A 135,802-nucleotide genomic window follows, 5' to 3' on the forward strand; every position below is an offset into this window, starting at 1 on the left:
GGGGGCAGCACTGGGCTGGATCTCCCCTCCCAGGGCTGGGTGGAGCAGCTTCTGCAGATGTAGGTCCTTTCTAGGCTCAGCTTTCCTATGTGCGAGAGGGGCAGGTGGGCTCGGGGAGCGAGGGAAGTCATGCCTCTCTTTCACCCAGTAGTACCCAGCCTCCCAGAAGACCAGGCCAAGGCAGCTGTGAGGAGGGGCAAGAGTCATCAGAGTGCCTTGGGTTCTTGCTTCTCCAGCGGCGGGAGGCATTTCTTACCTGCCTGAGAGGTGCTTTTCCCCTAGACAGACTCACTCCTCTCTCCACCCATCCCACATAGTCACATGGGGCTACACAGCCTCCCTGATGCTCCCGTGTCTCCTCAGAACTCTTGTGCCATGCTCTCGGCAGAAGGGAATTCTGGGCGTGGGTCTGGGAATCTAGAATGTAACAAGCCTGCTCGAGGCTGACAGACTGGGATGGTAGACACCCCCGCCTCCTCTGCTGACGTGCACACACACGCGCGCGCGCACACACACACACACACACACACACACACAGAGCCAGGTCTCCAAGGTCACTGGCAGCCCATATAATCTCTGAACTTGGCTACACTAATGCATTAATGGAAAAGCCTGAGACTCCAGGAGCCAAGATGCTCCCAGGTGTATCTAACAAGCATCTTCTGGTGTCACTGGGAACCCCAGAGACCGACTCTGATGGTAGGATGTCAAGCCATGGGGCCAGTAAACCTGAATACCCAGCCCCTTGCATGGAGCCTGTGGTGTGAGAGGGTCAGTTGGGACCCAATGGCTGCACAGGTCAGTCCTGAGCCCACACCAGGAACTATTGACGCGACTTGTGCTTCTGGTTGCCAGGCTGTCCTGGGGTTTCTGAGAGTGTCCTCAGTGGTGACAGAACAGGAGCCTTTCTGTCCCTCCCTGAACCCTTACATTAAACCAAGTTTCTGGTGATAGGGCTGGAGTCCTGGAGGCTATAGGCTGTTGGAGGAGAGGACTGTCACCTTGAGAAGCCATCCTCCACATATGTTTGGTCATCTTCCAGGTGTACCTAGCAACCCTCCAGGTGTGTATAGCTGTCCTCAGGGTATACTACATAGTTGTCCTCCAGGCCTCATGGAACTAATTCCTGGCCATACACTTTTCTTTCTTGGGGACCAGTGACTGTGATGGTGATTCCCAGACTGCCACTCCCTGAGGTCAGGCACAGACTTGGATGGTCTCCAAGCCCAAGGCTGTGCCCAGTTAAGAGCTCGGTTAAGCAGGCTCAAGATCCCACTCAGGGCTCCTATAGGCCGGAGACATTTGAGAAAGGAGTGGGTGGTAGGGGTTAGGGGATTATTCCTGACAATATTTTCTCCTCTGACCCCACTGCCAGGAGAAGGCACCCAGCCTGGCCTTCTGGAAGTGTGGGGGTAGGTGATCCCAGGCTGGATAGCAACCCCCCTCCTCCAAATTGCTCCAGCCCAGGCTCAGCCTCCTCCACCTACCCGCTCCGGCCACCTCCCAAATCCCCAATCCCAGCAGCAAACCTCGGTGTTTGCCTGTTGCCATGGCAATGGGATGCACCTTTTTTGTTACCATGGCAACCAGCCAGGGGTTTTTAAAATTCAGTTGAGGTAATTTCCACCCCTGAATCCTCATCCTCAGACACCTCATTCTTCTCTTTTCTTTTCTGAGTCTTAGAAGGGAGGGGGGCCCACAGCCACCAGTCAGAGGTGGAGGGTCAGAGGGGCTGGTGGGAAGACTTGGGCCCCATTCCTCACTGATTCCTCCATGCAGACTAGACCCCAGAGAATAGGGCAGCCTCTTCCCCATTCCCTGTCCAGATCCAGATCCATGGTGGGAATATGAGGGCTTTGCATGGCTGGGCAGGCAGAGGCCAGCACACCTGGGAGGCCTAATTGAGGGTACAGCCTGTATGGCTATGCAGGAGCAGAGAGAGTCAGCAGGGACCCTCCCAGACCTCCCTGCTGTGTCTCCAGGGCTCATGTGAGGATCTCAAGGTACCAGGGCCCAGACCCCAGGACAATAGGGGACAGATGTTGTTTATGCTGTGTCCTGGTGCTAAGGAGCTTAGTTTAGTGGAGCCCCGTGCTGGCCAGATTTGGGCAGAGGGCATCTGAGAAGGATGGAGGGAGAGGGATGCAGACACTGTCCAGTACCTCCCCCTCCCCCTCCCCACTAGTGTCCTCTTTCCCCAGGAACCCGCTTCATTAGTCTGGTCATTGTAAATTCATGAGGCCCAGCATCCCCTCCCTGCCCTAGCCTGCCTCCTGGCTGGGAGAAGAGGAGTCAACAGCCCAGGACAGACAGGTGGATGCCCCCCTGATCAGAGTAGACTGGATATAGGGGATGATGGGACCCCAAGCCCCACGCACTGCCCCATCATGACTCGTGTGCATGTAATTCCTTCATTCTTTGACTTGTCTCTGTAGCAGGTTTGTGCCCCACAGGCAGAGCTTCCCCCAAAGAAGAGGTTTCGAGGAAGGAGAAGTTGGGGAGAGTCCTGCAGCAAGGGCACCCTCCCCACCTCCCCTGTTCTTTCCCTATGCCTGTTCTCCTACTCCATCAGTCAGTTGGGTAGAGGGGCCCTTCTCCCCCAGGATGGATGTGGAGTGCCAAAGCCAAGCACTGCAGGGCCAGCAGGTGGGTGCCAGGGCCAAAGGGAAGTCACTTCCAGCTTACCTGTCCCTTGAGCTCAAGGGCCAAGACCCTATGGCAACAGCTCTTCTGAGGCCATAGATGGGCAGTCCAACCTTGGGAGACTACAGAGAACCCCCCCAGGTTGAGGCTCACGCTGCCTGAGGGCCTGCTCCCTCCTGCTCCTCCCTCACCCCAGGCAGGGAAGGTTTGTCTGGGTTAGCATTGCCCTTCCCAATCTCCTCTATTATATAGTAGCCCCAGCCCCAGGGTCCATGCCACCTGTGGGTGGGGGTCACTCATGCCCTTCCCACCAAGGACCCACAAGACCCTACAGAGTCCACAAGCGCCTGAACACCTGGGTCTGTGGCCCCCCACGTGCAGGATAATAAAGTCTGTGTTTGACACTTTTCATGACTTACTATTCCCACCAGCCCTGTAGACTCCATTGGCCTAGACAAAGCCACAGGGTTCTCCATAGCAAGTATGGTTAACACTTTTCTGTTCTCCTGTCAGCTGATGGGAGAGCGGGGGGAGGAGGGGTTAAACCAGAGACTTCTGGGAAGGAGGTGATGGGGCAGGGGTTGGGGAGGAAGAGGATAGAGGAGTGTTGTGGCCACCCTACCCCCACCTGCCCACTTTTCTTTCAGTCTCTGCTCCTTCCAGGCTGCCAGACCAGGGAAGCCCCAGGCTAGGCTGGGGAGGAGGGAACCCAGCCCAAGCCCTAGGTGAGAGTGGGGATGTCACAGGTGGGGCACCCTGCTCCATGCTCAGCTGGTGGACACCTGCAGCCTCTCTGCTTATCACCAAGGCATCTCCTCTCTACAGCCTGTGACCCCCTCCCAGGGTTATGGGACCCAGAGAAGGCTAGACCCCTCTCTCTCCCAGGCATCTGTGGCTCCTAGGCTCCTGAAGAGCTTCCTAGTATTAGGGAACTGATACTGAACCACACTACAGCTCCGTCAGGGCCTCCACACTTGAGAGCCTGCAGCTGAAGTACTGAGGAGCAGCGCTGCCCGAGGTTTCTCTTGTGAGCAGCACGCGTCCAGCGAGCCACACTCAGTGCGAGCTGCTGATGGGGGTTTGGCATCAGCTAGAGGACTGTCCAGCTGGGCAGACCCTCCAAGAAGGCCTGCTGGCCCTGGCAGGCTTGTGCAGCACTGGAGCCCCCATCTGGAGTCAGAGGAGGGGTGCAGGTGAGAGGGGGAACAGCAGGGCAGGGCAGGATGGGTGTCTGTGGCATGGGAATAGAGACCACCCCATCCTGGGACACCTGATGGCCTAGTTTCTGGGCACCTTCTCTAGGGTCAGAGACAGCACCCTCTCCCCCACATCCTGTGTACTCACATCAGGCAGGGAACAGGCCTCACACTCCATGGGTGGTATCCCTGGACCATCCCGATGCCTGAATATGAAGAGACGCCAAATTGCCCTGCCTCAGTGGAAAGGGGTCCCTGGGGCTTTAGAACCAGGAATCGGGGCTTAGAAGCCTGACTCCCCAGGGGGCATTTAAGAGAAGCTGAGGAAATGCCAGCAACTATTTATAGCCTGTGGGGTATGCCAGCCCCAACCCAGGATGCATGCCCTCATTCTCCTGCCAGCCACCTGCCAGCCATGGAGTAAGCATCCCTGAACTAGAGCAGGAGACCCCAAAGCTTCAGAGAGCAGACCTATCTGAAATCCCACAGCTCACGATCTGCACAGCCCTGGGAGCTGGACAGTGAGGACGGGGGCAATGCCTAACTCAGAGCACAGCATAGCTGGGGAGGGGCACTGGGATAGGAACATATACTCGGAAGGCCAGGGCAGGGCTCTCAGCCCAGGCCAGGCTGGGCAGGCCTGGTCAACAGCAAAGGGTGGTTGAATAGGCCTCCTGTGAGGGGAGTGGAGTCCAGTTCCCTCTGCGTGGAGCTAAGGCTGTCTGGCTATCTGTAGGGGTGGTTGCTAAGAAGTGGAGGATATGAATTGTCCTGTCAGCTGCTTAGGCGACCCAGCCACAGGGGCAGGGAGCAAATCAGAGCTGGAAGTATGGGGGGCACTGGCTGTCATGGAGGCTGGTCCCCACTGCTGGCTGAGCAAGCTGGAGATTAGAAGCTCAGGAAGCCCTCCCAACCCACCCACCTGAGACCCAACTTCCCAGCCCACCTGGTCTCCTGATGCTCTGACAGCCCATTCATCTTAGGATTCTGTGGGGCCCAGGGGCATGGCTCCTATTTCCTCAGTCCCAGCCCTGTCCTCCAAGAAGAGTCTGAGCTCTGGGCAGGCAGAAACCATACTAATGCTAATGCTCATCCACCCTGCCACATTGGGGCCTGGGAAAGAGAGGGGCACATGGAGTTGTGTGTGTGAGGCAATGAATGATTTTGCCTTAAAGCATTGGAAATGTACCTGTGCTTTGTGGTCAGTCGGTTGACTGAGCTGTTACCCAGTGCTTCCAGGATCTGGGGACCAAGTGTGACTGAGACAGATGTGATCTTCATCCTCCCAGAGCTCACAGTCCCATGGGTAAGGAGGACAAAGCCGATCCAGTGGTTGGACCTGTGATAAGGGATGCAGGACACATGGGATCCCAAGGAGGAGGGACTAGGCTATCTTCTTTGAGGAGAGGTCCCTGGGCTGAGCTGGCTGGGTCCCAGGGCCTCCAAACTGCAGGCCAGAGGAGGAGGCACATCACGACCTGGGAAGAACCCCTCAGAGCTGGAGCTGTCTGGACTGGCTTTCCCTGAGAGAGGTCTCAGGGGAGGGTGTTGAGATCAGAGGGGAGTGCAGGGGCCACCTCTTGTTCATGATGGATAGCCTGGGGACGTGAAGACAGGATGAGGCAGTGGCAGGGCCTCGGGTCACTGCCTGTCACTGACTTGAAGGACAGGCCAACTCAGATCTCCCGGGCAGCTGGCTCCACTGATCTGACTGGAGACTGAAAACCCAACCAGGAAGTGACCAGGGACATTCTGGCCAGGAACACTGGGGAGCAGGCTGGTGTGGGGGGGTTACTTGTCCCCTTGGCCTTATCTGGACTCAGCTGTCTTCCTTCCCAGCAGGCACCCCATTCCCAGGGACTGGTTTGCCTCCCCCGGGGCCTGCGAGGGTGACCCCTGAGGCACTAGCTAGGCATACACCTGCCCCACCTCCCAGGGACACAGGGATCAGTTCCCCCACATCTGGACAGGTGAAGCCCATTTTTCACCAGCTGCCAGAATGGAGCCAGGAGCCAGCCTCCTTCCTGGGAAACCATCTGCCCAGCTCAGGTTGCCTGAAATGGGCACCAACATCTGAACAAACAGCCCTGAGTGGGGTGGGGCTGGGGGGGGGGTGTTGGGGAGGCAGTGCCCCCAGCCCTGCTCTGGAGCTCACAAGAGTCCCACAGCTGCCTTTGTCCCAGTCCTGCTTGACGACCACATGAACCTCCCACCCCTCAGCCCCATGGCTAACCACTGCCTGCCCATGTTCAGCCAGGCTGAAGCTCTCCTGGGCCCTCCCCAGACAACCTGTCTTCTCTTCCTGGTACACGAAGGGCCTCTGCCCATGGCCCTCCATTCCCTGCCACCACGCCAGTAGAGCTGGGCTGTCCTTCCCAGTGTCCACCACTGTCCCGATGCCAAGGACAGGCTGGCACACAGTGGGTGCTCAGTAAGTATTGCTGCCCGTGGTCATGACTGTGGGGTGAGTGGTCCCAGGGTTAATGCCTGACCTGTTTGGACCAGCTGTTCTTCCCACTCCTCCAGCTCACATGGCTTGATCAGGCACTGAAGGCGTGACCCAGATGCAGAGCTGGGCTGGGCTGGGCTGGGCCCCCAGGTGGGAGCTGCCCATGTGAGGCCCACACTCGGTCCAGCTGTCCCTATCCTTGCCTACCTGGGGAAAGAGGGGACTGGCATGGCTCCTCCCCCATGCCCCTCTTATCTGGCATTGGCCTTGGTGGGCGGAGCCCTGTGACCTGGGAGGAGCAGGCTCTCTGGGCCTCTGAGCTCTCACCTGAGAAATGGGGATTATAGTGCCCCATCTACGGGGTGTGGGGCTGCTGCAGACATAGGATCTGGGCACTCTGTGCCTGGCATCCCTCAGAAGGCTTCAGCCCCTCCACTTCCCCTGCTACCTAGGGGTGGGGGCAGGGGACACATCAACCTTCATGCATCTTTCCCATGTTGGACTGTCAGTGCTCTCTGTCTCCTGATGGGGGACTTCCAGACAGTGCAGGGGCAGGGGCTGTGGGGTCCTGCGTGCCTGTAGGACTGTCGCTCCCCGGCGACCCGAGGGTACACAGGGGTCCCTAACCGGCCTGACTGTATCCTTGCTATGACATCTTGGGCCAGGGGGAGGGTGACCCTCCCTCTGGGTAAAGCAGTAAGAGCATCCCCCAAGGTTCATTTTCCATTTCCTGTAGGTCGGATCTCAACCTGACAGGCATCCCCTCTCACCTCGCAATCACCATGCCTCCCACCCCTCCCCCTGCCCCTGTTCTATTACCCACCCCTTCCCCCTACCTAATCGGGATGTGGCCCTACCCCCCCAGAGTGGCTTCCTCTCTCCACGTGGTCTCATTCCCACCGCCGCGGGGAGAGGCCAGCACCCCGGCCCCCTGCCTCCCTGCAGTCCCTGTCCTCTCCCCTCTGCCCTTCAGGAAGCCCCCACCCCATCCTGAAATACCCCCACCCTTTTGGATCCCCATCCCAACCTGGGATTCGGTGTCCTGGGGCGCCCACCCCCCAGCAAACTTGGCTCCTTTCAGCTCCCCTCCTGCTCGGGCAGAGGCAGGGCGTTCAAGTCCATTTAATCTTGGCAGAATGCAATTTCCTGCTTCAGGGAGCTGGCGGGTTTAGGAGGCTTAATGAAGGGGGAGGGGGGAGACGGGGAAGAAGAGAAGCTGAGTGGGGCTGGGAGATGGAGACAAGAGTCCCTGAGAGGGTGGTCCAGAAAGCTCAGGGATGTGTATGTGTCTGGGGGTTGCCTGGGGGTCTTTGGGATCACACAGGGGTCAGCTCTTCAGCTTCAGGCTCCCGCTCGTAGGTCAGGGGCTCCTCCGCAAGCAAACCTCTACACCCCCAGCTATGAAGGGTGGAAATGGGGGAAGGGGAGGGGCCTCAAAGTGGCCCACAGTGAGTGTGTGTGGGGGGGCACGGATCCACACGGCCAAGTGGTGTGGGTGCAGGTCCAAGCGTGCAGGTGGGGGAGGGTGTCCTGGGGAAAATGTGCAGCTGGGGCATCCTGGGTAGACTATACACTCTGGGTGGGTCCTGGGGAAAGTGTGCAGCTGGCAGGTCTCAGACCCCCAGGTGGGGAAGTGGGCAGCCGGGCTGGAATTTCAGCTCCGAATGGGATGCTTATCTGGATACTGCCACCTAGGAGGCAGAAAAGATAAGGGACAAAGGGACCTCTGAGCTGCCGGATGCCCCACACCTGGTGGGGGCCGGGCAGCCGAGAGCCTTGTCTGACACCCAGAACACAGGCAACCCCTGGGGGAGACTGAGGCCGGGCGTCTGTCTTCCTGCGATTCCTGCCCTGCAACTGCACTGGGCCCCCTCTCCCCACACTTCCCTGTCTCTCGTTGGGCCTGGTTCAGCACATTTACTTCCTAGAAAAGCCCTCGGAGGAGCCACAACCCATCAGACCCCATCCCTGGAGTCCCCAGGCAGGGCTGGCAGAGCGGTGGTCAGGGAGGGACTGGCGCCCACAGGAAGCAGGCAAGGGGGCAGGGTGGAGGGTCTTTACAGGGAAAAGCAGGCAGCCTGGAACCCTCCAGGAGCAGCGCCCTGGATAGGGAAGCTCAGCTAAGCTTGGGGCCCCCGAGGAAGGGACAAAGCAAGGAGGGTGGAGAGGGTTTGAGGGCTCTGAGCCCACTCTCTGCTGGGAATTCTCATTTATGGGGACCTGGGAGGAAGGCTGATGGACACCATGGAGGGCTGAAGCCCTCAGCCCCTTGGCATGCTGGGCAAGGCACTCTTCCTCTGGGCTTCAGTTTCACCATTTATGAACAAGAGTACCAGGACAGGAGTAGCCCAGACCGCCTTGGAAACAGGTGGACCCTGCCCCAGCCCAAGCGACATCTGGGGGTGTGCTTGAATGGCAGTCAGGTGTATAGAGATGGACACTAGGAAGCTGAGGAGTGTGGAAGGTATGATAGGGACACAACCTACGGCCTTGTGCCCTCCTGGAAATCTCAAAACCTCCTAGCTGCCCATCCCTGATGAAAGCAGCCTCTTCTCCAGAGGAGGCATCCTAGCTCTCTGGGGAGGATAACTCGCAATCTACCAATAGACTATGCTCAGGGGCAGAAAAGTCTGCAGGCTGGGAGTCAACAGGAGCCCCCAGGGCTTCCCTGGTGGCAGAGTGGTTGAGAGTCTGCCTGCCAATGCAGGGGACACAGGTTTGAGCCCTGGTCCAGGAAGATCCCATGTGCCACGGAGTGATTAAGCCCGTGCACCACAACTACTGAGCCTGCGCTCTAGAGCCCGTGAGCCACAACTACTGAGCCCACGTGCCACAACTACTGAAACCCATGCGCCTAGAGCCTGTGCTCCACAACAAGAGAAGCCACCACAGCGAGAAGCCCGCGCACTGCAAGGAAGAGTAGCCCCTGCTCGCCGCAACTCGAGAAAGCCCACGCGCAACAATGAAGACCCAACACAGCCACAAAATAATTAATTAATAAAAAAAAAAAATAGGAGCCCCCAAGCCCAGCTCCTTGGGAAGGGTTGACCTGGTTCCTTGCATCTTCCCCTTCTGACTAGCTCACCAGCTGTCTGGGCCACCTGCTGTCCCCTCACTGGGCCTTTTCCTCTGACTGACACCTCCCCAAGGACTGTTCCGGGGTGCACATCTGCCCTCACTCTGCCTCTGCTGAGCTCAGCTCGGGCCCTCTTGGCTCTTGTGTCAGTCAAAACGGAATTCCTGTGCCACTTCTCCTACCCCCTACCCCTGGGCCTGGCCCCTGCCCCTGTCCCATGCATACCTCTAGTAGACTCTGACACTGAGTCCCACTCAAGACAGCCCCATGATCTGGCCTCTAGGACACACCTTGACAGGTTATGCCTCCAGGCTCTTGCCCAAGTTGTTCCTTCAACCATCAAGCTGGGAGGTCTCTGATTGGTTATTTAAGACCCAGTGACAGTGTCGCCTCCTCTGTGCAGCCTTCCCTGAGTCACCCTCCTAGCCCTCTGAGTACACACACTTGCTAGAGTACCCCCTGGCTGACCTAGGAGCTGATCTGGGGCCTCATCACCTTGCCAACTCCAATAGCTCCTGGCTCATAAATGTTGGGAGGAACTGTGGGTTGGACATTGGGGTCAGGCCCAGAGTGGGGCTGGCCGGTATAAGGAGGGAAGCAGGTGTGTGGCCTGGGAGTCCCAGGTGGCCTGCTTTGCTAGCACCACATTCCCATGACAACTTGCATGCTGGCCTCTCCCAGGGAGGACAGTAAGGTTGTCTTTATTGGTAGAGGCTCCAGTGGGGGCAATCCTGTGTGCTGCCCTACAGGTCCTGGATGCCTGAGGAGCTGAGGCAGTGGCTGGATATGGGGGTCAAGGCTGCCCCATCCTGAGTGGACCCTTCTGATAGGTGAGAAGAGTGCCTACTTTCTCCTGGGGCCCCAGCCTGTGGCAGAGCAATTCAGGTGAGCCCTCATGCCCCTGGGTTTCTCTGTCATCCACTGGGGAGAAACAATGAGTCATAACAAAGATGACATGGGCAGAGTGTGTCCTATATACCAGATGCTGCTCCCAGCAATCTGCTCTTAGTGGCTTATTTCATCCTCCCAGCACCCTGAGATGAGGGACTTGCTCTCATTTTACAGATGAGGAAACTGGTCTCCAGAGAATAAGCAAATGAATGCACATGGGCCATGGGTGGGTAAGACCCTCAGGACGCTAGGCTTGGAGTCAGGGGGTCCTTGATGGGGCCAGTGGGGACCTGCCCACACATGTGTGCACTCATACTGCAGCCCCAGCCTTGCTGGCCCTGATGGTTGGGTAGGTAGAGTGAGGCACAGTGAGATCAAAGAGCTCAGTGGCCCTGCCTGCATCTGCCCATGTTCCCATGTCCACAGGAGCTCTAGTGGCTGGTTAGAGAGCAAGGCCGGAGCTGCAGGGCTTCTGTCACTGCCCAGGCTGCACACTGGTCTCCACACTTCTGTGGGACTCATGCTTCTCTAGTCCATCTGCCAGCCCTCATGGGGCCTCTCCAAGGTGTAGGGTCCAGGGTGGGCCTGGGCCCTGCAGGGACTTGATCCCCCAGACTCTGTGCCATTAAGGTCTTCTGAGGTGACCCCTTTCCCTCAGCCCCAGGCCTATAAGCTTAGCCTACCACTCCTTAGAGACAATTTTGTTAAAATTTCAGGCCACACTGGGGTGTCGAATCAGCATGGGGGGTGGGATTGAGGGCTTACTCACCCAGTAAGCAGGGGCTCAGTGGCAGTCTGGTCCATTTTGCCCATCCTCCCAGAACCAGCTCTGCACCCTTTGCTCAGAGGAGACTCCACCAGGCCCTCTGAAGTTCACGGTCCAGAATGAGTGTGAGATGTGCGGAGATGTCAGCCTCTGTGGCCTAACGATTGGCACAGGGCTGGGCACACATGATGTCTGCAGAATGAATGAATAAATGACATTTGACCAAGACACAGGTAGAGAGGTTCTTTCCTAGAAGCTCAGAGGACAGAGACTAGCTGGGCAATCAGGGGAGGCTTCTGGGGAGAGACAACGTTGGAATCAGGCCAGAAGGACCAGGAGAACCTCCCTGGGGAGATGGGAAAGACATTCCTGGTGGGAGAACAGCCTGGGCAAGGGCTTGAGAGCAACGTGGTACTAGGTGTGATGGAGCAGTGGCCCTCCAGGAACCTTGGAGTGACCCGAGGAGTTACCTGGCTAGGGCTTAGGGACCTGGCTTCCAGGCACTGAGGTTTGCCTGGAAGACCCCTCCCCGTAGAGTCCCCTCTGACTGACTGAGCAGCGCAGGCAAACTGGGCTCTGCTGCTTCTGACTCAGACTTTCCATGGGACCCTCTCAGGGCCCTCATTCTCCCCATTTGCCAAGTGGCACATTTATCTGAGATCTGGCCTGGTAGGGGGCAAGGGGTCACTGGCATGGGACGCTGTGGAGATCTCGTCCGGCGGACCCGTGGGAAGAGCAGATGGGTAGGAGTGAGTTTTCCAGAGCCCAGGACTCACAGGGCGTGCAGTCTTATCTGATGAGGAAGGGGGGGTAGGGGTTGTACCTTTGATCAACAAGTGACACAGGGAGCGGGAACTGACCCTGCCTGAACAGCTGGAAGCCCCAAGGTATCCTCCACAACCAGCCCCATTGTGAGGAAACACCCGGTCCAGGGCAGCAGATGAGGAGGGGCATTGCTTGGGGGAATTCAACACAGAATTAACCCCAAACTCTGGCTTGCGTCGGCGGGGGGGCTCTCATGCTTTGTGTCACCACACCAAACTCAGCCCTTACCTCCTCCTCCAGGAAGCCTTCCCCAACTGAAGGCCCCAGGATGATGGAGGCCTGGACTGGACCACCTTGTGTCCCCAAGACCACAGAGCCTGAGACATGAGCAAGCCAACACCCAGGACTGGGTCCCCCCTCTGCGTGACTAAACCTGCAGCAAGGGACACCATGTTAACCAGAGGCTGGGCCCCAGCAGCCCTGCCTGGCCCCTTCCTGGGGAATGGGGCCCCATAGCCTAGCCTGGGCCCAGCCAGACCCTGGCTGGGAAATGTGGGCTTCCTGAGGCTCGGTGTTGACTCAGGGCTTTGAGTTGCTGCCCAAGATGCCATATTTGGGCCACTCCAAGGGTAAGATTCCTCTCAGGCTGGGGTACAGATATTCTTGGCTGGGAGGATAGTTGGGGCTACTCAGCTGGTGGGGAAGCTGCAGTGAGTCCAGAGTGGTGGGCGCCCTGGGCAGGGGCTAGGTGCACAGAGAGAAGAGTGAGGAGAAGGCGGCCTCGCGGTGGAGGGTGGTGTGGGAGGGCTGCAGTGAGGAGTGGGGTGGAAAGAAATTGGGGCAACATGACAGGAAAAGGGGTACTCCATGAGAGGACAAGGGGCGGGGGCATGCTGCAGGCTGCAGTTTCCCCTCAGGGATTGTGAGGAGACCAGAAACTGGGGAGGGGGGATGGCAACAGCCTCCTTTTGAGGAGGTAGTGCCCCTCTGTGCCCCTGACCAGTGTCCTGGGGAATCAGGATCTGTCCAGGGCTGGGCTGGCCAAGGGGTGCAGCTTGGGGTCCCAGAGACCGTTCCTTGTGAGCTGAGTGGATGTGACTGATAGAGGTGGCACACAGTAGGTACTCAGGCATGCTGTGGACACATGAATGCATCCCTCTGGGTGGCAAGAACAAGGCCCCTCCAAGTTAGTCTGGAGGAGCAGGAGACAGGCAGGGCAGAGGGTGGAATGTGGATTTCTGATCTCTCCCTGCCCCCTCCCTTCCTCCAAATCCCCCTCCCACCTTATCCCTCCATCTCAGCTGGTCCCTGCTCCTTCCGGCAGCAAACATGAGCTTTGCAGAAACTTGTCCTCGGATTAAAGCTTAAACCACTGTTTCAGGGGAGCGGGGGCAGGGAGGCTGGCCAGCCAGACCACATGTGGAGGGTGTATGAGGCCAGGAAGGAAGTCTCTTTCCCCATTCCCAAATCCTGGGTCAGATCAGATACATAGGCTCAAGGGAAAGGTGAGGGGACCCTGGCTGAGTTGAGAATACCCAGCAGCACCCCTAGTAAGCTAGCCAGGTCCCTGTCCCCTCTCTCTTGGAGGCTCATAGCTTCCTTTCTGGCCCCCTAGGAGCCAGAGGAATCCTTTAAAATCTTAAATCAGACTATACTGGCCTCATTACCCTCAGGCCAGTCCTAGTCCTTCCTCAATCAGAGGCTACACGCCAATATTCAAGGCAGCCCTAGTCTGGAATCCCCAGAAAAGGTTGCCCAGGCTCCTGCTCCTCGAGGTCTCAGTATTCCCTTCTATGAATTGGGTACACAGTAGTGTTCTGGCCAAGGTGAGCCAGAGGCTGTCATCCTCCCTAAGACTCCACAGATAGCACAAGTGGAGCCCCCAGTTCCTGGATGCAGGTCCAGAAACCAGGTAAGGCCAAGGTGTCCACTCTACCCAATTATGTTTGGAAATCAAACCCTCACAGGACAGGATGGCACCCTATCCCAGGGTAGGGAGTGTGAGCTCAGCATCATTGCCCTGCCAACCACATACATGGAGCAAAGAGGCTCATCATTCTGGATGGAGTGCTTAGGACACCAGGTTGGCCAGGGCAGGCCCAGCTCCCCACTGCCTGGCATTAGCCCTGCTACCCGACACTCCCCTAAGGCACGAGCCTATGAGCTGTAAAGGAGAGATTCTCTGCAAGGAGCATTCCTCCTTGGCCAGTCCCAGTGCTGCTGTGCCACAGATGCCTTACAGCCGGGAATAGGCAATGGTGCTGGCCAAGATCCTCCATTTCCTGGCTCACGGGGGATGGAGACCGAGATGGGATGCTCTGGCCTTAGATCTCTGGTCTGAGGGTATGGACAGTGACCTCATATTGTAGTCCTTCCTCAGGGAAGACCTGAAGCCAGGCTTAGGGAAGAGGGCCAGGATGGCAGGGTACCCACGGTCTGCCCACCTGCCCCTCCCCCTTCCGGGGGGCTGCCTTCATCTGGGCCCCACTTCCCTGCTGGGAATGAGGGACCAGGGGAGGCCATGCTGCGGCTGTCACGGAAGAGACATTCCCCAGTCATTTGGAACTAAGTAAGTCCAGATCCCAGCTTGCAGGCCTGGCTGCAGGACCCTCCTTGGGCCCCCCTCTCCCAGGACTGTGGCCACACAGACACATGGAAGGGGTGTGTGCAGCAGATGTGGGCCTGGGAGGCAGCCAGAAACCCCACAGGATCAGAGCCCGGCGCAGTCAGCTTTGTTGGGGGGCTGCCTGGGTCTCCCCTAGCTCTGAGACACACCTCTGCCTAAGGGACTATGCCTGCCCCTGGGGGGCTCACAGCTGGAGCTTCCCTGCCTTTCAAGTCAAGGCAGAGTCTACCTTGAGTCTCTGGGGCTGTAGCTTGAGACACTGTCTACTCAGGCCAGCTCTTCCATAGAGGAGGAAACAGCACATGGGTACCCATCCCTGCCCTGTCCTCAGCTCCAGGGAGTGTGAGCAGAGACCCAAAGACCAGGGTAGAAAGCAGCTCCTGGTCCCTGATCAGAGTACAGAGAGGCCCTGGGTTGAGCCCCTCTCTCATTCAGTGAGACTGGTATATACCAGTCTCCATTCTGGGTGCTGGGGAAGCAGCAAACAGACAAAACAGTTCCTGCCCTCTTGATGCTGATAGTCTAGCAGGGGTAGGGAAACGGACAATAACTAACAAGCATAAAAAGAAGCAAAAGGGCTTCCCTGGTGGCGCAGTGGTTGAGAGTCCGCCTGCTGATGCAGGGGACACAGGTTCGTGCCTCGGTCCACGAGGATCCCACATGCCGCGGAGCGGCTGGGCCCGTGAGCCATGGCCGCTGAGACTGCACGTCCGGAGCCGCCTGTGCTCCACAACAGGAGAGGCCGCAACAGTGAGAGGCCCACGTACCACCAAAAAAAAAAAAAAGAAGCAAAAAATGTCGTATAGAAAGAGAGGAGGGGAAGGGAAAGTCAAGAGTGCTGGGGTAGTGGTTGTAGATATTACTGAGAAGGTACTATCTGAGCAAAAACCAGAAGGAGGTGAAGGAGAAGTCATAGAGGTGCCTATGGGAAGGGCATCCAGGCAAAGGGAACAGTCATTTCACGGGCCCTGAGGCTGAAGTGCCTCATGTGGGAGGAAGAGGGAGGAGGCTGTGGACAGGAACAGGAGGACATGAGTCAGAGATGGGAGCAGGCTGGGGAGACAGCCACTGCAGGGACTTGGCTTTGACTCTCAACGAAGTCGGAGCCACTGAGAACTTTGGACAAGAAAGAGACATGGGGCTTCCCTGGTGGGGCAGTGGTTAAGAATCCACCTGCCAATGCAGGGGACATGGGTTCGATCCCTGGTCCGGGAAGATCCCACACACCGCAGAGTAACTAAGCCCGTGCACCGCAACTACTGAGCCTGCGCTCTAGAGCCCACGAGCCACAACTACTGAGCCTGGGCGCTGCAACTACTGAAGCCCGCACGCCTAGAGCCCGCGCGCCTAGAGCCCGTGCTCCGCAGCAAGAGAAGCCACTGCACTGAGAAGTCCGTGCACCGCAACGAACAGTAGCCCCTGCTCGCTGCAACTAGAGAAAGCCCGTGCGCAGCAATGAAGACCCAATGCAGCCAAAAATAAATGATAATAAATAAAAATAAATATTTTTAAAAATCTTATATAAGAAAGAGACATGCCCTGGCTTCCATCTTAACAGGGTCCCTCTGGATCCTGGCTGGCTAGCAGGAGGCAAGAGCAGAAGCTGGGAGCCCAGTCAGGAGTCTCCCATACTTGTCAGGTGAGAGATGAGGTTGGCTGTGGAGGTGGAAGCTGCAGAGGCAGTGGCTGCAGAGCTGGTGGCCAGGGAGAAGGTAGGAAGTTGTTACCTGATATTTTGCATATTTTGAAGGTGAAGTTGAAAGTATTTACTGATGGCTTAGATGTAGATGTGTGAGAGAGTCCAGGCTTATTCAAAGACTTTTTGGCCCGAGCAGCTGGAAGGATGGGGCTGTCCCAACTGAGCTGAGCAAAGCCAAAGAGTGGCTGGTGGTTCCTCCCAGGTGGGCTCCAGATCCAAGGTCTTTTCAGCCAAGCTCCACATCCCCCACCCCTAGCCAGTGGCTGGGGCTGCCCAACCATAAATGACCCAGGACCCAGGCACCCAGAAAAAAGATCTGTACCATGGGGGCAGAGGAAATGCAAAATCCCCATCCCAATTCTTAGTAAGGAGGCCTCTCTGGAGCAGATAAGGTTTGAGCTCTAGGCCCAAGACCTGGGCTCCCCAGCAGGGGCAGGACAGGCCCAAGTGAGTGAGGGCTGGCTGTCTGGCCTCTGTCTAAACAGGATATGCTCAGGCTGGCTGACGGTCATGGGTCACTTGGCAGCCAGCCAAGCTTGGGCCCACCCGACCCCCACCTCCCTCAACATATACAAACACACACACACACACACACAGTAATACAAATATGGGATGAGGGAGTAAGTGGCAACTCAGAGCCCGTGGCTCCCTCTCTTATTCAGTCTGAATGCACACGAGAAGCAGTTGCTGATGGGTCTACGTGGGACCCAGCCAGGAGAACGCAGAGAGGCCTGGGTCTGTTAATGTCTGGATGGGGATGCAGGACCCGCAGGGGCCCAAGGACGCTCCTGACCCAGCCATTAGGATTGGCTTTCTGGGAGGTAATATCTTCCTAGAAGCCTGCAGAATCTAGAAGGAAATAGGAAAGGCATTCCAGGCACAGGGGAACAGCATGTGCAAAGACCCAGAGACAAAGAGAGGGCAGAGCTCCTCAAAGAGGCTTGGGATGCCTGCAGGGCTCTGGTGTGGAAAGGGAGGATGAAGCAGCCTCAAGAAGGGACACCGGCCCTTTGTGCAGAAAGGGACAGTGTTTGGGGTTGGAGGAGGTGGCCGAGGGCTCTGGGCTAGAGGAAACACAGGGTTTACACTGGCACTGAAGTCGGGAAGAGCATTCCCGGTAGAGGGGACAACAGCAGAAAAGGCCTAGAGGCAGCTTTGGGGAGCAGCCAGGGAGGCGGGTCATTCCAGCTTTTGATGGGCTCAGAGCCAGCTCCTGGGGCAGGCTGGGCAGGGGAAGGTTGAGCTGAACCCCATCCTGCACCCTGGCCGTGGGTGACTCCTCACGGCCCGCCCCTTCCTGGTATGGCCAAGCACCTCCGTGCGCCCCCTCCCGGGCCCCCTTTCCGACACCCCCTCTGTGGGATCCAGTTCCGGATGGGTGGGGGCTGGGCCAGAAAGCAGGCAGCGCCTGGGGCAGAGGAGATGAGAAAACCAGAAAGCGAGGAAATCTGAGCCAGCAGCGCTGGGGCTGGGCGGGCCGAGGCTTGCTTAGCCTGCTAGGCCCGGGAAACAGGTTCCCCAGAGACCCGGCCAGAGGAGAGAGTGCTGGTTTAGTCGCCACCTTCATCAAGGGGGCATGGCCAGTCCCTGAGCCCAGGCCTTCCTTATTCAGCCTTCCAGATGCAGAGGCCAGGAGGGCAAGTTTTCTCTCAAGGTTACCCAGTACAGCGGCTGCCCTGTCCCCACAGGGGACGCCAGATAGAGACAAATAGTGTAGACAGACAGAGGATCGACAGGCAGCAGGAGGCCCAGGGCTGCACTTCAGTCCCCAGCAGCACAGGCTGGAAGAGCCAGAAGGAAGTGAAACAGGCATGAGCACTGCCAGAAACAAAGTCTGGGCCAGGTGGAAGGGCTGGAGGTGTTTGGGGGAGAAGACCTTCAAAGCTCTCCTGCCCACTGCAGCACCATCACCCAGGGCGGGGGCTGGGACAAAGGGGGCCAATTCCTTCCCAGGTGTAACCCCCATTGTTGGGCTTTGTGGCACCTCAGAAGCTCTGGGAAGCTGAGCCATGAGCCCAAGGCTACACAGCCAGGATATCACCCCAAGGGCCCATCCCCATGTGGGAAGAGAGAGGGGGCTGCTCCAGAGGCTGGGTCAGTGGGGGAACCTGACCTGGCGTAACCATCTCTGAACTCCCTACCACCTTGTGTATCCAGGCTGGTACTAGGGTGGGCCATGGGGGAGCTGGAAAAGAAGAATGTGTGGGGTCCAAGTGTCTGTAGAGGAGGGAGGGATGGAGGCCAGGCAGGTGTTAGCCTGACCTGGTCTCCGTTCAGGCAACCCCACAGGGCATCCTGGGTGGTTCTCAGGTGGAGCTAGCACAGCAGAGTGGCTTTTAGAGGGAAAGACTGAAGGACTCTGGGTGGCAGGGAGAGTGTCGGGCGGGGGCAGCCAGTCCAGAGGAGCTAGGTAGTAGGCATGGAGTTGGCTCCTGTGCTCCTGTGCTCTTGGCTCACGCGCCCTCTTGGATCTGGTATTGCAGGAATTTGCCCTCTTATTCATTCAGTAAAGATTTATTGAACTCCCTAAGTGCCGCGTGTGGCTCTAGCACTCATTGCCAGCCCCCCAGCACCGGTCTGAGTTGCAGGCCCTTGGCTTCATGTGGGCCCTGTGGCCTGGCCCTTCCCTCCTGGAGCCTTCCCATAGCTCCTGAAAATGCCACCTTTCCCACACCACAGCCTGGTGCTTATAGGCCTCACCCCACTTCTCCCAGTCTCCTCTTCCTCATCTGTACAATGGGGACAGCAGGACTTGCTTCTCAATGGGATTGTGAAGTGCTGGGGAGGGGGCAAAAGACCATAAACCCTGCTGGCATGCAGGGCCTCCCAACCCCGCATCAGGGGCTGGTTTCAAGGGGTCTTTGGACTCCTGCAATTGAAGGCAAAATCACAGGAAGCTCCACAGTATTCCTCCCAATGACACATATTATATATAAAATGACAAATAGTGTTACAAAATGCTCATCCCAGCATGACACACACAGGGCAAGGGTGCAGTGTGGATTCACTGTGGCAATAATAAAATTATTTTGATTTTTATTGATTACTCAGCCTTCTCACACTGACTAGAAGAGAAGTGGCATCACTCCACTGTGTGCAGCCAAGCCCAGCTCTAGCTCTCCTCCCTTTCCTTGTCCCCTTCCTCCCACCCCCCTGCCACCAAAGAACTCTGTGTGCTGGGCCTAATCTGTGTGTCTGAGAGGTGCTCCATGGACAAATCAATTGAGTTTCTTTCCTTCCTAACCCAGAACCCTGGAGTTGTCTTTGGCAAGTCCTCACAGTTCTGCTTTAGTGAGCAGGATAATGATCATGCTGCTGGTGGTGACAGAGGAGGCCAGGCTCTGAGGAAGCCAGGGAGGTTGTGGGGTGGTGTTGGAATTGATGGCTTTGGAAACCACAGTAATGGTGTCATATGCTGCACTGGTAATTGTGGTGCAGTGGTGGTGACCTCAGGGGTGACCCTGGTACAGAGGAGTGGGGATGAGGAGGAATGACTGACAGAGTGATTTTATTTTTATTTTTTTATTTTTTCAATTTTTTGGCAGCGTTGGGTCTTCGTTGTTGCGCGTGGGCTTTCTCTAGGGGTAGCAAGCTGGGGCTACTCTTCATTGTGGTGCACGGGCTTCTCATTGTGGTGGCTTCTCTTGTTGTGGAGCACAGGCTCCAGGTGTGTGGGCTACAGTAGTTGCAGCACACGAGCTCAGTAGTTGTGGCTCACGGGCTCTAGAGCGCAGGCTCAGTGGTTGTGGCGCACGAGCTTATTTGCTCCGCGGCATATGGGATCTTCCCAGACCAAGGATCGAACCCGTGTCTCCTGCATTGGCAGGCGGATTCTTAGCCACTGCACCACCAGGGAAGTCCCGACACAGTGTTTTTTGTTTTTTGCGGTACGCGGGCCTCTCACTGCTGTGGCCTCTCCCGTTGCAGAGCACAGGCTCTGGACGCGCAGGCCCAGCGGCCATGGCTCACAGGCCCAGCTGCTCCGCGGCATGTGGGATCCTCCCGGACCGGGGCACGAACCCATGTCCCCCGCATCGGCAGGCAGACTCCCAACCACTGCGCCACCAGGGAAACCCGATACAGTGTTTTTAAATGAGACATGACAGTGAGAGACATGCAGGCACTGTCACTGCAGCCACCATTACTGCAGGCTGCAACCAAAAAAAAAAAAAAAAAGAGCAAAGGGACTTCCCTGGTGGTCCAGTGGCTAAGACTCTGCACTCCGAATGCAGGGGGCACGGGTTCAATCCCTGGTCCGTGAACTAAGATCCCGCATGCCACATGGTGCGGCCAAAAAACAAAAAAAACCCTGCAGGCTGGTGTTTCCTTAGATCCAGTGGCCAGCCTCTGCTTGGAACATGTGCGCCAGCACTCCAAGTCCAAGTCCGGGTCAGGAGACCCTCAGCAGGATCCCTAACATCCCACCCCAACCTACATTTGCAGTCAACCAGCCAATAGGTCAGAGTGAGAGATGTCTTGTTAGCCAGGAAGAGAAGAGGGAGAAGGAAGAGAGAGGAGAGGGGGAACAAGGGAGGAAGAGAGAAAGGAGGAGTGTAGAGGAAGAGGAGGAAAGGAGGAGAAAGGAGAGAAGGAGGAAGCAGACAAGGAAAAATAGGGGGAGAGGAAAGAGGGGGAAGAGAAGGGGAGGGCAGAGGAGGAGAGAGGAAAGAATAGAAAGGAGAGAGGAGGAAGGGGAGGGAATAGGAGAAGAGGGAGGAGAAGGAGGACAAAGAGGTCCTATGCCCACTGGGACCTTGGCAAAGTGCATGGGGCCAGGCTGAGGCTGTGGTCCTGGCTGGTGAGGCTACGGCCTTGGGAGTAGGGTTAGGTTGGCTGGAGGGTCCCTTCCTCGGATCAGTTGCAGGGTCCTCAGTTCATCAGGAGGCCATTTGAAAGCCAATGTCCCTTTTAGGAACCCCTATCCGGCTCCTCTGGGGTATGGAACTGTAAGGGGGTGGGTCCGTGGGGCTACTGGCTTTAAATAGGACCGGCTGCTGAGGGCGTCTCAGGGAGCTCTACAGCGGTTGAACGGAGCTGTAAGGCTGACCTGGCTTGGGCTGGAGGCGGCGGGCAGGTCCCGCCATGCCAGCCGTCCCAGGGGCTGCACTGCCACCTGCTGAGCGGCCCGGGCAGTCCCGGGCCCTGAGCTGCGGGTCTCACGCTGGGCCAGGCATGGCGGGCAGCGAGTGGGAAGGAGGGACACGGCAGGGGGTGCGCAGGTGAGCGCAGGCTCGTTGCTCCCGGGCGCGTCTGCCCTTCCCGCCAGGGAGTTGAGTGCTCGGGTAAACACCAGGCGCGGTGTGCGCGGTGTATCCACGGATAGACAAAGCCAGGGCGGGGCGGGGGCGCCGCCTGCGAAGCCAGGGCGGGGGCGCGGGGTGCCGATTAGCCTCCCTGGGCACAGGCTGCCCCACCGCTTGGGAGCATCGAGCCCAGCCCGCGGACAGGTGGAGAGGGGGCGGGACGGCGGCCGGGCGGGTCCCGCCCTGGGGGTGGGGCCGGGCGGGGCGGACGGGGCGGGGCCGCGCTATGCAAATGTCGCCCACGGGCGGCCAATTGCCGGCTCTCCCCGCGCGGCTCCGAGCGCCCCGTCCCGCCGGCGGCCGCGAGACCAGAGCAAGCGAGCGAGCGAGGGTACGGCCGCGGTCCGGTGACCCCCGAGCGCAGCCCAGCGCGGCCGGCCGACCCCAGTCCAGAGACCAGGCAAGCACAGCGCCACCGAGCCAAGCCGAGCGTAGCTCCCCGAAGCCCAGCGCGCGCCGTCGCCCGCGCCCCGCTCCGGGGAATGCGCCCTCGGCGCGCCGGCCAGGGGGCGCCCGCAGCCCACCCGGGGGGAGGCGGCCCCGAGCGCCCCTGAGCCTTCCCATGGCCCGGGATGGGGCCCGGGGCCTCGACTGCTGACGCGCCCGAAGCCCGCAGAACCCGTTAAGCCGGGGCCGCGGCCCCGACCCGGGCTCAGGCACAGCGGCGAGAGGGCGCGGGCAGGGCCATGGCCCCGGGGGGCCGCTAGCGCGGACCGGCTCAACCGGGAGCCCTTCTGCTGCCGCCGCCGCCGCTGCTCGGGAGCCCAGGCCCCTCCGCCGTGGAAGAGGTGAGTGCGGCGGGAACCGGGAGGGAGCGGTCAGGCAGCCGGGCCACCCCGCGATCCCTCTGGGACCCGCGGCACTGCAACTCTGCGCAAGTGTCCGGGGCTTGGGGCTCAGAGAGCCAGGGGGCTTTCCGCGGACGCAGGGGTGACCAGACGAGTGGGTGCCTATACCTGGCCGGGCTGCCCCGACCCTCAGCATCGAAGCGATGTGGAGATGTGTGGAGGATGTGGTCTGCGGGGTCACCAGTGTGCAAAGCAACTTTTTCTGTGAAAGGTTCTGGGTGGGTGGGTGGGTGTTCCCATACACCTCCACCGCCTTGTTCCTGGAGCGGGAGGCCTCATGCCCTTTCTCCTGGCTGAGCTCTCCCACTAACGCCTCAGGCAGCGTTCTTCCCCAGTAGGTACGCCTGCCCTGCCTCAGTGTCCGGATCTGGGGATCGTCTGCTGGAAGGGAAGCGCTATACTGGCAGCCCCCACGTGGAGGGTCTCCAAGATCAACAGGGCAGGACTGCCAGCCCCAAGGCTTTTCTCCCAGCTCTGTGCCAGCCCCCTGACCCTCTGCTGCTAGTTTGGGTTTGTTTGCCAGCAGGGAGTCTTGCTTGGATTAGGGGCCCTGCTGTATGTGGGGAGTAAGTGAGCTGGGAGAGCCTGCAGTCAAGCCCCCGATCTGGGCAGGCTGGGGCCCCAGTGGTTAAGTGGGCAGGGGACACTAGGAGCTAGGTGGACTTGCTTAGAGCAGGTGGGACCAGAACGTGTCAAGGTGGCCCAGGAATGAGGCAGGACTGGCAGGAGGGGTCAGCTGGAGCTAGGTCTGGAGGCCTGGCTGGATAAATAACTTCTAATTCTTGAGATAACTGTGTTGTGAACACCAGCCCATGAACACCTGGGGGAGGCGGGAGGGGGGGAATGAAGGCACCGATGTGTCTGCTCTGGAGGTTGGGGGTTCCTGTCCTGAATTCATACAGATTGTCTCCCAGAAGCCCCTGTCCTAGTTGGAGAGATAGGGAAACTGCACCCAGAGGTTGGTAGGCTCATTCCAGTCCAGGGGGTTGGATGGAGCTGGAGCCTTTTCCCAGGCTGCATAGGGAGTGTGCCTGGACCCTTGGGGTAAGGTGTCCTGGAAGGTGAGGACACTGGGCACGCCTACCCCTGTTGCTGCCCCTCAGTTCTGAAGGAGCCAGGCCCAGAAGTGCAGGGGGTTGGGGAGAGGAGGCCAGGAACCCAGCCTCAGACCCCTGCCGCTCCAGGAATACCTTGAAGGGGAAGATGGAGCGAAGCCAGGTGACCTTGACTGGGAAACCCTGGCCATGAAAGGGGGGGTTTCAATCCTAGCTATGCTGGTGTGTCTCCGCTTCCTGGTCCATAGGGTGTTGGGGGAGGGGGAAGCCAAGGGGTCAGGAAGGAGCTCTGGCCTGCTGGGGGGAGTATGAGAGCAGCTAGGTGGGGGGTGGGGTGCTGTTAATAATTTCTTCACCATGTTCCCCCGCAGCCCCTGCTCCTGCCTCCCTTCCATCCAGGCTGTTCTCAGTTCGAAGGAGCCAACCTTCCTTCCCTGAGGCAGGCTGTCCCCCACAACCCCCCCAAGCCTGAGAAGTCTGGATCAGTCCGGACAATTCGACCTCCTAGCCCCCTGCCCCACCCCCAGGTGCCTCCAGACCCCCTCGTCTGGCCGCCCCTTCCCTGCACCCCTTGCCAGCCCCAGCTCCTCGGTTCTTTGTTCGAACGTCTCTCCTCCGTCCCTCCCTCTCTCCTCCCTCTCTCCTCCTCCCTCCCGCCTGCCTCCCTCCCTTGCTCCCTCCCGCCAGCCTTCTTTCCTTCCTTCCTTCCTTCTCTGCTCTCCTCCTGGTGGGCTCCCAGGTGGCGGTGGCTGTTCCTTCTCTGTCCACCCACCTGGGCTGGGCCAGACTGGGGGCTTCTCCGGGGCTGGGGCTGGGTGGAATGCATCTAGGGGCTGGCAGAGGGGAAGCAACTGTGGAAATGCCCTCCCCTTTCCTCTCTCTGTCCTTCTCTTCCTCTTTTTCCTTCCCTCTCCTTCTCTCCTCCACCCCCCAGGCTGCCAAGGAGGGGGCCTAGACTTGGGCCTGAGGCCCCAACAGATTTGAACATCCCCTATTCACCCTTTTAAAGGGCCAAAGCATTGTGGGAGGTCCCTGTAGGGGCCCAGTGGAGCAAAGCCCTCCTCATTTCTGGACACCTTGGGGGACTCCACCACTGTCCTTGGTGACCCTGACCTTGTCACCATGAAAATGGCTGTAGGAGAAATGAGGTCACAGGGAGGACAGGAGGCAAGTCACCCTGAGCCCCCTGATACAGAGGAACAAAGCTCTCTAAGGGACCCAGCCTGCATCTTGTCCTTCCCAAGCCAGGACAGTGTCTCCCAGCTTCCTTGAGCCCCACCTCACTAGCAGGTCAAGTTCTTGAACAAACATATGCTTGTAAGGACGAGTGTGGGCATGTAAGTGTGGACGTGTGTATATCCACAACTGTTAGTGGGGGCCTCCCAGGTGAACCCCAGGGTGCTGGTAGCTGCACAGCCCTTTCTTCCGCCTGCCCGCCTCATCAGGGCCTGCCATTCAGTCAGCACCAGCTTTGTGCCCCAGCAGACTGGCGGAAGGACTGGTTCTAATTCTCCCCTCCTTCCTTCAGCCATCCTCCCTAGGAGGGAGCACCTGTGATGGGGGATTTGGAAGGAACATGAGAGGTGTGTCAGGCACTCAGGAGAGGGTGTTCCCACAGAGGGCACCACATGGGGAATGGGTCAGTCAGCCTGAAGCTGTACTTCCTGTCTGAGGAACCACCAGTGGTTTGCTTGGCAGGAGAGGCAAGGTCTCGGGGGAGGTGGGCTAGGGAGGGCATCAGGGTCTGTCGAGTGGGGTTGGACAGTCAGATGTGGAGCCTGGGCCTTGCCTCAGTATGTGTTAGCCAGTGCAGGGGATTAACAGGCCACGTTACCTCTTACACCCCACCCCCACCTCAGGGTCCTAGAAGTGGGCCTGGGGTCCTGTCTCCCATGGGAGAAGGAAGTAGGCCAGACAGATCTGGGGGATGGGGCTCACATTGTCATTCTTGGTGCCCCCACCCCCAGTGCATCTGGTTGGGGGGGGCGCGGTTGGGAAGTTGGCACTGGTTTTCGCCTGGAGGGAGCAATATGTTCAGACAACTGGTGCTGGGCTGCGTTTACCCAACAGCCAGTCTGCCTGGGGAGACAATATTTGAAAAACATTGTATGGAAACTTGGGCCTGCTGGGGGTATGGGAGTTCTGCAGGGGACACTGAGGCTGGCTCAGACCCTGCCCCAGGCCTGCTGGCTGTCCTCGCTCCCCTTCTTTGCCCTCTGTAGGCAGAGCTGGAAATTTTCCTGGCAGGAAGTCCTTCTGTATGTCTGACCTGGATCCCTCCTGCTGTGATTTCAGTAAAAGTAGACCCTACTGTTCTTTGACTCTCCTTTTCTGGCTGCTGTCTCTCTCTCACTCTAGGCCATCTATGTGTGTCTCACTCATCCTCCACTCCCTCATGCTCCCAACCCCAATAATCAGGTTCAGATTTTCCTATACTAGAAGGAGAGATTTGACTGGAGCCAGCAGGACTGGACCCATCTCTTCCCTCATTCCTTGAAGTGGGAGAGGGAAGGAACAGCCCGTTGGGTTGGGGGTGGATGCAAGGGAACTAGAGAGGGCTGTAAGATCACCTGCTTGAGCTGAGCACTGTGAATGGAAGTCAGGAAGCTGTGATGCGGGGAGGGTTTGAGTCTCCCATGGCGCCTATTAGTCCTGGTGACCCTAGGCTGCACTCAGTGGCTGGTCTTTAGACCCATTGTTTGGGACAAGAAAGAATATGAGGTTTTCACACTGAGCCATTCATGGGCCCAGTCTGAGGGTGTGAGCAAGGAGACACCCATCGCCCTATTTATTCAGATAGGGAAACTGAGGCACCTTGGGCAGAATTACACAGGGAAATGTTGGTAGGGCAGGATACCCCACTCTGCCTCACACATTGCAATCTTGCTCCCCCTCCCAGGTGTCTAGCCGGCTGCCTGATTTCTGGGCCCTAGGCCCCTCCCACAATGCCTGTCGCTGGCCTCCTCCTCTGGGCTTCCCTACTGACTGGGGCCTGGCCAGCCACCCCAACCCAGGACTACCTCCCGGCCACGCCCCGGGTCCGGCTCTCATTTAAAGGTAAGAGGCTGCCTTGCTGTTCCCCAGCATCCTCCTCTGTCCAGAGCACTTGGCCCTGTTGCACAGGAGAGAGAAGAGAGGTCAGAGCAAAAAAGGACAAATTGTGCAGCCACATGGGTCACACTGGGTGTGTTGGGGCTGACAAAGGAGGTGGTGACTTGCTGGGAAAAGCTGGAGACTGGACTACTTAGATATTTGGAGAAGGGTCCTGAGTCTGGGCTGCTGCTTTTTTTGTTTTTTTTTTTGGCTGCATGGCATGAGGGATCTCAGTTCCCCGACCAGGGATTGAACCTGCAGTGGAAGCATGGAGTCTCAACCACTATACCGCCAGGGAAGTCCCCAGACCGCTTCTAGAGCCAGAATGTGTGGCCTCTGGGTTTGAGTCTGCAGAGCATCTCCCTCTGTGTGATAACTGGGGTGACAGAGGTGTCTTGCCTTTCAAACTTGTGTTTGCAGAAGCCCTTCTCTGGGTTTCCCTGGTGGCGCAGTGGTTAAGAGTCTGCCTGCCGATGCAGGGGACACGGGTTCGTGCCCCGGTTCGGGAAGATCCCACATACCGCGGAGCGGCTGGGCCCGTGAGCCATGGCCGCTGAGCCTGTGCGTCCGGAGCCTGTGCTCCGCAACGGGAGAGGCCACAACAGTGAGAGGCCTGCATACCACAAAAAAAAACAAAACAAAACAAACAGAAGCCCTTCCCTGCCACTGGTCCTGCCCTGCCTGGTGAGACAATCAGGGCAGACACTGAGGCCTCCGAAAGCTAGAGGAGCAGGACCTGCTCTGCTGGGCTGTGGGTGCTTGAGGAACCTTCCTATGGGTCTCCACGTGAGAGGGGTTCCCAGGAATTGGGGAGGGGGCTCTTGGCTGTGACTAGAGACTAGACCACCCGGTGAGTTCAGGGAGAGCACGTGCTGTTCTGACAGGCCTGACATCCCCAGTGAGCACTTTGCTTGAAGTCACTGGCTCCATCACCTTTGCAGCTAACCCACTAGGCAGGTGAACACGCGTGCCACACACACTCTCCAGGCATACCGATGGCTCACTCACTAGCCACTTCCTCGAAGGTGTGCATGATCCAAGAGTCTGCCCTCAGCCTGGGATAAGGGACAGCAGCCATGCTTGGGGGACCTGGGGTCACCGCTGAGTTCTCAGCCTTGGCCCTCCTCTGGCCCAGGGTCACTTGGTCCAGCTGCCTGCCCTGGGTGGGGCCGACTCAGCCCTGGCTGACCAGATTTCCGGATGCACTTATAAGGGTGAAAGGCTGGGCCAACCTTTCCTTCCTCAGGCTTGGCTGAGGCCCAGCCCCCACCTCACCATGTTCCCATGTCCCCTAGCAGAGCCCCTCTCCTGGCCCCATATTACCTGTGCAACTTGATGGGGGAGTGGGGAGTGAATTTCTGAGGATGTGCCTGGAAGGAGTCCTGCACAGGGCCTGAGAAATGGGCAGAAGAGTTGATTGGTTTGGGTTGTAAAAGACAACTCCTCTCCTAGGCCTAAGAAGGTGAGATACTTATTCTGCTGATATCTCTACCCTTTCCTGGTGGAAGTCCTCGGAGCTGATTAATAAATATTGAAGGGGCCTGGTCCCCCTCTCACCCCATTCCAAGCCCATGGTGCCAGCAGGGAGAATAGAGCATCCCCTCCCCCCACAGGGGCAGGGCAGGTGACTTGGTTTCCGCACCCCTGGGATCCTGGAACCAAGACGTCCACTCTGGGTATTACTTTTGTCATCACCCTGGAGACCCATGAGAGGAAGCAGGAGAAACAAGATATTGGGAGGGTCTCTGTACACTCCTTTTAAACCTTCTTGGACCTGCAGGGGCAAAGGGGCAAAGGCTTTTGTTCCTTTTTTCCAGAGAGGGAAACCGAGTATCAGGCAAGGGCAGGGCCACGGTCAGGCAGGAGGCAGAGGAGAGGCCAGAAATAGTGCTGGTGCTCTGGCCTTGCCGACGCCTGAAGCCCACATCGGTCAGGTCAATTCCCCCTCAGTTAGCTCTGAAGCTGACACCCACAGTGACTAAAAGCCCAACTCACTGGCAGCCAGCCTGTGGCGCTGACTGTTGTGGCAGCCTGGGGTGGGGCTGTTGGCTGCCTGGGGCCACCCCATCCCCAGGCCTCTGTGCTTTTGCACGGGCAGGTTTCCCTGTCCTGAATGACCTTTCTGTTTCCTACTTGATCTCCTGTCCTACTTTTATGCTTAGATGTCACTTAGTTTAGCAGATTCTTGAGTACCTGCCATGTGCCAGGCCCTGTGCTGAGCACTGGGGACTGTGCAGTGAACAAGATGGGGTGCTCACAGACAAAGTGGCTGAAAAGACAATGGACACCCAGCTGGCCGGTGCCTCCTGGGAGCTCAGCACTTACTGTGCACCAGGCCCTGTGCACCCCTATCCCCCCTCATGCTGGATGGTCTCAGGCAGCTCATGCCTACGATGCGGCCCTCAGTGAGGAGTAGGCCCTCACTGATCATTTGTGGAGTGAGAATGGAGACCAACACCTACAGAACCTGGACCCTGGCCTGGCTGTGACCAGGGCTGGGGGGAGCTTCTCCTCCTGTATATACAAGAGGGGCACAGAGAGGGCTGCTCTTGGGAACACTGGTGGTCACTGTGGCTTCATGCCTCAGTTTCTCCATCTGTGCCTTGGATGGATATAGCGGCTGCCATACCAGGCCTCAGGGCCTCCCTTACCCTAGGCACATCCCCTCCCTTGCCTGGGTCCTGCTGCAGTTGGGAGGTGCTAGTTCCGGCCTAGACGGGTCAGACCCTCTAAGCCGGAGGTTCTGGTATGAGGGGCCGCACTGCCCAGGGCAGATAAAGGAACAAAGGCAGGAACTGGGCCAGGCTTGGGCTTGCTGCCTGCCCATCCGCCTGGGCACCCCAGCCAGGCCTAAAGCTGAGAGAGGGTTTAAGGGAGAAGGGACCTAGGGTTCAGTCAGAGTGGGGAGACTCCTATGGCCCATCTGCTGAGCTTCCATCAGCAGCACAGCCAAGGTCATGCAGAAATGAGGGGTAAGTGAGGAGGATTTTCAGGAGCAGGAGAGCTATTTTTTGAGAGCTCGTGGATGCTTACAACTAGAGAGCCTGGGCAGCAGGGCCCTCTTTTCACCACCTATCCTTGCCTGGGCCTGGAGTCCCCTTAACCCCAGAGTCACTGGCCAAGCCTGGGAGAAAAAAACCTCTCCCTTCCCCCACCCTGAGATGGTCCAAGCCCTGGGGTACCACCTCCCACTGCAGAGGGAGGTGTGAGGGCCCTGCCAGGTCCTTTGTTTAGCTTGGGGAATGTTTACTTTTTCCCAGGAAGCCACCCCCACAATACACTGCTGCTGCCTGGGCTGGCTTTAGCCAGGACTTGAGGCCAAGAGGTGTTTGGAGGGGGAAAGCGGTCTTGTGATGACATGAGGTGGCTGGGCTACTGGGGAAACTGAGGCTGGAGTAAGGAGATGGAATGGAAGGTCACCTTGCCAGGGGAGGTCAGGAAAGATGAAAATAATAGAAATAACAGTAGGTACCCATGATGATAACCAAGTGGTAGTCCCTCCAAGGCCTGGGGAGGGGGACTGCCTGGGTATCCTGTGAGGAATCAGACCCAGAGGTTTTCCCGGGTCACTCAGGAGCAGGACTAAGATGGAGCCTGGCTCTGCCTGATGTCTGAACCTGTCCCAGGACTGGGGGTGGAGGGCAGGTTGGGGATGCAGGCGCAGCCCTCTTCCATGGGCTTGGGCTCGGGCTTGGTCTCGAGCTCTAGGACCCTGCAGTGCCGGCTTTAGCCTGCCCAGCCTCACTTCCCAAGGAAAGGGCTGGGTTCGCACTGGTCAGTCTTCTTGTGCTTTCTACCACTGGAGAAACAGCACTTGGGTTTGCTTATTTCCTATGAATCCAGTTGTCCATCACCCCAGCCCCTCCACTGATCAGAGTCCTCTAGGAAGCTCTCTCCCTTCAGAGAAGGAAAACCAGGGTCCAGGAGTGAAAAGGGCTTCTATGACCAGAGCAGCCCTGGGGTTCAACCTTCTCAAGAGTCTGGGTGTATCTGGCTTGCTCTTTGGGAAGGACGTTTTGCAGGTGGAGGGTGAACGGGTTGGTGCTGGTCAGTGCCCACCAGCCCTCCTCAGCCCAGCTCCTGAGCCTCTGGGGCTATTGGGCCCATAACAGTGCCACCACTTACATCATTTGCGTGTGGCATTCGAGAACCAAAGTCGCCAGGTCTCCTTATTAGGAAATGAGGAGATTGGAGGTTAGGAAGGGTCACAGTCTATTTACTTCACCCAAGGGGGAGTGAGTATGGGGTGAATACGGATTGAATTGGAAGGGCCTTTAGCAAGCCTCGACTTAGCTGGCCTGACTGCATGGTGTGAGGAGTGGGGCTTGCCCACCAGGGGGGCTCCCTGGCCAGCCAAACAGGCTTGGAGCTTCAGATTGCGAGGGACAGGTGAGAAAGCCCAGGAGCTTGGAGGCCAGGGGTGGCACCAGGGAGCTGGGTAGGTGGCTTTGACAGCTACAGGGGGACTTGGAGCTAGCAAACTGGGGAGGTGTGGGTATTCCAGGATGAGCCTGATGAGGGAGGAAGGAAGACCCAAAGCATGAACTTGAGCCGAGATCCCTGCGTTTCGGATCTCAGTTTTCCTGGAAATGGGAGCCGCCTCACTCCTGAGAGGGAACTTGGAAATGGCCGCTTTGGGAGTTGGGAGGTCCTGGGTGCTGGTTGGCTGCCCCTCAGCTGGCCAGGGATCAGCCCTCGGAGAGAGCGGGGCAGGTCCTTGTGCTTGTGGAGAGCCTGCCTGAGGCCCAGCCTGGGTCAGCCAGGCCAGGGCCGGAGGCTCTCAGCTGTGGTCCTTCCAGGTCCAGCCAAGCTTCAGATGGGACCGCCACTGGCTGGGCCTTCTTAGCACAGGCCTTGTCTCTGGTTCCCTGGCACGATGCCCACCCCTCCCTCCCTGGCTTCAGCTTCCCTTGGCACGGAGTGAGGAGCTGGTGCATGCTCAAGGAGTAAATCATGTTCCTTGGCAGCCCCCACTGCTTCGTAATCGTAAAGAATTTAAAGAGAAACCACCAAGATAAAAATCTCATCCTGGCCCATAAAGGCATCTTTCACCCTGTGGCTTGGGAGGTGGCGGCCTCAGAGTGGGCTCCTGGCTGTCTGCACCTGTGTGTGTGCACCTCCAACCCTGTGACCTCTCCAGAGGTGGTGGGGAGCCCAGAGGGTATCTTCAGAGCCGTGGGTACTTGGCTTCTGACTCCAGGGAGACCTCCCGCTCCTCCTCCAGGGCAGGCGGCGGGACACTTAATTTGGTAGAATGAAGAGGTGGTGCTGTGGTGGTTGAGAGAGCTGGCCCTGAAGGCAGGCAAACCTCTATCCTACCTTGTCAGCTGTGTGATCTTAAGACAAGTAGCTTAGGCTCTCCCACCCCCGGTTTCTCCATGTAAGGTAGGGATGGCAGTGGCCCCATGGAAACGGCATCCTGAGGTCTCAAACTGCCTAGCTTGCATCCTGGCCATGGGTAGACCTTGCGTAGTGAAGTCCGTCTGTGTCCCTGCTGCCTCATCTGTAAAATGGGGGCAAAAATGGTGCTGACTTCATTGTGTTTTGTGCATTAACTTTTTTTTTTTTTAAATGCTTGGCTTTTTTGTTTGTTTGTTTTGTTTTGTTTATTTATTTATTTTTGGCTGTGTTGGGTCTTCATTTCTGTGCGAGGGCTTTCTCTAGTTGTGGCAAGTGGGGGGCCACTCTTCATTGCGGTGCGTGGGCTTCTCACTGTCGTGGCCTCTCTTGTTGCGGAGCACAGGCTCCAGACGTGCAGGTTCAGTAGTTGTGGCTCACGGTCCCAGCCGCTCCGTGGCATGTGGGATCTTCCCAGACCAGGGCTCGAACCCGTGTCCCCTGCATTAGCAGGCAGATTCTCAACCCCTGTGCCACCAGGGAAGCCCTGTGCGTTAACTTTTTGTGAATACAGTTATGGCTCTGGCAAAGGAAGTCTTAGAAACTAAGAGCTACTCTGAGGGTGGCAGACACCCTCAGAGGGCTGTTCCTGGGGGTGCCCCAGGAGTCCGTACTGCCTCACCTCTCCCTCTAGATTTCTAACCTTTGGTAAAGCAGATGGTGTTTGGAAAGGACTGCAAGAGGGACCCTGAGCCCTGTGGATGGAGTGGGGTCAGGAGGAGGAGGATGCCTACCATGGGTGTCTGGACAGGATTTGTGGAGGAGGCTACATCACAAACGGGAAGGGAGATTTTGGGAGCGGGAAGAGCAGGAGCAGAGGTGGGGTGTGTGCGGTGCAGCAGTTGGGGAAGGGTGAGACGCTAGATGGAGTCTTGCTCTTGGTGCTAGGATATAGAGTTTGCACTTTCTCCTTGTGGTTTTTGAGCTCTTTTTTTCATGGCAGAGGTACCAAATACATACTGGGAAAAAGATAATGCATTTGGGGAAGGGATGCCATGGAGGGGGCTCTCCCAGAGATGAGTGTCCCAGTCTGGTTGGGGCCCACGATCTGCTGCAGTGACACAGCCCGCAACCCCCCCGACCCCACACCCTGCACTGTTCTAGTTCCTACAGCTTGTGCTAGGGGTGACCAGGCCTGGGTTGCTCACTTGGGCATCTACATGACTGGCCCGAGAGTATGTTTTCTTGGCCTGACCTGGCGCTGTCCTGGGAATCTGAGCCCTGCCTCAAGGGAGCCCTTAGAGCTCTGGAGAAGCAGAGAAGATTCCTGCTGCATTTTTCTTAGAAATAGCAAGAGGGCCTTTGCCAGAGGCCTGGATGCCAGAAGGCTCCGATCTGAATCCAAAGCCCAGCTCACGTGGGTGCCTGAGCTTGGCAGGCCTGCAGGCCCCTGCCCCCCAGGCTGCTGAGCAGCCCCTGGGAGAGGGTGGAGGCCTCCTGGGGTTGCTTACTGATCCTGACCTGGCAAAGAATGGGGTCTGGGCGGTGGCTGCTGGCCTAGGTTCCAGGAGGCCAGCCCGTGGCGGAGGGAGGCTCAGCTAGGCTGACCTGTGGCATTCTCACAGGGGCTGCTGGCAAGTATTGCCTATCTGCTATATCTCTGCAGGGCAGAGACAGCCCCAAAGCAACAGGCCCCTCCAGGGACCAGGAGGCCTTTGGGGCGTGAGGCCTCAGCTCCACCCCCCTTCCCCCAGTCTTCGTCCTTCCTTCCTTCCCCTGATCCCCCCTTGTCTGCATCTCCTCCCATCACTACCATGATCGCTCCGTGGCTTCCTACCCGGACATGCTCTTTCCTCTAAGGTCTCTGCACCCAGCCAAGAGCCTTGTTTCTTCCCATTTAGGGCTCAGTGCTGATGCCCTCATTTCCTTCCAGGGGCAGAGTCCACTGTGTGGACCTGCTGGTCCACCAGCCTGGGTGACTCCTGTCAGTCCTACACTACAAGTGGAGAGCAACAGCTAGAATGTGGGGGCCTCCTGGGCTCCTGCAGCACCTGAGGTGGAATGGGTGGCACTCTAGGCTCCTCTGCTCAAGGCTGCTCACGCTGTCATTTTGCTTAGCACTCTCCAGTCCTAGCACCAGGCCTGTGTGGAGTACTTGCTGCCTTTCTGGACTGGCGACCAGCTAAGTCATGCCTGGAGTCCTGACACAGCCTCACCACATCCCTCAAGGCTGACACTGAGCACACATCTGTCTGTGTGGTGCCTCAGTTTCCCCATCTGAATATTGCGGGGGGGCGCTAAGACTGTCTGGGACATCCTGGGAATCTCTGGGTGGGTGATGTGAAGGGGCTGCAGGGATCCCAGGAGTCTGAGGAGGGCAGAGATGGGGGCTGGGCCCAGGGCAGGGGGAGGGTCTTGACACCCACCAGCCTGTTGGTCCCATCCTGGCCTGTCCGTCTGGTTGATTTATCAGAGTAAATGAGCCATGGAGAGTTTGTTGTCTTTTGCAGTCACAGGGAGGAGGAGGTGGTGGAGGAAGGAGTGAGGGGTTTCCGGGCCAGGTCTGGAATGTGGGAGGAGGGGTGGGCTCCCCGAGGCCTGTGGAACTGGAGGCTCTGATACACTCTGCCCACCTGAGAAATGGATTGGTGCCACCCTCCCCTCAGGACGAGCCCCTCTTCCCACCCCCTTCCGACTTCTTGGGGCGCATTCCAGTGTGAACTGCTTGCCTAGCCCAGGCCCCCTCCTCCCACCCCAGGCTCAGGGACCGCCTTGACCCTTCAAGCCAGCCTCCTTGACCACACTGTGTCTTTTCCAAGCTGGGCAAGAGCTCTGAACTTTGCCTGGACTGCGGATGCCCAAAGGTGTCCTCCTAGGCAGCCGTGCATGCCATTTGGGTCCAGGTAGGACGTCCTGGCCCCCTGAGCCACCAGCCCAGACCTAGAACAATCAGGCACCATGTGGTCCTGGGGTTGGGCAGGGATCAATGGAAGCACCGAGGCTGGAGGGCTCCCTACCTGCTGGGACACAATGGTCTAAAGTCACTGGACATCCTTAGTGGGGAGAGATGTAGAACCTTTGCTGTCTACCAGGTTTGTGTGCCAGGGAGTGACTCTGCTGCCCCTTCCCACCTGGCTTTTTCCCGGGTCAGGATGAGCTGTGCCCCCAGCCTGTCTTCTCCTGGGCGGAGCAGGTGGGCGCTGGGGCGGAACGGGCGTGGGAACAGCACGCCTGGGCCTGCCGGTCCCAGGCCCCAGGCCCCAACCCCCAACCTCCAACCCCCAACCCCCAGCCCTTAGCCCCCAAAATGGGAGGGAAGCCTGCAGCAGAGCTTAGCCCAGCTGGGCTGCTCCAGCTCGGCTCCAGCTTGGTGTTTACTGAACAGCTGCGATGTTTACAGTAGCCCTATAGAAGGGGCCCCTTGTTCCAGAGGATTTCCCATCTTGTGGGTCCCACTGGGGGCTCTTCTGACCTCACCACCTCCCCGCACCCCTGGGATAGGCATGTCAGGGTGGCAGGGACTACAGTCATCTCTACCCTCTCCAGCGCTGGGCCAGTGTCTTGGCACCTGCCCCTCCACCATTCACTCTGGCCTTGGGTCCCTCTCCCCTGGAGGAGCTGACATTCCCAGGAAGTGGCAGCTTTAAGTGATGAAATACGGTAACCGGGTCCCCAGTTCAGACTTTTAAATTAAATTCAATCAGAGCCGTTATTGAATATAAACACGTGGAGTCATTTACATGTTAATTATGTTGAATGGACTATGAGGCCATAATTAGTTGCTAATTGGGTGAGAGCGGCTGTAATTGGTTTTGTTGGCACTGACCTGGCTCACCTGCCTAGGGGGAAGAGGGGCGAGTATGGATGCCTCCTAGGGAGGCTTCTGGGTCTCTGATCTGGACAGCTTGATCCAGAGATGGGATTGAAGAGGACAGATTTTGAGGGGCTTGGGGCCAGAGGAACCTGGAGCCTACCCCCCAGCGAAGAGGCAGCTTAAGCCCCAGGCAAAACCCTGGGTCTGGCTTCTAGGGGTTCCCATCTAGAACATCCCTAGGAATGGGGTGGGAGGTGGGACTGGGAGAGCCAGCCTCTGAATCAAAGGTGACAGCCTCTTCTGCCCAGCCCCATGTGGGACCTGGACCTGAACAAATGGTAAATGCCTAGGAGAGGGTCCATGGGAGCACAAGGCAGATGCCACCCTGGTATGTCAAGGCAGATGCTGGGGCCCTGGATTGGCCTGGCCAGGGTTGGAGTCTTGGCATTGAGGTATGAGTAAGGTGGACGTGCTGAGCAGGGAGAAAGGTGCATGCAAAGGCTTTAGGGAGGCCCTGCCCCCAGCTCGCCTGGCTGGGGCTCCAGGGTTACAAGGCTGTGGCCAGGGGCTGAGGCCTTCCGGCTGGCCGCTCATTAAAAGAGGATTAGGCCGAGAGCCAGTGGGTCAGCCCAGCCCCTGGGCCTTCCCTCTGGGGCCCCTCACAGCTTGAGGGAGTGGTAAAGGGGCCGGGGGCCAACCCTCCCTAGAGCCCATGGGAGTGTCCAGGAGGGACCCTGCCATTCCTGCTGCTGCCACTGCTACCATCTCCTTATCCACCTCAGTTTCCCTCCTCAGAAGGGCAGGGGGATAAAGTACTGACCAGAGACCCCGGCCAGCACCCCCACCCCTCACCCCCAGCCTCATTTCTCTTCATCTTAGGGATTAAGGCTGGACCAGCCCACATGAAGTCAGAGGTCAGGGCTGAGCTGCCGGGACCTGTCTATCACCTCCCAGTACCCAAGCACAGCCCAGGGAGGTGACCCTGTCCGTCAGGGCCTGCTGCTTTGTAAGGCTGTAACCAAGGGGGCGGGGTACCCATCTCTGATCCAAGACCCCCCTTTTGCAGCAGCCCCTGCCTCACTGGCAAGCAGACCTGGTGTCCTAGAGACAGGCAGCAGGGGTCGGGGGCCGCCCACTCGGGGTCTGCGGGTGAGGGCTGCAGACACGCCTCCTCAGTGCTGTCCTTGCCCACCACCTCCTTTAAAGTAAGGCATCATCAGCTGCTTCCCAGAGAGGAGGAAACAGAGACCCCCAGGATTAAGCCTCCTTTACACTGAGAAAATTCCTGCCTCTGGACCTTTGCCAGGCCGTTCTGGGCCAGGACCCCTAGTGTCTAATGGCCATGGGAGAGTGCTAGAGGCTGGAAACGACTGCGGAAATGAGGTGTCTGATGCCAGAAAAGGCTCTTCCTTCCCCATGACGGGAAAAGCCTTCCCGGATGTCACCCCACCCAACCTGTGCCCAGCCTGGATGAGGGCATGGGGGTGGGGAGCTCTTCCCTGGAGCATCACTCAGGCACACCACCCTCCCTCCCCAAGGTCGGAGCTTATACAAACTTGAATCCCTGACACCCACAGAGCCTTTGGTTGTGCCCCAGCCCCTCCTTCTGTATTGTCCTGGGGGGGGGGAGGGGCAACACTCCTGCTATCAGAGCTGGGCCTGGGGCAAGTGGAGCAGAGGTGGGGACTGGCCTGAGGACAGGAGCAACCTCAGTCCGTGTCAGCTCCCCCACATCCATGCCCCCTCAGGCCCCCAGGTCCCCTTGGCCCAAGTCCCTGCTCCTCAGTGGGGCTGAGGGCCAGTAAGCTCTAGCCCTGCTGACACTGCAGGTGTCAGAGCAGGATGCCCAGGGCTACTCAACCACCATCTGCCCTGACCCGGGCTTCTTGGAGGAGTGAAGGCCCCCTGTTCCTCTACCCTGCGGCAGAGTGAGGAGGTGGGACAGCACACCAGTTTCACTCCTCACCCTGTGACCTAAGGTGAGCACCACTCTCCCCTGGGCCTCAGTCTTCGTGTCTGGAGCTGCAGGGCTGTCATGGGGACCCTTATTTGAATTCTTTACTACAATCTGGCATGAGGGAAATGAGTGCTCCGAGACCGCAACTGGGGTCATGAAGCCCATGCCAGAGCCAGAGATTCCTCCCCCTTGCTCCCACCCATTTCCTACCCCACACAGCCTTATGGGGGCTCCCCACACCCACCTTAGTTTCCACAGAGACCAAAACATCACATCCTGTGACAACAGAGCCATTGACGCCATATCCCGTGGCCACTGGGAGGGGTCCCGAGGGTCCTGAGTCATGTGCCCTGTCAATGGAGGACGAGTCACCTTCCGGCCCTGGCCCTCCAACAGGCAGTCCCCACCACCAGGACTGGCTCTGCCGGCACCTGACCCTCCTTTAGCCCAAAAGGCCATGGACCTGGGTGGGAATATCACGCTCCATGCACACTGACATGTCACTTCCCTGCTCTGTGCCTCTCATCTGTGATTTGGATGTTAATGAGCACAGGGCTTTGCACATAATAGGTACTGGATGGCTAAGTAAGAGGCTCCCTCCATTCCCAGCTCTACCAAAGGGCTCAGGCACGGAGAGTTGAGAGGGAGGATGTCAGATCAAGGCTGGTCTCCTGCTCCTCACATAGGTCTCAGTTGCCTCATCTGCTGAATGGTGTCTCCTCTGTCTGTACTTGGGTCGTGGCACTGTAGAGGGGGAGGGTCTGGATTATAGGGACCCAAGGTTAGACGGGGATGGGAAGGTAGGCATTATGGCTGGTTGCATCCCTGGGGCTAGATATTTGGAGCTCCCCGCACCTTAGGTGTCTGTGTCTGAAGGTGCCCACTTCAGCCTCGCCTCCCTTCCCCCCATTGCCCCCCAAATGCCCCCTAGCCCAGCAGGACGGGTAAGGGCACAGTCAAGGCCATGCCCCCAGCCAGGGTATAAATAACCCCTGGCGGGCTGTCCCAGCCTGGGGGGGCTCTGCTGGCAGCCCCACTTCCTCTCTGGACACTTCCTGGCCCTGGGTTGGTGACGGGGGGGAGTGTTTACTTTCCTGTTGTCACTATGGCCGGGTGGCCAGGCGGGGGACTCCGAGTGGCCCAACAACAGGTGCAGGACAGGTGCTCAGGCTGCCCTGCCTAGGACTTCAGAGGCACCGCTGATGAGGCTGTAGCCAGGCAGGGATCGGCCCTTTGATCCCTTGGCGTCCCTGCGTCCCAGTGGTGGGCCAAGGTCATCACCTGTATTCTCCTGCTGCCATAGTCAGGGCTGGGCAGGGCAAGGCCTTTGCCCTGCCCAGCCCTCAGATGTGGGCTCTGGGTCTGCTGTGGGAGTCCCCTGGCTCCCAGCCCACCTCACACACCCATCTCAGCACATCCTGAAGCTCCCATTCAGAGCTGCTCTCAGGCACAGCCCCTCCAGCTCCATTCCCGGGTCTCCAGCACACAGCAGGGGTCAAGGTCAGCCAGGCCAGTCAGAGACAGCGGCCTTGACTAAATGGGATGGGGCCACCTGCTGGTTCTACCTTCAGGCAGCATCTATGGCTCTCAGTGACCTCAGATCCCAGGGCTCAGATTCTCCCTCTCCAGACCTCCCCCTTGATAGCCCCACCTGTGAAATGGGTTACCAGATGTGGGGCAGGGAGATGCGATGTGTAAGTTCCCCGTGGTGGATGCGTCATCTGATGTAGGACACATATGTGCGTGTGTGTATACCTGGGCCATGTGCATGCATACATACTCCTCTGTGTGCTGCCATCTCAAGCCTCCTGTGCTGGTGAACATTCATCACCCTCACTGCAATCTCTTCTCTCCTGCGGAGCTAAAACTAGCTGGGGGTGGGTGGAGGAGGGACTTGCCAAGGGGACCCCTCGGAACTCCCTCTCCCAGAGGAAGCTTCCCAAGTTTCCTGGAGTCCTCTGTCATTGGCCTATCATTAGCCAAGTTTCCTCCTGTCTTTCATCCCCAGAAAGGAGGACTTTCCCTCAGCAACCTGAGGGTGAGAGGGCCAGGGCTGCCAGACTCACAGAAGGGAAACTGAGGACTCAGCTGGACCCTGTCGCCAGCCCTGGGGATGCTGCAGCACTAGGGGGAGGGCCTCTTTCCTGGGAAAGACTTCCTGGATGGTTCAGAGTGGCCTGAGGATTCCACCATCAGCAACCCTGTGGGGTCTGGGGGAAGCCCAAGGGTCTGTTGGGCAGTTTGGCTCCAGCAGGGCTTTCCGGTGTCCTGGCTAACCTGCTTCAGGCAAGGTGGGGACCTTGCTGTGTGCCAGCTTTGCTCTCTGTCTTGTTGGCAGCTGGGGTGAGGACAGGGCTCCCTGGCTCTGTGCCAGCATTTGTGAGCTGTCCTGGTTGCACCTGCACCCCACCCCCCTGTTCATTAACCCTTTTAGGCCCCTGTGGGAAGCTGGCCCCACCCTGAGCATGGGAACATTAACTCCCCACCTGAGCAGAGTCTTTGATGCCATCACACACCCTGGCCCACGCCCACTGCCCTTTCATTGGGACCCAGAGACTGGCTGGGCTGCCGATGAATCAGGGCCCCGGCTTTGGGTGTGGCCCCTTCCCTGGCCTGCCCAACTGTCCCACGTTCTCCTCCCAGAATATCAGGGACTAGAGAGGGAACCCAGCAGGCCCTGGAGGGGAAGCTGGGGGTTTAAGATGACCGTGTGGTGGGGCTACCCCCTCTGTCAAAGCGGGTATGGGTGGATGGTCTCCAAGAGCCCTCACTGCTGCTCTGCCCTCTGCCCACAGAGCTTAAGGCCACAGGCACGGCCCACTTCTTCAACTTCCTGCTCAACACAACTGATTACCGAATCCTGCTTAAGGACGAGGACCACGACCGCATGTATGTGGGCAGCAAGGACTACGTGCTGTCTCTGGACCTGCATGACATCAACCGCGAGCCCCTCATTGTAAGGGCCAGCCCAGATGTGGTGGGGAGATGAGGGACGCGCGCCCCAGGGCTGGGGGCCCTTCCAGCGGGCCCTCTGACCTCCATCTCTGGCAGATCCACTGGGCAGCCTCCCCACAGCGCATTGAGGAGTGTGTGCTCTCAGGCAAGGATGGCAACGTGAGTGCGGTGGGGTCACAGGTGGGGTGGGGGAAGGTGACGGCGGGGGACAGGGGACTCCAGGAAGGCACTGGGGCCAGGCAGGCATCTGGGCACTTCCTTGGCTTTCCCTCTGGCCCCAGGGTGAGTGCGGGAACTTCGTCAGGCTCATCCAGCCCTGGAACCGAACACACCTGTATGTGTGCGGGACCGGCGCCTACAACCCCATGTGCACCTATGTAAACCGCGGCCGCCGCGCCCAGGTAAGCCTCGCCCACCCTGGCCCTGTGCTGCCCCCACTGATAGCTACCTTCCAGGGTTCTGATGGGAGGATGGGCTTGAGCCCCAGCCCTGCCACTTCCCGGCCCTGTGACCTTGGGTGAGTGACTTCTTCCACCTCTCAGAGCCTCAGTTTCCTCTCCTGAAAATGGGGCTAATAGCTGCCTTTCTCACAGGTCGGTGTGAGGAGGAGGCAGTGAGCTAACGCTCTCAGAGGTCTTAGCACTGTGCCTGGCATGCAGTGAGCGCTTCCTCCATATGTGGACGGTGCCCCTGCAGCCAAGCCAGAGGGCCTGGCGGGGGCCTCAGCATCAGGAGGCTGGACGCCTGGGTCAGCTTCTGCCATACGGCCTGGGGGAGAGCTGCCCCTTCCTCAGCTCTGCCCCACCCTGCCTGCTTTTGCCCTCCTCCATTTCCATGTGGGCATGCATGTGAGCTGGTGTGACCTTGTAGGGAGTGTGTGAGAACGATTGGACCTAAGGGGCACAGGTGTGTGCAGGTGTGCCCCAGCTGTGTGTATGTGTTCACACAGGGGTGCATATATGTGCTCTGGGGGCTCAAGTGCTCCCATGTGTTCCTGGCATGTGTGGTGTGAGAAGCTGGCAGCCCGAGCCCGCTCCCCCAGCCCCTGCCACCCCTGGCTCTAACCCGTATTCCTCGTCTTCTCAGGCCACACCCTGGACCCAGATGCAGGTGGTCAGAGGCCGAGGCAGCAGAGCCACCGATGGTGCCCTCCACCCGACGCCCACAGCCCCACGCCAGGTGGGCCTCATCCCTTCAGGCTCTTGCCAGGCAGCACTGCCTCTGAACCGAACTCATCCTGGGCCTGGCCTTCCAGCCAGGAGCCTGCACCCCAGGCCAGCCTCCCCCGGGTCTTCCGTCCACCTCTGTGCCCCCCTCCCACTCCTTCCCCTGCAGTGCTCTCAGCCTCTGAAGGCATTCCCAGTTGGACTCATGTCAGCCTCAGTGTGACAAGAAATCATGAAGCCATCAGGTGGGAAAGACAGGAGCCCTGGGGACAGCCATGCCTCCGCCCTCAGAACACGTGTGTAGACATGCGTGGGCACGCGTTGGGCACTCTCCTACCCACACCTTACTTAGCACCCAGCGTGGGAAAATGGCACATGTGTGCAGCCTGACACATAGCTCTTAGGTGTCCATGCCCCATGCCTCACTTGGGGCACGGGTTAACCCCTGGGGTGGGAGGGGCAGAGCTGTGTGTCTACTAGACTTGACCCAGGACAGGGCTGAGGGACTGGGCCAGGGCTGGGGGGCGCTGGGGCTGGGCAGGGGCGGGCAGGGGGGCAGGGGCTGCCGGTGAGTGATAGAGCAAGTGGTCACTTGAGCTCGCGTGTCTGTGGCAGGGAGTGCTGAGAAGTGGGGCCGCTCAGACTCTGCGTGTGTGTGCCCAGGGTGTGAACAGTGGGTTCCGTGTGTTGGCAGTGATGCGTGCCGAGCTGTGTGTGCAGCCCCATGTGTGCAGGAAGTCATGTGTGCAGAGTGTAACTGGAAGCAGGCCTGTGTACACCTTCCCATCACCATCCCTGCCACCTGTTGCCACCTCCTTCCTGTCTCTGTGCCTCTCTCCTCTTCCTCCCTTAACCTCCTCATGAGCTCGTCCTGCCCAGTGCCTTCACCAGCCTTCCTCCTAGCATCTTCAGGGATGGGCTGGGAGGCATGGGGTGGGGGGGCTTTGTGAATTCCATGTGGTCTGGGCTGGACCCCTCAGCTCTTGGCTCCCTGCGGAGACATGTGGAGCTGGGGGCTCTGCTGAGGGGCAGGGAAAAGGCCCTGGCCTATTAGTCTATCCTGAGGACCACAGGTAGGGCACAAAACCCGGCGACACGATAACCTCAGAGCCCTCTGGCCTGGTGGGACCTGATGGCAAAGGACAGGATCCCAGGCCTTTGGCCAGTAACCCTGCCCTTCATGGCCCAAGACAGGCAACCACAGCTCAAAGAGTTGTACCTCTGTGGCCCAAGGGGGCCCTGGCCAGAATCTTCCTGAACGAGTTGGCATGGAGAGGCTTCAGCCCCTGTAAGCCCACTTGATGCCCCTCTCATGGTCCCCGAAGCAGAGTCCTCCAAGACATGATTCCCAGGTCTTATCTGAGATCTAGACCAGGAAGCACCTCCCTGGGAACCCTCAGCACCGCCCTGCTCTGGGAGACCTGGCAAGATAGAGTTAAAACCCAATGAGATCTGGGGAGTGAAGCAGGGTGGCTTCAGGGTTTCCCTGGGGGCTTGCTCTCACCCTGGGAGCCTGATGACCCTTGCCTTTCGTGTGCGGGATGGCTTGGATGATGCCGGGCCCCTCTCTGCCTTGCAGGATTACATCTTCTACCTGGAGCCTGAGAAACTCGAGTCAGGAAAGGGCAAGTGTCCCTATGACCCCAAGCTGGACACAGCCTCAGCCCTCATCAGTGAGTGCTCCCACCCCACCCTGGTTCTAAAGCCTAAAGGTGTGACCTCTGCCTCTGGAGCAGGGAGCATGGCACCAACACTTTACCCCAGGGAAGAGACCATGAAATTGCTGTGTCTGAAACCTGCCCCCCCATCACCCCCGCAATGTGGTCCCTCTTGGCAAGGGGAAGGGTACAGACCAGACCCCAGTGTGCGCAGAGGGGCAGAGACTAGGTGGTATGAGCCTCCATCCATCCCCTCGAATGGGGGTGCGGTGGGCGCAGGGGGCAGATTCTACCCTGAAATCCACAGTGTGGTCCATGCAAAGGCCAGAACCCTCCTGGCCACAGGCTTCCTGGAAGAGAAGACAAGCGGAGTCTGTACTGAGGGTGGTATGAGGCGGTGGTCCCACAGCGTGTTCTTGGATTGTCTGGCAGGCTGGGAGAGGCCCACAAGGCAGCACCAATGGAGAGTCCTGGCCCAGAGACCAGCTTGGGGAGTTTGTTTCTGGTCTGGCCGTGTTTCTGGTCTGGCCAAGTGTCTGGGAGAGTTGGGAGAATGTTCTCTGGGGAGGAGTCCTGCCTGGGGCCTCAGAAGCAGCTGCTGCCCCTACCCCCAGGTTGGGTGAGGCCACTGCTGACCCAGGTCCCTGCAGTCTGCCTGCTTTCTGACTGCCCAACTGAGTCTGCCTCTCAGCAGCTGCTGGGCAGTGTGCCACCTCCAAGCCTGGGAAAGGCAGAGGGTGGGCATTATCCTCTCCCTCTTGGTGAGTAAGAAGGTCCTAGCCGGATGGCAGGGTCCAGACCAGGGAGTCCGTTGGGGGAAGACAGGGCCTGCCCTGGGCGAGTCTAGAGGGAAGACTTGGAGTGGTGTGCTGGAGCCAGTGTGTTGGTCAAATTTTCTGTTCAAATTTTCAGGTATTCTGGGAGCCAGCTACTAAACACAGCTATTGTTAGAAAGTAAATTATATACACTTACAGTTAAATAAATTACTTTAAAAACGAAGGTAAAAATATTCAAAACTCACTACTTGCTAATTATTTCACTATATTTGATTATTATCTGTGTTCTCGAGATTATTTACATTCTCGTATCTACGGGGTGGAAACACTAGACAATGGTTTGGGCAGGTCTTCCCAACTCTGCTTTCAGTGAGTGACCTCAGGTTAGCAGCTTGAGATCAGCCATGGTGGGAGTATTTACACCACAGAAATTGGCTCTGGCTGCTAATCAGAGCCAACTGCTGCTAATCCCAGTCCTCCCAGAGCCAGTTGTTAAAACATTCACCGACGCCCCACTGATACAGTCGCCCTGGAGAACCTGAGGGGGAGATGGGACCCTGCCCTGGAGGTCATGTGTGCTGTGCACCGGCCTTAGCCAAGGGCGTCCCCATGACTGACCCACTGGCCCACCCACAGACGAGGAGCTCTATGCAGGTGTGTACATCGACTTCATGGGCACCGACGCGGCCATCTTCCGCACGCTTGGAAAGCAGACGGCCATGCGCACGGATCAGTACAACTCCCGGTGGCTCAATGGTGAGCAGAACCCACAACACCTCCAGTGGGCAGCATGTCTGGGGTGCGGCGCAGAGATCATAAAGAAACACTCGTGGGAGAATTTTTGGCCCTTGACTGGCTGGAGCAGGGGTAGTTTCTTATCCCGGGAAGACTCGGGGGTCTTCTTGTACCTGGCCCGGGAAAGAGGCTTTGTCCAAGGAGGGTGCGGTTCACTGACGCCTGCACACCTGCAGACCCTTCGTTCATCCACGCTGAGCTCATCCCTGACAGTGCCGAGCGCAACGACGACAAGCTCTACTTCTTCTTCCGTGAGCGGTCTGCGGAGGCACCACAGAGCCCCGCGGTGTATGCCCGCATCGGGCGGATCTGCCTGGTATGAGGCCCCTTGCTGCCCCCTCCCCAGGCCCAGTCCTGGTTCCATCAGCCCTGCTCTGGCAGGGTCTTTGAGGTGAGTGAGCTGATCTGACCCAGCCCCTGCCCCCTGCCCCCCAGAACGATGACGGCGGCCACTGCTGCCTGGTCAACAAGTGGAGCACATTCCTGAAGGCAAGGCTGGTCTGCTCTGTGCCAGGCGAGGATGGCATCGAGACCCACTTTGACGAGCTCCGTGAGCACCCGGCAGGCGGGCGGGGGCCTATGGCTACTGCAGGGGATGGCGGCCGGATGGGTGGTCAGGGGAAGCCTGGTGCCCCCCACCCAGGAGTGGGCAGGGCCTTGGGGCTCGTGGCCAAGGTACCCTCCCAGCTCCCTCTCCTTCTGTTCCCAGAGGATGTGTTTGTCCAGCAGACCCAGGATGTGAGGAACCCAGTCATTTACGCTGTCTTTACCTCCTCGGGGTGAGACTGGGGCTGGGGCCGGCAGTGGCAGGGTGTGGCTGAGTAGGGGGCTGTGATTTGTGGAGGACCCCATCCTGGTGGGGAGCTGTGGGTGAGGGCAGGCTGGGGAGGACCCTGGGCCAAGGGTCTGCCCCACCCGCAGCAGCAGCCTGCCTTGCCCGCAGCTCTGTGTTCCGAGGCTCTGCCGTGTGTGTCTACTCCATGGCTGACATTCGCATGGTCTTCAATGGGCCCTTTGCCCACAAGGAGGGCCCCAACTACCAATGGATGCCCTTCTCAGGGAAGATGCCCTACCCACGGCCCGGCACGGTGAGGACCCCACTCACTCCACCTTTCCCTTTCCTCTCTTTCCACGAGAACTGTGCTGGGTCAGGCCCTTTGCAGACATGGGCCGCACCATCGTGGCACTCACAGCCAAGTTGACGGGGGCGGGGGTGGAGGTGGACCATACACACATATAAACTCACCTTTCATCCTCAATAAAGCTGAAGTTAAAACAAAACACACCGTAAGGAAGACTCCACCGTTTACACACAGTGTCGGGCTGTGAAAGAATCCAGCTAGGATCCTGAAACAAAGATGGTGGCTGGGTGTGGCAGGCTGCTCCCTCTGGGAGGCTGTTTGGAAGCTGAAAGTTGTAGGGAAGTCTTCAAGGCAGGCTGGAGGTGGGGGTGAGCAGGAGCCCCTGCAGTAGTGGGAGGCGATTCACCTGATCTTGGTGTGACATGGACCACTGCGGGAGTCTAAGCAGGAGAGCTTCGTGATCTGATCACATGCCTAGGGTGTGCCTGCGGTCCTGCTGAGCAGGGGTGGAGCTGGGGAAGTGGTGCACTGGAAGAACAGTCAGAGGAAGGAGACGAGCGGGTGGGGATGAGGACCTAGAAAGGCCATTGTCAGCTCTGCCAAACGCTGCCACAAAGTCATGGCACATGAAGCTGGGGAGATGGCCATGGGATTTGACCATGTGAGACCTTGGGACCTCAGCTGGTGCAGGACCTGCAGAGAGGTTGGGTATTGGGCAAAAGCCCAGATGGGTGTTCTGAGAAGCGGAGCAGGTGGAGCTGGTGGGGACAGACAGAGCGGAGACCTCTTCTGAAGCTAATGGGTCCAGGGTGCCCTGGGCAGCCTGGGCCTGACACTCATCACCTGCCTGCAGTGCCCTGGTGGAACCTTCACGCCATCCATGAAGTCCACCAAGGACTATCCTGATGAAGTAATCAACTTCATGCGCACCCACCCACTCATGTACCAGGCCGTTTACCCTCTGCAGCGGCGGCCCCTGGTGGTCCGCACAGGCTCTCCTTACCGTCTCACCACTGTTGCCGTGGACCAGGTGGATGCAGCCGACGGGCGCTATGAGGTGCTTTTCCTGGGCACAGGTACCCACTGCTGCTCCCGGCCCCTCCCACACTGGGCCCACTGGGTGGAGGGTACTGATCCATAGGGCTGGGCCCTGCCCTGCTAGGGGGTTACTACAGGGTTGTCAATGTCAGCTCTGCCACCTTCATCCTTTGGAGGCTTCTCTCTATTACCAGGATAACTGAGAATGGGGATGGCGAAACCCCATTTTCATCCCTATCCCTGGTGGCCGGGAGAGCAGGAACACTGGGTGCCTGGGGACCCATGTTTGGGCGGAAAGAGGGAGGACAGAGCCAGACACCTCCAGGATACCTGGGTCCAAATACTGACACACATGCTCTCATGTGCACATGCAAACTGCACCCACCGCTGTTCCAGTAGCCCTCAACATAAGGGAACACTTCCTGCAGCCTGTTCGCAGCTTCCCAAAATGAGGGTCTGGGGTCAGAGGAGCAGACTCTAGCTGTGACTCCCCCTTATCCAGGGCCAGTCTCCTTAGACCTCTTCCCCTCATCTGGGGGCAACTCTTCAACCTTGGCACAGAGCTCTCCCACTCCACTGCCCTTGGGGGGTTTGGGCCCTGGTGGGGGAAGGGGCTGAGGCTGGTGCCCCTTTCCCAGCGTCCTCAGCCCCACTGAGGCCCTGCCCGGCCCGTTCCAGACCGCGGGACAGTGCAGAAGGTCATTGTGCTGCCTAAGGATGACCAGGAGATGGAGGAGCTCATGCTAGAGGAGGTGGAGGTCTTCAAGGTGGGTGTGACACCACCCAGTCCTGTCCTCCTCACCATGGCTCTCCTCAGTACCACCTCCTGACCTCAGACCTCCAAGTCAGGACAGGAAGGGGGTCCCCAGGGTCATAAGCTAATCCCTCTCTTCTCCTAGGACCCAGCATCTGTTAAGACCATGACCATCTCTTCCAAGAGGGTGAGTTCTGGCAAGGTGGGCTGAGGGTAGGGATGGAGGCTGCTTCACTTTGGGGTCAAGCCCTTGGCAAAGAGATGGGGACACTGAGGCACAGAACAAGAAGGGGAGGAGCCTGGCCCAACTGGCTCCTAAGGAAGGTTGGCTATGGGGAGGGAACTGACAAGCTCCTACCCCTGCCCACAGCAACAACTGTACGTGGCCTCAGCCGTGGGCGTCACACACCTGAGCCTGCACCGCTGCCAGGCATATGGAGCCGCCTGTGCCGACTGCTGCCTTGCCCGGGACCCCTACTGTGCCTGGGATGGCCAAGCCTGTTCCCGCTACACAGCGTCCTCTAAGAGGTGTGAACCCCGAGACCCTTGGAATTTTGGCCACCAGACCCAGGGCTCTGTCCTGGAGGTCTAGAGGTGGATGTGATATTACCCTGGGGGACTTTATGGGTGAGACATCCTACCCTGGAGTTTAGGGGCTATAGAGACTTGGGGGGCAAGTTTTCTTGGGAATACTCCTTCAGGAGCTATCTTCCTCCAGGCGGAGCCGCCGGCAGGACGTCCGGCACGGGAACCCCATCAGGCAGTGCCGTGGGTTCAATTCCAATGGTGAGTGCTCTATGTCTCACCACTGGGTGCTCCTCGGTGTGGAGCTGTGCAGCCTACAGAGCTGCTCATGGGGCCCCCACTGGAAGGATTCTCACATGGTCCGTGGGGGTGAGGGGGTGAGGGGTTTTGGAGAAGGGATGTCCTCAGCCACCCCCTTAAGGAGTGGATGCCTGATGGCACAGCCCTGCCTGTATGGGTGGGTATCCCTGTATATGCCCCTCGCCAGCCTGCAGTCTGCCAAGAGGTAGTGCTGCTTTCACGTGGCACCCTCTTGTTCTACAGCCAATAAGAATGCCGTGGAGTCTGTGCAGTATGGCGTGGCAGGGAGCGCAGCCTTCCTTGAGTGCCAGCCCCGCTCGCCCCAGGCTACCGTTAAGTGGCTGTTCCAGCGAGATCCGAGTGACCGGCGCCGAGAGGTGATTTCCTGTGCCCCACAGTCCTCACCATGGTTGGGAGAGTCCCTTGTACAGTCGAAATTCTACGTGGGTGAAATGTGGTATAGGAGCCAAACTGGGGCAGCCCTCATTCTAAGAAAGTCCTTCCAAGCTCCCTTCCCTATGTGGAGATCATTTGGGTGAATCCAGTTTTATGGAAACTCTGTGGGGTGTCCATATTACGTGGAAACTACTTGTAGGCGTGCCTTTTTTTTTTTTTTTTTTTTTTTTGCGGTACGCGGGCCTCTCACTGTTGTGGCCTCTCCAGTTGTGGAGCACAGGCCCTGGACGTGCAGGCTCAGCGGCCATGGCTCACGGGCCCAGCCGCTCCGCAGCATGTGGGATCTTCCCGGACCGGGGCACGAACCCATGTCCCCTGCATCGGCAGGTGGACTCTCAACCACTGCGCCACCAGGGAAGCCCCCAGGCATGCCTTTTTATATGAGAATTCCATATGTGTACTTTATTGGCAGTATACCTCATTCTATGGAAATGTCACGTGGATGAGTTCCAGCATATGGAAATTCTGTGGGGTAGCCTTCCTATTGTGGAAATACCTTCTAGGCAATCCCTTCTACATGGAAATTCTCTGAGGGTGCCCCAACATCTGTTTATTCTCATTAAATAGAAATTGTGTGTGTGCTCCAGAATTCTCTCATTGTACAGAATCCCCTTATGGTCATTCCTCCTGAAATGGAAGTGTTTATTATTCAGATGTTATATGGAAACTTGTTTTTCTTGGTATATGGAAATTCCACACGGGTGCCCCTGCATGGGGTGGCCCCAGAGGTGGTCTGATCGGGGAGCTGGCCGGGGCAACAGGGTGGTCCTGCAGCCCCTGAGCCCCAGCCCCTGCCCCCACAGATGCGTGCAGACGACCGCTTCCTGCGCACGGAACAGGGCTTGCTGCTTCGCGCCCTGCAGCTTGGTGATCGCGGCCTCTACTCCTGTACAGCCACCGAGAACAACTTCAAGCATGTCATCACACGAGTGCAGCTGCATGTACTGGGCCAGGACGCCGTCCATGCTGCCCTCTTCCCACCCCCAGCTGTGAGCGTCCCACCGCCCCCAGGCGCCGGGCCCCCCACACCCCCTTACCAGGAGCTGGCGCAGCTCCTGGCCCAGCCAGAAGTGGGCCTCATCCACCAGTACTGCCAGGGTTACTGGCGCCATGTGCCCCCCAGTCCCAGGGAGGCCCCAGGGGCACCCAGGCCTCCTGAACCCCAGGACCAGAAAAAACCCCGGAACCGCCGCCACCACCCGCCGGACACATGAGGCCTGCTGTCCGAGCCCTGCGATGGGCCGGCCTAGTCCTCGTCCCTTTTAATATAAAAGATAAATATATATATATATATAAAATATCTATATTCTATATACACCCTGCCCCTGCAAAGACAGTATTTATTGGTGGGTTGTAAATAGCCTGCCTCAGCGGCAGCATCATCCAAAACTTAGACCCATGCTGGTCAGAGACGGCAGAAAACGGAGCCCACCTAACCAGGCCCGGCCAGTTGGCCGAGCCAGGCCAGGACCACACAGTCCCCAGGCTCAGCTGGGAGTCTACCTGCTCGACAGCCACCGCCAGGATCTACAGGACACAGGGAAGGAGCAAGCTCTACCTGGATGGGGCACGGACTGTACACCTTCGCCCATGTTTGCTGGTGGCATACATGTGGATGCGAGGACTGCTTGGAGACCGGGGGTGGGAGTGAGGGCTCAGATGCGCTCAGAGAAGGGAAGAAGGGGCTGGCACAGGATGCCGGCCCCTGCCTGGGACAGGGGCACTCAGTCAAGGCCAGCCCTTTCCTGGGTATTTATTCTCTATTTATTGGGGACAGGAGAAGAGGAGCCCTGCCTGGGTGGGGCAGCCCCTCCAGCCCCTCCTTCCCTCCCTGCCTGGCCACTCTACCTCCTCTTTGCTTTCTGCATGCCGCTGTGATGCAGGGGCTGGGAGAAAAGCAGAGGGGCCAGGCTCAGGCAGCGCTGAGGGGAGAGGGGGTCATGGTGGAGGCCTGGGGCCTGCAGGGGCTCCCCAGGGCTCCCTTCTGCCCACCACTTCAGATGATGGGTGTAAATAGCTCTGGGGGGCAGTTGGGTAGGTGGATGGGGGCTCCTGGCAGCCCTCGGCTGTCCAGGCCACACCTGCCCTTGGGTTCCATCTTGCTAATAAACACTGGCTCTGGGACTGGACTTTGGCTTTCTCCTTGGCAAAGGAGGGAGGACGGGGGTTCAGCCCACACCCAGATTCTGTCCCTCCTGCCCCACGCCCCCACCAATGTGGCTTGACCACCAGTTCCCGCACGGTCTCTTTTGCAAGCCCAGCGTCCATTCATTTACTCAGTTGTTTGACCATTCGTTCACGTTGCTTTCTCACCTGGCTTTGTGTCTTGCCAGGAACTCAGGACTCAGAATTGGCAAGACAAATCCACAGCCCTTACAGTTCAGCTGCCCCTGCCCTGGGAATCAACAAAATTCCCATTCTTCTGCATCCTTCCAGCCAGATCTCAGCAGAGGGTCCAGCGCAAGCAAATGTCCAGAGGCGGGGAAGACCAGGATATGTGGGGAGCTGCTGGAGAGGAGGAAGTGAGGCTGGGGGCCCCAGGCCAAATTTAACGAGTCAAGCTCTGGCAGGGGAAGCCAATAGCTGTGGAGGCACACGGATCCAGCAGGGCTTAGGGCCATACCTGGCAGGCAAGGGGAGCCAGGTGGCGACGGGGAGGCAGTGGAATGGTCCCACTTTAAGTAGACCCAATATGTAGAAAGGTTCTTGTTGGTTTAGCAAACCTGGGCTCCTGCACCACCCCAACCCCCTGGGCAGTATGTAGGGGCTGCAGAGACTCCCAGGGCCCACTTACAGCATGGTGGTGGGGTAGAGGACGAATGGGGCCTAAAGGTTGAAAGTGGCACGAATGAATGATCTGTTGCTCCTGGACAGATCTCCCCTCACCCAACAGGGTAGATGTTGAAGCCACCAGCTTACAGAGCCAGTATCCACTTCCCACACGTTTAGGGACAGCCTTTGTGTGTGTGTGTGTGTGTGTGTGTGTGTGTGTGAATTTTTTTATTGAAGTATAGTTGATTTACAATGTGTTCATTTCTGCTGAAGAGCAAAGTAATTCAGTTATACAAATATATACATTCTTTTTTTTAATATTCGTTTCCATTATGGTTTATCACAGAATATTGAATATATTTCCCTGTGCTATACAGTAGGACCTTGTTGTTTATCCATTCTGTATATAATAGTTTGCATCTGCTAACCCCAACCTCTCACTCCATCCCTTTCCCGCTCCACTCCCTCTTGGCAACCACAAGTCTGTTCTGTGTCTGTGAGTCTGTTTCTGTTTCATGAAAGTTCATTTGTGTTGTATTTTAGATTCCACATATAAGTGGAATATGTCTCTTTCTGACTTAGTATTATAATCTCTAGTTCCATCCATGTTGCTGCAAATGGCATCATTTTGTTCCTTTTTATGGCTGAGTAGTATTCCAGTGTATATATGTACCCCATCTTTATCCATTCATCTGTTGATGGACATTTAGGTTATTTCCATGTCTTGGCTATTGTGAATAGTGCTGCTATGAACATAGGGGCGCATGTATCTTTTTGAATTATAGTTTTGTCCGGATATACGCCCAGGAATGGGATTGCTGGATCATATGGCAACTCTATTTTCAGTTTCTTGAGGAACCTCCATACTGTTTTCCATAGTGGCTGCACCAACTTACATTCCCCCCAACAGTGTAGGAGGGTTCCCTTTTCTCCACACCCTCTCCAGCATTTGTTATTTGAGGACTTCTTAGTGATGGCCATTCGACCAATGTGAGGTGGTACCTCATTGCAGTTTTGATTTTCATTTCTCTAATAATTAGCAACGTTAAGCATCTTTTCATGTGCCTGTTGGCCATCGGTATGTCTTATCTGAAGAAATGTCTATTTAGTTCCTCTGCCCATTTTTCAACTGGATTACTGTTTTTTTTGTTGTTGTTGTTGAACTGCATGAGCTGTTTGTATATTTTGGAAGTTAAGCCCTTGCTGGTCTCATCATTTGCAAATATCTTCTCCCATTCTGTAGGTTGTCTTTTTGTTTTGTTTATGGTTTCCTTTGTTGTGCAAAAGCTTTTATTTTTTAATTTTAATTTTATTTATTTTTTTATACAGCACGTTCTTATTAGTTATCTATTTTATACATATTAGTGTATACATATCAATCCCAATCTCCCAATTCATCCCACCACCCGCCGCCACTTTCCCCCTTGGTGTCCATACGTTTGTTCTCTACATCTTGTCTCTATTTCTGCCCTGCATACCAGTTCACCTGTACCATTTTTCTAGGTTCCACATATATGCGTTAATATACGATATTTTTCTCTTTCTGACTTACTTCACTCTGTATGACAGTCTCTAGATCCATCCATGTCTCTACAAATGACCCAATTTCGTTCATTTTATGGCTGAGTAATATTCCATTGTATGTATGTACCACATCTTCTTTATCCATTTGTCTGTCGATGGGCATTTAGGTTGCTTCCATGACCTGGCTATTGTAAATAGTGCTGCAATGAACATTGGGGTGCATGTGTCTTTCCGAATTATGGTTTTCTCTGGGTATATGCCCAGTAGTCGGATTGCTGGATCATATGGTAGTTTTATTTTTAGTTTTTTAAGTAACCTCCATACTGTTCTCCATAGTGGCTGTATCAATTTACATCCCCACCAACAGTGCAAGACGGTTCCCTTTTCTCCACACCCTCTCCAGCATTTGTTGTTTGTAGATTTTCTGATGATACCCATTCTGACTGGTGTGAGGTGATACCTCGTTGTAGTTTTGATTTGCATTTCCCTAATAATTAGTGATGTTGAGCAGCTTTTCATGTGCTTCTTGCCCATCTGTATGTCTTCTTTGGAGAAATGTCTATTTAGGTCTTCTGCCCATATTTTGATTGGGTTGTTTGTTTTTTTAATATTGAGCTGCGTGAGCTGTTTATATATTTTGAAGATTAATCCTTTGTCCGTGATTCATTTGCAAATATTTTCTCCCATTCTGAGGGTTGTCTTTTCATCTTGTTTGTAGTTTCCTTTGCTGTGCAAGAGCTTTTAGGTTTCATTAGGTCCCATTTGTTTATTTTTGTTTGTATTTCCATTACTGTAGGAGGTGGATCAAAAAAAGATCTTGCTGTGATTTATGTCAAAGAGTGTTCTTCCTATGTTTTCCTCTAAGAGTTTTATAGTGTCTGGTCTTACATTTAGGTTTCTAATCCATTTTGAGTTTATTTTTGTGTAGGGTGTTAGGGAGTGTTCTAATTTCATTCTTTTACATGTAGCTGTCCAGTTTTCCCAGCACCGCTTATTGAAGGGACTGTCTTTTCTCCATTGTATATCCTTGCCTCCTTTGTCATAGATTAGTTGACCATAGGTGCGTGGGTTTATTTCTGGGCTTTCTATCCTGTTCCATTAATCTATACTTCTGTTTTTGTGCCAGTACCATATTGTCTTGATTACTGTAGCTTTGTAGTATAGTCTGAAGTCAGGGAGTCTGATTCCTCCAGCTCCGTTTTTTTCCCTCAAGACTGCTTTGGCTATTCGGGGTCTTTTGTGTCTCCATATAAATTTTAAGATTTTTTTGTTCTAGTTCTGTAAAGAATGCCACTGGTAATTTGATAGGGATTGCATTGAATCTGTAGATTGCTTTGGGTAGTATAGTCATTTTCACAATATTGATTCTTCCAATCCAAGAACATGGTATATCTCCCCATCTGTTTGTGTCATCTTTGATTTCTTTCATCAGTGTCTTATAGTTTTCTGAGTACAGGTCTTTTACCTCCTTAGGTAGGTTTATTCCTAGGTATTTTATTCTTTTTGTTGCAATGGTGAATAGGATTGTTTCCTTAATTTCTTTCAGATTTTTCATCATTAGTGTATAGGAATGCAAGAGTATAGTGTATAGGAATGCATTAATTTTGTATCCTGCAACTTTACCAGATTCATTGATTAGCTCTAGTAGTTTTCTGGTGACATCTTTAGGATTCTCTATGTATAGTATCATGTCACCTGCAAACAGTGACAGTTTTACTTCTTCTTTTCCAATTTGTATTCCTCTTGTTTCTTTTTCTTCTCTGATTGCCATGGCTAGGACTTCCAAAGCTATGTTGAATAATAGTGGTGAGAGTTGATATCCTTGTCTTGTTCCTGATCTTAGAGGAAATGCTTTCAGTTTTTCACCATTGAGAATGATGTTTGCTGTGGGTTTGTCGTATATGGCCTTTATTATGTTGAGGTAGGTTCCCTCTATGCCCACTTTCTGGAGAGTTTTTATCATAAATGGGTGTTGAATTTTGTCAAAAGCTTTTTCTGCATCTATTGAGATGATCATATGGTTTTTCTCCTTCAGTTTGTTAATATGGTGTATCACATTGATTGATTTGTGTATATTGAAGAATCCTTGCATCCCTGGGATAAATCCCACTTGATCATGGTGTATGATCCTTTTAATGTGTGGCTGGATTCTGTTTGCTAGTATTTTGTTGAGGAGTTTTGCATCTATATTCATCAGTGATATTGGTCTGTAATTTTGTTTTTTTGTAGTATCTTTGTCTGGTTTTGGTATCAGGGTGATGGTGGCCTCATAGAATGAGTTTGGGAGTGTTCCTTCCTCTGAAATTTTTTGGAAGAGTTTGAGAAGGATGGGTGTTAGCTCTTATCTAAATGAGCTGTGAAGGATTCACCTGTGAAGCCATCTGGTCCTGGACTTTTGTTTGCTGGAAGATTTTTAATCACAGTTTCAATTTCATTACTTGTGACTGGTCTGTTCATATTTTCTACTTCTTCCTGGTTCAGTCTTGGAAGGTTATACCTTTCTAAGAATTCGTCCATTTCTTCCAGGTTGTTCATTTTATTGGCATAGAGTTGCTTGTAGTAGTCTCTTAGGATGCTTTGTATTTCTGCGGTGTCTGTTGTAACTTCTCCTTTTTCATTCCTAATTTTATTGATTTGAGTCCTCTCCCTCTTTTTCTTGATGAGTCTGGCTAAAGGTTTATCAATTTTGTTTATCTTCTCAAAGAACCAGCTTTTAGTTTTATTGATCTTTGCTATCGTTTTCTTTGTTTCTTTTTTTAAAAAATTTATTTATTTACTTTTGGCTACTTTGGGTCTTTGTTGCTGTGCGTGGGCTTTCTCTAGCTGCGGTGAGCGGTGTCCACTCTTTTTTTGTTGTGGTGTGTGGACTTCTCATTGCGGTGGCCTCTCTTTGTTGCAGAATACGGGCTCCAGGCACGTGGGCTTCAACAGTTGTGGCATGCGGGCTCAGCATTTGTGGCTCAGGAGCTCCAGAGCACAGGCTCAGCAGCTGTGGCGCACGGGCCCAGTTGCTCCGCAGCATGTGAGATCATCCCAGTCCAGGGCTCGAACCCATGTCCCCTGCGTTGGCAGGCAGATTCTTAACCACTGCGCCACCAGAGAAGTCCCTCTTTGTTTCTATTTCATTTATTTCTGCTCTGATCTTTATGATTTCTTTCCTTCTACTAACTTTGGGTTTTGTTTGTTCTTCTTTCTCTAGTTCCTTTAGGTGTAAGGTTAGATTGTTTATTTGAGATTTTTCTTGTTTCTTGAGGTAGGCTTGTACTGCTATAAACTTCCCCTTAGAACTGCTTTTTCTGCATCCCATAGGTTTTGGATCGTCATGTTTTCATTGTCATTTGTCTTAGGTATCTTTTGATTTCCTCTTTGATTTCTTCAGTGATCTCTTGGTTATTTAGTAACCTATTGTTTAGCCTCCATGTGTTTGTGTTTTTTATGTTTTTTTTTTTCCCTGTAGTTGATTTCTAATCTCATAGCATTGTGGCTGGAAAAGATGCTTGATATGATTTCAGTTTTCTTAAATTTACTGAGGCTTGATTTGTGGGCCAAGATGTGGTCTATCCTGGAGAATGTTCTGTGTGCACTTGAGAAGAAAGTAATCTGCTGTTTTGGGATGGAATGTCCTATGAATATCAATTAAATCTATCTGCTCTATTGTGTCATTTAAAGCTTGTGGTTCCTTATTAATTTTCTGTCTGGATGACCTGTCCATTGGTGTAAGTGAGGTGTTAAAGTCTCCAACTATTATTGTGTTACTGTCGATTTCCTCTTTTATAGCTGTTAGCAGTTGCCTTATGTATTGAGGTGCTCCTATGTTGGGTGCATGTATATTTATAATTATTATATCTTCTTGGATTGATCCCTTGATCATTATGTAGTGTCCTTCTTTGTCTCTTGTAACATTCTTTATTTTAAAGTCTCTTTTATCTGATATGCGTATTGCTACTCCAGCTTTCTTTTGATTTCCATTTGCATGGAATATCTTTTTCCATCCCCTCACTTTCAGTCTGTGTGTGTCCCTAGGTGTGAAGTGGGTCTCTTGTAGACAGCATATATATGGGTCTTGTTTTTGTGTCCATTCAGTGAGCCTATATCTCTTGGTTGGAGCATTTAATCCATTCACGTTTAAGGTAATTATTGATATGTATGTTCCTATTACCATTTTCTTACTTGTTATGGGTTTGTTTTTGTACGTCCTTTTCTTCTCTTGCGTTTCCCACTTAGAGAAGTTCCTTTAGCATTTATTGTAGAGCTGGTTTGGTGGTGCTGAATTCTCTTAGCTTTTGCTTGTCTGTAAATCTTTTTTTTTTTTTTTTTGTCTATAAATCTTTTGATTTCTCTGTCGAATCTGAATGAGATCCTTGCCAAGTAGAGTAATCTTGGTTGTAGGTTCTTCCCTTTCATCACTTTAAATATATCGTGCCACTCGCTCCTGGCTTGTAGAGTTTCTGCTGAGAAATCAGCTGTTAACCTTATGGGAGTTCCCTTGTATGTTATTTGTTGTTTTTCCCTTGCTGCTTTCAATAATTTTTCTTTGTCTTTAATTTTTATCAATTTGATTACTATGTGTTTCGCCATGTTTCTCCTTGGGTTTATCCTGCCTGGGACTCTCTGCACTTCTTGGACTTGGGTGGCTCTTTCCTTTCCCATGTTAGGGAAGTTTTCGATTATAATCTCTTCAAATATTTTCTTGGGTCCTTTCTCTCTCTCTTCTCCTTCTGGGACCCCTGTAATGCGAATGTTATTGCATTTAATGTTGTCCCAGAGGTCTCTTAGGCTGTCTTCGTTTCTTTTCATTCTTTTTTCTTTATTCTGTTCCGCAGCAGTGAATTCCACCATTCTGTCTTCCAGGTCACTTATCCATTCTTCTGCCTCAGTTATTCTGCTATTGATTCCTTCTAGTATATTTTTCATTTCAGTTATTGTATTGTTCATCTCTGTTTGTTTGTTCTTTAATTCTTCTAGGTGTTTGTTCTTTAATTCTTCTAGGTCTTTGTTAAACATTTCTTGCATCTTCTCGATCTTTGCCTCCATTCTTTTTTCGAGGTCCTGGATCATCTTCACTATCATTATTCTGAATTCTTTTTCTGGAAGGTTTCCTATCTCCACTTCATTTAGTTGTTTTTCTGGGCTTTTATCTTGTTCCTTCATCTGGTACAAAGTCCTCTGCCTTTTCATTTTGTCTATCTTTCTGTGAATGTAGTTTTCCTTCCACAGGCTACAGAATTGTAGTTCTTCTTCTGCTGTGCAAAAGCTTTTAAGTTTGATTAGGTCACCTTTGTTCATTTTTCCTTGTATTTCTATTCCTTTGGGAGACTGACCTGAGAAAATATTGGTACAATTTATGTCAGAATGTTTTGCCTATGTTCTATTCTAGGAGTTTTATGGTGTTATGTTTAAGTCTTTAAGCCATTTTGAGTTTATTTTTGTGTATAGTGTAAGGGTGTGTTCTAACTTCATTGATTTACATGCACCTGTCCAGCTTTCCCAACACTAGGGACAGTCTTCAATGCTCAGTATCTGGGGCCCTGGCACCCCAGGTCCGCAAGAGTTGAGTCCTAAGACAGCCAGGTTTCCGGGTAGTTCAGCCAGGAGGCGGCCTTGAGAGCCCAGGATTTGGGTCTTCTGATGGGACGTGGTAAATCTCCAGAGGCTGGAGCTCAACATTACATGCTCGGTTGAACCACTTCCACTCAGCAGCACGTCCTGTCCCATCTAAACCCCCACAGAGACCTCTGACCCCTAAACTGAGGCAGGTGTGCCCTGGAGATACCCCTAGGCAGGTCCCAGATTACTGACAGGGGACAGAAGAAGAGTGAGGCTCATCTGCTCCTCCCCTGGGAACACCAGACCTGCTTCAGGGCTCAGTTTTCCCATCTGATAACAGGCCTGCAAAACATTCCCTGGAAGAGCCTGGCCACCTCCGCAGGTCAGAGTGTTGCACCATGGGTACATGTAGACACAGGTATGTGCAAGTGTGCACACATACAGGCAGACACATGCATAAATGTACATGTACACAGGCAAGTGCACACACATGCACATATACATGCACTTATACATTCATACGCACACACACACACATTAACCCAGTTTAGCATAATAAAGTACACATACAAACACATCTGCACATGAAGAGAAATGCACAAAAGCACATCCATGCACATGCACACACGGTACACAAACAGGCAAACATAGACACACACATGCATTCACAAAGGCATAAAAATGCATACATAAACACACAAGTATACATAGACAAATGTGTCATGTCATTGCCTTGCTTGGTGCCAGTAAAGTATACAAGCACACACCCAGTACACGTAGCAGACCTGCACACCCACCCAAGTCCATTGGAATCATGGAGGCATGTAGAGGCCTTGACCAGGTCAGATGCAGACCTTGGTACAGGGCAAATGCAATGTCCACCTTTCCCTCTTGACTCCCTGCTGAGCATGGAGCCCTGGTTCAGAGTCACGAGCCCTTCTCAACTACGTCCTGCTGTGCGACCCTCTGAGCCTCCACGTCCTCGTCAGTAAAATGATGTGGGTACCCATCCGCCAGGGCTGGTGTGAGCTAGGTAAGGAGCAATGCTAAGCCCTGTGCTGGGCAGGGGTCAGGTGCTCCTTGCATGCTTCTCCCTCTACTCTCTGCTGCCAGGCCTACCCCCCAATGCCCCCACCCTGGAACTTGAGGCCCTCTCCTCCCCTTTCTGAGCCTGGATCCTGTGGAACATGTCTCCCTGCTCTGGAGCAGGGCTGGACTACCTCCAGGGTCTCTCCCAGAGGGTTTGGGGAGCAGCGTACAGGGGGTGCAGAGTCAGCAGTTGAGGGATTGGGGCCATGCCAGCCTGATTAGGGCGGCTGGGGGCTGAGCTGGATTCACCTGTCCTTGTCTCTGATTGGCTCTTGGGTACCAACAACCCCCCAAATCCTACTAAGCAGCCCCAACAGGGCCTTCACAGGTCTGTGGACAGCCAGTTGATTGCCAGTTCTGAGGTCAGAAGGGTGTCTGGGGAGGCCAGAGGCTGGCCTGAGCCTGGCTCTGGGGATCCCCTGCATCCAGAAGAGCCAACTGACCACCCTGTTCCTTCACCTCCTGCCGGCACCATGGGGGCTGGGGCCAGTGCTGAGGAGAAGCACTCAAGGGAGCTGGAAAAGAAGCTGAAAGAAGATGCCGAGAAGGATGCTCGAACCGTGAAACTGCTGCTTCTGGGTAAGGGGGTGGGCTGCGGCGAGGCCACTGCTACTAGTCAGAGGCCCAGGGGCAGGCAGGTGGCCCTTCTGTGAAGTAGGTGTGACTTGGGAAACAGAATGAGCCTGCAACCTGGCAGGAAACAGAGTGGGAGCCCTGGCCAAGCCTTGACAAGTGATGCCTTGGCTCCCTAAGGCTGGGTATCCCACAGAACCCCTCTTCAGAGGGCCCAGCCTCAGGCAACCTCCCCTCCCAAGAAGGGTGTACCAATCTCACTTTTGTAGAGATGTGTGTACGAGGCCTAGTTTTGCCCTGGCTGTGCTCCCTCAAACACCAGCCTTTGGCTTGATGGGCCTGCTGGGCAGGGCTCGGAAACCAGGGGCCTCCTTGGGAGCCCCACAACAAGGCTGCTCCCTTGGGAGGGAGAAGGTCACAGTCCTCCTGAGAGTGGGCAGCCTCTAGGACCACCCAGATCCACAGACAATGACCCTCAGATTCCAGAGCTTTATTGTTGACAGACCTGCAGAACAGTTAAAGGGGGTAGGGGGTACTAAGGCCCAGCCGGGAATAGGTAAAGCCATGTCCTTGGTCCCATGGGTAGTGAAGGGAGATGGGGCTGATCTAATACCCCAAGGCCACTTCCTCCCCGCAAGGGAAGAAGGAGCTGCTTTGAGAGGGCAGTGCAGACTCTACCCAGGCTCTCCAGGGTCCAGCCAGACAGCTAGATGTGGGCAGAAGGACCAAGCCAGAGTACCCCAGGCAAGAGAGTGAGGCTAAGCCAGAAATCCCATTAACTGTGCCCAACACCCGCATGAGAACAGGCTCAGAGGGGCTGTTAGCTCTGTCCTCTCCCCCAGCAAAAGGTGCTAATTCCCTCTGAGCCTCTTGGAGACACTTCCTCCCACCACAGGTTAAAAGCAGGGGTTGACCTGGCTCAAATAATCCCATGCATGCAGTACCAGAATCTTCCACAAGGCGGAGCTCCAGGTTTCTTTATTTTTGTCCTCAGAATAATAAAACTGAAAATACCAGGGTCTTGAAGGCTCCTCAGCACAGTCGAGGTTGTCGATTCCCCTCGTCAGCCCCCTTCTGTCACTCCTGACGTTTATGTTTTGCCGCCAGGGCATCATGACCTGACTTTGGGGGTTGGGGGCAAAACAGGTGTGATAGAGGCGGCAGTGCGGTCAGCGCGTCTCTGAGGTAGGGTTTCCATTCCAGGTGCCGGTGAGTCCGGGAAGAGTACCATTGTCAAGCAGATGAAGTGAGTGCCCCTGCCCTACCCGAGGCCCCTGGGGGTGGGCACACGCACGAGGTCTGTCCTTCCCCACCTACCCAAGAGGTGCTGACCCGGCTCCCCACGGCTGCAGGATCATCCACCAGGATGGGTACTCGCTGGAAGAGTGCCTCGAGTTCATTGCCATCATATATGGCAACACGCTACAGTCCATCTTGGCCATCGTGCGCGCCATGACCACGCTCAATATCCAGTATGGAGACTCTGCGCGCCAGGTATGCCAAGAGACTAGCTGAACAGGGCTTCTGGAGACTCGAGGTGCGAGGCTGGGCCCAAGTCCATGGTCACCACCAACCACTCCCCTGCCCCCCACCCCAGGACGATGCCCGGAAGCTGATGCACATGGCGGACACCATCGAGGAGGGCACGATGCCTAAGGAGATGTCAGACATCATCCAGCGGCTGTGGAAGGACTCGGGTATCCAGGCCTGTTTCGATCGCGCCTCGGAATACCAGCTCAACGACTCTGCTGGCTAGTGAGAGCACAGGTGGGGCGCGGGGCGGGCGGGGCCCTGCCACGCCCCTCCACCCAACCCTACCCACACCCCGGATCTCCCGCAGCTACCTCTCGGACCTGGAGCGCCTGGTAACCCCGGGCTACGTGCCCACTGAACAGGACGTGCTGCGCTCGCGTGTCAAGACCACTGGTATCATTGAGACGCAGTTCTCCTTCAAGGACCTCAACTTCCGGTACGACCCCGCGCCCTAGCTCTCGCTCTCCGGGGGCCTGCCCGCAAGTTCACTGCCTGAGGCCTTGTCTGATCCCAGAGGCCCCATCCCTACGAGAGACCCTGCCCCTTCTTGGACAGCCCGCCCGCAGAAATGCCCGGCCCCTCCAGATGCCACTCCCATCTGGGTGCCTCCCAGCCAGCATTAGGAAACCAGGGGATGCCTGTGGGCACGTCCAGGGGACTCGATGCGCCGGCTCAGGTTCCCACGGCCCCGCAGGATGTTCGATGTGGGCGGGCAGCGCTCAGAACGCAAGAAGTGGATCCACTGCTTCGAGGGTGTGACCTGCATCATCTTCATCGCGGCTCTCAGCGCCTACGACATGGTGCTTGTGGAGGACGACGAAGTGGTGAGTGCTCCAGCAGGGCCTGAGCGTTTGAGCGGGGAGGAGGAGAGCGGAAAGCAGAGACAGCGCTGCGGGCGCGGGGAGCATCTGAGAGAGGACATTCGACCCAGAGCGGTCTGAAGGAGGAGATGAGGCAGCCCGCTGCCCTGCTTAGGGGGGCGAACGGGGAGACGGTCTTGGAGCTGTCTGGGCAGGGAGGCCCCGGAGCCCAGAGAGCAGGGGTCTGCCCGCCGGCTGCAGCCGGGTGGGGGCGGCGGCCGCAGTCCCCGGTGCCCGACAGCTTCTGCCCTCCTCAGAACCGCATGCACGAGAGCCTGCACCTATTCAACAGTATCTGCAACCACCGCTACTTCGCCACCACGTCCATCGTGCTCTTCCTCAACAAGAAGGACGTCTTCTCGGAGAAGATAAAAAAGGCGCACCTCAGCATCTGCTTTCCGGACTACAATGGTGAGAACCTCGGCCCGCCGCCAGGCGGCGTCGCAAACCCACGATCTCGGCCTGCGCTCCTCCCGCCGCGGGGAGGATTTGCTACCGGGAGTGAGAGCTCCCCCTTCCTCGCCAGGGCCCAACACATATGAGGACGCGGGCAATTACATCAAGGTGCAATTCCTCGAGCTCAACATGAGACGCGACGTGAAGGAGATCTATTCCCACATGACGTGCGCCACCGACACACAGAACGTCAAGTTTGTCTTCGACGCTGTCACCGACATTATCATCAAGGAGAACCTCAAAGACTGCGGCCTCTTCTGAGGTGGCTCCTCGCGCGCAGGCCGGGATGCTCCCCTGTCGTGCCTCTTGGTCTCAATACCCCAAGCCCCTTCCCCTGCTCCCCATCCCACCTCTCCACTGCAGGCCCCTCCCCAGCTCTCCAGATCCACTCCACTGCCTGCCCTCTGGCCGCCAACTTCCAGACCCTATTGCTTCCAGGCCCCACCCTGACTCCTCAGGCTCCACCCCATGGCCACAGGCCCCTCCCCTGGCTCACAAGCCCCACCCACTCAAGCTCTTTTGACCCCGCCCCAACCCCCCAGGTGTCACTGCTTCCAAGCCCACCTCCACCTGTCTCTCAGTCTAAACCCAATTATTTGGGCGCTTAGGGATGTTGACTCTGTTCCTTTTTCTCTTCACAGGTGCCTGGACTCATGCATTCCTGAGACCCTGTAGCCCTTGCCGCCTTGTAGCCCCAATCCGCATGACCCCTACCAGCCCCCCAGGACTCCTGGGCCCCAGCCTGTGGCCTCACCAGCCACAGATTCAAAACCCTAAGCCCTGCTAACCTTGAGGGACTTACCCTCCCCCATGGCTCCCAGGATTCCCTGGTCTCCCAGAGTCCGGTGCCCCCAGCCACCCCAGCACTGCCCTTCACGGCCTGGCTGCACTGGCCTCCAGGACCCACCACAGCCAGCCCCAGCTAGGAGCAAGTAGTACTTGGGGCAGCTACAGCTCACGGTGACTCAGCAGTACCCCACTGACCAATCTCCTGCTGCTCTCCTGCCCCAGGAGGCCCGTGATTCACCTGGTGGGTCTGGGTTCAGCAAACAGCCCTCCCTCCCAGAGTTTCATGAAGGGCAGGGGGGCAGGAAGGGAACCCTCCTCCAAGCAGGCCTGCTGCTTACCATCAGCCCATTCTAGCCTTACCACCTCCATGTGACAAGTCTGACACCCATCTGCCCAGTGGCCAGTGACTGCCCCACCCGGCAGCTTTAGGGGTCCAAAGTCCAAGCCAGCTCTGGCCTGTGAAACTCATACATAGACGAATTAGTGAGTGGGGGCAAGCCTGGGAGCTCCTGGTGCCAGGAAGAGACTCAAGCTGGACCCTTCCCCACATATCCTAACCCCTTCCCCCACAGGCTCTGCCCCCTCCATGCTTGGACACTGTATTCATGTCCTACTTACTTACACACCCACAGTACTCCAGGCCAGTCTGTTGAGGGAGGGTGCTGTTGACACCAGCTGTGGCCAATGGCTGAACTGTCCTAAGGGGTGGCTGGGAGCAGAGTCCGGCTCCCATCGATCAGCCCCAGGCAGGGGATTTGGGACAGGAAGGAGGCCCAGATTGTGCCCAGAGGGGTCTGCCTCAGGTAGGGTCATAAGCAAACCCAGGTGACCCTCTTGTCCCTGCCAGCAGCTTCTCTCATCCTTCCCATTCAGGGCCCATTCCCTGGTGGGAAAAACTGAGATCCATGCCTGAACCATCAGTGACAAAGGCATCCATGTCCCCACACCCCTGCTCCCTACTTCCTCATCAAGCACCAAGTCCTCGCTGATGCCCGTGGGCTGGGGCCTGTGCTGTAGTCGAGGGCAAGGAGCATCCGTCTAACAAGGCCAGGGCATAATTTGCACTCCCTTCAGCTAGATACACAGACTCAGCAATAAATCTTTGCATCAGGCCCCAGCTGTCCTTTCTTGGGGGGAGGGGGAGAGTGTTAATGATCATGAGTCATGCAAATTTATTAAGTGCCCAGTGCTGGGCTGGACGTGAGTGGGAAGGTGGTCCCTTCCAGGGAGAAGCACCTGACCTAACATGGCAGGGGGCACTCTTGGGGGCATGGGATCAATTTGTGGTCTTGAGAGGGGTTGAGAGGGGGAAAGGAGCCGTGGGAAATGTTCACAAGGACGATGTTGGATCAAGAGGGGGTTGTGAGGTGGAAGCTCATTCTGGCAGGGACTGTAGTGTGTATAAGGCCCAGGAACATGGGCTGGTGGACCACAGGAGTTCAGTGGAACAGGAGCAGGGAAGGGGAGACGGGGTGGGGAGACTGGGCAGGTGCCAAACGCCAGCCTAAGGGCCTGTGCTTCCTCCAGAAGATGATGGGTCCAGGAAGCCCTTGAAGCTAGAATATAATTGCAGGGCTGGGATTAGGGTGAGGCAAATGAGGCACTCACCTCAGGTATTAAGATTTAAGGTGATGCCAAAAAAATCAGTAATCAAGATAAATATTAATGCAATACTTTCAAAAATCAAAATTACTGCCAAAAAATCCATAATGAACAGAATATCAAAATTTTAAATAAAGACAAGATCCAAGAGAGCCCTGCAGAGCCATATTGGACCCTGAAGCAAAAGGAAAAATGTCCACTCCTATATATGTTTTTATGTATTTTTAAAGGTTAATTTTTTTTTACAGAACATTAAAGTAGTTGAAAAAACATCGAACAAATTGTAAGTAGGTATATTAAAACTCACAATATTACTTTAAGATTAAATATTTTATTTATACCTAAAACAGAATTTATACTTTTATTTTCTTGGCTTTAATGGAAATAAAATCATCAATGATATTTTCCAAATCTGTTTCTGGAAAAAATAATCATTAAAATTTTTCATAAAAACATGTTTATAGGGGCACATATTTTTCCTGGGGACTGGGCATGGGGGAGGAGAGGAGTGGGGCTGGGAGGGTCCATGAGGAAGAGACTTATGTCATTACCCCGTGGAGCCAGGATCTGCAAGGAGTGGGACTCACTGACAAGGGTCTGGATCTGTGCAGTGACCAAGTGCATGTGATGCCCCCACTAAGCTGGGACTGCACAGGAGTGTTGAGGGGACTGAGTTTTCTGGACCTGTGGCCACTTGGGGTAGAGGTCCAGGAGTCAGACAGATATTTGGGGCTGGGCAGAAGGCAGCATGTGGGCAGCATCCTCAATGTTCAGGTGGAAGTGGCACTGTGAGCCTGTGCGGGGCTAGAAGGGGAGAGTGAGGGTGCCCAGGCCTGAGCATGGGGTGGAGGGGAGGGACGCTGGATGGGTTAGAGAGCCCAGGACACATGGGCAGCCACAATGGTGTTGCTTAGAGTCCTGAGGGGAGGATGAGGCTCAGGCCAGTGGTTCAGGATCTCACTGGGTGGTTTTGGGCCTGGCTGAGCTGGGCTGCTCATCCCTGCTAAGGACCCTCTGCCCAAACAATTTACTGGAGTGAGGTGGGGCAGGGGAGAGTGATGGCCGGATTTGTGGGGAGGGGCAAGGCGGAAGACAGAAGGCTTTGAGAAGCTAGCAGTGGCAGGCTTGAGACAGAGGAAGCTGCGGGAGAGGTGGGTTAATGGGGTCTTCCTCGTGGCCACCTTGTCTTGGAAGGAAGGTAATGAGCTCCCCAGCCTTCCTAGGCAAGGGACAGAGAGGAGGCCAAACACCATGCAGGGCCTGGACCCCACGCTCCAGGTTCTGACCCTAGGGACTGGGATTCTGAACCAATATTCTTGGATCCCATGGACTGAGGACACTGCCTGGCCTCAAGCTGCCCTGTTCATGGCCAGCAAGTATGGGGGCTGGGGGTCGAGTCTCCTGGCCTGAAGCCTCCTCAGCCCCGCTTACCCCACCTGTGTAATTGCACCCTTACGAGCAGGATCAATGGGTGCCTAATGCCTGATTCACAGTCCAAGGCCAAGGATCAGAGGGAGCTGGCCCAGAGTCGGCACAGTGTCCACACCGTGGTCTTGTAGGCAGGGGGCATTTACTGTGGGCACCTCCAGCCTCCACCATCCCTGCCTGACCTCAACCTCAAGGTGCCCCTGGGGGCCTTCCCAGCCTTCGACTCTGGCTCTGGCGGGACTAACCTGGCCCAGCCACGGAACAGAGATTAGACAGGCCTGGCGAACCGTTAATGCTGCTGACGTCAGGGCCCGGTCGGGTGGCTACTGGGTGGGGGCTTGGGCCCTCCCCACGGGCAGTAGCACGGCCCACGTGACCTGGGCACATTAAGCCGCTTCAGTGGCCAGAGAAGCTGGGTGCCAGAGCTCAGGGGAGAGAGGGGGGCCCTCCGGGACTGTGGGGGCAGGCTCCAGCCTAGAGGTCACCAGCTCTGTGGACTCAGGCCAGGGGAGAATCAGAGAGGTGGGTTTGCCTACAGATGCCCTCTATACTTCCACAACCCCACACCCCTGCTAGTGCCCGGAGAGGAGCCTCCCAGACACCAGAATGGGCAGAGTATATTCAGGAGCTATGGGTGTGGGTCCTCAAGCCTGGGGTATGGAGGTGAGAACCACCCTCACCTGTGAGGCCTTGAAAGCTCCAACATGACTCCAGGCCAAGGGTCCCGCCCCTGCACACAGCCCCTCCGCCTATCAGTGCCAATCCCACATGCACTCAAGGTTCCCTGTGGCCAAGCTGTCCCTCCATCCACAGTACCCTCTCTTCCCCACCCTGGCATGTGCCTTTCTTCCCCTTGGCAGAGCCAAGCCCACGGATTGCTTCTCCATGAGGCTTTTCCTGATCCGCACACTCTAACCTGGCAGGAGCTTTCCTGTCTAGAGGGCCCACACAGAGCGCTTGGAGACACCGAGCCTGGGGCTGTGTGGTGGGGCGGCAAGAGCAGCCGCAGTCAGGGTAGGATGAGCTGGCTCTTCCAGGGGCTCAGGCACGGTTCTCAGAGGCGATCTTTCATTTGGGTGTTGAGGGACAAGTGAGAGTTTGCCAAGGAGGTGGGACAGGATGGGGAACCAGGAGGGCAGAGGCACAGGGAGGTGAAGGCTGGCATGTTCTTGGAACAGCCGGGCAGTGGGGGAGGTGAAGAGGCCAGCTGGGTGTGAGGCAGGTGCTTGCAGGGCGTCCGAGGAATCAGTGGATACAGATGCTAGGCTCTGGGGAGGACTGGGTTGGACATGAAGATGGGGCCTCACTGTAAAAGAGGGTCTTGGGACACTGTGTAGATGGTGTGCCAGGGGAGGTGCTGGTGTGGTGAGAGGGGGCTGCCTAACTGGAGGCTAAAGAGGGAGGAACAGAGCAAAGGGCTGCCAGGACCCTGGAAGGAGAGTCTGAGTGATCCTAGGATCCTGTTCTGTCTCATATCTCTGACAGTTTCTTGGGCCTGTGTCTCAGATTCTGGAGATGGGGGAGTGGAGGTAGGGGACTGGGCCGAATGTTGAGATAAAGCTCCCCCCCTTCCACTCCAGGTGGCTGCCCCCAGCACAGCAGCTGCGTAGATAGACATTCCCTCCAGCCTCTGGGAGAAGATGCCTGGTACCTCTCAGAGCCCCATAATGGCTGCCAACTGTCCAGCCACCTCAGGCTGGGCTGGGAGATTTGGCAGGTGGTGGGAAAGGCCTCTGAGCTGTGCTTGCCCTGGCTGGGGCCCGGGCCTAGCATCAACAATCGGGCAGCCCCTCCCCCAGCCTGGCCACAACTGGCCTGGCCCAGGGACCCCACCTCACACCACCCTCAGGGCTCCCACAGCAGCCCAGCCCAGCTGGTCTGGGTTGAGGACCCCAACACCCACATGCTGGGTGACCTTGAAGCCAGGCCTGGCTCCTCAGGAACTGCCAATAGGAGCACCCAGCCCTTTGCAAATGGCTTCTGTGAGCATCCAGGGTGTCTGGAGTTGGGAGGTGGGGGGCAGATCTGAGACCCTGGTCAACACCTCTCCTATCTGACTCTGTCCCACAGGCAGTCCTCAAGCCCCTTCAAAGGGTGAGAATCTTAGGGTCTCTCATGACCAAAGTAAGCTGTGATCTGGGATTACACCAGCCCCAGATCAAGGGGTAGAGCCAGTCCCTTCCTATTTTTCAGCCATCAGCAGGGAGGGAGCTTAGATGGTTTGAGGTTTTCAAGGATTGCCACCATCCCAATGCCTTTCTCTTTAGTCCTCCCATCCCCTGGTTCTCCCAGCCAAAGCTGAGTCCCCTTGGCTCACAGCTTCCCCTTAACCCACTGCCTTCAGGCCATGGGAAAAGCCAGAGCCATTTCCTTGTGACGCAGAGGGAAACTGAGGTACGCTAGGGCTTGGCTGCGGGGGTGCTGTGAGTCGGGCGGAAGGGAATCCTGGAGTCCTGACTCCCAGCCCAGGACAGGGAAGGGGTGAGGCCTGTCCTCTGAGGGCATTCTCCCCAATACCAGGGAGGGGGGCAGACATGACACAGAGACATCCAGCTTGACTAGGAACAGCAGAGGCCATGGATTAATCGGATCAGAGCCAGTGGCTGAGAAGCAAGGGACACAGCTGTTCTGCAAACACCCCCCCCAGCTCACCCCCAAGGTCAAGGCCTCCCCCAGCTCCCTGCTGGTTGCTCCTGGGCTGGTGGGTCTTAACACCCACCACACACCTCTGAGCACTAAGGCCTTGGGTGGGAAGCAGGCAGGGGTGGGATAGGAGCCCTCAGCCAGGTGGGGTCACCCTAAAACCCCTTCCCCTGAGGCACAAAGTCCCAGGCCCCACTTCCCATGGGCAGACACAGCTGTCTCCTACTCTTTATTTTTGTTTTTGTTTTTGTTTGCGGTACGCGGGCCTCTCACTGTTGTGGTCTCTCCCGTTGCAGAGCACAGGCTCCAGACGCTCAGGCTCAGTGGCCATGGCTCACGGGCCCAGCCACTCCGTGGCATGTGGGATCTTCCCGGACCGGGGCACGAACCCGTGTCCCCTGCATCGGCAGGCGGACTCTCAACCACTGCGCCACCAGGGAAGCCCCTCTCCTACTCTTTAGAAATAAGGAAATGGGGGCATGGCCAGGGAGATCCAGACAAGGCTCAGCGTGAGCCAAGACTCCAAGACTTGCTTCCCGCACCCTCTGCCCACCCCCGCCCCGTCCTCACTGCCCCTACCCTTGTCTACCCTCAATCTTTTCTGAGTATCTGGGGTGAAGACAGAATTGATGCAGGGAGCCCCTGTCCTCACCCTATCCCACCTCTGCTTGGGAAGGGTGAGGCAGGCAGAAAAGACATCTTGTGCCTAAGTGATGTTAAAGTCCCCCATTCAAGGCATCCTTCGCTGAGATTAAGCATGGCCCTGTTCCCATTCCTCTTAGCGGAAGAGCCCCTTCTGGCTTGAGGGAAGTGAGGGCAGAGCATTTCAGGGCTTAGGGGGCGCTCAGAGACCTCAGAGAGAATCTGCTTTGGACTAAAGCATTCCGCCAACAAGATTCAACTGAGCCCCTCCCGCAGCAGCTGCTCTCCTAAGGCTCCTTAGCGCTCGGGCTGCCCCTTTGCTCCAGGCCAGTGGAGGGCCCCCGCCTCTCCGCAGACCTGCCCCTCCTCCTGCTGGCCGCGGGGGATTGGCGGGCCAGGGGCGGGCCGGGGGCGGGGCCGAGCGCCCTTCATCCCCTGCCGCTGCGCTCAGCCGGGAGCAGAGCGGACAGCACCGGCCCGAGCGGAGCATCGCGCGTCCTCACCCGCGAGGCCAGGTACTGCTGGGGGCGCCGACCCCCCGTCCAGGGGCACCGAGCGGGCGGAGCCCTACTGTCCACTTTCGCGTCCGGAGCTGGGCTCTGGGCAGGTCCCCTCGCCCGCCCTGGCTCCGGGCAGGCGCCCCAGCCTCCGGGGAGCCAAAGACCCGAGCGCTCCAGGCGCAGGTCTGGGGACCCGCCAGCTCCCAGCCTGGGCTAGTGTCCTGGGAGGAGCACCTCGTGGTCTTGGGGCCTCTCGCAGGGCCGGGCGGGATAGCAGGAGGTCGGGGGCACCCAGGGCTGGGGTCACAGGACGCCTTGTTGGGGGCTAGGGTGGCACGCGATGGGTTTCCCGAGGCACGGTCCAAGGGCGCGAGCTCGAGAGGGCCCGGAGGGGGGCCTAAGAGGGCCGGGAGCAGGCCCTGGAGCGCTGCCCCGACGGGCGCCTGACAAGCAAATCGGCCCGCTGGCACGCCGGGCGTCAGGGTATATTTATCCCGCTGCGTTAGGCAGGGGCTTGAGGGCAGATCGGGCCAGGCTGCCTGAGGGGCCGCGTGGCACATGTTGGTCCCAGAGTCCGTGCCATTTGCAGCCAGGCCAGCGGGCTCGGCGGGCACAGGGCGAGCGTGGCTCCCTGGATTGAGGGCGAGGCTCGGTCTGAGCTCCTAGAGCTGACAGTGCGTTCAGGGGCGGAGGGAAAGGACCGGGACTAGGTTTGCAGGAGCCCGCCCCCACCCGATTGGCCCCTTCGATTGGCCACAGCGAGTGCGTGCGTTTGTTTACACCCGGGGAGGGGAGGCCAGGGGCGGGGCCTGTGGGAATCCATCCTTTCCCCCCCACAGTAACCTGAGCCCTGAGCCCAGGTGTAGGCTTTGGGACAGGTCTGGGGAGACTAAGTCAAAGGTCCTTGCACCGTGGGAGCCACCTCGACCCAGGCCCATCCTTCTTTCAGCCTGCCAGTCCTGTCCTTCCTTCCATGACTGCCTTCAGCCACTGTGCTGGACCTGAAAGGGGCCCTTCCTCTCTAGTACACAGTCTGGCATGGGGGCTCACTTCCTTCTGGAAAGGAAGCAAATGCCTCAGAGGTTCTCAGTCTGGAGCATAGCAAGCTGGAGAGATCCAAGGACAGGTCCATTTTGAGAGGGGGAGGTTCTGCACAAACATGGAAGGCTTCCTGCAGGAAGCACCAAAGGTGGGAAAAATCAGGGGTGGATGAGGCCAGGCCTGGCACATCCCTAAGAGGGCTGGAATGCTGGGATCATTAATGAGAATCTCGGACTCCTTGAGGTTGAGGGCTGGGGGCTGTGTCTCTGGGGAGGGTGGGGGTGTACATCTCAGAACTTTGTTCTGCCTGGGCCCATAGAGCCACTGTCCTCACTGGCTTCCCAAGCCACCCTTTGTTCTGTACTGGTTCTTTGGGCCCATGTCACAAACATCCCCCCCATCCAGGCTTCAGGTGGCAAGAGCATGAGAGCTGGTTGCTCCTGTCCTAGTGCCTGCTGCCCTAGCAAGTAGCCTTAGAGCCCTGGAAAAGTGGAGAAACTGAGGTGCAACAGGACAAGCTGGGTGGTTCATGGTCTCTGGGTGGGGGGCAGGGAAGGTTTTTGAGCCGAACTGAGTGCACCCTGAAAGTCTGGGCTGGGCAGGGTGCAGGCACTCAGTCTGAGGGGGAAAATGTTTTGGGGGAGTGGTTGGCTACAAGAGAGGTACAGTTTTGGCATCTGTGTGCACAGAAAACTGGGGCGGGATGTGCAGTCTATACCATAATAGGATAGGGGCACTGCAGGAGGATGTTCCAGTGCAGACATGGCTGGGGAGCCAGGTGCCACTTGGAGCAGGTGAAATGGGGTGGAGGCTTGCCAAAGACCTTGAACCCATTCTATTCATTTAATATTTACTGAGTACCTACTGTGTGCCTGTGCACACTCAATCTGGTGGATGGAGGGCTGGACTTTGGATAAGACAGATGCATGGTGGGGGCGCTCTAGAGGACCAGGCAGGGCTTCTGGGGGCCGAAGGGAAGGACCAGCTGCTGGGCAGGAGGGGCTTTCCGGCCAGCGGCCTGGGGTGGCTTGGATTTGAATTTCCGCTCTGCGGGCCACGTCCTGTACACAGCCTCTCAGCCAGCACGTCTGCACACGTGCATGGCTGCTGAGGATGGGGGTCACTTCAACTGACTGTCCTCTCCGTATACCTTTCCTATTGTGTGGGTAGACAAGCCATGGGTGCTGGACTAGGGGGCTCTGAGCTTTCCAGCTGGGCCTGGCCTGTGGCCCCAGTGGGCTCAGTCCCACCCTCTGGATGTCTGCACCTGGCTAATGGGAGCATAACCTGCCCTTGTAGGAACCTGGAAATGCTGTGGCATCCCTGCAGTGCTCACTGGGCCTGCTGCCCCCTCACCTGGGCCTCTGGCTCCCTCTACTTCTTGCACCTTCTGGGATGCTCTGTCTTGTCTTGCTATCTCTCTGTCTCTTTCTCCATCTGGCTATCTCTAAATGGTTGGCCATCTCTGTCGATCTGTCTCTCACTTATCTGGTTGTCTGTCTCCCTGTCTGAATGTCTATCCACCCATCTCTCTGTGTATTCTTCTCTATTTGTGTCCCTCTAGATCCGTCTGCATTTCTTTATCTCCCCGTGCCTGTCTCTTGGTCTGGATCAGTATGCATGGACACAGATATCATGTGTGTGTGTTTTCTCTCCTTGTCTCTCTCTGCCCTCCCTCTGACTCTCTCTGCTTCTTCCTGACGTTGGATGGCGCCTCTCCTCTGGGCTGACCTTGCCTTCTGCCCCCCCATCGGGGTCTCCAGTGAGTCCTGAGCTGCCCCAGGCCCCCACTCCCAGCTTTCTTTGGGGCCAGAAGTCCGGCTGTCCAAATATTTGGCCGCCTCCAGGGGATTCCGAGTCAGCAGGGAGGAGGATGGGCTGGCTGGCTCGGGGTCTCCCCTGCCCCTGAGGGGGCCACAGGCACGTGATGTCCTGTCCTTTGCCTCAGCTGAGCCTCGGGCTGCACGTCCTTCTCAGCAGGCTGGCAGTGGGGGGCGGGGGGCTGCTGCTGGCTCTGGCCCAGTCTTGAGGCAAGAGGTTCCGACTGCAGCTTCCACTGGGGGCAATCTGAGCAAGGAGGGTCCAGGGGTGGGCAGAAGGGGAGGCCTAGGTGTCTGAGGATAGGCCCAATGCTAAGCGTCTGTTAGGTTTAGAAAATGTACCCTGTCACAGGAAAGTCCATCTTCCGGCCCCAGCTGGGGCCCTCAGATCCTCCTAGACACTTCCGGATACCCGGAACACAGAAGCACCAGGCCAGAGAGCTAGGGGATGAGGGGCTGGTGTGGCCAACACATCAGTGCTCTGCACCATTTGCCTTCCCCTCCTGCATGCTACCCCCTCAGTACCAGCCGTATGTTGGCCACACACTGGCCACTTACTCGGTGTTGTTGGCAATGGGGGAGTAGTGGATGGAAGATTGGATCTGCTGATGTCAAAATCTGGAGTTGTGGGTCTGGTGGAGGGGCAAGGGGTTTGTTTTAGTATCCTCCCGCGTTCCGAACACCCGCCCACACACCCTGTCCCTAGACCCCTGACCTCAGCAATCAGCTCCACACCAATCTCTGTGGCTCTGCCTTGAGAACATACAATCCAGGTGTGTCTGTTGAATCCAGTTTCCCTGTTAACTGATAGCTTGTCCGAGGAGGGTGTTATCCTTCTGAAACCTGGAGAAGCGGGTGGGCAAAGGGGCTCTAGGGAGGGACACCTTCTCTCAGCTAATGAGGGGAGTGGTAAGTAAGGACTGGTGAACTAGAACTGGGGGCAGCCCTCATCCGTGGGCCCCCAGGGATGACCACAGTGGACCCTTAAGCCAGGCCAGCCACCTCTCACCTGAGATCTGAGCTAAGGTGAGGGCTGCCCAGGCACAAGGAGCCTGGGGGCCATGGCAGCAAGCTCTGTGGGGTCTGTGCCTCCACTAGCACATGTGGCTACAGACCGAGGGAAGAAGGACAGTGTGACTGACTCCCTGTAGTTAGCCTGCTACTGCAGACCCACTCACGTCCCTGATCACTGGGGAGGAAAGCCGGGCTCAGAGCCCTGGTGGCTCCAAGGCCCTGGATGTGGGGACAGAGAGGTGAGCTTCCCATAGCAGCTGACACAAGCAGTGGCCCCACGGTGGCCTGGATTCCTGGATCTCGAAATCTTTAATTAGCCAAACTCAACGCCTGTCGAGGTGTGCCTGACGAATTCTCACCCTGTGATGTTTGCGTGGGCGGGCATTACCTGCTATGCTATCCCCATGGCTTCTGCACCCCCCCCCCCTTATCTCTCCACAGAGCAAACAGGCCCCAGGGCAGTGGCCTGGACCATCGATTTACTGCCTGAACCGATGCTACACCCATGACAGATGCCATTCTGATGATCTGCCCAAGGTCGCAGTGATCTCCCCACCCAAGAGCCTGACCCCTCTCTGGGAGCCTGTGGTCTGCTCTGGGGGCGAAGTCCTCAGGGAGGCTTCTCACTCTGTCCCCACCTTTGGTCAAACCTCACAGAACCCCCGGAAGACAGGAAGACACTGAGGTCCTGAGTGGGGAATACTTTGTCCATGGTCACATGGTAAGGCAGGGCCAGGTCAGGCCTCAGATCCAGAGTGTCCACTCTGGGCTTTTCCCACAGTTGGTCAGAATCTGCTGGCAGCTTTCCTCAGGCAGGGGCTATCCCCTGAGTCTACTCCGATACCCGATGCAAAGGAGCCTGGCAGGCGGCAGGCCTGAGAGACAGGAACTGTCAAAAATGGGCTGCCAGCCTCAGGAAATGCCTGGAGGTCCACATGTCAGGCCAGTACTAATCTCTACCCTGGCCCCCCAGCCCTTAGCCTTGCCCTAACTGAAGTACAGATTCCTTGACCTTGACTTCAAGGCCCTTTCAGGCTTGTCTATAGCCACGGAACCTTCATTCTATCCTCACAGCCTGCCTTATACCATACCTCAGGGCCTTTGCCCATGCTGTGCACTCTGCTTGAGCTACTCTTGCTTGTTTCCACATCCTGGGGGCTCCTGCTGGAATTTCAGAACTGGCTCCCTCACCTCCTCCTCCAGGAAGCCTTCCTTGATGCCCCTCTCTCTTCTTTTTTGAGTCCCAGCACTATGTGGCTTGGTTAAAAGCCACACTATGTGCTGGGGTTCCCCTGCAGGAGCCATAGGGTGGGGGATGTCTGTGTGGGTTTTGTCCCTTCCAGACTGGAAGCCACTTGAAGAGGGGTATTCCATGTCCTCTCTGGGATCTCAGGCCAGCCTGAGACCCAGCAGTGACTGGTCGTGAGTAATAGGCAGGACCTGAAGGTCTAGGCCCAGGTCCTGCTTGAGGGGATGGGGAGCCTGGAGCCAGGGCCTCAGGCACTTTGGCCATGACCATGCCATGGGCTGTGGTCTCCCTGGAGGCATTGCCTGGCTACTAGGGAAGAATATTAAGGCCGAGAAGAGTGCTTTGTCCAGGCTGCTGACTCAGCACACTCGGAGGGCCTGTCCAAGCCTGCCCCGGGCGGAAGCCCAGGCAAGGGCAACCCCAGCTGAGAGCCAGGGGGCACTCTGGAGTGACTCTGGAGACCAGGTGCTGGTATCCTTGGAGGGGTGCTGTTGGTGAGGCTCAGGGCAGGGGCATGAAGAAGACAGGCTTACCTTAGGGACTCTGGTCCAGGGGAAGAGGGCGTTAGAAGAGATGCTCAAATTGTCATGATCCTATGTGGACAGGCTGGAGGAGAGAAGGGTTCAGATGCCAGCATCAGAGGAAGGAGAGGTAGGTTGAGGGGTCCAAGGGTGCCAGGTATGGCTTACTCAGGACTGAGGTACCTAGGATCTGAACTCTGGCTTGGGGCTGCCTGGGGCCATTGCAGGGAGGTCCTCTGGTCAGTTCTGTGTGGCTGCTGCCTCCAGAACACCAGGGCCTGTGGCCTGAGGCCCGAGTCCTGAGCCTAGCCTCCCCTACCCACCCTAGCCCTGAATGCTGAGTTTGAGACCCCTGGTGCTCCAGCTTCAGGAGCAGACCTGAGACCCTCAGGATCTGGAGTGGGGATGGGGGATTTGGGGCAGGATTCAGGGTTCCCAAGTGGAGGGGGTGCCATGACATCAAGACTAGCCTCTGGCTGACCTGCCTGGCAGTGCTGCCCCCTCCCTGGTCTCCACTCTGGCCTCAAATCTCCTGCTGGCCTATCTGGCCTTCAGGATGTCCTTATAGATCCTGGGGACACGATGCCCAGGTACCTTCTGGGCATGGGCTAGGTGGCTCCCAGCGCCAGTGATGGGTGAGGGGCTAGCGAGTTGTCTGGGCAGCGGGCAGAGTTGGGCCTGGGGAGGAGGGGAGCTGATCCCTTTGGGGTCCAGCAGAGCTATGCCCTGAGCGCAGGGAAGGGAAGACTGATCCAGTGGTCCAGGCCCGTCTACAGCTGGCCAAGGTTCTGAGTTCCTGACCTGGGGCTCCAGGAAGTGGGGAGTCTCCTCAAAGTGTGGGTACCTAAGGGTGGGGGGTTCCCCAGCAGGGGAGGAGAGGCTTGAAAGAGAACATGGCCCTGAGGCCAGAGCTGTGTGGAGGGTGAGGCCTGTGTGGCCCAAAGAACTGGGCCCCAGGGCACCCATTTCCTGGAAGGCCCCTGAGGGCCCTTTGCAGCCAAGCGGGCAGGGTCCAGGTGTCCAGCCACCCAGCACCGCCTTAGGCCTCCTGGCTCCGGGGGGGTAGCCTCTGCGCCTGCCGTTCCCAGCGCCAGCTCTCAGCCCACAGAGGGACCTTTGTTCTGGCTGCCAGCAAAGCCCGCCGGGTGGCTGGGAACAGGGCCCACAGCCCTCGCCCTCTCCCGAGGCCTCCAGCCGTCGGGCAGCGCCATTCTAGGTTGGCTAGGAGGCCCCTGGCACACAGGGCACAGGAAACTGTCTCCCAGTATTAATATCAGGGAGGGGCAATCAGTCCAGGACCCATCCCCAGAGTGGGGTCTGGTGGCCTGGGACTCAGCCTCCTGGGGTCCTGACACCACTGGGCTCTGAACTTAGGTCATCCAACTGAGCTTTACTTCACAGATGGTGAAACTGAGGCCCCAAGGGCTTGCCTGGGTCGGTATGTATATGTGGCAGGGGAGTGCTAGGTACTGGCTGAGGTGTCGCCTCAGAATGTCCTGGAGAACTCAGGTATCTGAGCTCTGCCCCTCAATGGCAGGTTCCAGGGTGGCAGCAAGCAGAGCTGCATGAACATGTATGTCCTCAGTGAACTTCTGGGAGGTGTGCTACAGCTGCACACTTCCTGTGGGAGTCTGGGCTGTGAGCCCAAGGAGCGGGGATAACCAGGGGGACTGCCTGCTCTGTAGACTTCTGACCGCGTCAGTGTGAGAGCCAGTGTTCCTGGTGGTGGTCCCTGAGCCATGGAGGCACCTCTGCAGACGGAGATGGTAGAGTTGGTACCCAACGGCAAACACTTGGAGGGGCTACTCCCTGTCGCCACCCCCATGGCTGGCAATGAGAGGTGAGCGAGGGACTCATTCATGGCTTAGGGCAGGGCAGGGTGCAGGGCAAGGGGCTGGAGCTGAGCTGCCTGGCTGGTCTGTGCCTGCAGGGTCGAGGGCCCTGGACGGATCTGTGTTGAGGGTGAAGGCTTCCTACCAAAAAGTCCCAGCAAGGAGCCACACTTCACTGATGTGAGCAGGGGTGGCCATCAGGGGCTCGGGGGCACCCCTGGGAGCTTGAGGGCAGTAATGAGGTGCTATGGGGCAGCGATGGGAGGCCAAGGGATGGTGTGAGGGAATGCTGATTTACCCTCCACAACTTGCTAACTCATCCCACCCCTCCCGTCTCACTCTGGTGCCTGCAGTTCGAGGGGAAGACATCATTCGGGATGTCAGTGTTCAACCTCAGTAACGCCATCATGGGCAGTGGTATCCTGGGGCTCGCCTACGCCATGGCCAATACGGGCATCATCCTTTTCCTGTGAGTGCCCTCAGCAAACCTTCTAAAGATAGGAGCCCTAAACAGGCCACCGATCCTGACCTCCCAGGACCTGCCAGTTTCCTGTCACAAGACCCAGGCTGCAGTGGGTGGGCACTTACACTCAACCCAAACCACAGCTGAAAAAAACAGCCGTGGCCAGACAAATATACCTCATTTCCCAGTAAACCCGCTGAGATGACAACACGGGGCCAGCCTAACAGGACTGAGTCTGTCCTACCACATTTACACATGATGGATAGACCCCATGGCCAGGCCTTCTGTGGGTACACGTGTCCTTACCTCAGAGCTCTGCCCTGCAGCCTAAATGGAAAACATGTTTCTTCCAAGATCTCAAGGGGAGGTGGTGCTCAGAGGGTCCTTTCTGGGTCATGGCCACCCTGGGTCAGCCCAGGTGATGTTCACCACCCCTGGGGCCTGCTGAGTTTGCATCCACACATGTTGGGGGTCCAGACACCTGGGTCACAGACCCCGTACACCCAGGCCTCCCGGAGCTCATTGCCCCCTGCCTGCCAGAGGAGCCCCAGCGACCTCTTTTCGTCCACCTTCCCCAGGTTCCTGTTGACGGCCGTCGCCTTGCTCTCCAGCTACTCCATCCACCTGCTACTCAAGTCCTCAGGGATCGTGGGTAAGCCCCAAACCTGGCCTGTAGCAGGGAGGAGTGGGCTGGGGAGAGCACTCCTGACTGTCCTGATTCCCTGTCCCCACAGGCATCCGTGCCTATGAGCAGCTGGGCTACCGTGCCTTTGGGACCCCAGGAAAGCTGGCGGCAGCCCTGGCCATTGCGCTGCAGAACATCGGAGGTGAGGCTGATGGGCAGGTGATGGACGGTGGACAGGCTGAAGGTTGGCTGGTTTGGCTGACCTGCCTCTCTCCCCCCAGCCATGTCCAGCTACCTGTACATCATCAAGTCCGAGCTGCCCCTTGTCATACAGACCTTCCTGAACCTGGAGGAGCGGACCTCGTGAGCCTCAGGGTGGGGCGGGGCTGGGTGAGGGTGGGAGGCCCTAGTCTAACCCTCTATGTCCACCACTAGCAGAGCCCAGGCTGGGCTAGTGGGAGAGACAAGACAGGGTGGAGGTGGGGCGCAGAGAGCTGCCAGCAGAGCTACCATTCTGTGCACACTTGTTTATGAAGCACCTTGGGGAAGACTCCCAGGAGGGCCATGTGGGGCAGGGGGTAGTCTGAGGCTGAGGAAGCCGGCCCGCCTAGCCGTGGACCCAGCCTGTGAGCACAGAGCACCTGAGAACCTCAGGCTTAGCTCTAAGCTCCTGCTATTTCTGACCGTGGCTTGGGTGTTAGCCTCCCCGCCACCTCGCCCCAACCAAGAAATTAAGCCTACAGTGTCCCAGTTGCCTATCATCAGTTTAGCCAGTTCTCATGGCATAAGCATGTTCTGTGGGTAGGAGCAGAGAAGATAGCCAGGCCCTGCCCTTGACAATACAGCCCCGGCAAGCAGAAAGGCTGCATGGCTGCAAGTAGCTCTGGGAGGAAGGAAACAGCCAGGATTCTGCCGCCAGGCCCTGGGGGCCTTTCCCAAGGAGTTGTGGGTTTGCCCTTGAAGGAAGGTCTCATTCCTCATCCCTTTAGCTCCCTGTGTCCACTGTCCATTGAGGGCGTGGGGCAGGATGATGCAGGATGCAGATGCTGGGGGGAACCACAAGGAGCTCAGGTGGTTGGCAAGTCCCTGAGACCCCCATGGAAAATGCCTCAGACCCAGGTCCTTTCATCCCACCCACCCCCTCGGGCCCCTTGGGGCCACTCCACGGGGAGGATGGACCCAGACCTGTGTGTCCTAGGAAAAACAACCACAGTGACTGTAATTGTAATGGTTACCAAGCAGGAGCTGAGTGTATTAGTCCTCACCTTGTCCAGGAGAGTGTTGGGAGTGGGCCCATTTTGCAGATGGGGAAAGGGAGGCTCAGAGCTGTGGACAAGTATTCTTCAGAGATCACTCAGTGGCACCACGGGTAACCCCGGCTGGGGGTCAGGCGGCCCCATCACCCGAGGCTGAGTGGACTCTAATATCGGCTCCCCACTCCCATCCCTGCAGGGACTGGTACATGAATGGAAACTACCTGGTGATCCTGGTCTCTGTCATCGTCATTCTGCCTCTGGCACTGATGCGGCAGCTTGGTGAGTGTGGCAGGGCCAGGGCCTTAGAGGGATGCATGGGAGGGGACCTTTGGTCTCACCACCCCCCTCCCCAACTTTACAGGCTACCTAGGCTACTCCAGTGGCTTCTCGCTCAGCTGCATGGTGTTCTTCCTAATTGCAGTGAGTGACCACCACCCCCACGCTGGTCGAGGGAGGGGGCCAGGTCTTTCTGGGAAGCCTGGGTCAGAAGGCAGCTCCTCCAGTCCTGATCTAGATGTGGCTTCACAGTGACTCCACAGGCAGCCTAGCCTGGCCCTGATACCCTCATCCTTCCCTGCCCCCACCTAGGTCATCTACAAAAAGTTCCACGTGCCCTGCCCGCTGTCCCCCAGTTTAGCCAACGTGACAGGCAACTTCAGCCTCGTGGAGGTCATCAAGGAGGAGGCGGGGCTGCAGGTTGAGACGGAGGCCGCAGCCTTCTGCACCCCGAGCTACTTCACCCTCAACACACAGGTTGCAACAGACCAGGGAGGGGGCAGTGGGCCTGGTGAGAGTGTCAGGGGCTGTTCTGACACAGAATCCCTGTTTTGCCAGACGGCGTACACGATCCCCATCATGGCTTTCGCCTTTGTCTGCCACCCTGAGGTGCTGCCCATCTATACAGAGCTCAAGGAGTAGGTATCCGTGGCTGGGAGAGGGGGAGGGGGCTGCCTTGAGTTGGTCAGGGGAGAATGGATGTGGTCCTAAAGGGAGGAAAGAGTGACAGGAGCCAAGTCATTTTATCCAAGGTCTCCATGGCTGCCACAAGGGGCGACCGGGGGCAAGAAGGAGGCTCCCTCAGCTACCAGATGGTGAGGGTGTGGTGCCAGAGAGAGACCCCAGGACACATGGGGGTTTCCCAATGTGGCCCAGCTTGGCACCAATCCCCTCCCCTGCTGCCCCATAGCCCCTCCAAGAGGAAGATGCAGCACATCTCCAACCTGTCCATCGCCGTCATGTATGTCATGTACTTCCTGGCCGCCCTCTTCGGCTACCTCACCTTCTACGGTATGGCTGGACCGTGGGGGCAGAGGCAGAGGCCAGGCTGGGGGGCAAGGGGCAGGCCAGTGGCCATGGCACCCTGCATACTATAGGCGTTCATTAGGTCTGTGATGCCTAACTGTGCCCTGCAGCTGTGGAGGTGTGTTGCCACTCCTCAGTGTCAGGGTCAACCCAGGCTCAGAGCCCAACCCCATCCCTGGACCTCCTGCTGACCACCCTCCCTGCCTGCCACAGACAGGGTGGAGTCGGAGCTGCTGCACACCTACAGCAAGGTGGACCCGTTTGATGTGCTGATCCTGTGTGTGCGCGTGGCCGTGCTGACGGCAGTCACACTCACAGTGCCAATTGTTCTGTTTCCGGTGAGCCAATGTGCAAGTGGCCAGGTGGCCAGACCACTGGCGGGGTGGGACTGATGGGGCTGACAGATTGATGACTCTCCCCACCCTGCTTCCCAGGTGCGCCGCGCCCTCCAGCAGATGCTGTTTCAGGACCGCGAGTTCAGCTGGTTGCGGCATGTGCTCATTGCTGTTGGCCTGCTCACTTGTATCAACCTGCTGGTCATCTTTGCCCCCAACATCCTGGGCATCTTCGGGGTCATCGGTAAGGGTCTGGCCCTGCTGTGAATGGAGGCAGGGTACTGCCCCAGAGAACTTCCCTTCTGCAAATGCTGGCAGATTCCTAAGGTCGTACCCTACGTTTAAGTGATGGCTGCTGGCCATGTGCACAGCTTGGCCTCCCATCTGAGATTTGTTCTTAAGGCTCTCCTAATCCATTTTGAGGGCTCAGAGCCACCGAGTCAGTTACCCTTGCTGGGGGTGCTGGAGGATGGAATGGAGCCCAAGGGTCCAGGGGCCTTCACTAAGGATCTCATTGGCTCTTGTCCCCACCTCACATATGAGGAAGTTTAGAGTGATTAAGGGAGAGCCATATAGCTGTTAAGTGGAGAGCCTTGACTGGGCCCCAGGATCATGGGACTATAGGTTTAGGGTTCTGTCCAACTGTCCCAGTTGGGGCTCTGAGTGGGAAGGTCAAACAATTCTGAGACGTCTTTGGGGTGACCCAACTCAGGAGATTGACTCCGCAACCCAGCTCTGCAAGGACCAACACACAGACCTGGGGGCTGAGTATCATTGATATCACTGACAGGACTCTTGGTTCTGTACGTCTGAAAGCCGACTCAAAATGAATTATACAGAAAGTAATGTATTGGCTCAATTAATGGAAAAGCCTTCAGGAATAGCTATACCCAGGGGCCCAGTATCCTCAAACTTCATCTCTGTCTCTTGGTCTGCCTCTTCTCTTTGCCAGCTTCATTCACTGACAGAGTTTTCTGACACCAAAGGCACTAGCCTTCTATCCTGGTAGACAGAGAACAAGGGGAGGGGCTGATGGGCTCTCCAGAATCAGACAGAGCTCTCGAGTGGAGTCTCGAGACGAGACTCCCTCATCAAGGAATGTTTGATCTCATTAAAGGGTCCACCCTGAACCTTAGCCAATAGGTGGATGTGAGCCAGTGGTGGCCATGCCTTATTCTTTGCAGGTGCCACATCTGCCCCATGCCTCATCTTCATCTTCCCTGCCATCTTCTACTTTCGCATCATGCCCACAGAGAAGGAACCTGCAAGATCTACCCCCAAAATCCTGGTGCGAAGGGCCTGGGGGTTGGTGTGCTAGTGTGGGGATGAGGGGGCTGCCCTGACCTCAGACCTGACCCTGACTTCTGACCCCACAGGCCCTTTGTTTTGCTGCCCTTGGCCTCTTGCTGATGACCATGAGCTTGAGCTTCATCATTATTGACTGGATCTCGGGGACCAGTCGGCATGGAGGAAGCCACTAGGATGACCCCCATCCTGTTCTGTCTACTTGTCCTCCTACCCCTGCCCAGACTCTTCAGCCCCTGCTCCCATCCAGTGGCCAGTTGGAGGGGGAAGAGAAAGACGTGGTGAACACTATGGCATTTGGCCCTGCCCCATGTCCTCTCTGTCGAAGTTTTTGTTAGAGCCAGGACCAAGGCCCTTGGGCCACTACCCTGCTGAGCTCCTGGCCTACAGGAGCTTCCTGAGCTGGGAGCAAGGTGGGGCTGTACCCCTGCTCCCTTCCTGCTGCCTCAGGTCCCACCCAAGCCCCTTATTCTCTTTGCACAGGTGCATAGACTGAGGCCCAGCAGCTGCCCCCTAAGGTCACATAGCCTGTAGGGGCACAAAGAGCTGAATTAGGCCTGCAGTCATCCCGCCACCTTGCTCCTGGGCCATGGTCTGCACCCTGGGGCTTCATCTCCCTCAGCCTGCTTGCCTTTCCTCCTTCTGTCACCTAGGCCCCTTTCGTGGGCTCAGGCCCTTGGATAACCTGGTCCTCTTTCCCATCCCCTCCACCGGGAGCAGAACCCCCTCACCCTATGCTTGAGGGTGAGGCTGGTGTGGACACCCCAAGGGGCCCCTTTCCTGGTCTTTCACCAGTCCTGGGGAGGCTGGGACTCCCCCCACCCCAAGCCCAGGCCATAGCTCACATTCCACTGCTGGGAGAAGAAAGAAGCTGAGGCCCAGAACGTGTCTGCCCCTGGGAACCAGAGACCCCAAGGGCCAATCTGAGGCAGGGATGGAGAGGCTGGCAGCCCCCTTTTATAAATATTATACATAAGACCAGCTGTGCTTTATATTCTTGATCTCCATGGTCCCTGGGTTCCTGGAAAGTGGTGTGGGAGCCGGGACATGGATGGTGATGGAAGCCTGCCCTGCCTTTTTCCCTGGGATAAGGGTGGGGACAGGGTGAGTCCCCTACTCCACCCCGACCCTGCCTCCCAAACCAGCCAGTGGTGTGCTGAGACCCAGCTCTGGGCCTCGGCCAGGCTCAGCACAGACCTGCTTTCTCACGGGGTGAGGTGGGGAGGAATTAATGAGGCCCCAGGAAATGGGACAGAGAGAGGCCTCCGGAAGGAGGCAACGTGAGGTGCATCCCCAGCAGCTTCCAGGGAGGGTCTGAGCTGGGGGCGGCTGAGCCCTGCAGAAGCCCTGCAGAAGGGCCCCCTGCCCTCCCTAGCTGCCATGTCAACCCTCTGCCAATGCCTTAAATCTGGGGACAAAAGTCCAGGGGTCCTGTGCCCTGTCAGGCTAATCTTTTATTAATAGTAAAACCTACTACGAATAAAGGTGGGTTAGTGATTGCCTGTATGTGAGGCCTGAGTTTTGAGTGGGGGAGTCCAAGGCAGGGCAAGAGCCGCAAGGATGCAGGGCAGCCCCAGGTGGCCTGGCCCGGGTGGGACTGGGAAGCTGCCCATTGCCTGAGGCAGGCCTGAATCAGCTGGGACCCAGCAGGACGGAGCTGCCCAGGCCTTGGCATCAAACCCTCATTAGGAGAGACCCTGCACCCGGCTAGGCGGCCAGGGAAAGGGCAGCAGGAAAAATCCAGTTTGAACTGGCAAGGCAGCTGCCGGCTTGAGAAACCCCTGAAGAAAGAACTTCCTCAAGCTGGTGGCTGCTAGGCCCATGGCAGTGCCAGCTGATCAGAGGGGGGCTTCCTGAGTCTGGTTCTCAACAGCCCCAGGCGCCTGACTCCAGCCTGGGGACTCACTCAGGAGCCCCGTGGCCCCAGAAAAGAGCTGGATACTGGCCTAGAGGTGGCCACAGCCCAGAGTGCCCCTGGCATGCAAGGCTGCCCTCTGGGGGTCTCTGGCGTCTTCCTCGTCAGGTGAGGCCATGGCCCTGCCTGAGACCCTTGGCTCCTGTGGAGCAGGAGGCAATAAAGGGCAGGGTCCATCCTGCTGACAGACCCCGGGGATCTTTTCTCAACCTCCCTCCATCCAAAGAAGGCTGCAGGTCAGAGCAGCAGCAGGACTGCCTGGAATCTCTTAAGACCCCAAGCCTGGCTTCAGGCCTCTCAGACAAGGGGGATGAGCTGAAAGTCGCTCCACCCACCCCTCCCCGCTGCCACACACTTACACACTCACCCACATATACACAGCTGGGGTGGAGGAAGGACCCTGGCCCCTGGAGGCCATCTCCAAGCAAGTTCTCCTCCAGACTGATTGCTGGGCAGCAGTCTCCAGGGGCAAGGGGGCAGGCAATGTGGCCACTACTCTATATCGAAAAGTCAAGTGTCCACAAGACTGTTTGAGAATGAGTATCTCTGTCAAGTTCCAGCCATTCCGCCTCCACGAGGATGCGTCTGCAGGCCCTTGGTCATCACTAAGCATTTTTGTATGTTTTGAAGAATTTCCCAGGTCTTTTTTTCTTCTGGTTTGCTTTTTAAAATTTGCTCTGAAAAAAATGTTTTTAATCTGAAATGTTAACAAATTAGAGCAGGAATTCCCAGGCGGTCCAGTTGTTAGGACTCTGTGCTCTCACTGTTGAGGGCCTGGGTTCAATTCCTGGTCGGGGAACTAAGATCCCACAAGCTGTGTGGTGCAGCCAAAAAAAAAAACCCCAAAATTAGAGCAGCACAGAGGTCGTCAATATTTCTTTTCACCACTTTTCCTATGACTGCTTGTAACAGAAAAATAAGATAATACAGACCAGGAAAAAGGGCCAAAGCATAGGCCTTGGTCTCCCTGACCAGCAGCTGCCCCTGCCTGCACCCTTCTCACCTGTGTGCACATGCACACATTCGCCTATCAACTGAAAAGGAATTCATTGTTCATTCATTTGACAAGTATTTATTAAGATTTCCTATGTGCCGGGTGCTCTTCTAGCACCTGTATGTACAGCAATGAACAAAGTGAAGAGCCCTGCCTTCCTTGGACTTATAGGTGAGGGATTGGATTCAGACCAGAAACATGAGACATAATCAGTAAGTTATATCATTTGTTAGCAGATGATCAGTAGTATAGGGAGTAAAGGGCAATGAAGAATAAGGGTTAGGGGCTGGCTTCCCTGGCGGTTCAGTGGTTAAGACTCCGCGCTCCCAATGCAGGGGACACGAATTTGATCCCTGGTCGGGGAACTAAGATCCCACATGCCACGTGGTGCAACCAAATAAAATTAAAAAAGAACAAGGGTTGGGAGGTGGGTCAGGGTGGGCCTCACTGAGGAAGGGATGTTTGATCAGAACTTGGAGAGGGAGGAAGCCATGCAGATGTCTGCAGGGAACATTCCAGCCAGAGGGATCAGCCAGTGCAAAGCCCTGAGGCAGAATGTGCCGGCTTGGGAGAGGAGCAGCCAGGAAGCCATCGAGGCTGATGCTGAGAGAGGTGGGAGAGGGTAGAAGGGGCGATTGGGGGCTAATGAGGGGATGTTGTGGGACCATGCCAGCCACCATAGGACTTTGGATTTTTCTGTGGAAAAGGCAAGAGTCAATGCCAGGTCCTGAACAGAGGAGGGGGCAGGATCTGACTCAGTAGCAACTCTAGGTTTTAAATGGATTATTCTGGCTGCTGCATTGAGACTAGACTCTGGGGTGGGGAGCCAAGGGTGACACTGACGCAAGGGCTACTACAGTTGTTCCAGACAGACATATCAGGTGTCTCAGCCCAGGTAGTGGCAGAGTTGGGGTGAGACGTTGGGCATATCCTGAAGGATTCCCTGATGGCTTGGGTACGTATGAGGGGAAGGGCAGAGACAAGTCCAGAGTGACTCCAACTTGCCACTGTATCTGCCGAGGGAGGCGGGGGGAGGAGTAGGCTTGGGAGGGAGATCAATTTTGCCCATGAAAAGTTTAAAACACTGACTGGACATCAAAGTGGAAATGCCATGTTTGCTGCTAGGTGTGTGACTCAAGTTCAGTAGAGTGACCAGTGCTGGAGCTTTGGATCTGGGAGATAAAAAGTGTGGATTGGTACTTAAAGCCAGGCTCCTGGATGTGATGGGGGCAGATGGGTTTGGAAGGAGGAGGGCAGCAGTAGGGACTGAGCCCTGGAATATTCCTCTGTTAGGAGGTAGGAGAGATGAGGTGGAACCAGCAAAAAAGCTGGAGGGAGCAGCCAGGAGGTAGGAGGAAACCCAGGAAAATGTGGGCTCCTGGGAACCAGACGAGCATCAGCTGCTCAAGGAGGTGAGGGTGGAGCACAGACCACTGGGTCCAGCAACGTGTAGGTCACTAAGGACCCTGACCAGGGCTTTTTTTGTGGAGGGAGGGGCAAGCCTGCCTGGAGAGGGTAGAGGAAAGAGAGGTAGAAAAGAAAAGATAAAGTGTAGAAAATTTGTGTGAAGTGAGAGGAGCAGGGCCAACAGAGGCATTTATGGAAGACTGGGAAGAAGCAGCTATTGAGGGTAAGAGATTTGAAGAAGCTGGCAGCGTGGTGGGCTGGAGGCAGGTGAAGGACTTCTGGGCCAGAGCCCTGGAAGTACTGAGCTGGAAGACAGTACGCGGAGGTTGGGCAGTCGTATCAGGGAACACGCAGAGTGGCCACAGCCTGGCCTGGCCAGGCCAATTGCTGGTAGCTAGGAACATCACGGGTCCACGATGAAGCCAGGGACATCAAAGAGCATATGCAGGGACCCAGAAGACACTTTCAGATCTCTGCCTTGACCTCAGTTTAAAGTCATCCAGCAACTAACTTTCAAATGACGTGGAACAGTAATAATAGACTGCAAGCTACTTAGGAAGAAAAAGTAGCCCTGGGAAAAATCGGAAAGAACAAAACTGCTTTCAAAACCATACAAGGCTGCAAACCTGCCCTGCCACGCACAGCGGGACCTGGACAGGATTAGACTTAACCCGCACACCCCACCCCCACCCCCGCCCCAGAAGATCCATAGAAGGCGGCCTCTGCTGCCCCCTGGCGGTCAACGGCCAGAGTCTGGGCGGCGCAGTGACCCACCCAACACGTTACAGGACCTGGTGGTGGGGATGGTCAGCTATGGCTGTGAAGCGGAGCCCTGAGGCTCCAAGGCTGTCCAGGAAGGCGTCCTGGCTGGCGCATGGGAAGAGGGCAGGCAGGAAGGCTCCGGGCGGGGCGGGGCGGGAGGGTGAGGAACTGCCAGTCCCACACTTGGCCGGGTCCTCAGGGAGCCAGGTCTGGGCCCCCCATGAGCTGCCTGACCTTGGAGGGGTTCCTGGTGCGGAGGAAGGGGCCGAGTCCCAGCCCCACCCTTGACCAAGCGTTCTGGGAGCCCCACCAAGCATCGCCCAGCTCCTCTCCTTACGCTGCCCACATCTACTCTGGGGTCAAGCTCAGCAAGGCACCCAGAGCCCCCAAATCGCACCGGCACGCGGCCCCAGGCTCAGCGCAGGCTATGGGCACTGAGCCACCCCAGCTTCAGGAAGCAGGGGAAGTGCCCACCGGGATAGTCAACCAAATCAGCGTTTAATCTCCGCTGTGAATTTGCGGGGTGGAGGCTAGAAAACATACTGGAACGGAGGCGGCGAAGATGCCAGGACCAGAAGAAGCAGGAAGGCATGTGTCATGGCACGTTCTGAGGATGGGCCGAGAGGGCGGCTAAGGCTGGAGGAAGGCCAGGAGGGATGGGGTCAGAGCAGGGCAAGGGCCATGGGGCGCCACGGACGGCTCTGAGCCAGAGGACACCGAACGGCTACTGCCCTATGGAGGGAGGGCCTCTCTGGCCACCGAGTGGGCAGATCGGCGGAGGCGGGGGCCAGGGCTGGAGGCAGAACGAAACGGGAAGGCAGGCCTGGTGGGGGTAATGGCGAGCGGCAGTCGGGAGGAGAGGAGAGGACTGCGGGGAGGTGCGGGCGCTAGGCCCGCCTCGGCTCCGGCGTTGCGCCAAAGACCCGCTAGGAGGCGCCGCTGCCCCGCGAAGCCGTGCCCTGCCTCTAGCACCACCCAAACCCCGCGCTCCCGCCTAGAGAAGCCCCGGAAGAGGCGGGGCGGCGCACTCAGATGCCGCTTCCGGTTTCAGCTTGGCCCCGAGGCGGGGGAGGTAAACTTGGGGAGGGAGGTCACGAATAGGGAGCGGGGAGGGTGCGAGGGGGCTGCGGTGGGCCGAGGGCAGGCAGTGTTAAGGGGTACTAGGGCAGGGGTGGGAACAGGGTGGCAGGAGGCCGAAAGCTGAGGGACAGGCTCTGGTCTTTGAGGCTCACCCCACATCTGAGCCTCCGGCATTTTCCCTTGTGAAATACAGTCCTGGAGCTCCTGGGAAGTCTTGGCGGTGCCCGAGACCTGGGTGCAGGACAAGGAAGGCTTCCCAGCGATGGAGAAATGGGAAGGGAACTCCAGCAGCGGAGTAGAGAGGTGCACAGAGCTGGGGAAACGACTATAGGGGCCTGGGGAACCCTTTAAACAGATTTTCTTTAAATGTTTGAGCCATGTCTATTTGGAGAAGAGGCCAGGCCTGTGGAGAAGGCTGAAAGGGGACTAGTCAGCCCAAACCTGCTGGAAGGAAACTAGCTCAGTCCAGTTATTTATGCCCTGCCTCCCACATGTCTCTAGCTAGCCTCTCCTAGAGGATGTGGGACAGCCCTGTCCCCATAGGTGTCACTCCATCACCCTCATCTCCTGCACCACATGGTGGTCACCCCGTGCCTCCTTCCCTGCCTTTTCTCTTGTCCACAGGGGCCACACTCTCCATAGCAGTCAGAGGGAACTTTAAAATAGTAGATCATGTCACCTGCCCTTAAAAACCCTCCAATTTTTTTTTTTTAAAGGCTGCACAGCTTGTGGAATCTTAGTTCCCTGACCAGGGATTGAACCTGGGCCCCAGCAGTGAAAGTTCCAAGTCCTAACCACTGGACTGCCAGGGAATTCCCCCAAACCCTCCAATTGTTTCCATCACATTTGGAATAAAATTTAAACTCTTCCCTGCCCTTGGCCCTGATGATCTGGCCCCTCCTGACTACCCACTGGTGCTGGCCCACAGCTGGGCCTGTGCTGTGATAGATGGTACTGGCCCAGGGCGTCTCAAAAGCTTTTCTCCAGCAGCCTGAAGCCATCCCCAACCAGGCTTATTCCTCTAAATCTGTCTAGTTGGCTTCAGTGGCAGCATTTGTTCCCTGCAGTACTGCAGAGCTATGTTCCATGCTTCCAGGGCTCAGTGACCAGCATCTCTCCCAGAACAGGTCCCCTTTCTCTTCCCCCTCTGCTCCTGGTCACCATCTACAGGAAGCTCCTGAGCCCTGGTGGCTGGGCCTTGGAGGCATCTCATGGGCTGCTTGCTGTTGGATTACCTTCATTAGGGCTGTTTTTGCTCCTTCATTAAATTAAATTCCAGGAAGCAGTGCTAATGAAGGCCCCAACGAGTTGCAAAAGCTACCAGCCCCAGCCTTTGGACAGCATGGCAGGGAAGGCTAGGCAACAGGGTGAGCAGAGGAGTGGCTTCCGGGGATAGGGCTGATTATCATTTCCCAGGCCCTCCAAGGATACTGGGTTACCCAGGGGAGGGGGCCTTTAGAGGCTGCATAGGTAACAGACACAGTAGCAAGTTGGACAAGAGCTTTTCAAGGACATGGAGGGGGGCTCAGCTCAGTCATGGACCCAAAGCCTTGAAGGCTCCCTGGGTCCCCTGCTAAGTCACTGGGCAGTTCTCCCGCAGTCATATCAGCAGCACCCTGAGTGCCAGGATCAGTTGGATTTTCAGGGCCAGACATGGGTCACTGGCTTGGAGATGCTGTTGTCCACTGCAGGCTCATATGAACTCCTACCTCAGCATCTCTTGGGCACTTGGGAGCCCCCTGCCTTCCCTGTGCCTCACTGATGCCTCATGGCTGGCCTCCCTCACACCACAGTCCTCTTGCTCTGGCTGTTCTGGCCAGGCTGGCCTTTCTGTTCCAAGAACACTCAGGCCCTTCCCGCCCCAAGGCCTTTGCACTTGCTGTCGCCTCTGCCTATCGCTTTCTTCTCTTGGCTTGTCACATGGTTGGTCCCTTCTCATCATTCAGAGTTCCCCTCCTTGGACTGTTCCTCCTTTTTTTTTTTTTTTTTTTGCGTTACGTGGGCCTCTCACCGTTGTGGCCTCTCCTGTTGCGGAGCACAGGCTCCGGACGCGCAGGCTCAGCGGCCATGGCTCATGGGCCTAGCCGCTCTGTGACATGTGGGATCTTCCCAGACCAGGGCACGAACCCGTGTCCCCTGCATCGGCAGGCGGACTCTCAACCACTGCGCCACCAGGGAAGCCCCCCTTTTTTAAAAAATATTTATTTATTTATTTTTGGCTGCGTTGGGTTCTCGTTGCTGCGCGCGGGCTTTCTCTAGTTGCGGTGAGCGGGGGCTGCTCTTTGTTGCGGTGCGTGAGCTTCCCATTGCAGTGGCTTCTCTTGTTGCAGAGCACGGGCTCTAGGTGCGCGGGCTCAGTAGCCGTGGCTCACGGGCTCTAGAGCACAGGCTCAGTAGTTGTGGCGCACGGGTGTAGTTGCTCCACGGCATGTGGGATCTTCCCGGACCAGGGCTCGAACCCATGTTCCCTGCATTGGCAGGCGAATTCTTAACTACTGCACCACCAGGGAAGCCCCTGGACTGTTCCTCCTGCATACACCTCCCAGTGGCTCTTGTGTCACCCTGTTGAGTTATTCCAAAACAGTGGAGTTCATTTCCCTGTTTATGTGTTTGGTGTGCTCCTGAAGCGCAGGGTCCCAGCTCCCTTCCTCACCCTAAGGTTCTTGGCACAATGGCACACAGTAGTTTCACAGCAAACAGTAGTTGAAAGGACTCCTCTCAGAGCCTCCTGCCCGTGTCAGGTGGAATCCCCTAGCCCCCAGAAACCTGAGCATGGAGTGCTGGGCCCTGAGTTCTCCAGGCCAAAGCCAATTGAAGGAGGTGGATGACTGTGAAAGGGGACCCTGGACCCCAAGGCCTGCCAGGCTTGGGACTGTTTCCCTGGGGGTAAGAGAAGCCTGGGAATAGCGGTTTGGAAGGAAGGGGCAGAGAGGGCAAGGTGGCTGACTCCAATCTCAGAAGTGCTGCTGGGCTCAGAAGCAGGAAAGGGGAAGTGCAGGGGATGTACTAGGAGGTGGAGCCTGGCTCAGGGTTGCAGGGAGGGAGCCAGCTCTGACCACTGAGATCTACAAACAGAAGTTGCTGAGGCCCTATCTGCAAAGCTGTGATTTGGTGGTACAGGGCCTAGCTGGGCACTCCCTGCCATCTGAGAGCCATGGAGATGGAGTGGCCAGGATCCTGGACTTGGCATCCCTGTGGGGTCCTGCCTGTTCTTGGACTCTGGTGGGGGCAAACACACCCACCCCGAAACTGCCTTTGGGGAAGTTCTGGCAGCTTCCCCTTCCTGGAGTCTGTGGACCGGGGAGTCGCAGCCCACTGAGGGGGTCTCTGTTCCTCACCCTGTTCAGCCTGGTGCACGACAGGAGCTCAGGACAAGCTGGACCTGCTCTGTGGCCTGCGGTGAGCCTCGAAGTTATCCTACCTGTCCAGGTGAGCCAGTAGCTGCCACTTCTCCATTCCAGCTGGGATGCCATCCTTAGTTCTGCTGAATGTCATTTTACTGTCCTTTATGGTCTAGTTCAGGTGCTGCTGGACCAGCATGCACAGACACAAGTCATGCCTCCTCTGGTGCCCGTGAAGCCCTGGCTGGGCAACCATCCTCCGCCCCCAGAACAATGTCTCTTGAAAGGATGAAAGGACTCCTGGGCTCCCAAGTGTAAAGGAAGCAGCATGCCTGTGATGTCCCTCGCTGGATGACCGTGGTTGCGTCCTGACCCCTTCTGGGTCTCAGTGGCCTCAGCTTCAAAGCCAGGTGTTTCTCTAGCTCTGACTGTTGATTTTCTCCCCAGCCCGTTCCCGAACCCACCCTCCCAGTCCCTGTTCCCACTTCCCTCAGTGATCCTCTCCCTCTAATACTCCCCACACCACCTCCACCAAGAAGGCTCCCTGACCTTCCCAGGCACCATGAGTTTCTACCCTCTCTGCACAAACAACTATGGTGAATATATTTATAGTGATGGCAGGATTAGTGTTTTCACCTCTCCCCGCTCCAGGGGGAACCCCTGGAAGGGTGGGTTAAACTTTGTGTGATTCATTTGTTTCGTTTGACAAATATTTACCTGCCACCCTCAAGGACTATGCTGTAAGGGGTCTGGAATCAGAGATCTGGGTGGGTGGCAGAGACTCACCACTGGGATAGTGGCATCTGGCTGGGGAGGGGAAGCCCCAGGACAATGGGAGTCAGAGATGCCCAGCTCACAGCCAGGGAATGAAAGATTGGGAGGAGGGAAGTGGGGGAAGGGAATGGGGGACGTGCAAGAGAATGGGGAGAGCAAGGCAAGTCAGATGGCTGGAGTGCTGGTGTGTTGCAAATGGAGGGAGATGAGGTGGGCCTTGGTCGGGGACAGCCCCTAAGGGGCCTGGCAGAAAGAAATTACTGTTATAACAACTCACCCCTACTGAGGGCGTTTTGTGTACCATGCACATTCTGAACATTGAGCTACATTTCCTCCCTTATCCGTGACCTCAGCCAGTGTAGTGGGTAGCTATTACTGTTAGGTCCATTTTACTGATAAAAAAAACTGAGACATGGGAATTCCCTGGTGGTCCAGTGGTTAAGACTCCGAGCTCCCGGGCTTCCCTGGTGGCTCAGTGATTAAGAATCCACCTGCCAATGCAGGGGACACGGGTTCGATCCCTGGTCTGGGAAGATCCCACATGCCTCAGAGCAACTAAGCCCGTGCGCCACAACTACTGAAGCCCACGCGCCTAGAGCCTGTGCTCTGCAACAAGAGAAGCCACTGCAATGAGAAGCCTGCGCACCGCAAGGAAGAGTAGCCCCAGCTGGCTGCAACTAGAGAAAGCCCCGCGCGCAGCAACAAAGACCCAACACAGCCAACAGTAAAACAAACAAATAAATAATAAATTTATTTTAAAAAAGACTCCAAGCTCCCAATGCAGGGGGCCTGGGTTCGATCCCTGGTCAGGGAACTGGATCCTGCGTGCTGCAACTAAGACCTGGTGCAGCCAAAAAAAAAAAAAAAAGAAAAATTAAAAAAAGACAACAAAAAACTGAGGCACAAGGCGTTTCTGGTACTTGTCCAAAGTAATACGCAGCCGGCAAGTTTGTGGAGTGCTCCTCAGAGTCCCTGCTGTCAATCGCCACTGTGCCACCTCTGCCCCTGCACAGTCCAAAGCCGTGTGTGTGGGCTTTATCCTCAGGGTACTGGGGAGCCACAGAAGGTTTGTGTGCAAGAGAGTGATATGGTTTCTTTCAGCAGGATCCCCTTGACTGCCATGTAGAGGATGGATTGTAGAGAAACAGGAGAGCCAGGGAGGAAGCTGGAGGCCTAGAATAAGGGACAGTGGGGACAGAGAATGGGGATGTATTTGAGGGGGAGTTAAGGAGGGGAAGAAACTGACAGGATGTAGGGGTGGGGAGCAAGGGTCATGGCTCTGGCTGGTGGGAGGTCACAAAGTGGAAAGCCTAGGAACAGGGGTTATCGGGGGTACCTGAAGTGTCTGGGTTTCAGAGCAGCGGTGGACATGGGGCTGGTGATTGGGGGAGAAGTTGGGCCTGTGGGGCTCTGAGCCCCTGGAGTGGGAGGTGTGTGACTGGAGGAGCAAACAGAGACTTCGCAGTAGCCCTGGGGACCCCCATGAAAATGGTGAGGGAGCAGCCAGGAGCACTGGATGCAGGGGTTGCTGGACTCTGTAGGAAGAGCACTTAACTGGAAGCGGGTGGCTAACTGGTGGGAAGGGTGCAAATACCACAGGAACTGGCTTGGGGCTGGGGGAAGCCATGCCTCCCAGTGGCCCTGTCCTGCCTCACCTCCATTGACTGGGGTCTGTGTCTACCTACCTCTGGTGAGCCTGGCCTCCAAGGGACGGACAGTTTCTCCCTGTTGCCTGGCAAATGCTAGAGCTGTTGCCTGGCAACTGCTAGAGCTGTTGCCTGTTGCTAGGAGCAGACTAGGGAGGCCCAAGGAGGGAGGATCAGCTCTCAAGCGAGGGGCGGGGCTGACAGGGGAAGAGGCCCACCTTGGAGCTGGGTTTGTAGTCTGTGTGGACAGGCTGTGTTCTTGGCTGTGTGCACTCATTTTTACAGTGTGTTCTGTGGATTTGAAGCATTTTGGAGGCTGAGCCTATGTATGGATGTGTAGAGCATATCTCTGAATGTCTGTGTCCCTGGGTGGGCATTGTGTTTTCAACAGTTGCGCTGAGTGCTCATGGCAGGGCCTGCCTGAGCTTTGGTTCCAGGCAGGAGGGAGCCCTGCGGGAACCATTTGAGGACTTACAGGCCAATGCCCCCTCAACAAGAGAGCCATTCAGAGAGGGACGCATGGACATTCCAGGGAGAGCAGACTGAGGATTGAGAGTGGAAGATGTGTATCAAGGTGGTAAGGAGGGAGTCTGTGCTAAACAGGGGACTGTGGGTGGCTAAGCATTGATGACCAAGCATTGGTGGCCAGCTCCCTTCCCTGCTTTGTGGACCTTCCTTGTCTTTGGACTGGGGCCTCCCCAGCTCGTGGCACTAGGGCCACACAGGACACCTTCCTGGGTAACCCTTGGCAGACTTTTTAAATGCCCATCGGAGGTCGGGGCTGTGGCCTCCTCCTGGAGAACAGGATCAGAAAGACTGAAATGTCCCCTTAGAAATGCTGTTGCCTCCACCCCACCTTTGTCCAGCCATGGGGTTGCAGCCACTGTCCAGGGGTGACAGGCCATAAGATCATGGCCACTTATCTTCCCAGAAGTCAGGTGGCACCTCTCTCTCTCTCTCTCTCTCTCTTTCTCTCCCTTGGGTCATGGTTGCTGGGTCCCATGATGGAGTCCAGGATAACTACCTGCAGGAGGATACCTCCTAGAAGATCAGAGAAGGATGGATAAGTCTTGGATGATTAGAGGAGGTATCCCAGCTGTAGGGAGACAACCTGGGCAAAAGTGTTGAGGTGGCAATAAACCTTTTTCTTAACTGCAACCTAGAGAGAGAAGGGGCCAACCCCGCTTTAAGACTAAGAAAGCCGCAGTCCAGAGAGCCTCCGGGGCGCTGTGGATCCTGAAACAAGTTTATTGGGTTCATTAACAAGTGACGAAGACACGCCTCCTCCGCTCTGCTCGCCCAACTAAGAGGACTGGTTCCTGCTCGGCCCCTGAGGTGCACTGGATCTCCATCCTCAGGCTACGAGATCCGCCCGCCCCCGCCGTCGGGCCGCGGAGCTCCAGGCTCCCCGCACCCAATCGGAGTCCGGCCCCGCCTACAGCCCGCCCTGCGCTCAATCCTTCTGGGCTAGGCTCTACCCCTACCGCTATCCCTTGGCGTGGCTCCGCCTCCAGCCCGAGCCGAGCTTGGGCCGCACCTAACTTCGCCTTCGCTCCGCCCTGACTTCGCCTTCGCCAATCACCGGCCCCGAATCTCATATGGCCCCACCTCCGGCCCCGCCCCGTCCCAAACCCGGGCCTGACTCGCTCCGGCCCCACCCCCTGCCCGCCCTGCGGTCCGTGCGCGGCGGCCTGGAAGGCACCGCCCGCAGACGCTCGGAACTGCCGACCTGGGAGCTACTCGTAGAGGGCCGGCGGCGGGAGCAGAGTGGGTCGGGCGGGGCCGAGCTGGGCCGGGGCCGTGTGAGGGCCGGGCAGCGGCCGGGCCGGCGGACGGCGGGATGGGCTGCACCGTGAGCGCCGAGGACAAGGCGGCGGCCGAGCGCTCCAAGATGATCGACAAGAACCTGCGGGAAGACGGAGAGAAGGCGGCGCGGGAGGTGAAGTTGCTGCTGTTGGGTGAGGCCGCACCCTGCGCTGGGACCCCCGATTCCCCGCCCAAATCCCCGACTTTGACCTGAGGACTAGGGCTTCGAACTTTCAGACTCGGCCTGGACCCCCCACACCTGGACTTGAACACCCCAAACCCGCCTGGCAAGGACATACAAATAATGGATCAAAACTCTGGGTTGGCCTAGACCTCTTATCCATAGCCCAGACTCTCAGATCACATCCTCAACTCATTCCAGACCCCAAACCCCCAAATCCAGCCACCAGTGCCCCAACACCCGCTGCCCAGAACTCTGCTTCACCATCCACCCTTGCTGACCAACCTCGCAGATCCTCAGAGCCCCTGCCTGTCCTTTCATACTTCCCTAGACTTTACCCAACCCCCCAGAATCCCACTCGGCCCCCACCTTCAGGCACCACCTGTTCCCTCACCTGCTCCCCCTATTCCTATTGGGCATGAGTATCTCCAGGGCCCCTCCCAGGCCCCCAGTCACTCCCTCCTTCTCCCTCTGTGCCCCATCCCTACTCTGGACCCAATATTCTCCACCTGTGCACCTTGACCCCAAGGGACCTCTCAAGTGGGATGACTGCTTATGAGCTCTCTCTCCAGCCAGAACCCCCAAACCTTTAGAGACCCCTGCTCCCTGCATCTGGCCCACCAGCTCCCTCTCTGCACACATCTCTCCTCAAACCCTCTGCTCCCCTGCTCTTAAGTCCTTTCCCACACTCTGGCCTTCTCCAGGTTCCCCCAACCCTCCTACACCAGGTGGGCCGGGCTGAGTGGACTGGCCCCAGACCTCTAAGGGGCTGGACTGAGGCTCCACTGGTCATGTTGGGGGAGGGGACCTGGCCTCAAGCTTCCCAGGGAGTTCTGCTGGGTATCCGTTTCCCAGTTTCTAAACCCTGTCTGGGCCAGTGAGGGGGGCATCTGGGAGTAGGAGGGAGTGTGGAGTTTGGGTTGCGTCGCCTCCAAGGCCAGGGAAGATGGTGGCTGCTTGAGGGGTGGGGGGAAGTGGAAGTGGTGAGACAGCCGACATATTGCTGCCCCCGGCGGGCGGGCCAAGGAGATATGCTGATGGGTGCTAGTCTTCCCGCACCCTTTCTGGGCCCAAAGGCCTGGGAAGTGGCCTCCGGGGGTGGGTGGGCCTGTCGGATCTTGAGGCCCTGTGAGTGGTGGACCAGCTGGTTGAGTAGTTGGGGGTCTGCTGGGGGTGGGCATCTGAAGTGGATTTGTGCAGAGGCTGCGGGCCTGGTAGTTGTCCCAGTCCAGCCTCCCCCTGGGAACAGGTGTGGTGCCCAGTGGTGGCCTGATTTGGGGGGGGTTCAGGCATGGGACTGAGGGAGGCCCTCGCGGCAGCATTGGAGGCTGGACCTGTATGTGGGGGGGGTGTGGCCCCTCAGCCCCAGAGCTGCGTGGGGTCCCCAGGCTGTGAAAAGCGGGGCTTTTCATGCTGAGCGTATGGCCGAGGGACAGCATGTCTTCCATCCTGGGCCCATCTGTTGACTGTCCCTGGGGGCCTGGCCTCAGGGGCACAGCCCCGGAGGTTTCAAAATGGCATCCGCTCCTCTGCCACTGCGGGGAGGAAGAGAAGGGGCGGGAAGGGGCGGCGGCCCAGCCTCCTGGGCTGTTTTGCGTTGGGCGCTTGCCTCTTCCTGTCTCTGCTGCGAGTGCGGCAGCGGCAGCAGCGAGTGGGTGGCGACGCGGCGGAATGCCCATCGCTGCTGCCCGCTGGGCCTGGGGAGGGTACTGCTTCCGGTACTGCTGCCTCCCAGTGCCCGGCCAGGGGGTCTCTAGCCAGCCCCTTCCCAGGCCGATTGCAGTTATGGCAGTGCCCGAGAAGATGTGGGACTGGGCCATGGGGCTTCTGGCCTGTTCTGTGTCCTGACCCCATTCCACCAGTCTTTGCTGCTTGGAGCCCGGCTCAGGTTTTAGGACTGGCCACCCCTCCCATGCTGGGCCGGCAGCAACCAGGGGTGCAGGGTTCCCTAGAAATGCTCAGCATGTTCTAGACTGGGGAGTCCATCTCAGCATTCTGCCCTTCTGGCCTTTGCTTTCTCTGTGAAATGGGCTTCCTGGGTTTGGGCCAGAGGAGTGCTGTGCCCAGGATGGGGGGAACAGGGACCTCGTGGAGGTTCCTGTTGGGAGTGGGGAGTGGGGGCTAAGACCCTGCAGAGGATGCACTGTAAGGGGCTGGGAGACCAAACTTTGCCTGAAATTGAGGACTCAATCTGCCAGGACTGCCTGGAGGAGGATCCTGGCTGGCCATCCCTTTCCTATCCAGGTACAAAGAGGTGATGGGAGCCTAGCTGAGGCAGCTTCAGAGAGCTGGGTGCCTGTCCCACGTAGCGGAAAGACCTGTCCAGGCAACGGAACTCAGGCTGGGCAATTGCCAGCCTTGCCTCCCAGCCAGAACCACGCCTGCTGCCCCACCCGCATACTGGCTCCTTCCCGTCCTGGGTTGCCCCGCCAGCAAGCGGACATAGTCACTGTCACTGTCACCGGGGCAAAGGCAGATGTGATACACACTAACTGGTGAGAGAGTTTTTTCCGGCAGCTTGGTAGGGGGAGCAGAGTTGCTGATACCAGCCCTACTTCAGCGATACCCCTGCCTCCACCCAGTTCAACTTGACTGACCAGCTGTCCCCAGGTAGAATTTGGGGCCTCAGGCTGGGCACTTAGGGGAAAGTAAACCAGAGTGTGTGTGTTTAGAGAGTGACTTTGATTTGTTTGGGCTTGTGTGGGCAGTCTACAGAGAAGGGAGAGACAGTGCCCATCGCTGGCCCCAGGAAGGCTTCAGGGTATAAATACAGCAGTTCTCTCTTGCCCCTGGGACTTTGTATCTGTTCCCTTCCCTTGATGTACTTTTCTGCCGTTTCACTCCTACTTGATCGTTCTTTAAGACTCTGCTCAGGGATCGCCTCCCAGGATCCTTCTTTGACAGACCCCCTTCTCCAAGGCTCCTCTGCCCCCCGCCCCCACACCCCCCAGCGCTACCCCCATCAGAGTGTGGTATTTGTCCAGGTCACAGCTGCCCTCCCTTGCGACAGGGGCAGGGCTGCGTCCTGTTCATTTCTGAGCCTTCTGTGCCAGCATGGAGCATGATACCTATTGGGTGCTTCTTGTCTGTTTGTTGAATGAAAGCAGTGCTACTGGTGTGAACTTGGCCTTGGGGATGGGTAGATGGAGGAGCAAGATGGCGGTCACTGAGCCATCGCCTGCCATATCATGGGCAGGTGGCAAGGGCTCAGTGTAGGGCCAATGACCAGGACTGGGGGGTTGGGAGACTGAGGGAAAAGTTCTTCAGGCTGTTTCCTCCTGGTCTCATCAGGCTATGCTGGCACCTCAGAGACAGCCCTTATCCCACTCCATGCAGATCTCTTGCTGACGAGTGTGCAGCCTGTCACAGGGCACAGCACACAGTAGGGACTCCAACTGTTCATATGGGAGACTGGCTTTACATTCTTCCTTTCAGCTCAGGCTCTTTGGGGACTGTTGCAGGCCCGCTGTCTCTACCACTCCAGTAGAGCCTGTCTAGCTTTTAGGGCTGGAGCTGCCCCATAGTCATGTGGCTCAGACCAGAATAATGCTGCAGGAGTTCTTGGCCTGGCCAGTGCGGAGCCTGCACATACAGGGGCTCAATTAGGTTTATCAAATGAAAAGGAAGGGAGTTTTGTGACCTTTGTCCTGTCTGTGTCTCTCACAAGGGGCGTGGCACACTGTAGGTGCCTATTCAGTGTGTATGGAAAGAGTGAAACTATTGCGAACATCCGTGAACAGGGATAAATAATTCTGGGGCTGCTGCTTGGGGCTTGGTGTAGCTGGAGTTAGTGGGAAGGGCTAGCCCAGGATCCTGGCTGGCTAGGTAATGGGTAGAGTCTAATGATGCCTATGAATGCAGGGGCGTTGCTTCCTGGAGAAGGGGTACTCTGGGTGGCCTTGAAAAATTAGCAACATTTGCCAGCGTCAGGCATTGGGGGCAGAGGGACCAACTTGGTTCCCAAGCCTTTGGGTGGGTGTTTCCTGGCCTGTGGGGAGGAGGGCTCACCCTCCTTAGACTGGCTCTTGGGGTCACACAGACCTAGGTTCAAATCCCAGCTCCACCTAGTGTACTGGCTGAGAAACCCAGTGACAGGTGAAATCCTAGTAGGTGACCGGCTCTCCATCCATAACCTGGGACGCAGTGCCTGCCTACAGCCACAGGTGTTGTGGGGACAGTACACCAAAGTCTGGGGGTGTGAAAACAGGTGGGGGACCCTCTGCTGACTCCTGCAGAGCTGAGAGTTTGGTGGGGAGGGATCTCCCCAGCCTGGAGGCTGCCTGGCTACAGTATGGAGCCCCTGGGAACCCCCTCCCTTTCCCTTAGGCAGCTGCTCACAGCAAGCGGGAGACTGAGGCTTGCAGACATTGGGTGCCATCTGGAGTGACACACTGTCCTGGGGACCTTAGGCCCAACCTCTGGGGACTGAGCCACCTTCCTGGGGGTCTAGGGTTGGGGGTGTGTCAGGGCCCTGGGTACCACGTGCGCTGGTACCCAGGCCAGCCTCCAGCCTCCCTATTCTCCCCATGGCCTTCATCATCCCACCATCCCGCTATCCTGCTATCCCGCCTTCAGGCTGGATTCATTAGCACTTGAATGGGGGGTGGGGCAGCTTGGGCCTCAGAGTCTCTTCTTCCCACCCCTCCCCCAGGCTAAGCCAGGCTTTGTCTTCCTGAGTCGGTAGTGCAGTGCTGGGGCTCCCAAGTGAGGGAGTGAGTAGGGGTCTAAGCCCTTTCTGACCCCCTCTGCCTAGGTCCTGCTCAGGCCCCCTGGGCTCAGCCCCTGCCCATGACTCCAATGTCGGTGCAGCCAACATGAAAAGTTGTACTTCTAGGATAGGAGTGAAACTGGGTCCTTCAAGTGATACCCCTGAGCTGGGAGACTGGGTGAATAAGGGCGGTTTTGCAAAGGAAGTGACACTGGAGCTCAGCTGAGGGTATCCCAGGAGGGTTGGGGGTTGGAGAACCCCAGACAGAGGTCAGAGCGGGTGGTAAGGACAGAGGGAATGCCTGCCACTGTGGCCAGAGGTGGAAGTCAAGCCAGTTGGGGAGTTCAGGCTTCCATGCCAGGACCTGAGGCAGCGTTAAGCCACCCACTGTGCTTGACTTGGAGCCTAGGCTGCCAGATGGGGACTGGCATGGTCAAGGACCTCTTTGGGTTGGCCCAGGGTTGGCCCTGGGCTGGCCTGAGCTGCCGGGTCACTGGGTAACATCATCGATACCCAGGCCTGCAAACGTTGCCCAGTTGCCCAGCAAGTGACAGCAGGTAGCTGGGGGTGGGGCCTGATGGGATCCCAGTGAGGTCCCTAGGCTCCAGCAGAGCAGGGGCTGGCACTTGGGACAGCTTGGGCCAGAGGCAGGCACACTGGTCCTGTACACCCTGCCCTCGATCTAAGTCCCTAGATGTGTCTCTCTCGGTCTCTGTCACTAGAAGCCACCCATTCTTTTGGCAGGAACAGGATGGAGGAAGCTTTGTCCACATAAGCCCTTAGCCTCTGAGGGACCAGGGCCTTGCCTCACCACATCCCCAGCAGAGGACGAGACAGTCCGACCCAGAGCCTAAGTGCTGTCTCCCCAGCAGGATGGGGGCAGGGTGCAGGCCAGCTTCTATCTCACCTTCCCAGTATCTCAGGGCAGGAGTCCTAACCTAAAAGTTCAGTGGGGGAAAGGAGTTAACAGGTTCTGGCCAGGCCACAGCTGATGGGCCTGCCTAAGAATGCCCTGGGGAGGGCAAGGACTAGGCCCTTTGATGGTGGCCCTACTACCTGCTGCTCTCAGGCAGCCCCTCCCTCAGCCACAGGTGCAGGGTGGGGCCCCCTCTGCCCAGCCCCACCCAGCCTCTCTAGCCTGTAGCTCTTGTTCTTACTAAACCCCAAACACTCCACCCTCACCCCGATGCTGCTTTTGGGGCTATGGTCATCTTGGTGGTTGGAGGAATAATCTCCCTGGAATAACCACACATTCCCTAAACTGGGCTGGACCTTCAGTGTTGGCCTTCTGGGTACACTTCCAAGGCTTGACAGTAAATGCCAGGCCAGTTTGAACCGAAGCCTAGAGGTGGGATCATATAAGCCTTGTTGAGAAGGTGTCCTTATGGCTCGGAGCATTCCGGGGTGCCATGGTTGCTACAGCCTCAGAATATCCAGAGGGGGTGTTGATGGCAGCACCTACTGTGCCCCGGGCTGGAGGAGGGGCAGTGAAGTCTGCATGGCAGGGCTGGGCCTCTCAGGGAAGTGGTGTCCACACCAGAGGAAAAGGAGGAAGCAGCTGGAGGAGGAGGAGCCCAAAAGGGGAAGAGGCTAGAGAGCCGCTCACACTCTGCACTGGGGTGGGGAGTGTGAGCCAGCTCAACTGGGGGATTTAGAAGGTGAGCCCCACCTGTGCAGGCTCATCTGCATATGCCTGTGGGCGACCCTACTGGTAGTCACTGGGTTGGAGTCAATCTAGACAGCTCTGTCCCTTGTCCTGTCCCAGCAACCACTGGGCCCAAGATCTCAGAGAAGGTGGTGCCTCTGAGAAGGATTCCAGGCCCCTCCTTTGACCACAGGAAGTGGTGGCTGGGAGAGGGACGCCGGCAGGGGGGCTAGCAGGAAAGCAGAGGGCTGCTTCTATGTTCCCGAGCAGCCATTGCCCTCCAAAGCCGGAAGGCCGGCTGCAGGCCCAGATGAATACCCGGAAATGGAGCAGCAGCCCCGGGATTAGCTCACTCTGGGTTTCCCCTGCCTGGGGGTAGACAGAGGGCCCTTGATCCAGCGTAAGGATTCCCCCCACCCCACTACTCACTGGGCCTGGGGGTGCCTTCACTGGGCCTCAGTTTCCCCTCTGGTGATAACAGCAGCTGCCTCTGATTGATGACTATCGTGTAGGGTTGGTCTCATCGTATTTAACCCTGCGAGGCTGGGACTGACATTACATCCATTTCACTGATGCAGAAACGGAGGGTCCGGGACATCATGTGACTTACCCAATAAGTGGAGACACCAAAATGCGACCCAGGTAGTGACCCTGAGCACCTGCCCCCAACTGTTGTCACCCCTCAGGAGCCTGTGCCCAGTTGGCAAGAACTGCTCAGTCAGGATGACAGGCAGATGCTCTGGGTGCTCATGTGTTCTGCATATGCCTGGGGGGCCTCAATTCTTTTAGGAGATTGAAAGGGGACCATCTGCCCAGGAGGATGGGACCCAAGACTCTGTGCGTGAATCTTTTTCCTGCTTAAAGCCAGAAATCTGCTGTGTGGCCATGGGGTGACCTCGTCCTAATACATCTGGCCCACGTCCCCTCACGGGAATACTTAGGTCACAGTCAGGCAGCTTAGCGCTTTGCTCTTCCCCTAACATTACGCTTGTGCTTCCCACAGCACCCAGGCTTGGACCGAGACCAGGCCTGAGGAAAGCTCAGAGGCTGTCAGAGTCCAGCATGGGGGCCCCTGAACCTGAAGACTGGGAGTTGTCCAGATGAGGAGCAGGGAAGAGTGTTTCAGCAGAGGGTCCCCACTAAGAGCAAAGCCCGTGTACGGTACTGTGTGGAGACTGATATGTCTGTGGTGTGGGCTGGCTACAGCATGAGACGTGGTGAGGCCGGTCCTCATGCTACTTGGCCTCCAAAATCCAAGTTTTCTTGCCTTGCCTTCCCCCACGGAGGTTCCCAGGGTTTTGCTCTGGGTTGTCAGGCCAGGCCCTAGGGAACTGAGGAGCCTAAAAGCCTTAGGAGAGCTAGAGCAGAAGCAGCAGAAGCATCAAGGCGTCGGTGGGCCATGAGGCCACACACAAAGCTGAGAACATGCATCCTCATGGCCAGTCAAGACTTCGGGGCCCAGAGCGCCCACTCCCCCGTCTTCCTCACTGTGTGACCTCAGGCTGTCCTCTCCTCTCTTTGTGCCCAGTGCTGGGACCTGTGATGTCTTGATTCTCAGCACGGTCCATGGCTTGTGAGCACATAGGCAAACTGCCCGCTTGGGCTGGACAGTTTGGGGTGGGTGTGAGGACCCAAGGGAGGCTGCTCAGGGCAGGCGTTGGGCTTGGCACACTCCCCTGAGGGGTACATTTCATAGATGGGGACACTGAGGCCCAGGCATGGGCATCTCACCCAGGGTCTACCACAGTGAATCAGGAAGAAAGGTAGGGGTTATTCAGATTCTTTGAAAACAGCAAAGCGATTTCTTAAACGAAGAAGCCTCAAGAAGAGGGGTGTGCCAATGGCCTGGCTCCTTGTATGACCTGGGCCCTGTCCAGCACCGCCTGGCTCCTGTGGAGGGTGAGACCTGTAGCCTGAGTGGCCGACAGTGCACAGGTCTCAGGGCCTCCTCTCCTCCAGGGTGGTCTTCCTTACGTGGTGCCTCAGCTTCTCTGTGTACAGTGGGCAGGGACCCACTGAGGGAGACACAGCCCTGTCCTGGAAAGCCCTCTCCATGTCTGGCAGGACCCGAGGCCTATTTCCCTTGCACAGAGAGCTCTGACTTGGCAGTAGCAGGCCAGGCCCTGGTTGTTGGTGCTTCCCTGATGGGCATCATGAAGCCGCGGAAGCCGCTGGAGGCTTCCCAAGTGGCAGAGGCTGGAGGGAGGGAGGTTCCGGGTTTGTTGGGGCACCTGGAGGAAGCCAAGGCCACGCACGTGGGTGGCGGTGTCACAGGCTCCATCCAAGACCCACTGCCCGGCCCCTCACAGTGCCAGACCCCAGCTGAGCCTCCTTGGAGGGAGTGAGGGGGCCAAAGAGCAGCACCTGGAGGAAGGAAGAGACACCAGGGGCGGGGCTTGGAGGGCCTTTGTCTGGCGGGGCCCTCTGCCCCTCCCTGCCGTCTCCATTGTTCCCTGGCGTGCCGCGTCTCTGCGGCCGAGGGCTTCCCAGGCTCGGGAGGGGGCCGTGGCAGCGGCACCTCCCCCAGCTGCCCCTAGCCGCGGCTGCTTTCCAGAAACCAACGCGCCTCTGCGCCGCCCAACCCCCACCTCCTCCACCGGGTCTCTGGCTGACGGGCTCCCCCTGGTGGTGGCGGGACGGGACCCTAAGGCTGCAGGCGAGGGGCGGGAGCTATGGGGCCCCAGAACCGCAGGCTGCGCTGGAGACGTGGCACCTTCCAGGGATGACCGTGGGAGGTGGTGCCAGGGCTGTCTTCGGGGTGGGCTTCCCAGGGCTCACCCCTACCTTCCCCCAGTGCCCCCCGCCAGGGTAGGCCAGGGGAGGGGATTGGGAGGGGGGCGGTGGGGGCTAGGGGGCGGGGCCGTGCTGTGGGTTTTGAGCTGGGCTGCTGCCCGTCTACCCTGTGGTCCCAGCCACTGCCGCTTCTGAGAATCTCTGCCCTCAGGCCTGCCACGTCAGTTGGCTGCTCTCCCAAGCCCCACATGTTCCAGGGGAGCCCACCAGCACAAAAGCCTCTGCGGGGAGGCCTGTTACCCAGCCTGCCCAGCCTTCTGGGTGAGGAGAGCCAGTGAGCAGTGTCTGCCATGAGGCTGCTGGACGGGAAGGAGTACCCCGCTGTGGAGAAGTGCCGGGTTGTGAAGGGAAGTGACAACTAAGAGCAAAAAGCCAGCAAAGGAGTGAGTGGCTCTGACTCTGGTCCCAGGTTACACAAGTCCCGCCAGGGAACCACCACTGCTGAGTCAGCCTCTTAGCCACTGGGTCATTGCCCTGTGCTGTGCTTTGTCTGAAAGCCTCAGAAACTCGCCTTCAAAATGAGATGGTCACAGCAGGCCCCTCTGCAGGCTGCGGTTGCAGTGACCTATGCAGCGTGGTCACTGTGGGTTGCAGGAAATGAGAGGTTTGGGGAAATCTGTCATCTTCCAAAGGGTAAAAGAAATAGTGATAATAACTTTGATCTGAATGCTCACCGTGTGCCGGGCACTCACCCGTCTCCTCGGACGAGATAATGGTGGTATCCTGTTTCACAGATGAGGTGTCAGAGGAAGGGCAGGATAGGACTGCAGCTCTTGGAGATCTCAGGGAGAATCGGGGTGGACACCAGGGCTCTGGCAGGTCTGGACCTCCCTCTGGGAGAGGATCTGAAAGTGAGAGATGGGCCTGCTGGCCACTCGAGGCTTCACAGCTTCTGCAGAAGGGAAAGTGGGGCCAGAGAGGAAAGCGGCATGTCAGGGCCTCCCTGCAGGACAAAGCCTTGTCTGGGAGGTAGAGGGTTCAAGATAGACGACAGCAGAGACCTGATGTTGGGGCTTGGGATCAGCATCAAGCCGTTGGACCAGTGGCCCTGTCTCTGCTGCAGAGGCCCTGCTGGCCTTGTTCAGGCAGGTGGAGCCGTTGTTTCTCCCTTCCCCCATCTGTTCCCTCCTCCGTTGGGGCCCAGCGCTCCCAGAGTGGAAGCAGATGTTCTAATGCAGAGCAGCCGCTGTCACCCAGCACATCTCGGCAATTACTGCCTGCCTGCTGGGGGCCCAGCAGCTGCGCCCCAGGGCAAGGGCTGCAGAGGTTTCTTCCTTGGTGGGAAGAGGTATGGCCCAGTGGGAACACTGAGGGCACCCCAGGGATCCTCTGTGGGTCCCTCTGGTCTCAGCTGGTGAAGGAACGCCTGGGGGGCCAGCTGTGGGTAGGAGACTCCTGGTACCTTCTACTGGCTGAGTTCCCCCCACCCAGCACCTTTGCAGCAATCCGGATCCAGCTAGTGAAGCCCCCTTCTCTGAAGGGAAGGTGCAGGGCTGGGTGGGGAGAACTGGGTGCCCAGGATTAGCAAGGGAGAAGCAAACTCCACTTCAGGTACCAGCCTATCTAACAGGGGAACATCATCAGGCCCAGATGGAAAAGGAGTTCCTGGGGCATCTAGCTTGTGTGCTGCCCGAGAACCAGGGTGTCCACCGGGATATCATGCTGTGGCCCCACCCACCTCTGTCCCTTGATCTGCTGTAGCTGCTCCTGGGCCATGCCTCTGATTCTGTCCTGGTGTTCTCCCCTGCTTCCTGCTTGGCTGCCAGCATCACACCCTTGTCCTGCCACTTAACTCCTTCCCTCTTGAGTCACAGCTGCTGGAAGGACAACGGGACAGCTTTGACTCCAGGGATGAGGGCTCCATGACCTTGGTTTGTCCACCTGTCAAATGGGAGTTGTTCTGCAATGACCCCTGCGGGGGGCAGAGAATGTCCTCCAAACACTTCAAAGGGAGAGGAAGGGAGATTGAGGCTCGAAGGGGACAGGGAAGGGAACCTCAGTGTCTGCCAGGTCTGCAGCAGCTAGGAAAATCAGATGCAAAGCAAGTTTGTGCTGTCATCCCCATCTCTGGGCAGGGTCATGGAGTGGCCCACACCCTTTACCAAGAGAGTAATCAAAGGGCCAGACAAGGAGACTGGTGCCTCAGGTGGACGGTGGTCCCAAAGTCACCCTCACCTGTGGTCCCCTACGCCCTGGAGATCTACCCGCTCTGAGTCTCAGTTCGCCTGGCTGGGGACGGCATGATCGATCTGACCCATCACTTTGCATCCTTGGCCTCCACTCTTGCACTGGCTGAGATTTGTGGCTCCTGGGTCTTCCTTTGCTCCAGGATGTGCTCCCTCCCTCCTGCTCTGTGGGAGCAAGTGACTAGGTGGGAAGGACAGCCAGGCGGTCACCTGGCCCTCGTGGTTAGCCAGTCCAGTGCTGTCCTCCCTGCCCCATGGATATTCTGGGCCCTGGGGAAAGGGCCTCAGTGATCAGGCATCACCATCAGGCCTTCCCAGGCCCTCTCCCCATGTCCCCACTCTGCAGGTGGGAAGTGTTAGTTTGAGGGGTCCTAGCTGTTCCCCTGCCATGCGCAGCCCAAGGGAAAGGGAGGGATGCTGCCACTGACCAGAGCCCACACCCAGGGGAATGCACTGGGACTGGGGCCTCTAGTGCCCAGGGGCCGGACTGATAGAGGGGCTCATGCCCCAGCCTGTCGAGAGCCTGCCCATTTGTGCCACCCCCAGTGCTCCCCTATCCTGGGAAGCAGGCCTGGGACAGTCAAGCCCAGTGATTCCAGGCAGCTGGTGGCGTTTGTGAGGCCTTCTCAGGGAGGCCCCTGGGTTGTGGACATGCCCAGGCTCACAGCTGTGAAGGCCACAGCTGCACCTCAGTTTCCTCCTGGTCAATGTGGATCTGGGGTGGGAGGTAGGGGGGATGCAGGCAGGGGCCTCAGTAGGGTCTGCTGCTTCTCCGAGGGCACTGCAGAGACTCAGACCTGTGTCTGCCTGGGAAGTAAACCCAGTGGCAGGGACTGTGTGGCCCAGCCACAGTACCAGGCATGCAACACTGCAGGGTGAGCCACCTGCAGAGGGGCTATAACTGTGTGACAGCAGCCTCTCTCAGTTTCCTTTTTTAAAAAAATTTTTTTAAATTAAAAAAATTTTTTTTTTGGCCACACCCTGCGGCTTGCGGGATCTTAGTTCTCCGACCGGGGATCGAACCCGTGCCCCCTGCATTGGAAGCACAGAGTCTTAACCACTGGCCTGCCAGGGAAGTCCCTCAGTTTCCTCATTTGCGAGGTGGGGGTGAGAGTAGAGCTACCCCCGGGGCTTGTTGTGAGGTTACTTAGTGGGTGTGATAGGCGTAGAATAGCATCTGACACGTAGGGGGCACTATTCACAGCTCGGCCGTGATCATCATTGCGGATGTTATTGCTGCTCGTGGTAGTTTGTGTGTTAGCCCCTTCATCCTCTGAGGTTGTCTTAACCAACCCTGAGGGATATGGGGGCCAGAGTCCTCAAGTGTGACTTCCCCACAGACCCCACCACACACCCTGCTGAGCTGCTCAGAGGGACAGACCCGCCACAGTGATCAGGAGGCTTGGGACACACGCAGGTGGGGCATGGGGCAGGTGTGCCCAGCAAAGAGAACTGCATGGGCAAAGGCCTGGAGTTGGCAAGAGGAGATGCCTGGCGGTGACGGGGCAGAGCAAACAGTCTGGGCAAAGGCTGGGAGGGAAAGCCAGGCCAAGCTGAGGTGCGCTCTACTTGGAGCTCAGGACAGGGAGCAAGCGGCAAAGGGAAGAGGTGGGACCCTGCCTCCACCCCCTCCATCCCCCAGCCAGGAGTTGAGTGGTCTCACACTTCCCTGCAGACTCCCTGAGGAATGCAGATTTCTGGCCTGCACCCCTCAAGATGTGGCTGTGTGTCTGGGATGGGGCCTGGAAATCTGCTTTTAAAAAGACAAACAAACAAAAAAAACACCCTCCCAAGGCATCGTCCTGCAGCATCTGAGCCACATTTTGAGAAGGGCTGAGCAGGCCACGCATCATCGTCGTACATGTCTCCCTGCCTTTCTGAATCCTGGCAACATGATCTTGGGCCAAGACTTTAATTTTCTGAGCCTCAGTGTCCTTGTCTGTGAAATGGGAGAAACAGTACCTATCTCTGGGGCTGCTATGACAGTCACAAGAGAGAGAGCCAGCAAATCCCTCAGCAATGGCCAAAGAGAAATACAGGATGGGGCTCTGCAGGGAAGCATCTCGAGTCAGTACAGGTAGGGGTGTGTGTGTGTGTGTGTGTGTGTGTGTGTGTGTGTGTGTGTGTGTGTGTGTGTGTGTGTGTGTGTGTGTGTGTGTGTGTGTGTGTGTGTGTGTGCGCGCGCGCGTGTGTGTGTGTGTCACTGCATGTTTCCCAAGTCCTGGTCTCTATCTGCTCAGAGCAGACATGGGCCCAGTGAGCAGGGCACTGGGCCTTGGGCCATGTCTGGGAGGCAGGGGTATGACGCCATGCCCGGATCCAGGCCCCTTGGCAGCTGCGGCTCAGAGTGGAGGGAGAGAGGGCTGCTGCCCCGCTGGAGTGAGCAGGGCTCCTCTGCTAGCTGTGCCTAGGCACCATGTTGGGGAGCACTAGCTGCAGAGTGGCAAGCCTGCATGTGTGAGGATGACAGGGTGACTCCTGAGCCTCAAGCCTCCAGCCGAAGCCCCTGAACTCAACCAGGGAAGTGGGGAGCCATGGTGGGCAATGGACCTTGTGGGAAGCGAGGGCCTGGAGTGAGTCCACCATGGGATCCAGGTGGCCGAGGTTGCCTTCACCCCTGTGGCCTTGCCAGCTGCACCCCTGGTAGCTCTGCTGCCCACCAGGCCCGACTGCCTCCATCTCACTGTGCAATTGATGGGGAGGGTGAGTTCTGCCTCTAGGCCACGTGGCTGGCTTACCTCTGTAACCCCACTGGGCCTGCTCCCTGACCAACTGTACCCTTTGTTCCAGGTGCTGGGGAGTCAGGGAAGAGCACCATTGTCAAGCAGATGAAGTAAGTGCTGTGTGCGGGAGGCAGCCTCCAAACCTTGATTTCCCCTCTTCTTCCTCTGGGCCTGTACTGGGTCCAGTATACCCAGCCCAAGTATAGGCCCAGCCGTGTTAGCCAGGTCCAGGACCTTCCCAGAGGCAGCATCCATCCTCAGGTCCGAGTGGTTTAGAGGCAGTTTCCCCCTTTCTTTTTTTTTTAATTTATTATATTATATTTATTATATATATAAAATATTATATTTTATTTTTGGCTGCATTGGGTCTCCGTTGCTGCACACGGGTTTTCTCTAGTTGCGGTGAGTGGGGGCCACTCTTCATTGCAGCGCACGGGCTACTCATTGCGGTGGCTTCTCTTGTTGCTGAGCTCAGGCTCTAGGTGACGCAGGCTTCAGTAGTTGTGGCACACGGGCTTCAGTAGTTGTGGCACGCGGGCTCAGTAGTTGTGGCACACGGGCTTAGTTGCTCCGCAGCATGTGGGATCTTCCCAGACCAGGGCTCGAACTCGTGTCCCCTGCATTGGCAGGCAGATTCTTAACCACTGCGCCACCAGGGAAGTCCAGTTTCCTCCTTTCTGAAGTAGGTCTCTCCAGGCCCCAGCAGCCCCAGGCAGCCATGTGAGGTCCCTGTGCCCTGTACTCTCTAACCCCTGACTCCTGGCTGCCAGGATCATCCACGAGGATGGCTACTCAGAGGAGGAATGCCGGCAGTACCGGGCAGTCGTCTATAGCAACACCATCCAGTCCATCATGGCCATTGTTAAAGCCATGGGCAATCTGCAGATTGACTTTGCTGACCCCTCCCGCGCGGTACGTGGACTCCCCAACCCTGCCTCCCTCCCATAAGGCTTCAGGGCAAGTCTTGTCCTGGGGAAGCTGAGAACACCCCAATCTGGGCCTCATTCCGGAGGCCTCCCTGCCTCTGACAGGTGGGGTGGGGGTGTGCTCCTGCAACTAGCTGACCACTCACTGCTGTGCCCAGGACGACGCCAGGCAGCTGTTTGCACTGTCGTGCACGGCTGAGGAACAGGGCGTGCTCCCTGAGGATCTGTCCGGTGTCATCCGGAGGCTCTGGGCTGACCACGGTGTGCAGGCCTGCTTTGGCCGCTCGCGGGAGTACCAGCTCAACGACTCTGCCGCCTAGTGAGTACTCCAAGGGGCTGGGCTGGGGGTGCAGTGTGGGGAGACCTGGACTATAGCCTGAACCAGAGGGCCTGAGCACCCTTAAAAAGATACTGCCAGCCTCTGTTCGTGAAGCTGCTGACTGTCAGCCAAGGTCTTGGTGATCTGGGGTTTGGCCTGGTGCAGGGCTGTGGAGGGACATCCAGACAGATGGTGCCACCCAGATAGGCTGCTGGCCCCGTACTCTCATGTCTCCTCTCCTACCTCTGCTTAAGCCAGTCCCTCTGTCTGAACAGCTTTCCCAGTCCCACTGCCCATGCCATCCTGAGCCCACCCAGAGAGGGGCTGGACCTCTGTGAAGGTGGGTGGAGGCCGGTCTTGCCTGGCCATGGCACCTGAGCCCTGCCCCAGTCACAGGGACAGCCGCCCCACTCTCCCCGCCGGGCCTGAATGCACTTGTGAGTGCACGCCCCTCACAGGAGCTGCAGAGTCACAGCCAAACACTGCGGGGGCGGGGGTGCTCCCCAGAGGTCACAGGCTCAGCGCCAGCAGAGCTTTTGGGTCCTGGAGGCAAGGAGGGGTGGGTCCTATCAACCACTGCCATCTCAGTGCCCAGGATACTCAAGGAGGGCAGCGTAGGGCCACCTTCCAGCTACTTCCCACTCCTCCATCATCCTCATCCCCGTTCTTCATTCCCCAGACATTAAGTTCCCACCTTGTGCCCAGCACTGTTCTGGGTGTGGGAATTCAGCAGTGAACATGGGCCCTGCCCTCCCAGACAGGTTTATGCCATGACAAGGTCACCCAGAGGTGGGGAGCAGATTGGAAAACTCCAGGGACCAGGCATACTGCAGCCCCTCCTCACAGCAATCCTCCAAGACTGCTGTGGGGCAGTGGGTCCCTGGGATGAGCCCACCTGTTGGGGACAAGGGAAAAACTAGTGGGGAACCCACCATGAGGCCTCTGGGCTGGAGGCTCTCAGTAGGGGGCAGGGTACAGTTTGCAGGTCACAGCACATGCGTCATGGTTCCCCATAGCCCTTCCTGTTTTTCTGTTCTGTCTCTGCGTCTCTGAGGTCATTTCCCTCTGGCCTAGCTGCTGGTGGGAGCCAAGGGCTCGCCCCAGCAGCCCTGCCCCAAGAGCAAGACACTGGTACTGGGCAGTGGCTGGGAGGCCTGGACCCAACCCATAGGACACGGCAAGGATATTGAGGCAGGCAGCAGAGCTGGTCTCAGGGCTTGGCCGGGGCAGCTTGGATACTAATTAGGAGAGCTGGTAATGAGGAGCCCCTGGGACCCCCGCCAAGCGAGTGTTCATGCCTTCCCCCTGAGGAGCCCAAATTTTACTGGGCAAAGAGCCCACTGGGCCTGGCAGGCCCCAACCTGTCCAGCCCTGCATCGAAGGACATGCCAGCCTGCTCTGTGGCGGGTGCCGTAATTACGCCGATTAGCATCCTGAATCTCTCACTGAAGGACTAATTTGCCCCCTCCCACTGCCCTCACCTGTAGTTCCAGCACCCTGGATCTTGTCTGACGCAGGCCTGCCTCAGACCTGGGTGCTGGGGCTTGGCTGGCTAGCCACAGAACTGCCCCTCCTCCCAGGCCCATTCCACAGGCAGGAGGCAGGGGTGCTAGTGCAGGTTTCCTCATCTGAGCAGTGAATGCAGTACAGGCAAGGGTTAAAGCGGCAAGGGCTATGCCTGGGAAATGAGGGGATGGGAGGGAACGGGGCCCGGTGGCCCCCACTGATGCCCCACTCCCCATCCCAGCTACCTGAATGACCTGGAGCGCATTGCACAGAGTGACTACATCCCCACGCAGCAGGATGTGCTGCGGACTCGCGTGAAGACCACGGGCATCGTGGAGACGCACTTCACCTTCAAAGACCTACACTTCAAGTGAGCGAGCGTGTGGGCAGGGTAATGGGGCAGGAGCTGCCAGCCTTGCGGGTGACAGGGAAGAGATCCTCACTCCAGGGCCTGCCGATGGCTGTTGGGAACGAGGGCTGGTCCAGGATCCGCAGCCCCACTCTGAAGTTTCTTAAGGCTTTGTGGTTGCCAGCAGCTCACAGCCTCTGCTGACCCTGCCCCATGTGGAGGCAGCCTACCCTGCTGACCAGCCTGACCCTGCTGGGCCAGACGTGTCCTGGCTTAGAACCCCAGGGGTAAGGTGGGCCAGCGTGGATGATTCCATGGAGGCAGCCGCCATACTCTGAGCAGGCCTCTGTCCTCAGTCGGTCAGCCTGTGAAATGGGGCAGGGACCTTCTCGCAGAACTCCCTTCTCTGGAGCTAAGGTGCTGTGTTTGCAGGATGTTTGATGTGGGTGGTCAGCGGTCTGAACGGAAGAAGTGGATCCACTGCTTTGAGGGCGTCACAGCCATCATCTTCTGCGTAGCTTTAAGCGCCTATGACCTGGTGCTAGCCGAGGACGAGGAGATGGTGAGAGGCCCGGAGGCCACTGGGGGAGGGTGGGGGCAGTGGTAGGGGCGGGGGCTGGTGCTGAAGGCGCTGTCCTGCCCCCAGAACCGCATGCATGAGAGCATGAAGCTGTTTGACAGTATCTGCAACAACAAGTGGTTCACGGACACATCCATCATCCTCTTCCTCAACAAGAAGGACCTGTTCGAGGAGAAGATCACACACAGCCCCCTGACCATCTGCTTCCCTGAGTATACAGGTGTGGGGTCTGGGCCTCTGGGGAGGAGCTGGTGGTGACCAGGTGGCCCACGGGCGCCCCCCGCTGGACAGAAGGGTAACTGTGGGACACACGCAAGGGCTGGTGCCTCACAGGCTTATATATCGATACTTGTGTCTGTACACCCCAAGGCCCTTCTTAACACACTCAGGCATGTACTCTGTACGTCACTGAGCATCCTCCTTCACACAATCAGGTGCCCCTCTTTGCACACTCAGACGTGCCTGTGCCCTCTCACAAGTGTCACACGTTATATGCTTGTCAGTTCACACGCATAGAACCTCACTGTACCTATGGGACAGGCCTGCCTGCCGCACATGCAGCACGAGTCCTCACCATTTTGTCTCCCACAGGGGCCAACAAGTACGATGAGGCAGCCAGCTACATCCAGAGCAAGTTCGAGGACCTGAACAAGCGCAAGGACACCAAGGAGATATACACGCACTTCACGTGCGCCACTGACACCAAGAACGTGCAGTTTGTGTTCGATGCTGTCACCGATGTCATCATCAAGAACAACCTGAAGGACTGCGGCCTCTTCTGAGGGGCAGCGGGGCCTGGCAGGATGGTGAGCCAGAGGGGGCCGGGCAGGGAGGAACAAAGTGGGGCCACTGAGCCCAGAGAAGGGACACGGTTGGGGCTGGGGAAGGTCCAGGTGGGGGTGGTGAACTTGGAAACCCGCTAGGAGACCAGAGGGCAAGGGGAGGGAGACACGAGGTGCTGAATCAGGAGGGCGATGGAATGCAGGGCACTGACGAGGTGGCACAGGTAAGCCTGGGCTCCGTTCTGCCCACTGGTCCAGACAGCAGAAATGCCTGGTTGTGTCCTGGGACAGAACTAGAGGGCTGCCCCGATTTCCCTGGGAGAAAACTCACTTTCTCACCCACCAGGCCATTGGCCTAGCCTGAAGGATCTAGATGCCAGAGGGGGCCCAGCTGCCTCAGCTGCCCACCACTCAGTATGACCAGCTCTGCACTCATCCCTGCTGTCTTCCCCTCTGACCTATCTGAGGGCCCTGGTCTGAGGCTGGCCCCACCAGCCCTGGGAGAGGTGGGGAGGATTCTGCCAGTGCTACAGACTCCCCTCCCCCACGTAACCCAGCAACACACACTGGCTTCTGGGCGGGCACTGTGTCCCTGGTAACGAGTGGGTGGGGAAAAAGGAGAAGGGTCATTGTCTAGGGAGGCGGGAGGAGAGACACACACTGGCTACCTCCCTCCCTCCCGACCCATGCCCTGACTGTCCCCCACCTCCAGGGCCACCGCCGACTCTGCTCCCCCCAGCCCCTGAGGAAGATGGGGGCAAGAGGACCACGCTCCCCGCCTGTCCCCCTGGCCGCTTTTCCCCTTCTCTCCTCTCTCTGTTCTTGGCTCCCCCTCTCCCCTCCCTCAGCTCCAGAGACTTGGGGGAAGGGTTGCCACAGGCCTCCCTGTTTGAAGCCTGCCCGTATCCCAGGTGCAGGGAACGGCCACCGTACCCCCTCCTGGCATCTGTTCTGGTTTTAACTGTTGTCTTGTTCTGTGATGGGGGAGGGGAGCACATGCTGAGTCTCCCAAGCCCTGTGTTTGGAGGGGCACCCACTTCTCCAGCCTGGGACCCCTGGCTTCGCCCAGCATCAGCCCCTGACCCAACCCAAGTCCAAATGTTTACAGGGAGCCTCCTGCCCCCACCAACCCCTTCCCCCTAAGCCACTCGGAGGCCCCAAAGGAAAAAGCACAAGAAGCGTGAGACGCCACCATTCCTGGAGACCACAGTCCACTGGCTCATTCTCGTAGCTTTTTTTAAAAAAAAAAAAAGAAAGGCATAAGGGGAAAAAAAAGAGAGAGAAAACTGCAAACCTAGAAAACTTTTTAGAAGAAAAACTATTTAAAACTGTCAGGTCCTGACCAGCACCCACCCAACCCCCTTCCCATGATTCCGTGCCTTGAGTGTGTCTGCGTGTTTACACCCATCCCTCTGCTGGTTGCCCCCTGTGCGGGCGGCGCCCCTGCCCTGCCCTCTACAGAACTGGGTTTCAAGGGCTGTTCCAGACAACTGCCAACGTCACTGAGGGCCCCGCCCCAGCGGCCCTGGGCCCTGGCTCCATTAACCTAAATGTAGCTCCTTAGCGCTAACCTAGGAACCGCCGCTGCCTGCTGAGGGGCCACGCCCCTCATGCCCTCACCCCAGGCCCGGGTCCTTCAGTGTTGAACACTTCCTTGCTTTTTTCACATGTTTTATGGAATTGTTCACCTGGTTTGAAATAATAAAATGTAGAAAGAAAAAATACCAAGAACTGCTCGGCATTCTTCTCTCCAGGGGGCAGAGACCCAGGCTAAGATGTGCCAAGGTGATGGTAGTCTGGACCTGGATCCTCACTTGTGGCAGGGCCCTGGGCACTCAGCTCGCAGGTCATACTCAGGCCCAGTACTTACCACTTTAGTTTTCCCCCTTGGACTAGTCATCTTACATGTTGGGGCCTCCATGTCTCCCCCTCTTCCCTCAGCACCTCTGCAGTCTTGGGTCTGGGGCAGCCTTCTGGAACAGTGGGGCAGATTTCTTAAGGAGCTCTTCTCCTAAGGGATTCTTCCACATTGGGAGCAGGAGTGTCCAATGAGTCTAGTGCGGAAGGAAATGTGACTTCTGACCTCCCAGGCCCAGCGCCCAGGGATAGTGTGCGTTGCTGAGGCCACACAGCCAGGTGGGCTGCAGCCCCCTGCACACCCTCCCTTCTTCCTGGGTCCTTTGCCAGGGCTCTGAGACATTGCCCAGAGCCCTGCCCAGAACTGAAGTCCCTTGGGCTTGACTAAACAGAAAGTTGAGGACAGCAGGGGCCTTGAGACATGTTCAGAAAGGTCTCTGACCAAGAGGTCCCCCTCCAAACCTGAGGAGGGTAGGGACAGGCAGGTGGCTACACTTCAGTGTGACTGTAGCCACCGGCAGGGCAGCTGGATAGCTGCAGGGCTATGGCTACGTTGGGCTCTCAGTGCAGAGCCTTCCATGAGGCTATGGGAAGTGCTCGTGCATTGCTGGAGGAGGGAGCAGCAGATGACAGGGCCGGGGTGCCTGTGGGGTGAGCCCCTAGCTCCAGGCAAGGCACCTGGACCTAGGGGTCTGCAGCCCTCTGAGCCTGTGGGAAGGGCTCGGTAAAAGGCCCGCCTCTGCTGGGCGGAGCTCCCAGGCGAACTCTTCCGCCTTCGGCCGCCAGAGGGCGCAGCAGCCCGTGCTGGGCCCCGCCGGGCCGGTCGCGGAGGCTGACGTCATCGGGTCCTGCGGAGGCCGCCGGGCACAAAGGCAGCTTTGTAGGGCGGCGGCGGCTCCGCGCCCTCGGCGGGACAAAGCGGCCTGGGCCGGGGTCGGCGCCGCGGAGGCGGAGAGGGCGGGGCGAGTGGGAGGGTAGGGCCGGGGACCTGGGACCCCGCCTCCGCACACCTGCCAGTCTCCCCTCGGCCTCGGGGTCCCGAGTCCTGGCGAGAGATGAGAGGCTGTGTCCGCCCCCTCGGAAGGAGTTCAACGGCCCCCACCCCCCGTCCCCGCCCCAGTCCCTCGGGCCTTTCCTGCTACCCCTGCCACTGAGAGCTGAGGATCGCCGACTGACAAGGGGAACAGAATCCCACGTCCAAGCCAGGATCCCTTCCTGCCCTCAGCGGTCAGCCCTGGATCCCGCTGAACCCCAGATGTGCGGACGGGGTGGGAGCTCCGGTGCCCTGATATCCGCCCAGCAGGAAGCGGGAGACAGAGATGATTCCTTCCTTCCGTCCTGAGGGAGAACCCTGCACAGAGGGACCATTGACGAGCTGGCATTGTCTGCCTGATGAACCCAGCGTCTCCCTCCCTGAGTGGGCCACGCAGGATTCTGGCCAGGATCCCCTTGTACCCGGCTTGGCAATGGGTCTGGGTGGGTTCCTGGCAAGCAGTACTTCCCTGGGTGCAGACAGCTAGGCCCCCACCTGCCCTTGGCCTTCCTACCCCTGCTCTGATTTTGAGAGCATAAGGCTTCATTGTCCCAGCACTGGTGGGGGCGGCCTCTCAATTCATCCTTGTCTTTCTTGGTTGGGAAATTCCCAGCCATGGGGGGCGGTAGGCAGGGGGGTGCATCCCAGGTGTCCTGCACCCCAACAGGAGGGACTCCATGAAGGTGACTCCTGGGGATCCCCCCATTGCCTAGAACTGTTCAGGGCTGTACCTCAGCCGTCCCGCATCCCTGGGTGAGGAGAGCCAGAGATTCAGTGCTCCTTGGCTGTGTGTCCCCCAGCGTTCTCCCAGCCTAAGAAGGCCCATCTTCCTGACCCCACCCATGGGTAGCTGCTTCTATGAGGCTCAGGATCCTGAGGCAGGGCCAGGCAAAGGACCCAGGCTCCTGCTCCCAGACCAAGCTGTGGATCCCAGTTTGAGGTAGGCTGTCTCCAGCCAGTGGGGACCACCACAAGGCTGATCCATCTCCCAGAGGGCCCACCCCACTCCAAATAGTTGCTCAGGCTACTGATGTGGTAGCAGCCTGGCTATTTTTAACCCATTTGGGAGGGTGGGGTGGGTGGGGAAACGGCTGGGAAGAGAGAAAGAGACAAGCTCTGAGAGAGAGTTCTGAAGAGGGAAGGATGTAGGGAGACCCTGTGGGGAGAAGCCAGCCCTGGCCTGTAGCCACTTTCCAGCTCCCCTGGGCCAGACCTCCCACCCCCAGCAGGTGGGTGGAGGCCCAGATGCCAGGTGCAGAAAGGGGAGGGGACCCCATTAGGACTGGATCCTCTGAGGCTGTAGGAGATTCCAAGACCTAGAATAACCCCTTACCACGTTTCGGGGCAGCCCCATAGCTCCTCCTGAGGTCAGGAAATCCTCCCACTCCCCTCAGAGCCATCCCCCCCCACCCCAGAATGCCAAGCCAGCCATTAAGGCTGGAGAATACAAGTCCTGACTCCAGCCACCTGGCCTGTGGCATGGCCAGCCAGGTCCTACTTGCCCTGGGAGTCAGGGACGGGACTGCAGCTTCCCTTGGCTGAGTTCTGGGTCCAGGCCCACTCCCAAACCACTGACCCCAATCCTTGGGTCTGTTGCCCCAAAAGAGATCCTAGGGGACCTCATCCCTGGTGTGAGGCTGTGCATTCCCCCAAGTCTGTCCCCCGCCGCCTTTTTAAAAAATTTATTTTTGGCTGCGTTGGGTCTTAGTTGCTGTGCGCGGGCTTCTCATTGCGGTGGCTTCTCTTGTTGCGGAGCATGGGCTCTAGGCACGTGGGCTTCCGTAGTTGTGGTGCGCGGGCTCTAGAGTGCAGGCTCAGTAGCTGTGGCACACGGGCTTAGTTGTTCTATGGCATGTGGGATCTTCCCAGACCAGGGCTCGAACCTGTATCCCCTGCATTTGCAGGCGGATTCTTAACCACTGCACCACCAGGGAAGCCCCCCGCCAAGTCCCCCTTGAACCCCCAAAGCGGAAGCCAGCTCCCAGCACACCACCAAGGAGAGCCTCAAGCCAGCTGAGGTCTGCATGCAGCCGTGTGACCCCAAGTATGTCCATGCCTGCCAGCCAATCAGCTCCTCAGTTAACCACACAGCAACGGGCACTGGTATCCAAGGGAGCAGGGGTCAAGGCCATGGATCTCTTTCTTTTCCCTGCTTTGGTTTCCACCCTTACAGGAGACTTGACCTCACAGGTGATCTTATTTAGGAGAAAAATCAGTTTGACATTCTTTGGCATTTACTCTGTTTTCTGACCTCATTGTGGGTGGAGGGAGTCAAGGCCTGAGTGACTGAATCCTGAAGGGGGCTGAAGTCTCTCTTCTCCATCAACCCCCCATCCTCACCCAGGTTCAGCAGGCCCAGGAAGGTGGCCGGGCTTCCTGTGGGCACTGTGTCTCTCGCTTCCCTGTGCCTGGGGCCCCCAAGGGATGGGATGGTGGTTGCTGGGGAACCCAGAGCCCTGAAGAGAGGCTTGGACCTGGTGTTATAAGCACCTGGGGCTTCACAGAGAAAAGTGGGTAGTGGGTGATGAGGAAAAGTCCAGCAGGTGGCAAAAGGGCACAGGGCACAGCCCAAGCTAAGTCCTAGCAAAGGAACAGCTGCCACCTCCCAGAGATGGGGTAGCTGGAGCGCTGGCAGGGTTAGCCAGGGCCGAGCCAGGGAGGCGCGTGTGAATGCCTGGCTAAGAGCCTGGGATGTCCGCGGGCTTCAGCAAGTCCTCTGAGTGAGGAGCTGGGGAGGCAGGGTACCGCAGAGGGGAGGCACTGGGAGGAGAACTGGCAGAAGGACCACGGGGACCCCCAGGCTGGGTACCTGGGGAAGGGGTCAGGCTTCAAGCTGCAGGGAAAGGAGCTGGGGCCTTGTTCTATCTTAAAGGAGACAGAAGTCCTCCCTGAGTTGGGGGCTCCCTGGAGGGAGGAGGGTGTGGGCATGGGCACTGCTGGGGGTGGGTTGGAGATCTGTGGAGTAAGAAGATTGAGGAATCCCCAGCGGCTGGGGAGAGAAGGAGGTTCAGGTGGAGCGTCAGGGTGTTGTGCTGGGGGCTGGGCTTGTGGCGGGGTGGGGAGGGGGAGGGAAGGGGGCAGGAGGGGAGTCAAGCCTGAGAAAGGGCCCCATGAAGCTGGGCTGGAAGGGGCAGCAGTGACTCCCTCGAGGCCTCCAGGCCTGCATGCCAAAGGCTGCCCAGCGCTGAGATGACAACTGGAGTACACACCTGTGTACCCCACAGTGTGCCAGACCTGCCTGGCCCACCATTTACAACGGCAGGGCAAGTGAGGAGAGTGATCTGAGAGGTTCAGTCTCCCCCTAGGGACACACAGCTGATGAGCAGCAGAGTCAGGATTCAACCCCACCCCTCTCTGGCTACTGGGGAGTGGATTCTTGGGGCAGGCTCTGGTCTGCCCTCCCAGAGCATCCTGAGCCCCCAACCAGTACTCCTGAGAGTCTCTCCCCCTGACTAGTAAGGGAATGTAGCATTTATGTTAATGTATGTTAATGAGTACAGGGTGCCTCCGGAGTCTACTTTGCCGCATTCCTGGCAACTCCTCCCCCCCTCCCCCAGGCAATGGAGAAGGAGAGGAGAGGGAGGCCCCACCCCCAGGCCCCTCTTCCCCCCACCCCCCACCCCCGTTGGGCAACGAAGAAAACAGAAGTGAGTGAAGAGCTGTGATGTGGCTGGTGGGGGGGGCTCCCCCATCGCGGAGGGGCTGACCTCAGCCAGGGAGGAATGTGAAGGAGGCGGAGGGCTGGGGCGGAGCGGGTGGGGGTAGGGCCCCAGCTAGAGGCCCAGGGTTCCGGGCGGCCCCTCCCTCAGCCCCTCCACCTCAGCTCTGACTTGGCCCTCAGAAGGGAACAGGCAAGGAAGGAGGGGAGGAGCTCATCTTTCCAAAAAGGTGGGCTGGGGGTCCTTGGGGAGCCTGGAAACCAGGTGGGGGGGTGGATGAGGGAAATGCCTGAAAGACCCTTCCTGGGAGATCCCCTGGAGTGGGTAGCAGATCGTCAGGGAAGTTAGGCCTCAGTTGGGCTTTCCAGGGCCCACTTTCCACCGCTTCCCTCCCCCCATGCCTAAGTCCTCAGGGTAGCACGTCCTAGTACCCATGTGACCGGAAGAGGGAAAGGTCGAGACTTTGGAGCCACCAGCCCTGATGGCTAAAGCAGGTGTGAGTGGGGAGCCAAGGCCCAACCCAGCCAAGGCTGGGCACTGGGAGTGTTGGCTGTAGCCTTCCTCAAATGGATGTCTCACCCCAGCCCAGTCGCACCACCCAGAGTCCAGGCAGGGTGCAAGGGGCAGGCCCAGCTGGCGATGAGGGCTGGGGAGCCAGGTGCTGGGACTTGGCACAATCAACTTATTTCCAGAAGGAAAAACCAAGGCCTTGGCAGGCTGTGCCACTGATAGGCAGCACCAGAGACCCAAGCTGCCTCCCCTGGTTTGTTCCGTTCTGTCGAGACCCAGGCCCAGGCTGCATGATTCCAGAATCCTTGGGGACTTCCAGAGCCCAGTGTGACCCACAGCCAGTGACCCTGCCCCTAGGGGGCTGCCTCCATAAGTTTCCTACCCAGGGTCTGCATACGCTGGGACCTGGGGCTGAGGAGCAGAAAGGAGACCTTGTGGGGATGGGGACAACTTTAGCTCCCACTCCTGGGGATCTCCCTTCCTGCTCCAGGGAGGGGGACACATCTGGAAGTGGGAAGGCAATGCCAAGGGCTCAGGTGAGCCAGGAACAGCCCAGTCCCTTCAGCTGGGGGTTGAGTCCCAGGGTGTTGGACAGATGGTGGGGGGTCCTGGTCCCATTTTCCAGTATGGACACTGGGTTGGGGGTGGGGATGAAACAGAGGCTGGGACCTGGGCCTGAAGAACTAAAAGCAGTGGGGGCAAGTAGGGGGTACCGTGCAGTTGGGTAGGGACCTCAAAGGTACTTGCTGATCTTGGCTGCTTGGGTGGAAAATTGTAAACAGCCAAAGAATTTTGTTTGCTTGCATGAGGCCAGGGGACGCTGCCCAGGTCCAAGGCAAAAGAGCCTGGGAGGAGGGAGAGGCCACATCCTGGAAGCCCAGGAGCTCAGGCAGGGTTATGTCACCCCCACTCCCCCTCCTGAAGGCCCCTGGTCCTCCCACTAACCCCCACCCTTCACCTGCCCACCAGCCAGCCAGGCTGGGCCAGAAACACCAGGCCTGAGGTTCAGGAAAGAGGGGCATGGCCCCACCCTGGATGGACACAGACACTTCTACTCCAGGGACTCGGCAGGAGATGGGCAGCAGAACCATGCACACTTGAAGTGCCCACGTGGCCTCCCTCACAGACCCCTGAGGAGCTGCTGATAGCCTTGGGGAGGATGCAGCAGGATGCATTTTGGGGGGATTGAGGGGTGGAAGCCCACCCTCAAGCGCTGGTATGTTCACCCAGGTGGACCTGAGGGCCCCCCTTGACCATTGTCAACATTCAACCCCTCCAAGGAAGTAGACCTGGCAGTACAAACAGGGTGTGTCCACCAGACTCACCTTTAGGCCAAGACCCCAGACCCTTCCCAACTGAGGCGCTGAGGTGTAGGAGCCCCATCCTATCCTTGAAGCCCCCTTGGGTACCTCACTCTGTGTTCGGTGGGGCAGTTCCTCCCACCTTCAACCTTGGAAGAAAGACTGAAGTTCATGGAGATGGCATAGAATGCCCCTCACCTGCCAGCAGAGACATGGGACCACCGGTCATGACGGGGCTCTGGATGGTCCCACACCCTGCAGTGCAGAAGTGAGACTTGCCGCCTGCCTCCCTGCCCTGCCTGCCCCTCTGGCTCTCTTCTCCCGCCCCAGACTGGCTGTCATCAAAGCCACTGCCAGCCAGGTGGCAGAAGTACTAAGTGGCCCAAGCCCTAAGGAAGGACTGGGGCAGGGTCTTGGGGGCCCATCAAACCTCCACCTGAGAACCCCCGCTCCGACCTCTGACCCTGACCGGCCCTTCCCAGCTGGCTCCTGGGGACTGAGATGGCAGCTGAGCCCCTCATTACCCACCTCCAGCTCCCCAGCTATGGAGGGACAAGTGAAGAAACGAGTCCCTGGGGGTGCCCCATCTGACCAATCCCTCTGCCAGAGCTGCCTGGGGCTAGGGGGTCTCTATTGCTTTTTCCTTATTTGCCTTGACTGCCGGCCTCAGTTCCAGGACCACTGCGTGGGGCATCCTGTTGCTCTGAAGCCCTACGGGGGGAGGGGTCGGCCCTACCCGCCCCTCCCTTGTGCCCGCTCCGCTCTGGCCACCAACTCCAGCCGGTCCGGCTGCCTGCCCAGTCACCCGATCCGCCCCGTAAACTTGACGGCGGGGCGCGGCTGGCTTGGTGGGGGCGGGGGCTTCTCCTTAAAGGAGCCGTCAGAGGGTGCCCTAGGGCCCCTCGGCTTCTCCCCTTCTGCAGGGTGAGAAGGGGCCAGGGTGAGGAGCCGCTGATGCCGGAGCTCTCGGTGGAGTGTGGGAAGGCAACCTGGTGTTTTGTGACGTCGCAGACCTCACGGGCCCAGAAGAGGCAGCGGCAAGTGTCAGTGGAAGGAAGGAGGGAGGTGGGAGTCCTAGGGTGGGAGGGGTCTGGAAGCGGCAGAGCTAGGCGGGGGTTTGGGGAGAGCAGTCTGGAACGTGCCCCGGCAGCTGTGCCCCTTGCTTGAATGCACCCCAGGACCTAGCCCCACGCCAGGGCTACTGTGCCCGGCACCTGCCCAGCCAACTTCTGGGAAAGAGGGTGGACATTGCAGCCAGAGCCTGACCCCATCTGAGAGGTCCAGGGAAGGGCTCTGGCTCAGAGAAGTGGAGGGTCTCAAAGATGGGGAAACCCTGAGGGCGAAGACGGGATGGAGAGGCTCAGGGAGACTCTGGAGGCTGGAGAGGGAAGGGCAGCTCACCCGAGCTGGGGGTGAGAATCTGCTTTAGGCCCTTGGCTCTCCCCACTTGATTCCTCTTGGGTCTGAAGTCTGAGCTCACAGAATTTCTGTGTGTGACCAGCCCCTCCCACCCTCTGGGGTGGGGAGAGAGAGGTCAAGCAAAAAGCTGGGGCTGCTGGATCCAAGTAGGAGCAGCTCCCAAATCAGAAACTGAGGCGTCTGCCCAGCCCTGGGTCTCCCGGCTGCACTTATCCCTCTGAGAAGTGGGTTTCCGGAGTGTTTCAGAGTTGAAGGCAGTGATTGACGCTGCGGTTATAATATTTGCTCACCTGCATGTCCAGAGAGACTCACACACTTGTGCACAAACACGTACACACATGTGCAACACAAACACGTATGTACTTACAAAGTGTACACCCCAGACATGTACACACTGTGTAGACATGCATACAATGCCGTGTGTGCACACATGCATGCCACACCTACATGTGTAATACAACACACATGCCACATGGTTTCACATAGATATGTACACATATGCCTGCATACACACTACACACACACATACTCACTACAGAATACAGATACACAAAGGGATCCTTAGAAGCACATTCACACTCACAGACGCCCACACCATTGGCGCCAGCTCCAAATGTGCTTCTGTTCCTCTGTGGGCCCGTGGGTGCACAGCTACCTCCAGAGGCCTGACCCCCCTCCTGTTACCGGCACACCCATGACTGTCTTGTTTTGCTCATTGCACTTGGCACCACTGCAATGACTGCACCAATCTGAGTCCTTGTTGGTACTCTGCCCCCTCCTGCAGGAGGACCTTGTCTGTGTGCCCCACTGCCCCCAGCCCCAGTCCCAGGCTGGCATGACGTAGGCATGCAGAGTTTGTGAATTAATGCCTGTGGGTGTGTGTACATGAGGGCGGGTTACTGGGGAGGGTGACGTGGTGGGGCAGGCGCCTGCCAGTATGGGGTTGACCCCGATGGTGTGCCCAGCGTGGGTGTGTCTGTGATTGTGGCCAGGCAGGGCACCCTCCAAGGGAGAGGAGGACTTGCAAGTGGAATGCGACCCCCCAGCCTCTTTCCCCTAGGGGCTGTAATCTGATCCCTGGGGACTCCCCCCAGCCTCCCTCCCTAGCTCTCGCTGCAGCTCCTTCTCTTCCAGATCCGGGGCAGAGTCCAGGGTGGCTCAAGGCTCCTCCACACACGCCCGCTGAACCCTGAGCTCCCTGAGCTGCAGGGATGGGGCGGGCTGAGGCCGCCGCCATGATCCCAGGCCTGGCTCTGCTCTGGGTGGCAGTGCTGGGGGGTGCTGCCCCCAGCACGCCACGCCTTCGCCTCTCCTTCCAAGGTAGGTGCACCTGGCAGGCGGGAGGGCCCACCTCAGGGTGGGCAGGAAAGGGGCCCAGTGTGGGTAGGGGGCGTTGTGTTGGCTGTTGCACTGTGTGTGTGCCACCGGCTGGGTTGGATTGGGGGCACGCTCAGGCCATCTCCAATTAACCCTTTCCTGGCCTCAGTCCCCAAGCTCTCTGCCCACATTCTCCTCATGCTTTCCCAGGAAGCATGGCAACAGATCCTGCCTCTGTTCCATCCCCTGCTCCCAGGGAAGTTGAGGTGTGGGGACTGTTAGAGCCCCCTTCCCACACCCCCTACACAGGGTGGTTACTAGGCAGTGGTATCATACTGAACCTAGGCTGGTGGCAGAGAACCCTCAGCCTGACTTTGGGGTTGGGGTTCTGGCTGTCCCAACATGCAGGCCTACCCCAGAACCCTTGCCTCCCCGTGCACTCGCCTGGAGACACTACTTGTCTGAGGTTGCCCTAGAAGCTCCACCTCCTTCCCCCATGGGGGCAGGGGTGGGCTGCACTGCCCCCCGTGGAAGCTCTGACCCTGGGTGGGCCTGTCCCCCTGAGTGTAAACTCACACGCGTGTAAATTCACATGTGTGTGGGCCAGGTCACATGTACAACCTTGGCCTGGAAGAAGCTCCTAGCATGACTGGCGAATCCTCAGTGGTGTCCCCACCCCACAGAGCTCCAGGCCCAGCACGGTCTCCGGACCTTCAGGCTGGAGAGGACCTGCTGCTACGAAGCTCTGCTGCTGGATGAGGAGCGTGGGCGCCTGTTTGTGGGCGCTGAGAACCATGTGGCCTCCCTCAGCCTGGACAACATTAGCAAGCGGGCCAAGAAGGTGCCAGGGACCCCCAGCCTCAGCACCGCCCCGGGACCCCACTCCAGGCTTCCTGGAGGATGGGCCCCCTGAGTGGACGACACCCTCAGCATAGAGAACATCCTGAGTCCCTGACCTGTGTTCTCCCTCCCCCACCCTCCCCATAGCTGGCCTGGCCGGCCCCTGTGGAATGGCGAGAGGAGTGCAACTGGGCAGGGAAGGACATTGGCGTGAGTGTTGGCTGCCTGGGTGGGAGTGGGGAGGGTCAGCCCCTCACTCTAGAGATGGGCAGTGCTAAAACAGAAGCCTGCCTGTTCTGGCTATGATGGGGGCAGGAGGGTTGAGGTGGCTGAAGTCCAGAGGTAGTGAGTCAGGGTGGGGGCTATGTGATTCTTCTTGGAGGCCTCTGCGTCATGGGGGGCAATGCAGGCATGCTTCCCAATGAACCCATTCTGGTGAGAGGTGAGCCGGGCTGGTCACCAAGGGCACCTGAGCCCCTAGAGCCCATGTTAGTACTGGCCTGGGCTAATGCAGAAAAGAAGGGGTGGGAGTGCCACTGGTGAGCTGGGAGCCCTTAAGGCCACCTCCCTGGGGGAGGCCTCATTGTTCCTGCCCCTGCCCACGTGCGCGCTAGACTGAGTGCATGAACTTCGTGAAGTTGCTGCATGCCTACAACCGCACCCACTTGCTGGCCTGTGGCACAGGGGCCTTCCACCCAACCTGTGCATTTGTGGAGGTGGGCCAGCGGCTGGAGGTAAGGCTAGGTCTGGTCAGGGAGGGAGGTTGGGAGGGTAAGAAAGGGCCTACAGTAACAACTCCCCCCTGCCTCCCAGGAGCCCATGCTCCGGCTGGACCTTCGAAGGCTAGAGGATGGCAAGGGCAAGAGTCCTTATGACCCCAGGCATCGGGCTGCCTCCGTGCTGGTGGGTGAGTCCAAAGGCTGGGGCCCCAAGAGAGCTCCTGGAACCCCTCAGAGACTCTAGTATCTCACAAAGTCCCAAGACCCTCCCTAGAGCCCCAGGGATCCCCCATAGCCTCACTGACTCCCCAAGAGCCCCCAGAGCTCCATAGTGCCCCCAACCCACCACAAGAGCCTTTGGTTTCACTAAGCAGCCTTGCCGTGTCTACAGGGGAAGAGCTGTACTCGGGAGTAGCCGCAGACCTCATGGGCCGGGACTTTACCATCTTCCGCAGCTTGGGTCATCGTCCAAGTCTCCGAACGGAACCACACGATTCCCGCTGGCTCAACGGTGAAAGACTGGTGGGACTGTTGGGAGGGGGCCCTCATCTCCAACAGAGCAGGTGCTGAGTAAGGCCCATAAAGGGAGTGAGCAGTGAGTGCTCACCAGGTAGCTACCCTGGGTCAAGCCCTGCACTAGGCACTGGGTCGCAGGGTGGACAAGATAGATATGGCCCGTGCCCTCTTTGAGTTCACAGACCTCAGATCTAATACACAATAAGATCAGTTCCAATGGCCAGGAGATATAATGAGAGAATGGAGAGGAAGGGAAAAGGAGACTAGGCAGCGGTGGTGGTGATGGGAGGGTTGGGGAAAGGAAGATACCCTGCTGAGAAAAGGTATGTGCTAATGCCCAAAACACAGCAGGATTGCGGGAAGAGCATAAGAGCATTCCAAGCAGAGGGAATAATTAGTGCAAAGACCCTGGGGGCAGGAACAAGCCAAGGAACAGACTCATGAAGGGAGCAATGATAAGGGGTCCGGACTGTCAGCACAGGGTAGGGCCAGGGTAGATTCTAAGAGTGATGAGACCCAGCAGAGTATTTGAAGCAGGAGTGGGGGCATCTACTTCCTGCTAGAGAGGAAGATTCATGAGTGAAGGTAAAACCAGGTACCCCATATCCCTCCTTTCTTGGCCCACTGGCATAGAGAACTGCCAGGGGAGAGGCGAGAGGCCCACCACTGGCCAGGGTCTGCTTGCCTGTGGGCCCAGGTAGCCATGGTCTCTGCTGCCCTCTCGTGGCTTCTTCTTGACTCGCAGGCCCTCTTTCTTTCGATTGTGTCCTCGGGGAGCAGCATCTGAACTTGGTCCCAGAGGCTGGGTGGTCAGCTGCTGCCCTGAGGGCTTCTGCCGGCACGAAAGAAAGGGGAGGCAGTGCCTGGGCCTCCTAGCAGGGGGCAGGGCCAGGACCTTGCTGACCCCATGCCTACTGCTGTGGTCAGAGCCCAAGTTTGTCAAGGTCTTTTGGATCCCGGAGAGTGAGAACCCGGACGACGACAAGATCTACTTCTTCTTCCGTGAGTCGGCAGTGGAGGCCACGCCGGCCCTGGGACGCCTGTCTGTGTCCCGCGTTGGCCAGCTCTGCAGGGTGAGGAGTCCCTGGGCCACATTCGGTGATCCTGCCACCGCCCCTTTGCCTGTCTGTTGGGGCCTCGCCCTCATCCCCTCCTACTGACCCCGCAGAACGACGTGGGTGGCCAGCGCAGCCTGGTCAACAAGTGGACTACGTTCCTGAAGGCGCGGCTGGTGTGCTCAGTGCCCGGTGCTGAGGGCGATACGAACTTTGACCAGCTCCGTAAGTGCCAATAATGGAGGATGGGGTGTGGGGAGGGGGCGCAGGGGCGCAGACCCTGAGCCTGGCTGTGCACCCTCCCCCAACTTGGTCCCTTCCCTGCAGAGGACGTGTTCCTGCTGTCCTCGCGGGATCGCTGGACCCCGCTGCTCTATGCTGTCTTCTCCACGACCAGGTGAGGTGTGGGAGGTAGTGGGGCAAGGCTGGCTAGGCCCCACTTGAGCCCCTTACTCCACTTACATCTTCACCTGCAGCAGCATCTTCCAGGGCTCCGCAGTGTGCGTGTACAGCATGAATGATGTGCGCCGGGCTTTCCTGGGACCCTTTGCACACAAGGAGGGGCCCGTGCACCAGTGGGTGTCCTACCAGGGCCGTGTCCCCTACCCCCGACCTGGCATGGTGCGTAGCCCAGGGATTCCCACCACAACCCACTTAAAGCTTCAGGGGTGGAGAATTTGGCCTGGGGTTTTCTTGGTGAATGTTGTGTCTTCTTTTTTTTATGGGTGGGAAAACATCATCTTCATTAGACAGGGCTCCTCAGGGGAAGGCCATGTTTCCCCCTCAGACCCCCAAAGGCAAGGCTGGAGCTCCTCTCTCAGATTCCCAGGGCAGGGCTCTGTCCAACACCCGCCCCCTGTGCGTGCGCACGCACACACACACTCACACATGCTCCAGGTTCCGGGAGGTGTCCTGTGGAGGGCTGCCCACCAGGCCTTCATATCCACATCCTTGTCATGCCTCCTTCCCACCCCCCAGTGCCCCAGCAAGACCTTTGGCACCTTCAGTTCCACCAAGGACTTTCCTGATGATGTCATCCAGTTTGCCCGGAACCACCCCCTCATGTACAATTCGGTCCTGCCCATGGGGGGGCGCCCCCTCTTCCAACAAGTGGGTGCCGGGTACACCTTCACCCAGATCACTGCGGACCGTGTAGCAGCTGTTGACGGATACTACGACGTCCTCTTCATTGGCACAGGTCAGGGTCCTGCTATGACCACCCACAAGACCCAGCCCAGGCTCTTTGGCCTGTTAGAGGAATCTCCCCCTGTTCAGTCCCATCTCCATATTTTTCGGGGGGCTGTGCCCCCATCTCCTGGATGCTGCTCTGATTGCTCCAACCCACATTCTTCACCATCCCAACCATGCGGAGGGTGGAGGCCTCAGAGGTGAGGAGACCCCTGGCCCTGGCTGTCAGGGAACACAAGGAGTCACTCAGCCTTCTCATCCCTGCAGATGCTGGCACGGTGCTGAAGGTGATCTCCGTCCCCAAGGGTGGCCGGCCTAATGCTGAGGGGCTGCTCCTGGAGGAGCTGCACATGTTTGAGGTGAGGCCTAGCCCCCATTGCCTGGGGTACCCCCACCCCACGGAGCTCTGATCCCAGCACCCCTCCTCCCTCTCAGGACTCAGCTGCTGTCACCAGCATGCAAATCTCCTCCAAGAGGGTAAGTGACCAGAAGGCTTGCGGGCGGAATGGACCCAGCCTCTTCCCAGGTGCCCCCACCCCCATTCTTCTCTTGGTAATTACAAGCCCCGGTTTCGAGTACAGGCTCTGCCTTCACTAGACTGTGGGACCTGAGACCTCAGTGTTCCCTTTTGTCAAATGGGGGAAGGGATCCCTGACCTATGGGAGGCAGGCACGGGGCCACCCAAGGTCAGCCTGGAGCCCCTTGTACCCCTAGCACCAACTGTACGTAGCCTCTCGGAGCGGGGTGGCCCAGATCCCGTTGCACCGCTGCGCTGCCCACGGCCGCGCCTGTGCCGAATGCTGTTTGGCACGTGACCCTTACTGCGCCTGGGATGGGGCCGCGTGCACGCGCTTCCAGCCCAGTGCCAAGAGGTGGGTAGGATCAGGGGCGGGCTGCCTGGAGGGAGTCTTTATCTGCCCCTGGCTAAAAGAAGGGCTCACGGAGGCTCTAATGTCCCCTCTCCCCAGGAGGTTCCGACGGCAGGATGTAAAGAACGGTGACCCCAGCACACTGTGCACCGGGGGTGAGTGTCCCAGCTGCTCTCACCCCCCATCCCTTAAAGACTGCCCCACCCTGCCCTGCCTTGTCTGAATCTGACATTCCCTTTGCCCCCAGACTCATCCCATCCTGCGCTGCTGGAGCGGAAGGTGTTCGGTGTGGAGGGAGGTAGCGCCTTCCTGGAGTGTGAGCCCCGCTCGCTGCAGGCGCGCGTGGAGTGGACCTTCCAGCGCGCGGGGGAGGCGGCCTACACTCAGGTGAGCCTCCCCTCACTCCCCTCCCAACCAGGCCCTTGTTCCGACTCCTACGTCCAGGAAGTGCGCGCCCTGATTAATGAGGCCCTTGGCCTGCTCCGCACATCTAGATGCGATCCAGCTCTGCCCAGTGAGTCTCCGCCCAACCAGACCCCTAACGCCCAGTTTGGCCCCTTGCCTGCACTCCGCATTCTGGTGAGGCCCCATTCCTCTAACTAGGCGCCTGACGCCCGCGCCCCAGCCCAGTCCGAACGAAGCCCCGCCCTTTCTCCGCCCACTGGGGAGGGTCTCTGACGCGCCCCCACGTTCAGGCGAGCTCCGCCCTGTTCCCTAACGTCAGCCTCACGCTGATCCGGCCTGCAGGTGCCCGCAGAGGAGCGAGCCGAACGCACGATGCGGGGCCTGCTGCTTCGCTGGTTGCGGCGTGGGGACTCAGGCGTGTACCTGTGCGCAGCCGTGGAGCAGGGCTTTTCGCAGCCAATGCGTCGCCTGGCGCTGCACGTGCTGAGTGCTGCGCAGGCTGAAAGGCTGGCCCGGACCGAGGATGCTGCGCCCGTTGCGCCGCCGGGCCCCAAGCTCTGGTACCGGGACTTCCTGCAGCTGGTGGAGCCGGGCGGCGGTGGTACGAACTCCCTGCGAATGTGTCGTCCGCAGCCCGCGCCGCGCCCACCGCCTCCCGAGTCGCGGAGGAAGGGCCGCAACCGGAGGACACACGCCCCAGAACTGCGTGCTGAGCGGGGGCCGCGCAGCGCAGCGCACTGGTGACTCGGCCGTCCCCACACTGGGGACTGGGGAGGTGGCAGCAGCAGAGAGAGGGGGCGGTCAGACCCTGGGAAGCAGCTAGGGCCCCGGCACACAGCGGTTCCTGGTGGAGGGAAGACACCGACCCGACAGGCCCTGGCCAACAGGCAGCCATGCCGGCTTATTTATTAACAGAGAATAATCCTTGAATGCAACCCCGATAGGGGTGGCCCAGGCTGCGCACAGGGTCCAGCTGGTCAGGAGGAGGCAGAGAAGCAGGGTCCCCGAGCAACGACCTGGGTGGGGGAGGTGCCCAGGATGCCCACCCTGGGGGAAGGGCCACCTCCTTGGGCAGTGAGCAGAAAGCTGTGAACAGGCTGGGGTGGGGGTGGGGGTGGGGCAGGCCGACTGTACTAATGCAATAAACATGTTATCAGCTGAAGCTGGAACGGCCCCATCAGACAGCCGCTGGTCTTAGTGTTACTGACCCAGGTTCTTGGACTCTTTAATCAATAGAAGTTGGTAAGAGGCCAGAGGAGAAATTCGGGCAAGGCTTTATTGGGGCTCATGCTGCAGAACAAGGGAGTGAAAATAAGAAACAGGTGCCCAACAAGCAACAGGTGCCCTTGCTTGCTTGCTGGGGGAACAAGCGTTTGGGGGAGGGTGGCTCCGAGCTGGTTCCTTAAATGGAGTGAGAGTAGGGGCACATCCATGGGTCAGGCCAGAGGGGTGACTTAGGTGGTCTGCCCACCCTCTTGGTGGTGTCGTGGGCAGGAATCCTGAGTAGACCCCTGCTTTTGCTCCCAACACCTCAGAAGTGGCAGTTGGGTTTTTGGTTTTTTTGCGTCTTGCTCATAATTTGCCCCAGTTGCAGGTGTGTGTGGTTATTTTTACTCCCTTAGAGTTTCTTGTATTCTGTTGCTCCAGGAGATGTTTGTCCAGGTGTAAGCACTGCAGCAAAGGGTCTCAGGTCCCAGCCTGTCTCATTCCCCCCTGAGGGATTCTACACCCTTTATTTTTAAGGATTAAGGGACCGGAGGTCTTCTTCTTCTGAAATGTCTTCCTGCTGGACAGGGGCTGCAGATCCTAACCTACCCTATAGGTATAGAAGTCCCTTGCTGACTGTTTTAGGGACCTGGGTTACCCTTGGCTGGAGTGGGTTGAAATCCTTGAGCCATCATGAGCCTTCCTTGAAACTGTTGAAGCCTAGAAAACACAAACTTAACCAAAAGCTTAAACAGACAAGGGCCAAAAAGGAGAAGAACAGTAATAGCCACAAGAGAGCCTAGAAAGGGAAGGAATCAGGTTAACTTTGGGAGGGCTTCCCTAACTGCTGACCAGACGACGGAGGCGGTATCACCCCTGCCAAAATTGTGAAGCCATTCTGCTTGGGTGTATATTTCTTTACTATTAACTTCTGTCTGTCCTGTGACACTGATTTAGGTGCAGCAGGAAGTAATAGTTATCCCACAGATTCTGCCTTGTTCTGTCAGAAGGTAATCAAGAGCTAGATGATTATCAAGAGCTGCATTAACCAAAGTAACGAGAGGTCTTAAGTCCTGTTAAGGCTTGCCCTGTCTGTTTTATCACATAACCAAGCTGTCTGGTGAGATTTCTCAGTGTTGCTTCATGATAAGGGAAGCCTCCCCATGGAGCTGCCAGTCCTATGGCCAGCCCTGCCCCTGCTAAGATCATTCCTAGTGCTCTCTGGGTTTGGTGGTGACCTAGAGTGGTCCTGTTATAGATCACAATCCCTCTTAGCCCTATAGTCCCTATAGTGCACTCTCCTATGAAATGGACATTATCAGTGCAGTTATAGGCCATACCTTGATTGGAAAAGGACAGGGTCTGGCCATAATTTTCTAACATGATGGTTTGGATGTCTACAGAGGAAAACAAACCCTTCAGGGGTGCAGGCTGGAATGTCTGTCTCGCCGTGGTTAAGATTTGATAGTCCATGAGGGACATAGCTGTTGCTACTACCTGTTCAACTAGGGGAGGACGGCAAACTGTTGTTGGTAATTTAGATCATATGATGTTATAAGAATCTCTCTCTCTCTTTTATTTTTTTTTGGCTGTGTGGGATCTCAGTTCCCCAACCAGATACTGAACCCGGGCCACAGCAGTGAAAGCCTGGAATCCTAACCACTAGGCCACCAGAGAACTCCTGCAAAGCTCTTGTTAATGCAGTTAGCTCAGCATTGTGGGCCGATGTCTGTGGTGGCA

General features: G+C 57.4%; 5 protein-coding genes across 20 annotated transcripts; all 5 read left to right on the forward strand.

The window, feature by feature from the left end:
• Positions 1–21,681: 21,681 nt before the first annotated feature.
• Positions 21,682–51,153, forward strand: SEMA3F (semaphorin 3F). 5 transcript variants are annotated; one of them, XM_067754485.1, is made up of 19 exons: positions 21,683–22,202; positions 26,217–26,374; positions 40,314–40,474; positions 40,570–40,632; positions 40,755–40,874; positions 41,560–41,652; positions 43,219–43,312; positions 44,711–44,830; positions 45,046–45,185; positions 45,305–45,419; positions 45,579–45,648; positions 45,813–45,957; positions 46,805–47,027; positions 47,668–47,756; positions 47,889–47,930; positions 48,114–48,271; positions 48,462–48,529; positions 48,812–48,945; positions 49,828–51,153. In XM_067754485.1, exons 2-19 carry the CDS (start codon positions 26,263–26,265, stop codon positions 50,236–50,238), a joined length of 2,358 nt encoding a protein of 785 aa, XP_067610586.1. In that variant the 5' UTR covers positions 21,683–22,202; positions 26,217–26,262; the 3' UTR covers positions 50,239–51,153. The 5 variants fall into 5 exon arrangements, with proteins under 5 accessions (XP_067610585.1, XP_067610586.1, XP_067610588.1 ...); XM_067754487.1 differs by having other exon boundaries at positions 46,919–47,027; XM_067754484.1 differs by having other exon boundaries at positions 21,682–22,202; positions 45,305–45,648.
• Positions 51,154–54,101: 2,948 nt separating this feature from the next.
• Positions 54,102–65,279, forward strand: GNAT1 (G protein subunit alpha transducin 1). 2 transcript variants are annotated; one of them, XM_067754490.1, is made up of 9 exons: positions 55,558–60,535; positions 61,733–61,775; positions 61,882–62,023; positions 62,127–62,284; positions 62,370–62,498; positions 62,757–62,886; positions 63,180–63,333; positions 63,449–63,640; positions 64,020–64,157. In XM_067754490.1, exons 1-8 carry the CDS (start codon positions 60,430–60,432, stop codon positions 63,637–63,639), a joined length of 1,053 nt encoding a protein of 350 aa, XP_067610591.1. In that variant the 5' UTR covers positions 55,558–60,429; the 3' UTR covers position 63,640; positions 64,020–64,157. The 2 variants fall into 2 exon arrangements, with proteins under 2 accessions (XP_067610592.1, XP_067610591.1); XM_067754491.1 differs by lacking the exon at positions 63,449–63,640 and having other exon boundaries at positions 54,102–60,535; positions 64,020–65,279.
• A 5,600-nt stretch (positions 65,280–70,879) lies between these two features.
• On the forward strand, positions 70,880–85,247 carry SLC38A3 (solute carrier family 38 member 3). Its single transcript, XM_067754492.1, has 16 exons — positions 70,880–70,997; positions 78,313–78,467; positions 78,558–78,639; positions 78,813–78,928; positions 79,501–79,574; positions 79,657–79,749; positions 79,829–79,910; positions 81,000–81,082; positions 81,165–81,223; positions 81,392–81,556; positions 81,638–81,717; positions 81,990–82,090; positions 82,319–82,443; positions 82,540–82,684; positions 83,625–83,728; positions 83,817–85,247. The coding sequence occupies exons 2-16, from the start codon at positions 78,367–78,369 to the stop codon at positions 83,919–83,921; spliced, it is 1,515 nt and encodes a 504-aa protein (XP_067610593.1). The 5' UTR covers positions 70,880–70,997; positions 78,313–78,366; the 3' UTR covers positions 83,922–85,247.
• A 4,609-nt stretch (positions 85,248–89,856) lies between these two features.
• On the forward strand, positions 89,857–117,454 carry GNAI2 (G protein subunit alpha i2). 3 transcript variants are annotated; one of them, XM_067754504.1, is made up of 10 exons: positions 89,863–89,895; positions 93,251–93,332; positions 111,774–111,816; positions 112,477–112,618; positions 112,791–112,951; positions 114,699–114,827; positions 115,239–115,368; positions 115,453–115,606; positions 115,978–116,192; positions 116,881–117,454. In XM_067754504.1, the coding sequence occupies exons 3-9, from the start codon at positions 111,812–111,814 to the stop codon at positions 116,166–116,168; spliced, it is 912 nt and encodes a 303-aa protein (XP_067610605.1). In that variant the 5' UTR covers positions 89,863–89,895; positions 93,251–93,332; positions 111,774–111,811; the 3' UTR covers positions 116,169–116,192; positions 116,881–117,454. The 3 variants fall into 3 exon arrangements, with proteins under 3 accessions (XP_067610604.1, XP_067610605.1, XP_067610603.1); XM_067754503.1 differs by lacking the exon at positions 93,251–93,332 and having other exon boundaries at positions 89,857–89,895; XM_067754502.1 differs by lacking the exons at positions 89,863–89,895; positions 93,251–93,332 and adding an exon at positions 97,372–97,622.
• A 1,585-nt stretch (positions 117,455–119,039) lies between these two features.
• Positions 119,040–133,974, forward strand: SEMA3B (semaphorin 3B). Of its 9 annotated transcripts, none has more exons than XM_067754496.1 (19): positions 119,040–119,476; positions 125,199–125,593; positions 127,082–127,267; positions 127,948–128,105; positions 128,252–128,314; positions 128,719–128,838; positions 128,918–129,011; positions 129,215–129,334; positions 130,267–130,412; positions 130,508–130,619; positions 130,722–130,791; positions 130,871–131,015; positions 131,373–131,592; positions 131,850–131,941; positions 132,018–132,059; positions 132,297–132,454; positions 132,551–132,606; positions 132,699–132,838; positions 133,199–133,974. In XM_067754496.1, exons 3-19 carry the CDS (start codon positions 127,159–127,161, stop codon positions 133,598–133,600), a joined length of 2,247 nt encoding a protein of 748 aa, XP_067610597.1. In that variant the 5' UTR covers positions 119,040–119,476; positions 125,199–125,593; positions 127,082–127,158; the 3' UTR covers positions 133,601–133,974. The 9 variants fall into 9 exon arrangements, 8 of the variants coding, with proteins under 8 accessions (XP_067610597.1, XP_067610596.1, XP_067610595.1 ...); XM_067754495.1 differs by lacking the exon at positions 119,040–119,476 and adding an exon at positions 122,821–122,946 and having other exon boundaries at positions 124,197–125,593; XM_067754494.1 differs by lacking the exon at positions 119,040–119,476 and adding an exon at positions 122,821–122,946 and having other exon boundaries at positions 124,288–125,593.
• The last annotated feature ends 1,828 nt before the right edge of the window (positions 133,975–135,802 follow it).

This window comes from Pseudorca crassidens, chromosome 10, assembly GCF_039906515.1.
Source record: "Pseudorca crassidens isolate mPseCra1 chromosome 10, mPseCra1.hap1, whole genome shotgun sequence".
NCBI classification, from domain to species: Eukaryota; Metazoa; Chordata; class Mammalia; order Artiodactyla; family Delphinidae; genus Pseudorca; species Pseudorca crassidens.

What these genes read in the sequence shown, in the direction of transcription:
- SLC38A3 (XM_067754492.1), top strand. Translation starts at nt 78,367, where the DNA reads ATGGAGGCACCTCTGCAGACGGAGATGGTAGAGTTGGTACCCAACGGC. An exon ending in AACCTGGAGGAGCGGACCTC is followed by an intron (nt 79,911 to 80,999) that starts GTGAGCCTCAGG and finishes CCATCCCTGCAG; the next exon opens with GGACTGGTACATGAATGGAA. An exon ending in GGGCATCTTCGGGGTCATCG is followed by an intron (nt 82,685 to 83,624) that starts GTAAGGGTCTGG and finishes TATTCTTTGCAG; the next exon opens with GTGCCACATCTGCCCCATGC.
- SEMA3F (XM_067754484.1), top strand. Translation starts at nt 26,263, where the DNA reads ATGCCTGTCGCTGGCCTCCTCCTCTGGGCTTCCCTACTGACTGGGGCC. An exon ending in TCAACCGCGAGCCCCTCATT is followed by an intron (nt 40,475 to 40,569) that starts GTAAGGGCCAGC and finishes CATCTCTGGCAG; the next exon opens with ATCCACTGGGCAGCCTCCCC. An exon ending in CGAGTGACCGGCGCCGAGAG is followed by an intron (nt 48,946 to 49,827) that starts GTGATTTCCTGT and finishes CTGCCCCCACAG; the next exon opens with ATGCGTGCAGACGACCGCTT.
- SEMA3B (XM_067754496.1), top strand. Translation starts at nt 127,159, where the DNA reads ATGGGGCGGGCTGAGGCCGCCGCCATGATCCCAGGCCTGGCTCTGCTC. An exon ending in TTCCAGCCCAGTGCCAAGAG is followed by an intron (nt 132,455 to 132,550) that starts GTGGGTAGGATC and finishes CCCTCTCCCCAG; the next exon opens with GAGGTTCCGACGGCAGGATG. An exon ending in GGGAGGCGGCCTACACTCAG is followed by an intron (nt 132,839 to 133,198) that starts GTGAGCCTCCCC and finishes TCCGGCCTGCAG; the next exon opens with GTGCCCGCAGAGGAGCGAGC.
- GNAT1 (XM_067754490.1), top strand. Translation starts at nt 60,430, where the DNA reads ATGGGGGCTGGGGCCAGTGCTGAGGAGAAGCACTCAAGGGAGCTGGAA. An exon ending in CGTGAAACTGCTGCTTCTGG is followed by an intron (nt 60,536 to 61,732) that starts GTAAGGGGGTGG and finishes TTTCCATTCCAG; the next exon opens with GTGCCGGTGAGTCCGGGAAG. An exon ending in CTGCTTTCCGGACTACAATG is followed by an intron (nt 63,334 to 63,448) that starts GTGAGAACCTCG and finishes CTTCCTCGCCAG; the next exon opens with GGCCCAACACATATGAGGAC.
- GNAI2 (XM_067754502.1), top strand. Translation starts at nt 97,505, where the DNA reads ATGGGCTGCACCGTGAGCGCCGAGGACAAGGCGGCGGCCGAGCGCTCC. An exon ending in ACCATTGTCAAGCAGATGAA is followed by an intron (nt 111,817 to 112,476) that starts GTAAGTGCTGTG and finishes CCTGGCTGCCAG; the next exon opens with GATCATCCACGAGGATGGCT. An exon ending in TAGCCGAGGACGAGGAGATG is followed by an intron (nt 115,369 to 115,452) that starts GTGAGAGGCCCG and finishes TCCTGCCCCCAG; the next exon opens with AACCGCATGCATGAGAGCAT.